Source organism: Anolis carolinensis, chromosome 3 (genome assembly GCF_035594765.1).
Source record: "Anolis carolinensis isolate JA03-04 chromosome 3, rAnoCar3.1.pri, whole genome shotgun sequence".
Lineage (NCBI taxonomy): Eukaryota > Metazoa > Chordata > Lepidosauria > Squamata > Dactyloidae > Anolis > Anolis carolinensis.
Window position 1 is genome coordinate 187,310,142 of NC_085843.1, and position 140,646 is coordinate 187,450,787.

A 140,646-nucleotide genomic window follows, 5' to 3' on the forward strand; every position below is an offset into this window, starting at 1 on the left:
TTGTTGGTATGTCCCTGGGTTATACATGTCGGTTTCTTATTGATTGTATCATAAAAACACAGCAACAGTTGACTAGACGACAAAAATGTTTAATGAAGTTTGTGACACACAAACAAAAAATTTGCCATGTAATCAACTTTCCCCATGTTTTATGATAAAAGCAATCAAGAACAGACATGTATAACCCAGGAACAGCACCCCGTAGTTGCCAGGGACAAGTACACAGCCAAACTTGTCTGCACAGATGGCCACACAGCCTCTATAATCCAGGAATAGAACTTATACAATGATTTATATATTCACATCTTATGTTTTTAAAAAACTGCCAAAATTTCTGGTGGACATCCCAAGGTGGCCATCTTGGAGGTTGCAAAATCCTAGGACAAAGCAGCAAGTGTGGATGACCAAGGCAGATATCCCAGGACCAACAGATCTGTATGTGGACCTCTTCTCAGGTCCTGTTTTTGTGTGTGTTTGTTTGTTTGTTTTTGTTTGTTTGTTTTTTTTGTCTCTGACTAAAACCCACAATTTGGTGCTGTCTGAAAGCACCCTGAGACCCTGTGGGTCTGCAAGTGTTATTGCTGGTTTAAAATAAATCTCTGCACCTTGTCTCTTCTTATCAGCAACAACCCCATATTATTTTCCTAGCCTTCGTTAGTATAAATATGTAGTGTCAAATCCCTTCAAGTTTCTCCCATCCAAGCAAATTGACTATGGAAAGGACGAATCTTCAGTAAACTTCAAGAAAGATTGGAACCTGCTTATTACTTTTCACAATGATGGGTCCAAATGTCAACTGCAAAAATTTATGAATTAGATGAATGTTATTAAAATTAGAAGTGTGGTAGAACTATCTAAAATAGTGATCCCCAATCTTTGATCTGTGGACCACCAGCGGTTGCCAAGAACTAAAATATGGTCCACAGCCTCACTGTTACTACACTGTTGCAACAAGAGTGACTGGTCTTGCCAAATTCTCTTATAGTGCCACTAGCTGTGCCCGGCCACGCGTTGCTGTGGCATTGTCTGGTGGTGTTGGTGAAATTGTTGAGGTAGTGGTGGTATTGAATGTCTGTTGTATGGTTGTCTTTATGTTTAGTATGCACACTGAAGTGGATTATATGGCAGTGTGGACTCAAGATAATCCAGTTCAAAGCAGATAATATAAGATTCTAAATGGGTTATATAGCTGTATGGAAGGGCCTTGAGTCTACACTGCCATATAATCCAGTTAAAATCTGATAATCTGTGGAAGAGGCCTAAGTGAGGCCTAACTGTGCCTGTCCCCTGGGCTGAGTAGGTTGCTAGGAGACCAAGTGGGCGGAGCTTAGCCTTCAAACTGGCAGCAATTGGATAAAAACTATTATTCCTCTCCCTGTAATTAGGACTTTATTTTTCTTTTCTTTTTGTTGTATCAGCCTAGAGGCGTGAATGATGGGTTGTGTTGTCAAATTTCGAGGTTGGGGGGCCTGTAGTTTTGTTGTTTTGTCCCCTGCCCTGATGCCATCACTCTTTTATATATCTAGATGGGAATGGGGATGTCAGGAGGGGAGGGGCTGACTACCCACAAAAGGCATGACAACAAGCCTCCTGACTGCTGCTTCTCCTCCTCCCCCTGAGTGCCTGGAAGTGGTGGCGCCTTGGTGTCTTCGTTTTTATGCCTGTTCCTGGGGTTATTTGGGGTGTTGATTCAGAAAATTGCATTGGATAGACCACATCAGCTCTGGATTATTAAATATGGTTTTCTGTGAGCAAGCAGATGATGACTACTGGATGTTCTATATCAGAAACTAGAGCTGATGTGGTCTATCCAATGCAATTTTCTGAATCAGCACTCCAAATAACCAAACCGAATCTAAAGTTGACCAAAAACTGATTCAGAACCCTTTTGGTACTAATGTTGGAGAGTGGTCCCTAGTCAAAGTGGTCCCTGGTCAAAAAAAGGTTGGGAACCACTGATCTAAAGAGAGTAGAATAATAAAGGGTAAAAATCAACAAACAATGCATGTGAGGTTGGTAGAGTAATTTCTGCAGTTATTCATATGTAGTATGTATGTATGTAAGTTAATGCAGGCATGCCTTAAGTTGGTATGTTTGCTTGATTTAGGTTTGTAGTATGCTGTAGTGGCTAGTGAGACATCTGCTTAGTTTTAGCAATGTATATTTTAAAAATGCTTTTTTAAATATTATTTTATTATTTCTGTGAAAAAAGCAAGTTTCTTCTATTTGAATGTTTTCTCTGTTTCAATCTGTGTCAGCAATGCACTGTCCCTTTTTTCTTCACAATTATGGTTGGAATAGCTTTTATTAGTTTCATCTTCTTGCCTTCAATCTCCATTCCAGACTTATAGTGTTGCGAAATTTAGTCTTGAGTTTGTTTTCAGACAAAATGATCATCAGCATCATATGGAATCTTGAATTAATTATGTAAATTCTGCCACTCTTCCTTTCAAAATATTCTTCTTCTCTCCCCAGGAAGTTTCCTAATCCTGCTGAGATCACTTCTCATATATTGTCACTGATTCTGACATGAACACTGTTCTCTCTATTGCTTCCTGGATTGCTTAGAGAGGGCCCTTCTACACTGACATATAATCGAGAATATCAAGGCAAATAATCCACATTATCTGCTTTGAACTGGATTATCTGAGTCTACACAGTCATATAATCCAGTTCAAAGCAGATAATCTGGATTTTATAGAGCTGTGTAGAAGGGGCCTGAGTCAAGGTTTTGTTCATATTCCTTATCCTTTTCAAATCAAATATCCAAAAAGAGAATCACATCAGATCAAAAAGATAAAACAATCAATAAGTCAAAAGGCCAAATGGGCAAAAGAGGCAAAGAAGCACAAGTCAATGAAAGAATAAAAAAGAAAACCCAAAAAGTAATCTTAAATCCATTACCCCGGTCAACCATTAGATGTCATACTTCATTCATTATACTTTAAACTGCTATGCATGCAGTCAGCTCATTCCAGTCCCAACTGCCCAGATAAGCAGAACACAATATTATTTTCTCTTTTCTTTACTCTTTAAATTAAGAAGCTTTGTTTCTTTGAAAAAATGATCATTAAAATGCCCGTTTTTTTAAAAAAAAATGCATTTGATCCCTCCTCCTTCCATTTTAATTCTAAAAATTATTAACCCTTTGAGCACAGCCCGATATGCATACACTTTCTCACACTCTCTAGAACCTAGAAGACGCATTGTCTTTAGCCTTGGAAGGTTTTTAATATTTTGTAAGTATCTTCAGAGTTTCTAATTGGAAAGTTGTTTCCACAGACATATATTTCTCTCCAAAACATGGAGGCAAAGTGGTGGTGAAACGAGATGGTGATCAAAGTCATTTCTGAATACAGGTGTTACTGCTGCATCTTCTAATGAAGGGACCATAAGCCAGAAAATAGTAAAACTTTTGCCTATGTAGCTTTGCCTCTGCATATGCCCCTCCCTTCCTGTGAGCTGGTGCCATTCTCTAGAGAGTTCTAAAGAGAGAACAAAGCTCAGAGTAAACAAGTTAGGTCAATTGTATCACTTATGCCAGGGGTCCTCAAACATTTTAAGCCGAGGGCCGGTCCACAATCCATCAGACTGTTCAGGGGCCGGATTATCATTTGAAAAAAAAAATCTCAGTTACCCTTGTTATCTTATATGTGTTTTATTGTATCGAGAAATGAGAATTTTTGTTGTTATAAGAAATGTATGGAGTTACTCAGAAACCTCTCAATAAAAATTAATTATAAAAAAAGAAAAAAAATACAAACAAATTCTGATGCACACTGCACATGTCTTATTTGTAGTGCAAAAACAACCACAACAACAAGAACAATGAAAGAACAATACAATATTTAAAAATAAAAATAATTTTAACCAACATACATTTATCAGGACTTCAATGGGAAGTGTGCTTCTGCTTCTGGCCAATGGGATAGTCAAGTTAATTAGGATTGTTGTTGTTGTTGTTGTTGTTGTTGTTGTTGTTGTGTGCCTTCAAGTCATTTCAGACTTTGGGCGAGCCTAAGTCTAAAATGTATGTATTTATTATTTATTTATTTACTGCATTTATTTACTACATTTGTATCACACCCTTCTCACCCCAAAGGGGACTCAGAGTGGCTTACAAATTATATGTACATACAATATATAATATTATTAGCATAGCACAATATTAGCTATATATTACTTTATTGAACTATACCACTATACTGTAATATTATTAGTAATATTATATGTAATATAGAATATATAATTAATATTATTATATGGTATCATTATTAGTGTTATATTGTACAACATTATAATATTATTATCAATATTATATGTATATACAATATATTTTATTATAAAACTGGGGGCGGGGGCCAGGTAAATGACCTCAGAGGGCCGCATCCGGCCCCCTGGCCTTAGTTTGGGGACCCCTGACTTATGCCAAGTAGGTGTGGAAGGTGATGAAGACCCTCAGCCATTGGTCAATTTTAGATAAGCCAAAGGTATATATTCTTTGTTTGCTACGCACATGTTGCGGCAGCCATTTGCAAGCACAAACCTTTTGGGGTGTACGGCTGTTCTGCCTTCTCACAGCTGTGGTGAAAATAAACTTTGCTTTTTGCATCTCTCACAAGACTGAGTTTTTTGCCTGATTTCCCTTCTGAGCCAGGATCCTTTGAAGGTAATTGTCTTACACTAAAACAGCGGGTTTAGTCTAGTGGGCACAAGTAAATGATCTTCAGTCCTTCCTTACTGGGAGAGGACTTTCCACCACTTTTAAAGCACTTTTAGCAACAATTAACATATTGTGCATCCTCTTTGTGGCAGAGAACATATGAAAAAGGACATTCTGTTGACATGTCTACTGCTATTCCAACGCAAAGAGAATGGCTGGTAAAGTTGTGTGAACTAGTTGAAACTGTTACCAGGTGAGAGTATAGCGGAACCAGCAACGTCCAGTTAATACCATGTGCAAAAGACTCAGACCAGGCAGAGGAATTGAAAGAACAAAAGGAAACTTTACTTGTTGAGTTGAAGTCAAATAAACAGTTCAGCAATCGTACAATGTCCTTGTAGTTGCATAGGATCAATAACTAATCAATCAGCATTCAATATATATCCAGCATAGCATATTTAAACTGCTACTTGACCGTAGCTAGAGAGCCTGTCTGTTTCTGTGCTCTCCCTACAAGCTCAAATTCCAACTGACAAAAACAGCCATCTGCCGTCAAACTGATACATTGTTTGAGGCGTGGCTTGCCTCTGCAAAGCTGAGCTCTTTTGCAGAGATCTCCTGCAAACAACCTTGCAAGGATTTCTTTACACACACACACATAGCAATTTGGCGCAATAGAAACCCCTTCTACACTGCCTTATATCCCATAATCCAATCCCAGATTATCTGCTTTGAACTGGATTATAACAGTCTACATTGCTAGATAATCTGGGATAAACAGATAATCTGGGATCAGATCCTGGGATAAAGGGCAATGTAAAAGGGGCCTGAGATGGACAAATGGTTAGCACTGATTAAGGATAAATCTTTGACCAATTTAAGAAAGATTGGGACTTGTTTATGACCTTTTCACAACAATGGTAGGAACATTTGTCCACTGTATGGATGTTATTAGATGAGTCTCCTATAGTCGGTTCTGCCATTGTAAATCCAACCTGCTTGAGATGGTAGCATGCCTGCCAAGTCCCTCTTCTTATTTTTTAATACTTTCCTGATGTATTTGTTCTGCAAGTGGGAGTTGAAGTCCAAAACACCTGGAGGGCTGAAGTTTGCCCATGCCCAGTTTAGCATGATGTTGTGCAATTATCAGGTGTTTTAAATTCATGTCTAGAGATTTTCCAATGTGGCTTATAGCCTTGTATGATAATCTCCAAAATTCATTAATTAGTAGAGTGCTATCAAAAGAGACCCTGATGGTGCAGCAGGTTAAACTGCTGAGCTGCTGAACTTGCTGTCTGAAAGGTTGGCAGTTCAAATCCCGGGAGCGGAGTGAGCTCCCGCTGTTAGCTTCAGCTTCTGCCAACCTAGCAGTTCAAAAACATGCGAATGTAAGTAGATCAATAGGTACCACTCTAGCGGGAAGATAACGGCACTCTATGCAGTTATTCTGGCCACATGACCCTGGAGGCATCTACGGACAACACCGGCTCTTCAACTAAGGAATGGAGATGAGCACCATGCCCCAGAGTGGGACAATGGGAGAAACTTTACTAAAAGTAGAATTGAGATTATATCATTTCGTTGAAAGGGAAAACTAATAAGAGATTTTAAAAAAAACACCAGCTAGTGAGTAATTGTTTGTTTTTGTGTGTAAGTATATGTAATTGTTTTAATTTTAATTTTTTTAGTTTTAATAGTAGCAATAATGTTCTATATGCTGAAATCCCTCTTTATAGCCATATATTGTGCCTAGAGGGAAACATTTCTGCTCATGACCTTGCAAATCCTTCCTCATACATTTTTATATAGGAAATGAAACATTTGGGAAGCTTGGCCATGCAAGCAAATGAAATCCATGCATAAAGCTGAGACTATAGAAATAGCAAGTAATAGCAGTGTCTATAGAAAAATATATTTACCATAGCAATTGTATAGATATGTAGGGGAAATCTGAATGCTATGCATACTTGAATTTACCGTGTTTCCCCGAAAATAAGACAGTGTCTTATATTATTTTTTGCTCCCAAAGATGTGCTAGGTCTTATTTTTAGGGGATGTCTTATTTTTTCCATGAAGAAGAATTCACATTTATTGTTGAAGAAAAAAATGAAAATTTATTCTATACTGTACAGTAGTTGTCATAACAAACCAATATAACCAAACCAGACAAACTATGACTCCTGTCAAGAATTTCTTGTTACTACTGTATAAATACAGTAGAGTCTCACTTATCCAACACTCGCTTATCCAACGTTCTGGATTATCCAACGCATTTTTGTAGTCAATGTTTTCAATATATCGTGATATTTTGGTGCTAAATTCATAAATACAGTAATTACTACATAGCATTACTGCATATTGAACTACTTTTTCTGCCAAATTTGTTGTCTAACATGTTTTGGTGCTTCATTTGTAAAATCATAACTTAATTTGATATTTAATAGGCTTTTCCTTAATGCCTCCTTATTATCCAACATATTCGCTTATCCAACATTCTGCCGGCCCATTTTTGTTGGATAAGCGAGACTCTACTGTATAAATAATATAACATTTTAATATATTATTACCATTATTTCCATGTACAACTGGTATGTACATTTACCGATCCTGCAAGTTCTGGTGTTTTGTTTGGCGGGTGCCGGGCATGCTTCCAAACAAAAACTTTGCTAGGTCTTATTTTCGGGGGAGGCCTTATATTTAGCAATTCAGCAAAACCTCTGCTAGGTCTTATTTTTTGGGGATGTCTTATTTTCGGGGAAACAGGGTATATACTAGTAGAATGGTTACTTAGATATTGCAAAAATGAGAAATACATCTCCCCAAATAAAAGTCTATTTATTTACATAGTTTATTTTTAACCCACTTTCCAATCTAGTCAATATGACACAGAGCAAATGTTTAAAAATATTAATATAAAAATTAAAAACCATTAATTTTTTGCATCATGGAACATAAAATATTAAAATACATTTAAAGCTGCTCTTAAAAACATGTGATTTTGCATGATATGGCATATGCAAACATATGTATAGATACAAACAGTGTGTTTTAAAAAAAACTCACCAGAAATTCCAGATCAAGCCATATAATCTGTTGAAGCTGATACTGTACGGTCACAGCAGAGAAGGAAGCAGAGAGCACAATGCAGAGCTCTTGCAAGGACAGGGCTACTATTGAAGCATTGGAAGAAAGAAACTCGATGCTCAGCTTAACAGGAAGGTAAAAAATCACATCTCACCTTCACCTCCCCCAGAGAGGAAACCACCATATTCCCATGAAAACATTTGCTTTCCCTTTCTTGCTTTGCCTGAATTATTCTTGTGCTGATTCTCATCAGATAAGCTACTGCTTTTTAGCGCATCTTGCCAAGGGAGGTGTTATATCCCAGCCACCTTTGGGTTCTGAACCTGGTTCAGAAATGAACTTTGACCAGGATGAAGCTTATTCTGACTTTTCACCCAGTTCTCCTCCGAGTTCCTTCCAATTACAGACCCCAGCTGTGGATAGCTCTGAGGCTTTCTTAATTGGGAGAGATACTGATAACATTACTCCCGTGGTAGAACCAGATGTCCCGAGCTCCCCAGGGAATGTATCCTTTAACAGAAGGGAGTTTTTGCAGCAACAGAGATCTCAGACACAGCAGTTTCGAAGGAGTCAACGATTGGCATCTAGAGGGGATACTGGATAGCAGAATGCTTTGGGAACCTTTGGGGAGTTGGTTTCCCTTCGCTGTTATTAGATCTAACTTGTATAAAAGTGTCTTGCACTATGAACAATGTGTGGTGTCAACGTAGCGACTTCACCGTTTCCAGTTCCCTGATTTCACCAAGCCGAGTCTCCTTTTCCTGGCGGCCAAGCCGAGCCGCGACTCCCAATTTAATCCGGAGTAAATTCACGTCCTTGCCTTGTTCCTGAATCCAGTTTGCTTTTAGCTTCGTCTTTTGCCTGCCTTGAAATCCAAGACTTTCTACTGACTTTGGACTTTACTCCTGCTTTCTTGTTGTTTCCCCGCTCAAGAACTTTTCATCAGTTTTGAGCGTGTTTCGGTTTCTGGACTTTGGACAATAATATTGGACATATCTCTTCAACGCTTTGGACTAATTCATACCATTCCTTAAAGGACCATTGCTCACTCATCCTTTCCACTTATTCTTTCCTGAATTTATTATTGTTTTAATAAAGATATTATATGATTATTAGTCTCTGTGTGGTTTCCAGTGCTCAAGCTGCCTTAGGGTGCAACAGGAGGGGAGGGGAGGGAAAAAAAACTTTGGATTGGGTGGATCCTCACTCAGCAGATCTTAGTAGCCATCATACCAGCTTGGAACTGGTTCATGGGATGCCTGTGTAGGAACTCCACAGCAAACCAATTCTCTGCAATCCATGTGCTGACTCATTTTAAATGGCTGTATAAAAGCAGCCATGGTCAGTGCAGAACCATATAATACAACTTGAACTGACCATATAATGCAGTTCAAACTGCATTATTTGGCTGTGTAGAATGAGCCATAGATATATTAAGGGAGGAGGAAAGATCTTTCAGAGATTCCTCCCTAACAGAAGGCATCAAAAATTTTCATAAAGGATGAGCATGGATATATTAGTTTTATACTCTTGGAAGATAGGTTACCTGCTGAACCTGCAATTACATGGATCCATATGGGTATAAAGGCAAAGCTAGTCTCTTCCTGGTCTTCTAATGTGATTAAATGCCACCACATCTGTTTTTGTTGTTTAAGCCTCCACTTTGATGATGTCTCTTCCCATCTAAAGAAAATATAATTTCTGAGGCACAACAATGGCAGCCATGCCAGACACCCACAACCTGCTCTTTAAATGCAGTCGTTTAGTGCCCAAGACACAAAATCAATATCCCAGCAATGTGGAACAAAGTGAGGGTGGCCTCAGTGTCAGGCACGTTCCTCACTACCACCACTGCAGTCAATAGCCGGGTATTAGCAGCTTGGGTGGTGGGCTGGGACTGAGAGATAACAAGCAAGAGCCCAAATTCAACCTGTAAGCACGAGAATCTCCTGCAAAGAGAAGTATCCTCTGCATTTGCTAGAAGCACACTTTTAGAGAAGCAGGAAAATAAACATTTTGGTCGCACTGAAACTGTTTTGAATTTGAAAATAAGTTACAGCCATTGCATTCAGTTATATGTTTTTGGCCAGCTCTGGGAATATCATATTTTGAATAGTGTCCCCTATTCTGATCTTTGGCTGACCTTGCCTAATAAAAATACTCAGAATTATGTCTTATTTTGTGAAAAGGACTCTCCTATTGAAACCTGGATGCTTGTTTTATGTAAACATACTTCTGAAAATAAACCATGATTTATTATTGGGTCACAAATCACAATTGAATCGCTGTTTTATTGTTGACCTACAAACTCTTGGTTTTTCCAAATTTGTCTAAAGAATTATGATCTGATGTAGTTCTTGAGGTTTGACCCAGTTTGTCTGACTCTGGGAGTTGGTGCTCATCTCCATTTCTAAGCCGAAGAGCCGGTGTTGTCCGTAGACACCTCCAAGGTCATGTGGCTGGCATGACTGTATGGAGCGCCGCTACCTTCCCGCCGGAGCAGTACCTATTGATCTACTCACATTGGCATGTTTTTGAACTGTTAGGTTGGCAGGAGCTGGAGCTAACAGCGGCCGCTCACACCGCTCCCGGGGTTTGAACCTGGGACCTTTCGGTCTGCAGCTCAGTGCTTTAACGCACTTCGCCACCGGGGCTCCTTTTAATAATAATAATTATTATTATTATTATTATTATTATTATTATTATTATTATACCCCGCCCCATCTCCCCAAAGGGACTTGGGGCGGCTTACATGGGACCAAGCCCAGGCTAAACAGGCAATGTAAAAATACAACAATAAAACAAATCAAGCAACAATAAAAACAGATCATAAAACTAATAAGGTCATATAAAATAGACATACTCTGATAAAATCCTGGGTTGGCTCCTAAAAGAAAATGGTCCAAAGAAAGTGTCAGTAGTGTCAGATGCAATTGGGGGGGGGGGGGGGGACAATACCAGAACTATTGTCCCATTTAAAGTGCTGGGGAAAGCGTAAACAAAGGAAACTATGGCTGGCTAAAGGAATAAAGTGCAATAAAGATAAAATAGGCAACAGTCCTTTACTATGGAAGTCAGACACCAAAGGCTTGTTGGAAGAGCTAAGTTTTCAGGCTCTTAAATGGTCACTGTCCACTTTGTCCACTAGGATAGTATCGGTGATATTATTCATTGTCTTCTCCATAAGCCAACGAACAGAAATAGACTGAGAGCTGTTCTAATTTCCTTAGGATGAGAGTTCCAGAGGGAAGGAGCAACCATGGAGAAGGCCCACTAACTCATTCCCACCAGACGCGCTTGAGACGGGTGGGACCGAGAGGAGGGCTCCGTTTGATGATCGCAGATTCCGAGTGGGTTTACAGCCAGGGATGCGGGATCTCAAATAGCCTGGGCCCAAACTGTTTAGGGCTTTATAAGTAATAACCAGCACTTTGTATTTAGCCCAGAAGCAGACCAGCAGCCAGTGGAGCTGCCGTAACATACAAGTTGTCCGGTCCCTGTATGGCACTCCAGGTAATAATCTGGGTGCCAGTCTCTGAACCAGTTGAAGCTTCTGAACTATCTTCAAAGGCAGCCCCACATAGATTGCTTGCAGTAATTAAAATGGGATGTGACTAAAGCGTGGACTACTATGACCAGATCTGGCGTTTCAAGCTATGGGTGCAGCTGGCGAAGAAGTTTAATGTCCAGACAAGGCCGACTAAAATGATCAAGGGTCTGGAGAACAAACCCTACAAGGAGCGGCTGAATGAGCTGGGTATGTTTAGCCTGCAGAAGAGAAGACTGAGAGGAGACATGATTGTCATGTATAAACATGTGAGGGGAAGTCATAGGGAGGAAGGAGCAAGCTTGTTTTCTGCTGCCCTTGAGACAAGGATGCAGAACAATGACTTTAAACTACAGGAGATTCCACCTGAACATTAGGAAGAACTTCCTCACTGTGAGAGCTGTTCGGCAGTGGAACACTCTGCTCCGGAGTGTGATGGAGGCTCCTTCTTTGGAGGCTTTTAAGCAGAAGCTGGATAGCCATCTGTCGAGGGTGCTTTGAATGCAATTTCTTGTTTCTCGGCAGGGGGTTGGACTGGATGGCCTATGAGGTCTCTTCCAACTCTATGATTCGATGATTGTCAAAGTGGCATGGTGTGCCTGGTGATAGATCCACACCACTCCTTAAGCAGTCAGCTGATTTCGGCATCACTCTCAGAGAATGCAAATGCAAATTAACTTGTTTGAGCTAGGTACTACAGCATACTAGAAATACAGTCTATGTCATTTGTAGTTCCGGCTGTCTCTATAAATTATGGCTATGTACCTAAAAGAAGGCCAGGCCAAGATCTGACAATAAACCAGTCAATACTTGCTTTCAGTCTTATAGTATTTGTGAACACTGCCCAACATGAAAACACTTCCTTTATATGGAGAGGGTATACTAAATGTCCTTTGTGATGTTCTTATTTTCCAAATGTAGGCAGAATACAAACATTGTGCTCATCCATTTATAATTTGACTAGTACTGTTCAAAATTCTCCTATTTTATTCTCCCGTTTCACTTGGTGTGATATACAGGATTGTCATGAGGAAGCTGCCGTTAACGTTTAGGCTGTCAGAGCCATTCTAGCACATGTTTCCTCTTGAACCTCTCCAGCAAAGCAGAAGAGTTTAGCCGGATGAAAACAATCTACTACGGATGAAAACGATCTACTAGCACATGTTTCCTCCTGAACCTCTCCAGCAAAGAAGAAGAGCTTAGCTGGATGAAAACAATCTACTACGGATGAAAACGATCTACTACGTTGCAACTCCTCCCCGTGCCACTGAGGCTCAGGAGGAGAAGCATTGGAAACAATGTCAATAACCTAACAATCACACTAGAAGCACAACTAGAAAATTATTTAGTAGTTTAGGGTAAAATCAAGGATGTGCAGTAGTTGGACCACTTCTGTAAACAACTGCACTAACATAAAGGATATAAATTATTAGAATGCTCAAGGATTTACCACAATTATTTATTTTCCACAACAAATCAGCTCTCACAATGACTCGTACATGAAATACTTGTTCCCTTTGAAATTAACCAAAGACAATCTTTTGTGCCCTCCTCCCATTCATTTACTGCTACATCCTGATGGGATAGCTCTGGACTCTGAGATGTCTTGCAGAAACTCTCATCTCACCACAACAAATATTGAAATGTAAGCTCTAATTACTGCTTCACAAAGTCAAATATTTGTTGCAAGTAGAGGATTAATTGACAAGGGAGGAAGAAACAGTGGAGGCACTCACAACATAACAGGAACAGATGCCTGTATGCCTTGGGGAAACAGCTTTCCTCTACAAATCGGAGCTTTAAATTACAAGACTTTTACTGATGCCAACCGTCGTGGGAAGTCATCTGCTCTCATTTGTGTAATGGCTTCTGCCACTGCTGATTAGATTGAGGATGAAAGAAAAGAAATTTGACAATTAGGGATGATCATTAATCAGAAACTTGGTTAGAAGAGAGGAAATTTTTCCCACTGACAATGAATGCCAAACCAGACTGGTACCCAGTAATGCACCATAGGCGCTGCCTGAGCCTTTCTGTGCTGAAGTCACCTTCTGGCTTCCAATGGGTTAAATCAGTGTTTCCCAAAGTGGGCGCTGCTGCCCCCTAGTGGGTGCTGCAGCAATCCAGGGGGGCAGTGATGGCCACAGGTGCATTTGGGGGCGATGAAAGCATAAAAGAAAGAAGATTTAGAAAAAATGATTTATGTATTCCACTTCCAAGAGCGTGAGACAGGGTTGAACCTCTACCTCTCTCCTGAGGCACCTATTAGGACACGGGGGCCAGGCCAGGGGAGGGGCAGGACCAGGGGAGGGGCGGGGCCTCTTCCCAAGTGCCGGAGACAGGGCTGAGCCCCTGAAGCGCCTGTTAGGACAGAGGGGGCGGAGCTAGAGGAGGGGGCGTGGCTTCTTCCCAAGAGCACGTGACAGAGCTGAGCCTCTGTATACCTCCCCTGAGGCCTGTGATGTCTCAGGCACCTTTGGCCCCTGACCCTGTGGTCATTGCTGACCAGAACAAAGAAGACTTGGGTTTTTTCCCAAGTCAGCAAGATTCAGCTCCTTTCCAGATGCCTCCTGTTGACATTTCTGAGCCAGCGCCAATTAAGGATGCCCTTGAGACAGTGCCGGCTCTCCCAGATTCTCCAGACGGGTTAGTGTTTGATTGGAGGGCCTTCTTGAAAACAGACAGATCACAGAGACAAAGTTTAAGGAGAAGCGCCAGATTAGCGGAACGTGGGGACTATGGCTAAGTCCCGTTCTCTTGGGAAGAATTTGGGAGTCAGACACCTGGCGTGGTGACTATGACAAGCTCAGTTCTCTTGGGAAGTTTTAGGGAGTCAGGCACCTGGTTTGGGGGAGCTTATGAACTGCAATAAAAGTATTACGCTGGGAACTGTCCTTCGCGGTGTCAACTTTACTTCTTACTGGGAAGCATCATCGTCTCTAGCTCTTGAAATCCAGGTGGCCTGAAGGTGCGCTTACTCTCGAGTAGACTGGGTACCGGTCTACCTCCTTGCCCAAGTTTGGACTGCATTTCAGCTCCTGCTCATCTAGTTCATGCCATGCTTTGAAATCCTGCTTTTGGACATTTACTCCAGAGAACTCTTCTTGCCTCTTTGATCCTTTTCCCCACTCAATACTCGAGCCGAGTTTGAGTGTGTTTCGGTTTTTGGACTTTGGACTTCAATATTGGACATAAGACTTTCACTTATTGGACTAATTTTGATCTTTCTTGAAAGGTCAATTGCTTGCTCAACTTTTCTGCTTATTTCTGTTGGGAACTTTATTTGCTTTAATAAAGATATTATATTGTTATTGGCCTCTGTGTTGGTTTTCAGTGCTCTCGTTGCCTAGGGGTGTAACAAGGCCCTAGTTAGAACACAGGAGCGGGGTATAGAGGTTCAACCCTGCCAGGCACTTGGAAAAGGCCCCGCCCACTCCTCTAGCCCCGCCCCCTGTGTCCTGGCAGGTGCCGCAGGAGAGGGATAGAAGCTCAGCCCTGCCTCAGAGCTCATAACTCCGCCTATCCCAGTCCTTGTCGCCCATGTGTGGCCCCGCCCACCTCCCCCTCCCAGCCCTGTATCTTGGACTAGGAGAGAGGCTCAGCCCCGCCCTCTTGAGCAGGAGCCACGCCCACCCCTCTAAGCCACGCCCCCTTTTCAGGGGGCGTTGAGTAATATTTTTTCTGGAAAGGGGGCGGTAGGCCAAATAAGTTTGGGAACCACTGGGTTAAATGATCCAAAATAATCATTCACCTACATTGGTTTGGGGGGAGGGGAGTTGGGGAGGTACACTTAGGCTGTAATCTAACATGCCTTCAGAGAATCAGCAGAAGGCTTCTTGGTCATCTAACCAACAAGCAAAAATCCCCATAATTAGAGCATTCCCAAAGATGACTGTCCCACTACCAAGTATCATTGAATCATCTCTTCCTTTAGTGAAGTTTCTTGTTAAGGTACAACTAGAGGAGATTCCTCCACGTGAATAGAACAAGTCATTGGAGGCATCTGCTTTGTCCCCATCACTATCTTTACCCTTATTCACTTGCTTCATTGATGTGTTACAGAGCGCATAAAAAGCTCACCAGTGTAGTAGTAGGCTTCTGAACAATCAGCCTTTTCCATCACCTAAGAACAGTAAAATTATAGAAAAATAATTTTCTATGGCTCAAAGCTAAGAACGCCTACAGGAGATGGTGATAGTATACTTGTTATAGGTTTGTCAAAAATGTTGGAGTAATTCAGAAGGATTCAGAAGAATCACCCACAATTTAGCCTCACTTTATCCTCACAAGCCTGCATAGTAGGCCAACCTAAGGAAGTGACTGGCCTAAGGCCAAGCCAGTGGGTTTCAAGGTTCTGCATAAATTTGAAACTTGAATCAGTAATCACACCATCTAGATGCAAGATGAAAAGTGATGTATGTGGATGGCTACAAGGCTTCAGTTGCAACTGAACAAGCAGAGTGCAGACACTGTGAATTAAAACTATTGAGGTTGTGTTCTGCATTCTGAATAAGAGAGTTTTTCCACATCTTTGGCCCTTGGTAAAAACTCATTACTCTAAATAAAATTATACATTCAGTCGATATGAGGTTTAGGAGGGAGACCTTATTTTTGCCAGGTAGAACAAAGATCCAAATATGGCCAAGGGAAAGAAATGTCTGTGAATGGATCTATCACAAGGGTGACGGCCACCAGATCTGATGTTTCGAGTGAAAATAGTCATTCCACTCAAAATAACTTTCAATTTAATTACATGCCAATGCAGTATAATTGTTTATTGCTTCTGATATTTTTGAGTTTGAGAAAATTGTGCATAGTACTGTGAACTTTTACAAGGACTGCACCACATTGATATGTTTGGCAGTTTAACTATCCCTGTTTAAGAGCAGTCAAAAGGAAGATATAAACAGCATTTTGGGAGAAAGCTGGCAAAAGGAATCAACTTACACTTCTTATGTCTTCTGAACAATATTTCTTTTTGTCTTACCAACTGGTCTGTTATTGCTGAATGCCAGGTCAATCCAAAACAACTGTTCGCCCAAATACAAATGTCCTAGTTTGTGTCAAAACCTGAGGGTGGGAAATAGAATGAAGTAATCTATGAAGCTCTCAAGTATTCATTGATCCCAGCTGTCAGTGTAATATCAAGACAGGCCCAGACAGTGATGAAATGTTGCCGCAGTTCCCAGTCCTCCGTCTCCAGGTCTTCTAACTATGCCGGCGCTCATCTGGAACACATGGGCTTCCAGATGAAGCCCATGTGTTCATCAATTGGAACAAATTGAGGTTGCTGTCCAGAAGGCCATTTGCATGAATTAACCAACATTGTCCTAGATGTAGGTTAGGAATATTAGGAGTCTTTGTTCAAGGGAAATGTAATATTCTTAACTTGGTCACTTTATTTGGAGTGGCTAAACACTGATACCAAATAAACATGGGGTGTCCCAACATATATATCGCCCATTGTGCCTGTTTTAAAGCTTCAGTTGTTCAAGTTTTTGTACAATTTGTAAGGATTTACATCTCCCCAGCTATCATGGCTTGATCATAGGACGAGCCTCCGGTGGCCTAGGGGATAAAAGCCTTGTGACTTGAAGGTTGGGTTGCTGACCTGAAGGCTGCCAGGTTCAAATCCCACCTGGGGAGAGCGCAGATGAGCTCCCTCTATCAGCTCCAGCTCCATGCAGGGACATGAAAGAAGCCTCCCACAAGGATGGTAAAAACATCCAACGTCCTTGCAGACGGCCAGAAGCAACTCAGGTTGCTCTTGACACAAAAAAAGGCTTGATCATATCCAATGGCTGTATCACTCTGCAAGCTTTTTAGTATTAAAATATTCTACAGAAAATATTGCAAAAAAGGGCCCCTGGTGGTGGCGCAGTGTGTTAAAGTGCTGAGCTGCTGAACTTGCAGACCATAAAAGGTCCCAGATTCAAATCCCGGGAGCGGAATGAGCGCCCCGTTAGCTCCAGCTCCTGCCAACCTAGCAGTTCGAAAACATGCCAATGTGAGTAGATCAATAGGTACCACTCCAGCGAGAAGGTAACAGCGCTCCATGCAGTCATGCCAGCCACATGACCTTGGAGGTGTCTATGGACAACGCCGGCTCTTCGGCTTAGAAATGGAGATGAGCACCAACCCTCAGAGTCGGTCACAACTGGACTTAACGTCAAGGGAAAACCTTACCTAGGCCCAAAAAGGTGCGTGTCCCAACTGACCACTCCTGAAAAAGACAGTCTGCATCCAGCTGCATTTGTCTGTTACAGACATACCTAATAGTCTTTACCCAGACAATCTCTGCTGGGGAAAATTTGATTTTCTTGAGCCAATGTACATGGGTTAGATTGAAAGTATTCAGAACCTTTGGTTAGCCCAAAATAGGGTCCCAAGACTACTGTTGGAGTTAGGCATTTCAATCATATTATGCCACCGTCTGGTCAGCTGAACTAGCTCCAAGTCTGTTTCTCAACATATTTCAAAGACTTAATGCAGAGGTCCCCAAACTAAGGCCCATGGACTGGATGTGGCCCTCCAAGGTCATTTACCTGGCCCCCGTCCTGTTTTAGACTTAGGCTTGCCCAGTCTGAAATGACTTGAAGGCACACAACAATCCTAATTAACTTGACTATCTCATTGGCCAGAAGCAGGCTCACACTTCCCATTGAAATCCTGATAAGTTTATGTTGGTTAAAATTGTTTTTATTATTAAATAATGTATTGTTCTTTCATTTTTTTTCTTGGACTACAAATAAGACATGTACAGTGTCCATAGGAATTTGTTCATTTTTTTTTCAAATGATAATTGGGCCCTCTGAACCTTTCCTTTGCTTAAAACGTTTGAGGAACCCTGACTTAATATTTAAAGCCTTGGCTTAAAAGTATTTGGTACCCATTCCCCTGTAAGATTACATTATTTCAAACACATGTTGTTGTGTGCCTTCAAGATGTTTCCAATTTATGGTGCCCCTAAGGGCAAAACGATAACGGGTTTCCTCAGGAAAATTTGTTCAAAGGTTTGCCTTTGCTCTCCTCTGAGACTACAGAAGGTCACTCATTGAGTTTCTATGAATGAGTGGGAAACCAAATGCTATCCTCCAGATCATAGTCCCAACACTCAAACCATTACACCATACTGGCCCCCATTCTATCAGCAGACATTCTGCAAAAGTTCTGCTCTGAATGAAATCACTAACTGAACTGAGGTATTCTGACAAAGGAAGATCAGGTCAGGTAGATGAAGACCTTATTATGGATACAGCCTTTTAAAAACAATGTTATATTTTACCAGTATTGTTTGCATATAATAAATCATCAACAGTACTATTTGCCTTGTCCCTGGTGATGCAGCAGGTTAAACTGCTGAGCTGAACTTGCCAACCAAAAGGTCAGTGATTCAAGTCCGGGTAGAGGGTAAGCTCCCAGTGTTAGCCCCAGCTTCTGCCAATCTAGCAGTTTGAAAACATGTAAATGTGAGTAGATCAATAGATACTGTTTCAGCAGGAAGGTAATGGTGCTCCATGCAGTCATGCTGGCCACATGACTTTCGGCCACATGACCTTGGAGGTGTCAATAATGTTGGCTCTTTGGCTTAGAAATGGAGATGAGCACCAACCCCCAGACTCAGACACAACTAGACCTTTACCTTTACCTTCAGATATTTTATTCTTTTCCCCCCTGCAAGCTATTCAGTTTTTCACTGAACCAGTCTTCCCACCCACCACTGAAAGTATCAATTTAGCCTATATTTCTTCAGAGTATTTTGCCAATAGGCATCTAAGCATAACCAGGATACTTTATCATGAAAGAATGAACACAGTTTCATGTGGCAAAGGAGATCATTCTTGTATTTCAGGAGACCACATGCTGTGATTCTCCTATGAAATAAAACTGTGTAAGCGAAAACTGTTATCCAAATATATACACACACATGAGATTCTGATAATACTACAGATCTGAACAACACAGCAGACTTTTTTAAAAGGTTTCATAAGGATTTTCTTTTCTGCAGCATTGATGAAAATTTCTCCTTAACGGGAGAAATATATGCTATAGAGAACAAATGAAAGCCCACACATCCAATAGTTGTATCTTTAAGAACTGCACATGAGAAGCTATTGTGCCTTCCCCGCATATTCTCACACATCACAGAACATACACACACACACACACACGATTCCCCAATACCATAACTGGGTATCAAAAGCACAACAGGATTAAAAAGAAAAGACAGTAACTAAATCAGTCCATCAGTGCATTGTAAACTGAGCCCCTATACCGGTCAAGTGCAACAATTGTTTTTTTAAAAAATCAACTGTTAAGAAGCTTTCAAAAGTTACACCTTTGGCAAAAACAACAACAAAAGAGATCCGAAGTTTGCATTTAAGTCCCGTCCTCTTCTTTCCAGTGAAGTACCTGCCTCTTTCTGTGTAGGCACTATGCAACAGCAGAATTACCGCTCCGGTCTTTGATGGTATTCTGGCCAAAACTGCTGCACTTCTAAGACACATTCCACTAAGAATGGGAATTTCTTCGGCCTTCAGTCAAAAGCAGAATGTGTTCATTCATTATATTATTCATCAAATCCATTCTTCAAAAGTCAAACCATTCTTGATTTATATCATTGTCAAGAACACCGGTCTTCCACTGCTTCCCTATGGCTTGTAGAACTATATCAGGCAGTAGGCGTGGCCAGTAATAATGCTGCGTAGCTCTTCAGATCCCCTTTAAAGACACCTTCTTGACCCAACAGAATCTAGGACTAACTTCCTTTCCACCTCTCCTGCCCTCCACTACTGCATTCAGAACTCAGAGTAAACTCACGAGTAGTAGTCTGTCCCAGTAAGAGTACATACATGCTTAGTATTGTCTCAAAAAGCTAGCTGCAACCTCTCTTTTGCTGAGACAAGCAGAGCTTCTTCAGTGACGACTCTTCAGAACTCTTAATTTCACAGGAAAGTGCCTGCATGGCTTAGGGGCAAGCAACAGAAGTTATGAAGTAACTTAGGCATCATACTGAAATACTACCCGTGACACTCATCTTTCTCTCCAGTCAGGGAAAAAATAACAGCATAAAATGAAGACCGAAGGTTTTGAGCATCTACAGAAAACCTACTCCAAAGAATATTACTGCATCTATGCTGTGCTCTCTTCTCTACCCATTCATCACTGAAATGAAGGCAGATGACACAATGAATTAACATTTCTAGATAGGGGCTGAAAGGGAACCGCAATACATCCTAATTTTTTTGATAAAGGGCAGTCACTATGACTTGTCCTGAGAGTAGAAAAGAAGACCTAGGAACCCCGCTTGGTCTTACAGAACAGAGAGGTCAGCCCTCTCCTGTCTGACGCAGAATTTTATGTTAGTTTAACACAGTAAAGCTGAAGACTTGTTTCCATCACTGTCTGCTCTTCATCCTCTTTTAACTACAAATGTGCTTCAAATTAAGAAATTGTGCCATCTGTCAGAAAGGCTGTCTTTAACAAAATATAGACTAGAGAGATGAGATAACTTGGAAGTGGATGTTTTCTAAAGCTGAGGTACAAAGGGAAGATAAAATGTATTTTTATAGCTACTTCTCTCTCACACAGGCAACTATACAGATGCCATTCATTATATATATTTCTACTACCTAAACAAAACGCAACCAGAGTATTATATGGCCTAATGCTCCCTCTCGCTCTGACAGACTCTTGATTTCAGACCTGGATTTAAATCTATCCCTTCATACAACATCAGATACCCAATTAAGAGGATGTGCCTAAGAGATGGTGATATCAGCTTGAACTGTTTTCCTTCTTATATATATTTTGTCATATCTTAAATATCAGTCAGGTACCATGTATCAAGCTCTGCAACCTGGCAATCAGGGAACTCAAGAGTTCTTGCTGGTGGGTTTTTGTTAGGTAAGCATGCATTCCAAATGATTCAGAGAAGTTGAAAGAGGGATGAATGGGAGATTTTATAGTGCCAGTCGTTCTCTGTAGGTGCAGAGTGGAGAAGAACTGGGCCAGGAGCCCTTCAGTCTTTAAGTGCTGTGTGCAAAACTAACACTCAATATCTTCCATATGAAGAAGCAGCTCCAACATCCATCACTGCAGTGGCCAAGGATTAGTCATACCGCCCCTTAATCATCATATTCAACAAAGGACCCACCTGTGTAGAACAAAGAAAAGAAAAGCAATATACCAACTGGCATCTACAGAAATGCTAACTTGTCCAATGATTTCATGGCTTTGAACTTTACGTTTCAGAAGTGTAAGTCCCAACATAAAGATTTCTGGTTAACTGGAAAGCAATTTTGTCCCCAGCCTATTCATTTTTAAGGCAGGAAAACAGATCTGTGATTCAAGCTACAAAATGATTTCCAAGTCTAGCCCACTCTTCACTGTTCAAACAGGAGCCTTCAATGTCACTACCAGTTTTTCCTGGTGCATAATATCAGTGCTGCAATTTAGCAACAACATCTGTTAAGACACCGAAGACATTCTAAACATGGATGCCTGCATTCTATGCAACACTTCTGGGCCTGGCACCTCGACATACCAGGTTTACCACTCTACTTTTATGTTCTAAAGAGAAATCAAACTATAGATAAAAAAATATTGAGCCAAGATATAAACCAGGACACATCTTGTTTGCTTAAAGCAGTAGAGATGTATCAGATTCTTATCATTCTTAGTTAAAAGGGGCATTATGAACTTTGTGGCTAATTTGCAGCCTACTTTCACCAAACCACAGGGTCAAGTCTCTCAGATTCAATAACAGACTACAAAGAACCTATAAAATCAGGTCCCCTGGGCTGTGGCCCTCTCATGATTCCACCTAAACATTAAGGCAAGAAGATCTGCAGTGCAATTATAAATTGTTTTTTGGGGGTCTTTTTGCTGTACCTCTTGAGGGTTTCCAAGGGCCTCACCCAGCATTTTCTCTATGTTCCTCATTATAGCCACCTTCTGATGAGCCTTAAGGGGATATTCGATCCTTTTGGGGGTTGGGGCACCCTGAGGGTAAAAACACACAAATACACACTTAAATTCCTCTAAAATGCATGGACAGATTCTCAAACAGGCATTCTGAAATTAACCCACCCTCCCAAAAAAACCTTAAGAAAATAAGACTCCTAGAAAATGCCAGATATCATCTGACAACACAGTCTCATGCTTTTAGTTAAAACACAGCATTAACATAGGAAAACCAGGGCTGCACAATTTTCCTATGATTTCGTTTGTTTGAAAGATTGATATACATAAAAATATGAGGCCAATAAAAGTTTAGGGCAGGGGAGGAAAATGGCATTCCATTGTCAAGCATGACAGAGCTTTGCTTAGGCAGCTGGGACAACGAATGTTCCAAGAAACATTTTTCTTCTTTCTTTTTTTTCTAAAAAGAGCACCATAACCTTCAAACTACAAGCTCTTCTATAACAGATAATTAAATGCATCACATGGTTACATAACCATGATCTATGGTTATGCAAAATCTTTAAGAAGCTGACTTAGGAATCCACATCAGATTTGGCAGAGATGATGTAGATTTGAAGCCATTTTAAACTATTCTTAAAGATGAATACTTGATGGACATTTTACAATGCAGTACAATCAATGCTAACTGCATCTCTCTACAGACATGGCCGATGACTGGCTTGAAAACAGTACAAGCAAAAGGATCTAGAAGTCTTAGTAGACCACAAGCTGGGCATGAATCAGTGGTGTGATGCGGAAGATAAAAAACCCAATGTTCTAGCCTGCAACAATAGAAGTATTGTGTCTAGATCAAGGGAAGTCACAGTCCCACTCAATTCGGCTTTGGTCAGATTTTATCTGGAATGTTGGGCCCAGGTCTGGCCACAATTCAAGGAGGATAGTGGTAAGTTGGAAGGTGTCCAGAGAAGGGTGACCAAAATGATCAAAGTTTTGGAAGCAAAGCCCTATGAGGGGTGGCTTAAAGAGCTGAGTATGTTTACCTTGGAGAAAAGAAGACTCAGAAGTGAAATAAGCATGTTTAAATAATAGGAATGATGTTACTTTGAGGAAGGGCCAAGCTTGTTTTCTGCTGATCTGGAGACTAGGACTCAGAGCAATGAATTCAAATTGCAAAAAAAAAAAAAAGATTTCACCTAAACACGAGGAAGAAGTTCCTGCAGTAAGAGTTGTTTAGCAGTGGAATATGCTGTCTCGGAGTGTGGTAAAATCTCCACCTCTTGAGGTTATTATAAATAGTTTGAATGGCCATCTATTGAGAGTGATTTGATTGTGCTGTCCTACATGACAGGGGGTAGACTGAATAGCCCTGTGTTCTCTTCCAACTCTATGATTCTATAAGAGTATTTGTGGTATCTGCTATTAATTTCAATTCAGTATGTGCATAAAAGTTTTCTTTCCTGATAGCACTGTAAGTTAAACAATTACTCACCTTGTACCAAAAATTCACAGTTATGGTAGTTCCCCCATTCAGCAAAGACTCAATATGATGCCACCTAAATGGAGTTAGAGAAAGGACAGTGTCAATACACAGTATTTATCTGAGAACTCAGACAATATTAAATTGGGGTAACCAATATCAATGGCACCAAGGAATAGGTTTTTGCCCTTACAGCCCTCTTTAAATAGTTCTAACTCCCTCCTCTGGGGGTGGTGGGGATTTCAAAATAGCCAGTAGTTCAACTCTGTTTTTGAAAAAATTATATTCTTTACCATTAAATGGAGAAATGGTGCTGCTTTGTAAAGGGAATGTCCAAGAGAAATCCTTAGGAGAGTCACAGCATTTTTGCCAAAAAGGGCTATGTGGAAAGGGAGATGTGTCCCAAAATATACCTTGCGAGGCAAATGCAGGCCTAAGTCCACTCTTGTACACCTAGACTCATAAAATTTCCATGTGAAACAAATATACTATGAATATCTGTGGTTTTGGCAGTCAGTTTAAGTTATCCAGTTGATCATACTCCAAGAATAAATACATCTATCTGCATGCATTCTTTGAGAAAATGTAAAAAAAGACCTTAATATCCTTCCTCCTAAATAGTAGCTTGAGGTCTGCTCAATTATGCTCTAACTGAAATTATTATAATGAACTAGAAGCTCTAATCCTCCCTGTTCTGTGCATTGTTTTAATGTCTACCAGATTCCTTCTCAGCCCATTTTCCATTCCAAATTCAATGTAAACTGATATAGAATAAGAAGAGGTGGTCACAGCACTATGATATCAGAACATCACATGAAATCACTCTCGGCTAAGAATTTCTAAGATAAAACCATTGAGGTAATACTCTTGCTAGCAAGGTAAAATTACATGGGAGGGGGTAGACTAGCCTTTGCCCCTCACTGTTTTTCATTGATGCTTTCAGATCAATGCTATCAGGATAGCCCAATAGTATATCCTCCTTCAACAACTTTAGAATAATATTATACAGGTGCATCAGAGGTCATGAATTCAACAATGGTTCAGAAAGTCTCTCTATTAAAATTTGTAGTAAAATTCCACAGTAACTGAATATCCATTCAAAGCCCACAACACAGAAAAATGTGATATTTGTATTCTGACTTCCATGGCTACCAACAAATGTAAGGGACATTTTCATTTTGGTATCTTCTAGAAAAAGATCACCTTGTATTTGCAAAACATGTATCCACTGTATCTTGTATGAATTAAGGCATTTTCACATAAATTAATTTAGGCAAATGTGCATCCCAAAGCTGCAAGCCCAGCTTTGGGATTTCAGTAACCACTAGTTCTTTCTACAACACCCCATTCACCATCTATGTTCATTACCAGTACATAGGGATATAAAGGACATCTCCTGGGCCAACCACAGTCTCATATCCAACTACATTCTGGAAATTTGGAAACCTCTCGTAGTCAGGGTTGTCAAAGTCAACCTAGGAACAGGAGACAAAACATATTGCATAGAGACTCCCTATAGCATACTCTTTTCCATCCTTAGAAGAAATAGAACATTTACAGGTAAGGGCTCTAATAGATAAGGTTAAAATTGTTTGAATACTAAACAAAAGTGGAATGGGGATCAAATTTTAACAGGTAACAAATAAGCAACTTTATGACAATGAAGTCAGCAAAGCAGTCTTCCTATCTCCACTTTTATTAAATCCCTGAGCTGCCATCCAACGGAGCTTTTCTGAACAATTAAAAGGTTGTCAAAACCAAGACAAGCTAAGAGATGTGGCAGAACCTTGGAGAATTGTTTTGACAAGTTTGCAGGCACTTTGAGGATAAAATTATTGATACAGTAGAGTCTCATCCAAGCCTCGCTTATCCAAATTTCTGGATTATCCAAGCCATTTTTGTAGTCAAGGTTTTCAATATATCATGATATTTTGGTTCTAAATTAGTAAATACAGTAATTACAACATAGCATTATTGCGTATTGAACTGCTTTTTCTGTCAAATTTGTTGTAAAACATGATGTTTTAGTGCTTAATTTGTAAAATCATAACCTAATTTGATGTTTAATAGGCTTTTCCTTAATTATCCAAGATATTCGCTTATCCAAGCTTCTGCTGGCCCATTTAGCTTAGATAAGTGAGACTCTACTGTATTTCAGTTGTGATTTTGTAATGGTTTTTAGTACTATTGTCATGTCAATTTCAGTTGAGATGTTCTAATAAAGTTTAGTATTATTGTCATGTCACTAATATCATCTTTGGAAACAAAGTCTAGTAAGTTCCACATTAAAAAACAACTCTTTCAGTCCAGCTGCAAATCTGGGGTAAGCACAGAAACAGCCTTGTTCACACTAATGGATAACCACAACTGGGATGCATGGCCCTGAAAAATCTTCTGCCAGCATTAATACATAAACAATGCTACTCCTTGAATAGCTGTGTGGGTTGGGGATAGGAGGCAGGGCAATATAGTAGTTCCGCTCTTGAAGATTTCTGACTGGCCTCATAGAAAAAGAGGTGCTGAATCCACCAAGGGTCTATCTTATACTTTTGAGCTGCAAGGGAAACCCATAACTCAGGGGCTGAATTTGAAATACTAGACCTTGTCATGTGGCCTATGCAACTCAACTGAGAATCAGATTTGGTTCACCATTGTTTTTCCCAAACAAAGCTAGTCTCAAATGACAAATGGCTATCTAGGTAGATATGGAATTATGTGCAATGACTACTGGAATTGCCCGGATTATGATAGCAGATAGTGTGGTTTTAATAGTGAATGTAATGTTTTTAAATGTTTTAATGTGTTTTAAATTCAATTTTAAAATGTTTATTTTAATTGTACTTTGTTTTAAGGCACTGAATAGTTGTCTGTGTGTAAGGCTGCCTTGAGTCCCCTTCGGGGTTGAAAAAGGCAGGGTATAAATATAATAAAGAAATAATAGATAATGAAATTTCTTGATCTGAAAGCAGATCAGCCTCTCTCTGCAAAAAGAGTGGACAAAGCAGACACTGATTAATCTAACATCAGATTCTCTTTGAATACTGTTTATTTGAAGTGCCCCCTTCTGCCTTCTATTTTTAATTTGGGGAGCCTATAACCTTGACATCCCAGCCAAGAGCTACTGTGAGCCTCAACTTCAAAGGGATTCCTTCCCCTATGTACACGAAGCCTCTTAAGTGAATTAAATAAACAAATACAATTGAACATAAAATTCCAGAACCTGGAAACAACCAGCAAAAAACCCTTTCTCACATTAAGGTTCATCTATAGTACTGTAGAATTGAGACCACTTTTATTGTCATAAAGGAATCCACTTTTACTGCCATAGTTCAATGCTAAGGAATCCTGGAAACTTCAGTTTGGTGAGGCACCAGCACTCTTTGGCAGGGAAAATGAAAGACCTGTAATACTATAATTCTCATTACCCCATAGCTTTGAACTATGGCTGGTGGTGTCAAACTGCATTAATTTTACAGGGCACATACACACTCAGTACAGATATCTCAGATTTTAACCGGACCTAGAAAAGGACCTGCCTTGAAGACATCAAAACTGGAAAAGGTTCATATTGCAGAAATATAGCCCACCATGCAGCTGGAACCATACTATACAATTTCACTGAAGCACTTAGGCCCTTTCTACACTGCCATATAATCCAGATGATCAAACCAAATAATCCACATTATCTGCTTTGAACTGGATTATTTGAGTCAACACTGCCATATAATTCATTTCAAAGTACATATTCTAAATTTTATATAGCAGTGTAGAAGGGACATTAGACTGCCAGAACAATCTGGGGATATTGGGAAGGAGTCTGTTATTCAGTTCTGAACTCCTTTTGCTTGTTCCCCTTCCCTGTACAGCCCAACCAAAAATTGTCCATTCATTTTCTATTTGATCAGTACAAAGATTTTATCCTCCACACCCCAATGTAATGGAAGGCATTTGGCACAAATGTCACCTTACCTGACTCTGTCGGTCACATGGATGATGCACAGGGTAGGGATACAGGCACTCAAACTGGTCAGGGGAGAACAGGATACACCGCTTGTATCCCTTAATCTGAGCAAAGAAATTCTGCTGTTCATCATAATGAGCTGGAGTCACATTTCCTACACAAAGAAAGGTTCAGTCAGTCAGCATAAAACAAACATCCTTGCCCTATCAACTGACTTTGTCCATAACAAGGGCATGGTCTTATTACAAAATAGAAGTGGGATGAGAATCCTAAATTAATTCAGAAAACATAACAGAATTCTCAGCATGTTATCATAGCTGCTATTTTTCCACAGTTTAAGAAACGGTGCTCTAGACCATAAGTAGGAAAATAGTGACATACAACCAGTTCCTAGTTCTCCCTTCTAGACCCCCATGAGCCTGAAAAAAGCCTCCAACTAGAGACTTAATTGTAATGAAATTAAGGAAGGGTAATACAAAAATCACAGGTGCAGACGGAACAGTTTTGATAACTGCCACAGATTAACTAGCACTTTTCTCCAGCCCATCAGTTGCACACATTTCATGGAAAGCCACCAGCAAGGCCATGCAACCTTTGGGGTGAAAATACTCAACATTACTCTAAAAACTGCAATCTTTACTGGTTTCAATAGCTAAAGACTCTGACCCCTATTTATTTATTTTGTGTCAAAAGCATTGGATAAATAAAACTGGTAAAATAGAGGGAGTACAAGCGGCAAAATAATTTTAGACCAAAAATGGGCAACAGCGACCGTATTGTCTGTAGCTTTGACCCTTATGAAAACGATGGAAAACATATGGACCTCCAGATATTCTTGAATGCCAATTCCTAGCATTCCTTATCCTTAACTATTCTGGACAGGGCTGCTGGGAATTGTAGTTCAATAACATCTGAAGGGCTAAACAATTCTTATCTTTGTCCTAAAGGCTAGTAGGAAGGGTTTTTTTTCTTGAAAAAGCAAAACACAATACCTTAACTGCCCTTGACTTCATCTTCATTTCTCAAATTGATATTGGATATTTATGCTCAAAATATTCAAGATACTAAAAAGGTATCCAAATGAAACACAATGAAATTGTCAAAACCACAAATAGAATATAAATGTGTTACCTTCCATGCCAATCAATAACAAGTTGGATGTCAGCTGACCCCAGCCTCGTTTTGCCTGCTGCCTATTAATCCAATTCCAATTAAAGCCTAGGAAGTCCACCACAATTTTCCTCCCAACGGTATCATTTAGAGTCTGTTGCAGATACAATCTGTGTCCCAGAAAACAAGGAAAGAGAAATGTTAGTGCTGTGTGTTGAAATGAAGCGCTCATTCATTTGATTCCCCCTTCAAATTCTTTATCAGGGACAAATGCATATTCAAGGTGGATTCAATTTATAATAGCAAAGTATTTCAAGGAAACAGCTTCACCTTAAAGACAAAGGGGCAACACTTTCTTGATCACTTTGCTAGCCTTTCAGCAAAAGCTAAACAACTTGCTATCAGCCCAGTATAAAAAGCCTTCAATATATTCAGCAAGTAACCTAGCCCTTATCTAATTGTATGCATTTCATTTTGCTGTTCTTATATTTTAGTTTTATTTGTAAATCCCTCAAGATTTTTGGCTAAACAACTGGGTCAATAGTAATTACACAAATAAGCAAGTCACACCCACACCAGCATAATCATCCACTGGTGCCCAAAGACATCCTTAAAGACTATCATTCCATGTTTAATTTCAACTGCAGCCTAAATTTTGTGAGACAGTCATTCGTCAGTAATAATAATTGAAGTAGGAGCATCTATGAGGGGAAGCAGGGATTTACCACAATTGCTTAAATGCTATAGGATGGTCACTGATGGATGTTGACACAATACTGATTTCACAGTTGTTCAGACATTATGAAAAACCTACTGTTTCCAAAGGTTTTATGGCTTCAGCTATGTCAAAGATGGGAATGCTACTGGGATACAACTCTTGTCAGATATGGCCAGCATAATAAATGATGAGGAACAATAGGAACTGCAGTTCAACAACACTGAGGACCACATGTTCCTCAACACAACCAATACTACAGCAAATTATTCTGGTTTCAGTTGCTAATGATTCCTTTACTTTAATTATACTGTCTGTTTTGAAGAGAAGCTGAAAGCCATTTAAGTTTTAATCAGAATATTAAAATTGATTCCAGGTAGATTAGTCGTACTTTGCAACACTAAAATCACTAGGATAAGTTAGCTGTAACCAAATGATAGCCCAGTAATTTCAACAAGTGGAACTAATTGGTCTGTCTTGAATCCACCTTTTAAATTACTTGTCCTCACCTGTATCAGCATGCAACACTGCCAACAATCTAACAATGGCTTTCCTCATAATCAGAAAAACCAGAAAACAAACATTCCACTCCACTTACTCTAACCAACTCTTCTTTGAAGCCAACTTCTCAGTTTTCATACTTCCCCATTAAATTAGTAAAGAAATTTGGCAGCACCAAAAAATAATTCAGCATAGAAAAGCATCATTATTATTACTACTACCACTACTACTATTTATATTCCACTTTCTCTCTTAAAACAGCAGCTAACAGTTCAAGCAATACAATATATAGTTTAAGACCTAGAAAACATACAAATTTAGAGTAAAATTAAATATTGAAACTATTAAAATAATCAGTTAAAACCATTAAAATCAATTAAGAACCGATTCACATAGCAAAAACACTGCACCTCTGGCTCGATCTAAAAATATTTCTTCATTTTAAAAACTTTGTCCTAAGTGCTCTCCAAAGTAGCAAATCTAGTAAGGATGTCTGACCAAGCTAGTTGCAATGGCTAGATAAAACTGAACTCTGATTCTTCCCATTCTTTTTATTTATTACTGCTCCTGATTATTGCTGGTTTGATGTTTGTTTTGTTTTTGTTTTCTATCTTGAAAAAATACACTTTGAAAGGTCATTGAGAAACAAAACAAAAAAACCATTGATACATTAAGCCCTATTTTTTCCCATCTGATGTTAGCAGAAGTTAACCTCTTTCATCAGAAAAAAGCTTGTGCTGGATTTTAAAAAAAGGAAAGACCCTCCAAATTAGGAAGCATAGAACCTAACCATGAACAGATATATGTCAAGATTCACTTTGGATAAATATACAAATAAAAGAATGACAGATTATGAAGGCTACTTCACTCTTCTTTCTGAATTCAGTAATTCTAGAAACATTTGTCCAGGATGAATACTCCATGCAAACCCCAATCCTTAAGAAATGTTTTAGAAGGTCCTGTGATTAGACCAGCTGCAGCAGGAAAGATAAATTCAAGAAGGATAGCATACTCTAGGTATAGTAAATCACTAGGAATGAAACACGTGATTTGATTAGCTTTTTGTTAGTCTCCTGGTGGCGCAGTAAGTTAAACTGCTAAGCTGATCAAAAGATCTGTTGTTCAAATCCAGGGAGCGGGGTGAGCTCTTGCTGTTGGCTCCAGCTTTTGCCAACCTAGCAGTTCGAAAACATGCAAAATGTGAGTAGATAAATAGGTATCACTCCAGTAGGAAAATAACAGCACTCCACGCAGTCATGCCGGGCCCATGACCTTGGAGGTGTCTACGGACAATGCTGGCTCTTCGGCTTAGAAATTGAGATAAGTACCATCTAGACTTAATGTCAGCGGAAAACCTTTACTTTTACCTAGCTTTGTAAGAATATCTGCATTATAACCTACAACCAAAACAAAAATGTCAAGATGCACTATAAACAAACTTTTTTTTTCAAAACAGTAAAATCAACAATGGCACTGAACCCAAGAAGAACAAAACTGAAATAACAGCCCCAAGAAATAACTCCAGCACCCACTCAAGGAAATATCCCATCCTCAGACATTACCTTTCTCCACTACCCTGCTGCTGGATTTCTTGTAGCTGCTCAACAAAATTACTAAATTTCATCTCTTCCCTGCTTGACTTTGGCTTGAAATTCTTAACATTTGCCATTTTCTTTTCATCATAATACAAAAACTTGTGAGTGCTTGCTCTGTAAACCGAGAAGTCCCCACTCCCAATGTTCTCTTGAAGATAGTCCAGGTCCCATTTCAGGGCAGGATATACCAAATTTGTATCAGTCAAAACAACTGGCTCCTGTAAAGACAATACAAAGTAGATTAATGCAAAATTCTGGGGAAAAGGTAAAAGATGTATAAGTCTCAATAACATGTATTTTGAATGATTTTAGAAAGAGGAATACGCAATGGGAAAAAATTAGCAGCTGATCAGGGAAAGAGGCTTCAAAAAAGTATCCGCAAAGAAAATAGCCACCAATTCCATTATGCTTTTATCCCAGCAGGTGATGATAGGATTCTTATGCTGTGGCCTCTGAGGAAGAGAAGAGCAACCAGCATCTGCTGTATTTATTCCCCACCCAAAGGATCATCCACTTTACCTCGTATGTTGTGTCTTAAGAGACTGTAAGCCTTAGGGCAATGAACGGTCAAATTAACAATTTATAACTTGCTCAGGGAGTCTGTTGGTCTGAGGCGTGGGGTACCAATGCTCTAAATAAATATTATGTGCTTATAGATTACTTCTGTAAGCACAACCTGACAAACGGAAAGGTGAAACTTCAGAAAGCAAAGATGGCATGGACTTACTACTTAATGCTATGTTCAGGGTGACACAAAATCTCCCATTTTCGTTATTGATCATTAATTTATACTCCATGCTTCACGTCAGCTTGCAAAAATTAAAATAGAAACAAACAAAAGCTCACATCCATAAAGAGAAAAAAGTTAATATGTAACAAAGATCAACATAACTAAACACAATGTTAAAACATATCATTAAAATAACTTGTTGTTGTTGCTATTGTGTGTGCCTTCAAGTCATTTCTGATCTGTGATGCCCTTGAGATGAACCCTACAGAGTTTTCCTGGGCAAGATCTGTTCACAAAAGAGGTTGGCCCTTTCCTTTCTTTGAGGCTGAGAATGCATGACTGACTCAAGGTGACCCAGTCGGATTCCTGGTCAAGCAGGGATTCGACCCCGTTTCCAAAACTGTAGTCCAATACTTAAACACCACGCAACCCCTAAATAGCACACTATTAGCAATATCACTCTGATATTAGAGTCAAAACAGACTTGCCTCTAAATCAGGCATGGGAAAACTTTGGCCCTCCAGGTGTTTTGGACTTCAACATTCAGAATTCCTGCCTGTTAGGAATTGTGGGAGTTGAAGTCCAGAACACCCGGAGGGCTGAAGTTTGCCCTTACCTGCTCTATATTCTCTTTGCACAAGGACACTACAAAACACTCAGAATGGCTCGAAAAGAAACCAGTCAATGGAAGCAAGAAATGCACAAAGATTCAAAATCCAGAAAACATATAAACTATTATTGGAGAAAGGCAAATACCACCTGCAGTCAGATCTTCCTGCTTATTCCTACAGCAGCCGCAGTTGAACTTTCTTGAGCAATTCTATGTTGTGCCATCATTTTTAACCTTGTGAGCTCCAAAACCCTACCTTACCCCAACTGTGCAACTCTCAGATATGTTCGACTAGGGTTCAAATGTGCAGATGGCAGCCTGGGGGCCATAAAACCATGCTAGGTAGCACCACTCAACATTTTGAACTCCAGCCCTGCAACAGATGTGTTGCAAATAATCCAGTGGCATAACAATGACATCATCAGCTTGTAAATATAAACACGTAGTCACAGTGAATAAAAATAGACCTAGGGTTCATCTACAGGTCTTCTTGCTTCTTAAGCTGTGAGTCCCAACCCAAATGGAGTATCCCTGGTTCAATGTTAGGATCCCAAGACATTTCTGAATGTCAACTAGTGTTTCTTTTAGACATTTACACAAATCTGTTGTGCAGTGTTTACAGTGGGCTCTGAAGAAGATGCTTACGATGTATCTAATAAAAAGGAAAACCAGTCCACTTTACAAGCCTTGGAAATGACAATTTGTTGTCAGTAAATGCTTGATTTTTATAGCTATTTTGTATACCTGGGATCACGTAAACATTTCTATCATGGTTTGCAAAGGCACTGTCCTGTGTGTGTTAACTGGAAAATGAAGTGCATGAAGCCGATTGGCTGAGCCTGCAAAGACCTGGGTATCAATTTGATACTGTTTCTGTTCTGCTGCTGCAGAACCAGTTTGGACAAGTTTTCTGTGCTGATTGAGTACTGCTGGTGAAGAGAGCAGTGTACTCAAAGAGGCCTTGCTATTTTTGAGGCCTGTTTACTGCTGAGAAAAGACGGAGAAGAACCAGGACTGTATTCTTCTCTGAAGCAGATTTGTGGACCAAGAAAGGACTATTTATGACTGTGGACAGAGGGACCATTATAAATACTACTTTTTTATCTCTTGGAATGTGGAGCCCCCAATGGCGTAGTGGACTAATGCCTCATGAGTTGAAGGTTGGGTTGCTGACCTGAAGGCTGCCAGGTTCGAATCCCACCTGGGGAGTGCACGGATGAGCTCCCTCTATCAGCTCCAGCTCCATGAGGGGACATGAGAGAAGCCTCCCACAAGGATGGTAAAAACATCAAAACATCCGGGTGTCCCCTGGGCAACGTCCTTGCAGACGGCCAATTCTCTCACTCCAGAAGCAACTCAAGTTGCTCCTGACACACAAAAAAAATCTCTTGGAGTCAGTAAAGTTCCTGTAATTTTTTTCTGCAAACCTGAGTGACATGTTATTGTTCTGCGGGTGACTCTGTTAAGAGCTTCCATTTATCATCATCAATCCGGTACAATTTCTTGGGCAGAAAGGGATCCCAAACGGGAAAGTTGAAGGAACCCTAACCTGTTTTGAAACTGAAGAAGTGGAGTGATATGCATGACACAACTCAGATTTTTGCCTGCCTGCCTCCCTCCCGCCCGCCCCGCTTTCTACTACAAGTCCCAGAATTCTGCGGGAGGAGGCAGCCACAGGATTTCAGGTGGGATGCAGGCTGCCTTGCCTTTTACAGCCCCCTCCCCAGCAAGTGCACGATGCAGTCTTGAAGACAGGGGGAAGGAGGGGGTGCTGTTCTTCTTTCCAGCTCTGTGTCCCAGCTGAGCCCCTTCTGCCTCCAGGGCCGAGGCTTCCTCAAGGCCCGGGAGAAAGCCAGGCCCTGTGGCGGGGGCTAGGGCCCCCTCCCTCGCTCTGGCTCTCCCTTCACCTCATTCTCGATGAGCTCCTCGGCGCGCGGGTCTCCGTGGCGGAGCCTGGCGATGGGCCGCGTTTGGAAACTGTAGCGCCGGAACTGCTCTTCGCTCCAGCCGCGCTCTCCGCCCTCGGAGGCCCGCGGAGACGGGGGGCAGTCGCCCGCCGTGGCCTCCTCCTCTTCTTTCTCCGCCACCGCCGAACAGGAGCCCGACATGGCCCCCGGACCTGCCGCGGAGGGAGGCCCGCACGACGCTCGCCTCGCTCTCCCGCGCCCGGGAACGGCGGCCCCACGCACCAGGAAGTGGTCCGACCGCGGTCGGCGCTCTCCCGGAAGCCGGCGCCTTAGTCCGGCCGAGGAAGCAGCGCCCTTAGCGGCAGGCCGCGCCATGGCTCCTTCCTCGTTCCTGTTCCCTTTTGCTCTCCAACTAGTTGGGCCTCCAACTCCCAGGAGCCCCAGCCAGCCTGTGTAATGGCCAGGAATTCTGGGAGTTGGAGGCCCATATGCTGGAGGGCCGCAGTTGGAGGAGGCTAGTAAGTTCTTAGGAATTTTCATGCCACATGGAACTGGCAAGGTAATGCATGCCATAGGCCAGCAAATATGGAAAAATGGCCATCAGATTGGAAAAAAATCAATTTATATCCTCATACCCAAAAAGAATGCTCAAACTTCCGTACAGTGGCACTTGTTTCCCATGCCAGCAAGGTAATGCTCAAGATCCTGCAAGGAAGACTCCAGCAATACATGGAGCGAGAGTTGCCAGATGTCCAAGCTGGGTTCAGAAAAGGCAGAGGAACGAGAGACAAAATTGCCAATATCCGCTGGATAATGGAGGAAGCCAGGGAGTTTCAGAAAAACATCTACTTCTGCTTTATTGACTATTCCAAAGCCTTTGACTGTGTGGATCATAATAAACTGTGGCATGTTCTTGGTGGTATGGGGATACCAAGTCACCTTGTCTGTCTCCTGAGAAATCTGTATAAAGACCAAGCAGCCACAGTAAGAACAGACCACGGAAAACAGACTGGCTCAAGATTGGGAAAGGAGTTTGGCAGGGCTGCATACTTTCACCCTACCTATTCAACTTGTATGCAGAAAACATAATGCGACGCGTGGGGCTTGACAATTCCAAGGCCAGAGTTAAAATTGCTGGAAGAAACATTAACAACCTTAGGTATGCAGATGATACCACTCTGATGGCTGAAAGTCAGGAGAAACTGAGGAGCCTTATCAAGGTGAAAGAAGAAAGTGCAAAAGCAGGGCTGCAGTTAAATATCAAGAAAACCAAGATTATGTCAGCCACAACTATTGACAACTATTGTCCCCCATGCTTTTTAATATCTACATGAAACCGCTGGGTGAGGTCATCCGGAGTTTTGGAGTGCAGTGCCATCTCTACGCGGATGACACCCAACTCTACTACTCTTTTCCACCCAATTCCAAGGAAGCCCCTCGGATACTGGACCATTGTCTGGCCGCTGTATTGGCCTGGATGAGGGTGAACAAGCTGAGACTTAATCCTGACAAGACAGAGGTCCTCCAGGTCAGTCGTACGTATGATCGGGGTATTGGGTGGCAACCTGTGCTTGACGGGCTCGCACTCCCCCTGAAGGCGCAGGTCCGCAGCTTGGGGGTCCTCCTGGACTCAGCGCTGACACTTGAGGCCCAGGTCTCGGCCGTGGCTGGGAGGGCCTTTGCAAAACTAAAACTTGTGTGCCAGCTGCGACCATACCTCGAGAAGTCTGATCTGACCATGGTGGTCCATGCCTTAGTTACCTCTAGACTGGACTACTGCAATGCGCTCTACGTGGGGCTGCCTTTGAAGACGGCTCGGAAACTACAATTAGTACAACGTTCGGCAGCCAGGTTTCTAACTGGGGCAGATTACAGGGCGCGTTCAACGCCTCTGTTTAAAGAGCTCCACTGGCTGCCATTTACTTTCCGAGCCCAATTCAAGGTGCAGGTCATTACCTACAAAGCCCTAAACGGTTTGGGACCCACCTACCTTCGAGACCGCATTTCCCCCTACGAACCCGCACGACCTCTTCGCTCGTCGGGGGAGGCCCTCCTCTCGCTTCCACCACCTTCGCAGTCGCGGTTGGTGGGGACGAGGGAGAGGGCCTTCTCCGTCGTGGCCCCCCAGCTGTGGAACTCGCTCCCCAGGGAGATTAGGCAGGCCCCCACCCTACTTTCTTTCAGGAAGAGCCTGAAAACTTGGCTCTTCTAGAAGGCCTTTGTTGACTGATCCCCGTGGGATCGTGTTTTTTACCTGCTAAGCAGTAGACCCTCTGGATTGTTTTTAGGATTCACTCAGCACTTTAAGTATCACACCTGCTGTGTAATTATCCCTCTCTGATAATTTGACATTGTTTTGCACCTTGGCCTGGATCTTTTGAGCCAAATCGTGATTTTAATATTATTTTGTATATTGATTTTCTATGACTGTTTTTAATCATGTTGTAGTTTGATTGTTTGGTGATCTGTTTAGTGTTTTTATTTGACTTGTGTTGTCGTATCCGGGCATGGCCCCATGTAAGCCGCCCCGAGTCCCTTCGGGGAGATGGGGCGGGATATAAGAATAAAATTATTAAAAATTATTATAGCAAATAGAAGGAGAAAGCGTGGAGGCAGTGACAGACTTTATATTTCTAGGCGCAAAGATCACTGCAGATGCAGACTGCAGCCAGGAAACGTTTACTTCTTGGGAGGAGAGCAATGGCCAACCTTGACAAAATAGTGAAAAGGAACACTGGGATGTGCTCACTGTGACCTGCAATGTCCTAGGAGAGAGACTTGGTAGCTCCTCAGCACTGGGAACTATAGCCTGTTTGTGGAGGCCGGAGGCTGTCTGTGTGAATGGACACCTGTGCCACATACACACATATAGATTTTCACTTTTATTATGTGTATAGAGAAGAGATAGAGAATAAAGATAGAGATTTATTATTATTATCGTGTTTCTTTATATCCTATTTCTCTCCATACGGAGACTCAAAGCGGCTCACAACTAAAAGGATTGCAATACTACTTCAAATATACAAATATACTACTATTTATTATATTATTATTATACTAGTTTGGGTACACGGCATTGCCTGGGTTGTTTTTTAATTGTACAAAATGCATAAGGTTGTGGATTAACTACAACTTGCATCATGCCAGGTTAATCCCGAGAAACTCCATCAGTACTTAAAGTTTGTTATGTTGGGCAAATTTGCTCTAGATGTATCATTGGTGGGGTTCAGTGTGCTCTTTGGCTGCAGGGTAAACTACAACTCCCACTATGGTGAGTCAGTCCACTCAAACCCCTCCAGTATGTTGAGTTAGTCATGGGGGTTCTGTGTGCCAAGTTTGGTCCAGGTTCATCACAAGTTTGGTCACAGTTTCTCTGGTTGTGAGTGAACTACAATTCCCAGAAAGGAAGGTCAGTTCTCCCCAAGCCCCCTCCAGTAATCAAATTTAGGCATATCAGATTTGTGTGCCAATTTTGGTCCAGATCCATCAGTGTTTGTGTTCACAGTGCTCTCTGGGTGTAGGTGAACTACAACTCCCCCAAATCAAAGTGAATTTTCCCCAAAGACCTCCAGTATTTTTTGCTGGTCATAGTGCCTCTGTGTGCCAAGTTTGGTCCAATTCCATCTTTGGTGAAGTTCAGAATGCTCATGGATTGCAGGTGAACTATAAATGCCAGTACCTACAACTCCAAAATTTCCAGGCCAATTCCCCCCAAAACCCACCAGTATTCAAATTTGGGCACATCAGGTATGCAATACATGCCAAGTTTGGTCGAGATCCATCATTGTTTAGGTTCAAGGTGTACTCTGGATGTAGGTGAGCTGGATTGAATTAATTCCTTGGTGGCTTCTGCTTCAACTGGTGAGACATCTTTGATTGGGAACTTTGGGTTTTAGCTTTAAACCTTGCCAGGTACGTACTCAATTTCCATGTGCTCTATGTAGGGGAAGCATGCTGGGCCCATAACCCTTTGTTGGGGAATCTGAGCTGTTACGCTCAAAAATAACCCTCAGTTGAGGTGATTCCACCATAAATACAGCAGAGTACTAAAAGTAAACTACCTAAGATGCAGAAACTTATGTGTCAAAACCCCTTATGGGAAGCATGCATAGGAATGTGTGTGGGGTGAGGCAGGAATCCCTCTAATCCTATTTCTAGTCTAGCTACTCATTGAGGTCTGGAGACTTACGCAGTCCAGGGATGAAACCCAACATCACCTTCCAGATCTCACTATCCATAAACTTCCCTAAATTGCTTGATAACGTGGCAACCTAGATAGTACCAGTTGGCCGTCCTATAGCCACAGTTGCCTGGACCTAGAGCTTCCAGGGAGCACAGTCAAAAGTCCTAGGTGGTGAATTCTGAGTGGAACACCTTGGGTCATGGGTAATGAAAATTCCTAGATGGTGCTGAACATTACAGTTCTTCTGGAAAGGCAAAGTTCATTCTTGTGGGCTTGATAACAGAATTGGAATTACCCTGTTTCCTCTAAAATAAGACATCCCCAAAAAATAAGACCTAGTAGGTTTTGATGAAATGCTAAATATAAGGCCTCCCCTGAAAGTAAGACCTAGCAAAGTTTTGTTTGGAAGCATGCCCGGCGCCCACCAAACAAAACACCATAGCATGCAGGATTGGTAAATGTACATACCAGTTGTATATGGAAATAATGGTAGTAACAAGAAATTCTTGACAGAAGTCACAGTTTGTCTGGTTTGGTTATGTTGGTTTGTGATGACTACTGTACAGTACAGAATAAATGTTCATTGTTTTGTTCAACTGTGACTTCTTCATGGAAAAATAAGACATCCCCTGAAAATAAGACCTAGCGCATCTTTGGGAGTAAAAAATAATATAAGACAGTCTTATTTTCGGGGAAACACGGTATTGTAGCATTTTCCCAAGTTTCTGGGATTCACTTACCCTCCAAAATTGAACGTATCTTGTAAAACCCCACATAATTCTTCCTCAATACCACAAATCCATCTGAATGTGATAATTTGGGGACAAGCCAAAAAAGGGATTCAGGTGGCAAAGGTGCCTGATTCCATTAATCAAAGCTTAAAACAGTCTGCTATAGAGCAACGAGTGAATAAATAACCACGAGGGGGAGCTAATATTTGTGGAATGATGTATTGTGTAAGGAGACTGGCTATATTCACAATATTCCTATGTGATTTCTGATGGTAACTCAGTCAAAATAGGTGATAGGGTGGATTTGGCATACCTCATTCCTGACAAACGCATGCTGAATCCCACAATCAATGCATTACTGTGCAAATGCTCATATTCTGGCAGCTTAATAATGTGCTTTAGAATTTTGTTCAATAGATGTTAGTTTGTAGTTGCCTTGAATTTCCTTTTTTAAAGTGATTTTTATTGTGTTATAGATAATATATACAGTGAAAGCAAGGAAAACATTGGTGAAAGTTTGGAGAAATTAAGGTATAAGATGAAAACGAGGAGTTTGAATAAGTAAAAGAAGAGAAAGAAAAAAAGAAAAAGAAAAAAGTGACTTCCCATTGTCTTCTGGGGGTCTACCGTTCGTCATATTTTCTTTGTCTTTTATCTTTTCCGGTCTTGCCGTCTTGATGTCATGAAAGTTTTTCATATGTTGGATATGTCTATTATTAATGTATATCCTTCTTTTCGAATCAAGTCTTTAAAACCTGACCAGTCTGTTTTTTCCTTTTTATTATTTAATTTTTGTGTTAGGTTGTGCATTTGAATTATATCAAAAAACTTTTAATATCTAGTCTTCTATAGTGGGATTTTTTTTGTTTGTTTCCAGACTCTTGCCAGAACGAGTCTCGCTGCAGTCCCTATTAGGAAAAGTATTTTATCTTGATTTTTACTCAGCTTTGTGTTAGATATTCCCAGAAGGTATATTTCAGGCAGCAAATAGAGGTTTTTCCCTATTATTTTTGTGTCGCTTTATGTATACTGTTCCAATATTCTTTAATTCTTTTGCATTTCCACCATCGACGGATAATGGACTTAATGGAGGGGGGAATCTTTACCTAATATAATGGGGTTTTGTTGGGGTAAGGCTCTCCAGCAGGTTCTATATTAAAATAAACACACTAAGTTTTCTGCTGTTTTAATGCTACGCTGTTTTCAGAGGCAGGAATAGGGTCTGGGGGTGTTTGATATGTTTATTAGACCATAATCTTTCTCTGACCAATCTCTAATGCCACATGTATTTTGGTATTGTTATTTAAAGTTATTATTACAATGAAAACAAGTTGATTGTCTTGGATGGTCTGAGGTGTGTGGTTGGCTGTTATATACCCAACTATTCTATGTAATCTTGCTAGTGTGCTTATAACTAATGTTGATATTACAGCAAATGGTTATGATGATTAATAATAGGTAGAGAAGCTGAGTTTATAACAGAGATCGTCACAGAGATATTTCCCATTATGCCTAATGTGAATAACAGGCCAAAAAAATGAGAACCACTATTTCTGTGTTTAGATGATAAATAAAATGCAGAATTCATTAATGTTAATATTGATTTTATCTAAGAAATCTATCAACTGTGCTAAGAAAAAGAAATAAATATGAAAATAAGCCTATTGCTTTAGCTGTTTATATTTCCCTAGCCTCTACCAAGACAGGATAATTAGATTTGGATATTAACTTTAATAATATTGATACCATTCCAAAAAAAAGCCATTTGCATAATGAGGTGAGATGCAAAATGGATCTTATTTGGAATTGATCCTTCTGTCCAATAAAATGCTACCCTGTAAATTCTCATTAATGCTGCTAGAATATGCCACTTGGAGTGAAAGATAACATCAATGGCTCTTTTCAGGATTTTAAGTCAATATTATTATAACACTAGCTGATTAAATCAAATTTATTTTAGCAAAAGGTGGATGGGGCTGCTGCCATGACAATAGGAGTGGAGGGAGAGGCAGAGAGAGATAACTCAAACCAGCATTTGTTCCTGGCCACAAAAATAGCAAATATACAATATGTTTTATTTAAAACTGGGTTTTGTGTTATCATATTATTATATACAGTTCTGGTAGAATCAACCCCAAAATAACTTAAATTGCATCCAACCATTATAAACCCTGAATTTTCTATGATATTATTTTATAACACCAACACTGTTGGCTGAATAATAAAAATTTGGCCTGAAGTAGCCACTTGCTTCTGAGCATAAATTGGCAAACATAATTTCACAATCTGACTTACATACATGTTTAGAACTATTTTTTCTGTTTTCACAGTCATATTCCATTTTCCCAGCTGCTGAAAGTGGTTTAAAAAATTAGAGGAAACTGTGATAGGGCAAACTGGGAGGACAAACTGGGAGAAACTACCATTCATGTCCCTGATCAGGAGTATTAATTTAAGCAAAAGGCTACTCATGCATTATCATGAGTTTATACTCAAAGGACTGAAAATGGGTGCCCAAACAATGTAATATGAAACTTGGCATGAACCTACTGAGGACCCAGCTTCATTTTTGGAGCGTACTTTGGGATTTTAATAATAATAATAATAATATAAAATCCAGATTATCTGCTTTGAACTGGGTTATATGGCAGCATAGACTCATGTGGATTGTCTGGATTAGATGATAGTGTAGAAGGGAGCTCAGAACTGGAGAAGAGAGAAAGAGAAGGGAAGGGAAAGGGCAAAAGAAGGGAATGAAGAAGGAAGGGAAGAATGGAAGAAAGAAAAAGTGGAGAGAGGAAGGAAGAGAAAGGAAAGGAGAAAGATATGAAGGGAGGAAAGAAAGAAAAAGAAGGGACGAAAGCAGTAGTTTCCCCCAACACCCTGGCAACGCTAGCAGTGAATAAAATGATAGCAAAAAATAAGATAAAAATGTGTTGTCGAAGGCTTTCATGGTTGGAATCACTGGGTTGCTGTGGGTTTTCTGGGCTGTATGGCCATGTTCCAGAAGCATTCTCTCCTGATGTTTCGCCCACATCTATGGCAGGCATCCTCAGAAGTTGTGAGGTTGTTGGAAACTAGGCGAGAGGGGCTTATATATCTGTGGAAAGTCCAGAGTTGAAGAGAGAACTCTTGTCTGTTTGAGGCAAGTGTGAATGTTGCAATTGGCCAGCTTGATTAGCATGGCTGCTTCTTATTATTTATTACAATATTTAGATCCTGCCCTTCTCACCCAACAGGGGACTCAGGGCGGCTTACAATAAAACACCTGCCTGGGGATTCTTGCCTGGGGGAATCCTTTGTTGACCCGGATTGTTTCTTGTCTGGAATCCCCCTGTTTTCAGAGGGTTGTTCTTTATTTACTGTCCTGATTTTAGAGGGTTTTTTTTAAATACTAGTAGCCAGATTTTCATTGTTTCCTCCTTTCTGTTGAAGTTGTCCACATGCTTGTGGATTTAAATGGCTTCTCTGTGTAGTCTGACATGGTGGTTGTTAGAGTGGTCGAGCATTTCTGTGTTCTCAAATACAGTAGAGTCTCAATTATCCAAGCTAAATGGGCCGGCAAAACCTTGGATAAGCGAATATCTTGGATAATAAGGAGGGATTAAGGAAAAGCCTATTAAACATCAAATTAGGTTATGATTTTACAAATTAAGCACCAAAACATCATGTTATACAACAAACTTGACAGAAAAAGTAGTTCAATACGCAGGAATGTTATGTTGTAATTACTGTATTTACGAATTTAGCACCAAAATATCACGATATATTGAAAACATTGACTACAAAAATGGCTTGGATAATCCAGAGGCTTGGATAAGCGAAGCTTGGATAAGTGAGACTCTACTGTAATATGCTGTGTCCAGGTTGGTCCATCAAGTGATTTGCTGTGGCTGACTTCTCTGGTTGCGTTATCCTGCACTGCCTTTCATGTTCCTTTGTTTGTGTTTGGGCAATGCTGTGTTTGGTGGTCCCTATGTAGACTTGTCCACAGCTGCATGGTATACAGTAGACTCCTGCAGAGGTGAGAGGATACCTCTTGTCTTTTGCTGAACATAGCATTTGTTGGATTTTCTTAGTGAGTCTGATAGTTTGTAGGTTGTGTTTCTTCATCAGCTTCCCTATGCAGTCAGTGGTTCCCTTGATGCATGCTAAGAACACGTTTCCTCTGGATGGATCTTTATGTCTTTCGGGCTGTGTGGCCATGTTCCAGAAGTATTATCTCCTGTAGTTTCGCCCACATCTATGGCAGGCATCCTCAGAGGTTGTGAGGCATGGATAAACTAGGCAAGGAAGGTAAAAATATATATCTGTGGAGAGTCCACGGTGTGACAAGGGTCCTTTGTCAGTTGGAAGCCAGCGTTTGTTTCTTCTAGCCAATGTCCTTGATGTACCTGGGCCCTCTTGAGTGAATGCTGGCACTGCGACCCCAGTTTTGTCTCATTCCTCCCCTGATGGAACATCTGCTCCTTTAAAACTTTGGTTTAGTCTGTTTTAATGAATTTATATGTTTTAATTGTTTTATAATTTGATATGTTATATTTATTATTTGTTGTATAATGCGGCATTGAATTTTGCCATAATCTGTAAGACGCTCTGAGTCCCCTTCGGGGTTGAGAAGAGCGGGGTATAAATATAGTAAAATAAATAAATAAATACATTCCAGGCAGGAAACAATCAGGGCCAGCTAACACCTCCTAACAAAGGATTCCCCCAGGGAGAAAGCTTTTTTTTTCGTGTCAGGAGCAACCAGAGTTGCTTCTGGAGTGAGAGAATTGACCGTCTGCAAGGACGTTGCCCAGGGGACGCCCGGATGTTTTGATGTTTTACCATCCTTGTGGGAGGCTTCTCTCATGTCCCCGCATGGAGCTGGAGCTGATAGAGGGAGCTCATCCGCGCAATCCCTGGGTGGGATTCGAACCTGGTAGCCTTCAGGTCAGCAACCCAACCTTCAAGTCACAAGGCTTTTATCCCCTAGGCCAGGGGTCCCCAAACTAAGGCCTGGGGGCCGGATGTGGCCCTCCAAGGTCATTTATCTGGCCCCCGCCCTCATTTATAATATAATATTTTTATATCCGTTTTAATAATATAATATATTGTATATACATATGATGTTGATAATAATATCATTTTATACAATATAATACTAATAATAATACCATATAATATTCGTTATGTGTTATATATTACATATAATATTACAGTATAGTGATATAGTTCAACATAGTAATATGTAATGCTAATATTGTGCTATGCTAATAATATAATATACTGTATGTACATACAGCTACTCTGAGTTCCCTTCGGGGTGATTAGGGTGGGATTTAAATGTAGTAAATAAATGTAGTAAATGAATAAATAAATAATTTTGGACTTAAGCTCGCCCAAAGTCTGAAATGACTTGAAGACACACAACAACAACAATCCTAATTAACCTGACTATCTCATTGGCCAGAAGCAGGCCCACACTTCCTATTGAAATCCTGATAGGTTTATGTTGGTTAAAATTATTTTCATTTTTAAATATTGTATTGTTCTTTCATTGTTATTGTTGTTGTTTTGCACTGCAAATAAGATATGTGCAGTGTGCATAGGAATTTGTTCGGGTTTTTTTTCCCAAATGATAATTCAGCCCCTCAACAGTCTGAAGGATTTAAAAGTTTGAGGACCCCTGCCCTAGGCCATCGGAGGCTCCTAGGGAGAAGGCTCCCAGACCTTGAAGCTGCAAAGCTATTCAGTGCTAATCAAGGTGGCCAATTGCCACATTCACACTTGCCTCAAACAGACACGAGTTCTTTCTCCCACCCTGGACAATATTCCACAGATATATAAACCCCACTTGCCTAGTTTCCAACAGACCTCACAACCTGTGAGGATGTCTGCCATAGATGTGGGCGAAACGTCAGGAGAGAATGGTTTTGGAACACGGCTATACAGCTCGGAAAAATCAAAGCAACCTAGTGATTCCGGCCATGCAAGCCTTCGACAACACATTAAGATAAAAGTGATGTGATGAAAATATCACTGGGGATTCATGTATACAGCAAAGTATCTATTTTGTCCTTTTATTTCTACCGTACTGCGAAGGGGCGAGTAGATCCTTCCAGTTCTACGTCTAGCTAGTCCTGTCAGCATCATTGGACATCGGTGTTTTCTGAAAGAACCTCTCCTTCCGTCTGCGCCTGTGTCGCGCGCAGGCTCCTCCCCCTCCTCCACTTCCGGCCGAGGAGCGGTGCTGTTGGCGGAAGTAGGCGCCATGGCGCTGGCGGCGTTTCGTGGGGCGCTGCGGCCTTCGGCTCTGCCGCGAAGCAGCTGGAGATGGAAGGCGGCGGCCCCGCTCGGCGCTCGTGCCGGTCCGTGAGTAGTGGCAGCCGGCGCGTGCGGGTCTGTCCTCTCGGGGCCGCTCTCAAGCGAAGTCACCTTGGCAGCACTGAAGGACACTACTTAGGAATAACATTGAGCTGCCCTGAAGTTTCCCAGCCCCGCCCTTCTGGGCCTTTTCCTCCACCAGAATTGTAAGATTAGAGCAGGAGAGTGATGGGGACGAAGCATGGAAAGGGGGGGGGGCATCCTCGCAGTCTTATAATGCAATAATATATGGCAGCGTGGAGTGATATAGGCCAGTTCAGTGTAGCGAAACTGCATTACAGGCAGCCTGAGTTACAAACATCCGACTTACAAACGACTCATGGTTAAGAATGGGGGTGAGACATCAGGAAGTGTGGGAATTTCAGTCCTGGAAGATTTATCAGGGGGAAAAGGGGTATTCACTGAACAGACTAGAATAGCTTTATTTGTCATTTTGTGCTATTTCACAATGAAATTATAGTAGGGTCTCACTTATCCAACATTCTGGATTATCCAATGCATTTTTGTAGTCAATGATTTCAAAACATTGTGATATTTTGGTGCTAAAGTCGTAAATACTGTACAGTAATTACTACATAGCATTACTGCTTATTGAACTACATTTTCTGTCAAATGTGTTGTATAACTTGATGTTTTGGTGCTTAATTTGTAAAATCATAACCTAATTTGATGTTTAATAGGCTTTTACTTAATCCCTCCTTATTTTCCAACATATTCGCTTATCCAACGTTCTACTGGCCCGTTTTATGTTGGATAAGTGAGACTATATTGTACATGCCTTCTCCTGCACGGATCACAAAACAACACATCCATTCCTATACTCCAACCACCACCACACAGCCCACACACACCACACCATACACAGGCAGAGGTAAAGGTCTTTTTCATCTCCGGCTTCTAAAGCCAATGCTCATAGAATCATAGAATAATAGAGTTGGAAGAGACCTCATGGACCATCCAGTTGACCCCCTGCCAAGAAGCAGGAAATCACATTCAAAGCACCCCCGACAGATCGCCATCCAGCCATCTTATCCCTCAAATCCTTGCTCTTAGAGAGGTCTCCATTTGCACGGAAGGGCTTGACCTCACTTGGATCACATCCCTGATCCTAGAGAGATCAAGTCCTTGTTCCGGCAAGGGTCAAGTCCTTGCTTCTAGAGGACATAACTCCTTGCAAGAGAAATCAAGCCTCTTTCCCTAAGGGGGTCAAGGCCCAGGCCAAGAGGTCAAACCCTTTATCTTGGAGAGGTCAAGCCCCTGCTCCAGGAAAGGCCAGGTCTGTGTTCCTTGGTGACATCCCATTCCAAGTCATCTTTTCTAGAGAGGTCCACCCTTGTTCCTTGGGAGGTCATGACTTCATCCGTGATCTTATTCACATGATACCATTACATAACTCTGATCCACATCCCAACTGCAGTGGCTCGCTCACATTGACTGTATGGCTTTATATCAATTTCCAGCCATGTTCCATTTCTCCATGCCTATGAGCCTATTTTCCATAGATATCTCCAATCTGTTGCCGGCATGTTTTGCATATCTTCATGGGGCGCCCATTTACCTTCCCGCCGAGGCGGTACATATTGACTAACTCACATTGCATGCTTTCGAACTGCTAAGTTGGCAGAAGTTAGGGCTGACAGCCAGGAGCTCACCCCAACTCACGGCTTTGAACTGCCAACCCTCCAGTCAACAAATTTCCTACAGCTAGCAATTTAAACCGCTGTGCTACAGTGGCACAGATAATCCTTTATCACCAATCCTTGTTTCCACAACAAGCCACATTTTTCAAAATCCAACCATCACAGGGAGGTGGAATCTTCTGAACAGTAGCATACCTCACAACCTCTGAGGATGCCTGCCATAGATGTGGGCGAAACGTCAGGAGAGAATACTTCTAGAACATGGCCAGACAGCCTGGAAAACATACAACAACCCAGTAGCATAGACAGCAAAACAAACACCACAGGGATGTTAGCCCTCCCTGTGATATCCAAATGCTATCTGTGTGTGTGGCTGGAGTTGCATTTAAAATGTATCTGTTCAGATTTACATACAATTCAACTTAAGAACAAACTTACAGTACCTATCTTGTTTGTAACTTAGGAACTGCATGTAATGCAGTTTAATTTGCATTGAACTGGACTGTATGACAGCACTGACAGTACGGTTCAGTGTAATGAAACTGCATTATACGGCAGTGTAGATGATGCTTGAGATGGCTATAAAAATAGGGCGATTTAACCTCAGTCTTGCAAGAGAGATTGATATGCCTCCAGATTTGTGCTGTCTGTGAGGATTTCTGATTGAAATGATTTGAATGGAGGGTGGAGCTGTGCTGCAGCCTTCCCTGCCGTTCTTCTAGATCAGAGGTGTCAAGCTCATTTTCACCAAGGGACACATCAGCCTAATAGTTACTTTCATGGTTGAATCTATGCATGGAGAATCCATGCATAGCTATATTTTCTTACATAGGTTTTTACCCAGTTCAGGCCTCCAGATGTTATTGAATGACAACTCCCATCTCTCTTGATTATCCACCATGCAGATTGGGGATAATTGGAATTGCAACCTCACAGCACTGAAGGCTCTGGATTTGGGGAAAGGTTAAAGGGACATTTTGAAGCCAGGTGTCATCTCCACAAGCCTTGTCTCTAAACTCAAAATGCATGGCATCCATACTGACCAGGAGGACATGACAGCTCATAGAAGGCATTTCCCCCTCATTTGAGTAAAACAAGGATAAATATGACTTCCTTATAATAAAACAAAATTTAAAAAGTTAAAAGTGAGACAATAACAATCTAAATAATCCATGTGTATATTGTATATACTTGCTGTATAACTTTAGTTACCACCAAGGTCATTGATGAAAAGCTAGGTACAGCTAGCAAAATGTGAAATGGTGCTAAATGACAGTAAAAGAAAAAATGCCTCAGATGACAACCTTGTTTTAAGTGTGATAACAAGTTTGTCTCTATGTTTAGTGCACTGTTGAACTATTATTTCTGAAGTGGTGAGCTCAAAAGTTGCAATACAATATGACTTCTGTCTTCCTGAACATACTGTGGAAGCCAGGAACCATGGATAATAGTACAGTAGAGTCTCACTTATCCAACATTCTGGATTATCCAACACAGTCTGCCTTTTAGTATTCAGTGTTTTGTAGTCAATCTTTTCAATACATTGTGATGTTTTGGTGCTAAATTCATAAATACAGTAATTACTACATAACATTGCTGTGTATTGAACTGCTTTTTCTGTCAAATTTATTGTAAAACATGATGTTTTGGTGCTTAATTTGTAAAATCATAATGTAATTTGATGTTTAATAGGCTTTCCTTAATCCCTCCTTATTATCCAACATATTCACTTATCCAACATTCTGCCGGCCTGTTTATGTTGGATAAGTGAGAATCTACGGTATATCCTATTGCTATGAATAATTTATGCTAAATATTTCCATAGGTGCACCCTGGAGAACCTAGAAAATTCCTAGAGGTACTGGTCTCACAGATACTGTACAAAAATATGTCCATCCCTGTCCCACCCATCCCTGTATTGTTCCCTCAGTCAGTAATCTTTATAATAAAACCATGTCTCTTCTGTATTCTCCTTGTACTTGACAGGGGGCCTTCTCCATGGTGGCTTGAGAGCTTAGGCTGCACTGTTGTCCTTCCCAAGACCTCTTTTTTTGAACTGTCTTGCATATCATCTGGCCATTGTGAAAGGATCTTTTCACCAATTTAGGCCTAGTCTTAGGAGAAAATGAGGGATGCTTTGAATGCAATTTTCCTGCTTCTTGATGGGAGGTTGGACTGGATTGCCCATGAGGTCTCTTCCAACTCTATGATTCTATGATTCTATGAAATAACATAAATAAATAAATGTTGTTTCTATCTGCAGCTTCAGACTTGTCCAAAGACATGCTTCCTGGGCCTTATCCCAAGACTCCAGAGGAAAGGGCAGCTGCTGCACGAAAATACAACATGAGGGTGGAAGACTATGAGCCATATCCAGATGAGGGCTTTGGGTGAGTTCTATTTTTGTTTCTGAGAAACGGGAAAACGGTGTGAACCAGATGGGCTTTTGAATGTTACTTACCCCTCAAGGCATAGTTTTAGAAACAAGAATGCTTATTGTATAAACTCATGCATGAGTTGACCTAATGTACATAAGTCGAGGAAAGGTTCTGAGGCCATAATTATGGATTTTGCTATGCCCCATGGATAAGTCAAGGATAAAACATTGGAGCATGTAACAAACAAATATTTTTTTCTCTCCTTTTAAGAATACATAGTAAATAAAATCCTGGGCGGAATCTTTTGTCTAAGGATTTTAATATAGTAGTGCAGAATGAATTTAAATGTGAAATTAAAATAACATTATTGTTTAAAATGTTTCCCTTCCAACACTACTTTAATAGAATGAGATTTTTCTAACTCATATTAACAATGAACTCTTTAATGATTTCCATTAATTTCTCCTTTTTCAGATCAGGTCAAGGGCCCAGGATCTCACAGTAAAGGCAGCCTTAACCAGATTTAGCTCTTAACCAGATGTTGCTTAGTAATTATTCTAATATACTTTAAATCACATTTATTAAAATTGACACTATCTGATGAATCCATGTTTCTGCTACTAGTAGTTTTATTAGAAACAAAGGCAAGAATGAGGTACAGCATTGCATAAGAACTGCTATGTGGCATGTAGAAAGAAACATAAGATCTCTGTGTTATGGTTAGGATGCCTTTTACCCAGTGAATTTGAAATAGGCAACTGTAAATTGGCTTTGCTTTCACCAAGCAGTATAATGTGATTTGAACAGGAATAGTAAAGTGTATTCTGACTTGTAGAACTTGCAGACTTCAGAGGGGGGGGGATGGAAACAAGTAAACTATCTGTGCTAAGAAGTGAATCATTGTTTCCATTCTGTAAATGAAATATTATACCAGATCCTTGAGACTATAAATTATTCCAGTTGGGTATTCTCCGGTATTTACTTCATCTTGCTCTTGTACAAAAGTTTCATGGTGAACTTCTTATATTTCCCATAGTTATGGTGATTATCCGAAACTTCCTGACCGATCCCAGCAAGAGAGAGATCCATGGTATGAGTGGGATCATTCTGACCTGAGGCGTAACCATGGAGAGACAGTAAGGATGTTGGATTTTGCTCTGGGTTTCAGCTATTTCAGTTTGGAGTCCTGTTGCACATGCTACAAAAATGATAACATGTGGCTAACCTAGTGTCACGGTGTGTTTGAATCGGTTTGGATTATGGTGTTTTGCCGAATTACAGAATTGATGGTACAAAACTCAAATCATTCTGTAGACCCAGCAACCATACTTCATGCTTTGTTCCTCAGTATATTTGTCACACTCCACTGACATTCAAAACATCACGTCCATTTGGCAACTGTTGAATTGTTGGTATTCCAAATAGCTGCTATCCTTCCAAGTGCCTGGTTTTCAGATTACTGTTTTTGTGTGCACTATCATGTGCTTCAAGACAACACTGGCTTATGGCATGTCTCTTAAAGGGTTTTCTTGCAAAATTTATTTAGCTGATGTTTACTGCTGCCTTCCTCTAAGGCAGTGGTTCTCAACCAGTGAGTCCCCAGGTGTTTTGGCCTACAACTCCTAGAAATCCCAGCCAGTTTACCAGCTATTAGGATTTTGAGAGTTGAAGGCCAAAACATCTGGGGACCCACAGGTTGAGAAACACTGTTCTAAGGTCAAGAGAGTGTTACATAGCCAAGGTCATATGGGTTTCTGTGACTCAGTAAAGATTTGAACTGTGGTCCCTTGCAATCATGCGCTATACTGGCATAAAATTAAAATCCATAACAGCATGTATTTTTAATGATAGCACTAATATTTATGATGTTTTACACAATAACACAAAGAATTACATAAATATAATCTGGACAGAAATAGCATTACTTGTCCTAAGTCCTTTTTTTAGTAAAAAAAAAAAAATTTAAATTTAGTAAATCACTCAAAATAACATATGCTTGCTAATCCTTACTCACATTAAATAAACTTGAAAATAATTTCAGAACAAACTTCATTAAGCTTCAAAACAAAGGGTTTTTTTCATTTTTACCTGTTACAACATGTGTTTTATTGGTAATAGAACTTCGGTCAACGTATGCAGAAACAGAATTATATTATCATTAGTTCTGATACCTAATGCATCCATCTGAAACATTGAAATATGCTTCCAATTGAGTATAATAGGGACTGTGGGAGACATTTAGCTTGGCCCCACTGAAACTATACCTTTCAAATGCAAATCAGGAAAAAATTATGTGAACAAATGCATTGTAAGATTGGAACTAATATTCATGGATATGTGTATTGTACTCATTTGGCACACAACATGGAATTCAGTAGTTTGGGATCTGTGGCTCCTTTAATGAAAGGAAACAAACTTCTTTCTATTCCTATGGCTGAAGGAACAATCATGGACATATATTTTCGTAATATGTATTTTCTAGGCCATGTAGGAGGATGCTAAAGAAATGTTGTCTCTAGGTAATTGCTAGGTCCTCTTCTGCTGGAAGTTATTCATTTCAATTAGGTTTGCTATTTATGTGTGGTTGCACATTTCCACAGTAAATCAGGAACGTGTCCTCCATGGATGTGGGGGTTGTGCTGTATTTGAAGTCTATACATAGACATTTTAGCCAAACAAATCTCACTTTGCCTGGTATATAATAATAATAATAATCATCATCATCATCTTTATTTATATTCTGCCACCATTTCCCCGAAGGGACTCGGGCAGCTTACAAATCTTATTAATTGGGGGTCTGTAGTACAACTAAAGATTCCATCTTTTCATTGCTCACTGTGTATGTAACATTTGCAGGTATGTGATTATTTTTTCTGTTAATGTATATCAAGCCTATCTTCATTGTTTTAATTGGCTTTTTTGTTGTTGATAATTACCACTTAGTATGTAGTATTAGTTGCTAGATGTATACTTTCCAGTATTCTCTCATATTTATGACCTCAAGAGAAGTCGCAACTATGATCAGTGTGTAACAGTATCTCTCCCTGTGTTCTTTCAATCAGATGCACTGGGATTTTGATATGTTTCTTCGGACACGGGTTGACACATCTCCCACACCAATATCCTGGCGTACAATGCGTATTTCCCTCTTTAGTTTTATTGGCTTCATGCTTGTCATGTTTGTCCTGGGCGAAATGTATCCCTCCTACCGTCCTGTGGTGAGTTCTGAGTTGGCATTTGTTCAGGGATTTCTATTGCTGTCTTTCTAGTCTCAAGCATTTGTGTAATTCTGGAAATCAAAATATTATATTTATCCTATCCTAAATTCAACTTTGAGGTCTTAATGCAGTGGTTTTCAGGTTCAGGAATCACAAATTGCTGTTGGTGGACTGGAATTTTCTCTTTCTGCTCCATCCCAATAAACAATCCTGATATAACTTAAGAAACAACTTAAAACAACTAGCTTGGCTGCCATGGGATCACGGGCAGGCAAGATGAGGTTAAAGTCTTTTTCTTCCCCCAAAAAAACATATGGAGTGGTCACTGTATTGGCCATTCAGCAAAATACAAAGCTGGTTTATTTTTCTTTCCTCAGTTATTCTAATAAATATTGCTGTCCCTGTTCTTCTAATAACAGCATGAGGATAGCAACCTGAAGACTGAGCAGCTGGGAAAATGTGTAAGGTTGCCCAACTGTATTCGTTAAAAATGGGACACTCACTTCCCCCCATCTAGTCTTAAAACAAGCAATAATCTTCTGTATGTACAAAAAAAACCCCACGAATAATGAGCCTGGCCTATACAAATGGCACTCTGGGACACATTCAGTTTTTAAATGGGGCTGTATTGGGGAAGGGACTTGTTTGGATTTTCATTCTGTTTGGACTTTCATTCTGAGATGAGTTACGTTATTAGTTCATTTTTGTTGTTTCATGTCTCCTTTTCTCTGTAGGGACCAAAGCAATATCCCTATAACGACCTCTATCTGGAACGAGGTGGAGATCCCAAACAACCTCCACCAGAAGTGAAGCACTATGAGATTTGAGAACAGGAACTGCGCCACCTTTCATCTATATTTTCAGAACCTACTACTTGGCATAACTGTTGTTGTTTTGAATGTCCCAATGATGGGAGTAGTAACATCTGTGGGAGGTGATTTTCACATTTCTGGTATCCTTAAGCAGTGTGGAAATAATTGTCCCTCTTCACAGTCTTCAAAAGGAAGCTCTTTACAAACAGCTTGGGACTAAATCCATTTGCTTGTCCCAACTGGAGTAGATTTGCTGAATCAACTTCTAACTGGTAAGTCAGCATTTGTGTGAAGCACATTGATTCTTTGGGTTTGTGCTAGCTGGGACAAGCAATTGGATTTAGATCCTTATTTCCTGCAAAACTCCCAGCTCATGAAATCAGTACATGGAGTGTGGTACATATTAGGTGCTTCTAATGTACAAAAAGGGCAAATAAACAGAAAATTTCTTATGAACAAGTAATGTTGGTTCTTGCTAACTGCTGAATTATATGTGAAGAAGGACAACAGGTTTAGTCGTGACATATCCCTGGAGTACTTTCTTTTACCATTTATTTTATTGATAGAAGGAAAAAAACATATTAAAACTAAAAAAAGTGAACAAACATCATAGTTGCACATTTACTAAAACAAGATTAATGAATAAAGACTAGTTTACAGACCTCTCACTCTCTGTCTGCTGGTTTTCTAATACTAACTAGTCCACTCCCTGTAAGAAATATTATATAGTCACATTTGTATGTTTAATAACCTCCTATAAACTCATAAATACTATAAGTAATAACCCCCATGTAAAATAATTGTTGGAACATATTCTATAACCCCCAAATATCTGTTAAACAAATATTCCTTCTTTATCAGCCTAGTCAATTTGTCCATCTCAGTTCACGAGTCTTTATTAGCTGTTACCAAATACTTGTCTCCAGTCTTAAAGGTGGATCTGTATCAGGAAACAGTCCATCCAGAAGGTCCTCTTCTCTTTCACTTCCCCTTTGATATATATTGATGTTTTCACAAGCAGTCTCCCTCAAAAGCCTAGTCACAAATTTACCAACTTACAATGTTAGCTATAGCTTTTCTATACAATTTTTTCTGTCTGATTTCAAGTCAGACCTGTTGATAAATCTTATCAATCTCTTTACTGAAGCCTTTACTTGAAGCCTTCAAAAGGCTTTTCCCCAATCTTGCTGCCTGCTTCTGAATTCCTATCTCACCAAGTTCTGGTTTGCCTGATTTGCCTCCTCAGTCTACTTTGCCAAGGAGATATGTTTTCTTTGTTTTCTGCGATTAATTCTTCTATCATCAGTCTCAATTCACCCAAAATTTGGGTTAATCCAATTGAATCCAATTCCAGCCTGTCCATAATTGTTAGGTTTTAAGATTGTCCTTATTTTGAATTATACTATGCAGCATGATTTTTGTTCCTGGGGTATAAATGTCATTTCCTAATTAATAATAATAATAAAAAAACTTTATTTATACCCCGCCACCATCTCCCCAATGGGGACTCGGGGCGGCTTACATGGGGCCACGCCCAAAACAATACAATGTAAACAGCATATAAAAGAACAGCACAACACAATACAATAAACAATACAGTAAATAATATCCATTACAAAATAAAACAAGGAGACAATAAAAACAAGGGCAGACCACATGAACATTAAGTTAAAACTCGGGGTGAGAAAGACATAAAAATAAAAACCACAGCGAACAGGGTCATAAGGGAGTGGGGTATTCTGGAGGATAGCTATTAGGGGGAGCAACGGAAAAGAAATATAAAATGGTTACTCTCCAAAAGCGCAGCGAAAGAGCCATGTTTTCAAGTCTTTCTTGAAGGCTGCTAGTGTGGGGGCTTACCTAATCTCTGCGGGCAGAGAATTCCACAATCGGGGGGCCACAGCAGAAAAGGCCCTCTCCCTTGTTCCCACAAGGCGGGTCTGGGATATCGGGAGTGGGGACAGGAAAGCTTCCCCTGATGAGCGAAGGGATCGTGTAGGCTTGTGGTAGGAGATATGGTCACGAAGGTAGGTGGGTCCCAAACCGTTTAGGGCTTTATATGTGATGGTATACACCTTGAATTGGGACCGGAAAATAAAAGGCAGCCAGTGGAGCTCCTTGAACAGGGGAGTAGATCTCTCCCTGTAACTCGCCCCCATAATTAACCTGGCAGCCGAGCGCTGGACCAATTGTAATTTCTGGGCCGTCTTCAAGGGAAGCCCCACGTAGAGCGCATTACAGTAGTCCAGTCTAGAGGTAACTAAGGCATGCACCACCGTGGTCAAGTCAGACTTCACGAGGTATGGTCACAGTTGGCGCACAAGTTTGAGTTGTGCGAAGGCCCTCCCGGCCACCGCCGACACCTGCGCCTCAAGCGTCAGCGCTGAGTCCAGGAGGACCCCCAAACTGCGGACCTGTGATTTCAGGGGGAGTGCGACCCCGTCCAGCACAGGTTGCCACCCAATACCCCGATCCGACGCGCGACTGACCAGGAGGGCCTCTGTCTTGTCAGGATTGATCCTCAGCTTGTTCCTCCTCATCCAGTCCGCCACAGCGGCCAGGCACTGGTTCAGCATCCAAGGGGCTTCCTTGGAGTCAGATGGGAACGAGTAGTGGATTTGCGTGTCATCTGCGTAGAGATGGCAACACCCTCCAAAACTCGGGATGACCTCTCCCAGCGGTTTCATGTAGATGTTAAATAGCATGGGGGATAGAATAGACCCTTGCGGGACCCCACAGGTCAATGGCCAGGGGTCCGAGCAGGTGTCCCCCAGCTTCACCATCTGGGAACGACCCTCCAGGAAGGACTGGAGCCACAGCAGAACCGTGCCACCGAGCCCCATCCCAGAGAGCCTCCCCAGAAGGATACCATGGTCGATGATATCGAAAGCCGCTGAGATGTCCAAGAGAACCAGCAGGGTCACACTCCAGTTCCCTGCGGAGGTCACCCACCAAGGCGACCAAAGCCGTCTCGGTGCTGTGTCCAGGCCTGAAGCCAGACTGCGAGCGGTCCAGAAAATCAGTGTCATCGAGGAACTCCTGGAGCTGCGTGGCAACCACCCACTCCAGAACCTTGCCCAAAAATGGGAGGTTGGAAATTGGTCTGTAGTTGTTACATACAGATGGGTCTAAAGAGGTCTTTTTTAGTAATGGTTTTACTACTGCCTGCTTAAAGCAGGATGGAACTGACCCCTGACCCAAGGAGGCATTTATAATAGCCACAAACCAATCCAACAACCCATCTTTGGCCAGCTTAACCAGCCAAGAAGGACAAGGATCCAGAGCGCAAGTGTTCGCCCTCACAGACCCAAGAATCCCCTCCACGTCATCAGGAAGAACAAGCCGGAAAGAATCCCACAAGATCGGACAGACAGGTACCTCGGTTACCTCAGCTGGAACTACAGTTAAGCTGGAGTCCAACTCACGGCGTATCTGAGCAACTTTGCCTGCAAAATGGTGCGCAAAATCGCTGCACCGAGTTGCCAAGTCATCAGGAAGCCCCTGGGTTTCGGGAGGCCGCAGGAGCTCCCCAACAACTCGGAACAACTCCGATGGCCTGTTGACTGCAGACGCTATGCGGGCAGTCGTGAAAGCTTTCCTGGCTGCTCGCAGAACCACGGAGTAAGCCTTAATAGCGGCTTTAGCCCGTGCTTGGTCAGACACATCCTGAGATTTCCTCCAGATGCACTCTAGTCCCCTCCTCGCACGCTTCATCACAGCCAGCTCCTCAGTGAACCAAGGAGTCGACGTGACTCTACGCAGCGAGAGGGGACGTTTGGGAGCGATCGTGTCAAGTGCCCTTGTCAGCTCACTATTATAGCGATCAGCCAGGACATCGACAGGATCGCCAGTCTCCAGAACAGGAAGATCCCCAAGAGACCTCAGAAGTCCATCCAGATCCATCAGCCTCCTGGGGCGGACCATCTTAGTGGGTCCACCACCCCTGCGGAGGTTAGAAGACACGGCGAAACTTAAACAGATCAGATGATGGTCAGACCATGACAATGGAAGGATGTTTTGCTCTTCCACTCTGACTGTCCCACCGTCCACAATAAAGACAAGGTCCAGCGTGTGTCCTGCCTGATGTGTGGGCCCAGATATAACTTGAGTCAGCCCCATGGTCGTCATGGCAACCATGAAATCCTGAGCTACACCTGTCAATGTGGTCTCGGCATGGATGTTAAAGTCTCCCAAAACTATGAGTTGTTGGGAGACCAGGGCCGAATTGGAGACCACTTCTGCTAGCTCAGACAGAGAAACTGCTGGGTCGCGGGGTGGACGGTACACCAGCAGAATCCCCAAGCTGTCTCGGGCTCCCACCTTCAAGAAGACACACTCGAACCTCGAAGATTGCGGAACGGTGCATCTGATCAGGGCGATGGACTGCCGAAAGATCACCGAGACTCCTCCTCCCCGCCCCCCAGCCCTGGCCTGCTGATGCACGCCGAAACCCGGTGGACACAGCTGGGTGAGATTCACGCCACTCAGCTCGTCCAACCACGTCTCGGTGATGCATGCCAGATCCGCCCCCTCATCCAGGATCAAATCCTGAATGACAGCTGTCTTACCGTTGACGGATCTGGCATTCAAAAGCAGAACCTTAAGACCGGGGGGTCTGTCCTGGAGACTACCACACCTATTCCTCTCCAGGGTCGCAAGAACTCTGTTGCGCTTCTCCCTGGGCAGCAAGTGACCGATCTTCCTCCTCCCCCACACCACCTCGATGGTGCCCCACCCGTGTGACCCCTCTTTCCCCTGGTGGATTGGCTGATTGAGGTTGCCTTCTGAAGGGATTAGTCAGCTGTCCAAAGATGGAGAGCCTCCAAATGTATTTGTTTGTCTAGGGAAAGAGCCCATCTCCACTGGTAGGAGAGAGAAAGATTAATTTAATCATAAAAGCATAGAAAAAGTTTGTTAAACTGCAAAAGTTTTATTTTTGTGGGACATCCTACAGCACATTTTACTATAGCTTTTCAGTTTATTTCGTGCCAAAAGCATTGCATAATAAATAAGTTTAAAACTGATAAAATAAATGGATCACAAGCAGCTAAATAGTTTTAGACCAAAAACAGGTAACAGCAACGGCATTGTCTGTAGTTTTAAACAGTTCTTCCTCTGTGCATTACGCAAGGCATTGTGGGCAAGCATACAGATGCTGTGTTGTTTGTTCTGCTCCACAGTCGCACAAGGTGGACTATTCTTCTAGGTAGTGCCATTTTGCCAGGTTGTCCTTTGATCTCCCAACACCACTTCTGAGTCTGTTTAGGGACTTCCAAGTTGCCCATTCTTGGTTTGCCCCTGGAGGAAGACCCTGGGGGGGGGGGGGCATCCAGTTGGACTTGCCTGATTTTGCTGCCCACAGGGATATTCTTCCTGTTGTTGGAGGAAATATTAAAAGGGGTGGTAGTTCTCATGAAACATTTCCTTGATTTAAGTCTACTGAGAGGAAACTGATAGCTATACAGTAGGTGGCTTTCACAGTATTCAACCTTATTTCTCTCGCAGTTGGCAGCAACTTCCTGTCGCACATCAAGCGGGGCAATGCCAGCTAGCTTATAGAGTCTATCAACAGGTATGGGTTTAGTACATCCATGAATATCACATCGAGTCTCAACCAATTCAACATAGTTTGTGGCAGCCACAAAAACTTAAGTTTCTGGAGTATAACTACTTTCAAAGTAAGTACAGTAGAGTCTCAGTTATCCAAGACTTGCTTATCCAAGATTCTGATTATCCAAGGCATTTTTGTAGTCAGTGTTTTCAATATATCATGATATTTTGGTGCTAAATTCGTAAATACAGTAATTGCAACATAACGTTACTGCGTATTGAACTTTTTCTGTCAAATTTCTTGTATAACATGTTTTAGTTCTTAATTTGTAAAATCATAACCTAATTTGATGTTTAATAGGCTTTTCCTTAATCCCTCCTTATTATCCAAGATATTTGCTTATCCAAGATTCTGCCGGCCCGTTTAGCTTGGATAAGTGAGACTCTACTGTACTGCATAGTTAAACAGGAAATAACACTTTCAGACCAGGAATAGAAAGCTTTTTCTAATTATGTTACAATGCTATTACAGCTAAGCACAAGATGGCAGTAGAGTACTCTATCTCTCTCCCTATCCATCTTCAGTTGTTTTTGTTGTTGCTCAGCTACTAATTTTCCCTGAGAATGAGTGGCATTCTCCAAGTTGAAATATTCACTTCCGTTATCTTTGTCCTGGGAACTTTCTTTTGTTTTGGCTTCCAAGATAGACAATACTTTAGCCCTTTGATGAGTTTGTTTACTATTAGCTATTACAATCAGTTTACCCCACAAAATATATTAGACTTGGCATTTCTTTAAAAGTTTTTATTTAAAGTCAGCATTGTTTGATTTTTGGCTCTGTCTGTATCTAGTTGCATTCCATCTCCAGATAATAAATTTAGGTTACTCACATCCGACATAGAAGTTACTGCCAGTTGCAGTAATTTCATTGGAGTACTTCTGAGCGTTTTTGCCTTGGATAGATCAGTTAAGTGAGTGGGGTGTTTTTGCGTCAACTTTAGCACTTAGACTAGATCCACTTGAAAATGTCCCAGCTGCCGCTATGTGATGAATTTAGACTCGTAGTTTTCTAACATTTGAGTGTGAGAACTAACTGATACAGAGTTACCACTCTTGTCTTCCCCCAGAAATCCCATCTCGTTTATTTAACTGAGTGAATCCAAGTTCTAATAGGTGATAAGTCAAGATTAACCAGAATTACTGCAGGGCAGAAAACACCTATGTATTTCTATCAATTTAATAACACAATATAGATTTGTGATCCAAATAATAAACAAAAGCACTGATTTGTATTCCTAATAAGTTCATTCTTATAGGTCTGTAACTTACATAGAGCCCACAGTGGTGTAATGGGTTAAATCCTTGTGCCAGCAGGACTGCTGAACAAAAGGTCAGCAGTTCCAATCTGGGGAGTGGAGTGCGCTCCTGTCTGTCAACTCCAGCTTCCCATGCGGGGACATGAGAGAAGCCGCCCATAGGATGGTAAAACATCCGGGCATCCCTTGAAGATGGCCAATTCTCTCACACCAGAAGCAACTTGCAGTTTCTCAAGTTGCTCCTGACATTAAAAAAAAACTTACATGACACCAGAAGATTCAATATCAGGTGGCAATAGGTTTTTATAAGAAAGCATACATCTTTTTTGCCGTGTTTCCATAAGTGTGGCGTGGTATTCTGAGAACATAACTACTTTAACTGAAGACATGAAGCTTTGTCATATATTTATAGGCATGTATCTATGTAGGTGGAATACTGCTGACCTGCTCTAGGATAGATGGGAATCAAGTGGTCCTCCAGATGTTGGACTCTAGTTCACAACAGTCCTAACTAATGTTGGAGCATGTTTGGCATTTCAGTCCAACCACATTGTATATTTTGAATTTTATGCTAATGCTTTTATGTTAAGCTGCTTTGAGTCTCTTGCAGGAGAAATAAAGCGGGGTATAAATAATAATAATAATAATAATAATAATAATAATAATAATAATAATAATAATAATACTTCTAATGTGAAATAAAGGACACTCCATGGTTGTATCACACATTTTTGCCCCTAAGGAAGGGCGATTGAATATTTCAGTAAATAAACACCAGACATCAACATGTACCTGCAGTCCTCAAATATCTTAAAAAACGGGCCAGAACAATTTTAGTCAACATCAACTTGCCAGTATTTTAACAGGGAAGCATGGACCAGCTTTTGGCTGATGAGATATGCTGTGAGATTGAAGAATCAAGCACTGCATTCAGTCACCATCACAGCATTTTTCTAGGATGAAAAGAGCTTGTTGATTTCAGGGATTTCATTTGCTTCCCTTTCATGAACCCTAATGTTCTAAATCTAATGATAACACTGGTTATCTGCATTTATGGCACTGGATTTAGCTCCATGCCACAAAATAATTACAATCAGCAACAAAAAAGATATTGTGACGGTGGAGAAGGAAAATCAAAATAATCAGAGTGATTACCTTCAGAGAGAAAATCAGATTGATCATTTTAGAGGAAAGGCAGGTGAAGTGAGATATGACAGTGATATAAAATTATGCATGATATGAAGAAAATAGTTTTCTCTTAATACTAGAACTCTGGGTAGTCCACTGACGCTATATCATTGAGATTTAGACTAGATTTGTGTAGTGTAATTCACTATCACAAGAAGTAGTTTCCACTACCCAAAACAATACTAATGTGGTTGATATCATTAAGTACCACTTTGTCTTGGAACCCAATACTAAGGAGGAGCCTTTAACGGCCTTAAACTATAAACCCCAGAATTCTGCAAGAGGCAAAAACAGATTTTAAGTGGATTTTTTCTCTAGTGTGATGAAGTGGGTATGCATCAACAATTTCAGAAACTCTTTGGGGACTACCAGCAGCCCTGTTCATTTTCCTCATATTTTAGAAAAACAGATTTGCTGATTCAGTAAAACTCTTATATTATTCATGATACTTCTTTATCTAATGAATTAACCTAATGGCTAAAAAGGTGTAAAACAGTCTCCCAGACCCTCCTTTGATAATATTTTGTCAAGAAAGACCAGAACTACTGCAGTTTGGTGTCCCCAGGTTTATTATCAGCCAAACAACCTCGATAGATTTCCTGGTTGATGGTATCAAATGCGCCTAAAAATCCAAGCAAACCAATAGGGACTCACATTGTCCAACTCCCATTATAGGTCATGCATCAAGACTATTTTGGCCAAACTGCATACAGTAAGCATTGTCCTGCCCTGGTTTGAGCCTGCCAATATCACACCTGTTTCGATCCAAAATGAACTGATTCTCAAAGGAGCTCAGTTTATAAATCTTGTGACCTAAACTGAATGAGGAGGCTTTAATTCTCCCTATACACATGCAGGACAGACAAGGTAGCAGGAAAAGGCTTCACTGGCTGTTTCGTTATCCCTCTCCCCTCATCTGGCTCCCTTAGGTTTAAGTAAAGGTAAAGGTTTTCCCCTGACATTACGTCCAGTCGTGACCGACTCTGGGGGTTGGTGTTCATCTCCATTTCTAAGCCGAAGAGCCGGCGTTGTCGGTAGACACCTCCAAGGTCATGTGGCCGGCATGACTGCATGGAGCGCCGTTAGGTTTAGCGATCCATATATTATCGGGCTTTTGTTCCCCCCTTTTTGCCTGCCCTAGTGTGTTAGTGAGAGAGCGAGTGCGATCCCTCATCCAATCTCTTCCTCCACCACCTGCCTATCCAAATGAACCAGCGAATTAGTAATGGACTAATGGGAGTGCAGTCTCCCATCGAATTCCTCCCCACCGCCTGCACCAATAAGTCAGTGAGTGAGCAAAGAAGTGATTGACTGTTAGGAGGAGCACAGTTCCACTGTCTGATCCTCTTCTCTCACACCTGCCTGCCCACCCCTGTAGCAAGTGAGTGACTGATTGATTGGGTAAATGAAGTCTCTTGTTCAATCCCCTTTCCTCCTATCTTGCCACTCAGTGACTGACTGATTCACTGACTGGGGAGTGTGATCCCCATCTAATCCCTTTCTACCTGCCCACCCCAGTGAATGGGTAAGAACTGTTGAAATATAGCCCTCTTTCAACGAGGCACTTACAACCTTCGTCACCAAATTGGCCAGACATTCTTTGGCAGCTTTGTTTAGCCAACATAGACATGAATCCAACATACAAGTGCCTGGTCTCCCCTCTTCAAGCAACTAGTCCATATAATCTTGAATAACATGAAATGGGACATGTACTAGTACTCGACAGACTAGTACATGTCCCATTTACTTTCCCAAATTCTACTTTGAATGTGAGGTTTAAGTTGGAATTAATCGGAGCAATTTTCTCTGCAAAATGTTTAGCAAATTCATCAGCATTTTTCTAAGGGTCCTCTTCAGAAGTCTGAAATAAGATGTAGAACTGTTCAAGCTGTGCTGGATGAGATCGAGTTGATGTAATAGGTATCAAAGAAGAAGCAAAAGCAGCAAATGACTGCTGAAAGTAGGTTTAATAATGGGCCTTAATCCATGGTCAGTTGGGTTTGTCCTGAGTCTTTCTCCACTTCATTGCCTCGAGCTCATCAGAAAACCATGGAATTCATGCTCTGCGTCCAAGTAAAGGATGCTTGGGAGAAGAATTTACCCGGATCATCTCTCTCCTCCATGGATCAATCATGACATTAACAGAATTGCAAATGCTAATGGCTAAAAAATCCCCCTGAGTATTCAAGAATCCTTTTTGGGGACAGATTTACTGTAGGAGTCCCAGCAAATGTAAACTCTATCAGATAGTGATCTGCCTCATTTCAAACCCTCTACTGCTCATCATCATTATCCTGACCAGCAAAAATGAGATCAGCAGTGTGGCTTGCTACATGTAGGGCCAGATATTCATTGAGATAGGCCATAGTTTCCATAGAAACCATAAACTTCTAAGTTAATACCAATGAATACCTTGGAATAGATGTTAAAATCCTCCAAAACAATAAATTTGGCATATAGTAACACCACTTGCAATATCACCTCCATCAGATCTGGCATGGAGACAGCTTTGGACAATGCACTAACAGAAATTTAATTCTGTCTTGTTGCCAGATTGATAGGTCTTGAAGATTGTCAGACAGTGTATCTTAATAAGTAATAGACTCATAATAAATCACTGATGCCTCCTCTCCATTCACACAGTACTCCATGTGAGGTCTTACTAAACAATGATAGTGTGGTACTATTAATTCCCTTGATCTAAAAACTACTCCTATTGGTGCAGCCTAGACTCACATTGGGGGTTTTTTTTCTTAACTGGTGTATCACACTGTCACCTATAGTAGTCTAGAAGAGTGGAAAGGGATATGTTTTACTTAGTACAGAGTGATTGCCCAACTTCAATTCTAAAGTTGTCTGAGGTATCTGGTTATATAAACAAATGAAATACTTGGACTTTTAGTTTCATGTTCATTGCCTAGGTATGGTACTGTACATTTTCTCCCTGTTGGAATTAATTTTGTTAGTTTTGTCCCAGCTTTCTAAACAGTTAACATTCATTTTGGAATCTGATCCTTTCTTGCGGGATATTAGCTATCCTTCTCAATTTGGTGTTTTCTGTAAATTTGATAAGCATGCCCCCTGTTCCATCATCCAAATTGTTGATAAAGATATTGACTAGCACTGGGCCCACAACAGACGCTGTGGTACCCTACTGTTCACTTTTCTCCAGGATGAGGAGGAACTTTGAGTTTGGCCAGTCAACTAATTCCCAATCCGCCTAACATTGTTTAACTCACACTTTGTTAACTTCTTTGTGAGAATGTCCTGGAGAATCTTCTCAAAGGCATTTATTTATTTATTTATTTATTATTTACAGTATTTATATTCCGCCCTTCTCACCCCGAAGGGGACTCAGGCATGAGAAGATTCTTATGAGTTTCATGAACAACTCTCTCATACTAGCAACAATAGCCTTTAGGAGCCTTTAGGAGATAAGATCAAATAAGGTGGTAGAAGCAGACTCCAGCTTAAGGGCATGGTTAATGGGAGGTATGGGAGCTTCCTTCACAGCCTGAATGCTTTAACACAGAAAACATGAATGGTATCAACTAGTACAGAGGTTTTGATGACAAAGTGTACCAACATTGTAAACTTTTATTACGGTCAATGATCAGCTCAATACCAACATTACAGAGTTACAGAAGTGTGATGCCAATTTAAATGTTATGGTTTCACCCTTTTTTCGGTCTGTCTGATTTATACCCTGCCTTTCTCATAGAAGGAATCCCAAAGCTATGAGATCCTGGGAATTGTGAGCACAGGATCCTGAAACTGTAGTGCCACTCTGCTGAACTGGAACATTCGAGAAATCTCGCAGAAAATTACCTCAGATCTCAGAATGCATCAGGATAGGAACTATGACAGTTAAAGTAGGACTGAACTGCTATAATGATATAGTATAGAGTCTCTACTTCTTGGGAAGAGAGTAATGGCCAACCTCGATAAAATACTGAAAAGCAGAGACATCACACTGGCAATGAAGGTCCGCATAGTCAAAGCAATGGTATTCCCCATAGTAACATATGGGTGCGAGAGCTGGACCATAAGGAAGGCTGAGCAAAGGAAGATAGACGCTTTTGAACTTTGGTGCTGGAGGAAAATCCTGAGAGTGCCTTGGACCACAAGAAGATCCAACCAGTCCATCCTCCAGGAAATAATGCCCGACTGCTCTCTGGAGGGAAGGATATTAGAGGCAAAGTTGAAGTATTTTGGCCACATCATGAGAAGACAGGAAAGTTTGGAAAAGATCATGATGCTGGGGAAAATGGAAGGAAAAAGGAAGAGAGGCCGACCAAGGGCGAGATGGATGAACGGTATCCTTGAAGTGACTGGCTCGACCTTGAAGGAACTGGGGGCGGCAATGGCCGACAGGGAGCTCTGGCGTGGAGTCGAAAACAACTGAACGAGTGAGACAACAACAACAACGAGAGTCTCTCTGTGTGACTGGCACTGTTTCACTCATCATTTTGCACCAGCTTGCTTAGTCCCAGCATGCCTTGCTTGCAGGGCCTTCTACCAAGAAGGACTCTTAGCTCTCCTCTGAAATCAAGTGGGATTAATTCAAGTGGGGTTGCTTAGCTAGCTGGATAAAAGTGTATTTGAGCATACACCTCTTGTTTTCAGTGTTGTGTGTCTGTCTCTTTCCATCTCCCTCTGTCTCTCTCTCTTTCTTTCCTTCCTCAGAGCCAATTGTGTCTATGAGCATGTCACTTTCCCTCTAAAGGGCAACATGTCTGAAAGATAACATGGTGTTTTCGGAGTGGATTGGTGTGTGTATTTTTGATGAACGCAGAGGGGGCTGGATTGTTCAGCAGCGTGAGTTTGTAAAGGCACTTGCTCTGAGCATAATACTTGCACTAACTTCTATTGAAGGAACAGTGTGAGTCCCTGAGAAGTCCTTTCCCAAAGTGTCTTTGAAGCCAAGAACCCATTGAAAGGAAGAAAGCCATGAAGAGGGGATTAGTTTGTTCAGCAGCTGTGAATTTCAGTGGGAGGTTGATGAACTCCAAAGTCTTTGTTTAATTCCTTCCCACTTGTAAATGGCCCTGCTGGAGGGAGAGACCCACAGAACTAAACAAGGAGGAATCCAAGCAGCAGGGCGCTGTGTACCCGCCACAAGGACTTTTCCCAAACACTTTTGGAAAAGGTGTTGTGAAGAGAGCCATGGGGATTAGCATGTGAAATTGACTTTCCATTGATTCCATCGAGGGGAGGGGAAAGGGAGTTGGTTGTCTCCTTTATTAGACTTTTGTTCCCTCATTTCGCCCTCTCTTCTCAGTGCCTATTAAAGAGGCTTTGATTGGGAGGCAGCTGGTTTTGTGTTATCTTGTATGAGACTGACCACCTGTGAAGCCAAATGTAAATATTTCTCCTTGCAGGAATGCACCTTCATTAAGAAGAAATGAATATGTGGAAGCAACCAATATAGGAGCACAATGACCCCACTGCCTTTGCCACTGAGAAGCCTGGTGCTCCGGCTGACCTGAGCCTGTCCCTGGCCTACTGTCAGGGCCAGTGTGTTTTGCAGCTGTGCTGCCGCCATTTGTGGCACAGAATGGAGGGGAGGGGAAGGGAGGGGAAGGAAGGCCTGGGCTCACTCTCAGCAGAGCTCCAGCCATGTCTTCTGTCACCAGCATCAAGTGAGACCAGGACTGCCCCTTGCCATAGAGCAGCTGGAACCCGCAGGTAGTTGTGTGAGGATGGCAAGGAGAGAAGAGATGCAAACTTTTTGGTTGGGCTGATCTCAAACATCCCATATTTGTCCCTCTTTGCCCCGGTTGCGAAGTGTGTTAAAGCACTGAGCTGCTGAACTTGCAGACTGAAAGGTCCCAGGTTCAAATTCCGGGAGCAGAGTGAGCGCCCCCTGTTAGCTCCAGCTTCTGCCAACCTAGCAGTTCGAAAACATGCCAATGTGAGTAGATCAATAGGTGCCGCTCCAGTGGGAAGGTAACAGCGCTCCATGCAGTCATGCTGGCCACATGACCTTGGAGGTGTCTACGGACAACGCCGGCTCTTTGGCTTAGAAATGGAGATGAGCACCAACCTCCAGAGTCAGACCTGACTGGACTTAGCGTTAGGGGAAACCTTTACCTTTACCTATCAGGTTATTTGCCGCAAGGCAAAGGAAAAGAGAGAGATCTTAAATAAGTGTGTAAAAAACTGATCATGGTTTTACTGTTCTTATATTAACACACAAACCAATATTTATCTTCTGTCACCAGCACAGATGTATCAAAAACAAGTCATGTCAGAGTAATCTGATCTCTTTTTTGGATAGAGTTACAAGCTAAGTTGATGCAGGGAACGCCGTGGATGTAGCCTATCTGGATTTCAGTAAGGCCTTTGACAGGTCCCCCATGACCTACTGGCAAACAAACTTGTCAAATGTGGGCTAGGCAAAACTACAGTTGGATATGTAATTGGTAAAGTGAACAAACCCAAAGGGTGATTCTCTCCAATGCTTTCTCTTCATCCTGGAAAGAAGTGACAAGTGGAGTGCCATAAGCAGGGTCCCATCCTGGGCCCGGTTCTGTTCAACATCTTTATTAATGACTTAGATCAGTGGTTCCCAAACTTATTTGGCCTACTGCCCCATTTCCAAAAAAAAATATTACTCAGTACCCTGGAATTTTTTAAAAATTTTTAATAGCAATTAAACAGAAAGATATATATACCTGTGGCCATCACCGCTCCCCTGGATTGCTGCAGTGCCCACCAGGGGGCAGTAGCGCCCACTTTGGGAATCACTGACTTAGATGAAGAGCTAGAAGGCAAGTTTGAAGACGACACCAAATTGGGAGGGATAGCTAATACTCCAGAAGACAGGAGCAGAATTCAAACCGATCTTAACTGATTAGAGAGATGGGCCAAAACTAACAAAATGAAGTTCAACAGAGACAAATGCAAGATACTCCACTTAGGTAGAAAAAATGAAATGCAAAGATACAGAATGGGGGACGCCTGGCTTGACAGCAGTATGTGTGAAAAAGATCTTGGGAGTCCTCATGGACAAGAAGTTAAACATGAGCCAACAATGTGATGTTGCGACTAAAAAAGGCAATGAGATTGCCCTGCATAAATAGGAGTATAGTGTCTAGATCCAGGGAAGTCATGCTCCCCCTCTATTCTGCCTTGGTCAGGCCACACCTGGAATCACACTGTGTCCAATTCTGGGCACCGCAGTTGAAGGGAGATGTTGACAAGCTAGAAGGTGTCCAGAGGAGGGCGACTAAAATGATCAAGGGTCTGGAGAACAAGCCCTATGAGGAGCGGCTTAAAGAGCTGGGCATGTTTAGCCTGCAGAGGAGAAGGCTGAGAGGAGACATAATGAGGGCCATGTATCAAGATGTGAGGGGAAGTCATAGGGAGGAGGGAGCAAGCTTGTTTTCTGCCACCCTGGAGACAAGGACACGGAACAATAGCCTCAAACTACAGGAAAGGAGATTCCATCTGAACATTAGGAAGAACTTCCTAACTGTGAGAGCTGTTCAGCAGTGGAACTCTCTGCCCCGGAGTGTGGTTGGAGGTTCCTTCTTTGGAGGCTTTTAAACAGAGGCTGGATGGCCATCAGTCGGGGGTGCTTTGGATGAAATTTTCTTGCTTCTAGGCAGGGGGTTGGACTGGACAGCCCATGAGGTCTCTTCCAACTCTATGATTCTATGAAATTGATTTTCTAAGTCCAGAAAAACTAACATAGGAAAGCATTGATGTTCGTAGTGTAAGCACATGGCAGAAAGACAGAAAAGTAAGTAAGTAAAAGTAAAACTTTATTTATATACCGCTCTATCTCCCCAAAGGGACTCAGGGCGATTTCCAACCATAAATACAAACAACATACATTACATAACAACACACTAAACACATTATTAAGAACAAAATAAAACTATACAGCTAAAATAAACAATAAATAACATTTGCAGCAACCTTCAATCGAGGGGACGGGGATCATTAACCAAGTAGGTTAACATGAGAAATATATTGCAAGAAACACAATATTTCTTTCTAAACCTCTCCCAAAACACAAATGTGTATTGCCATTGGCTCTGTCGTCCCATTGGGATTACTGCTCCAGCTCTCAGGATTTCATTCACAATTACAGGAACAAAAGGAAACTCTTAAATTTGTTTTCTTTCTTTAGTGGAACTATCTACTGCAATGCATTTCAAAATGAGCTCACCAACTATAAAAGACTGCTGCCATCTTTTCCTGCTCACTTGTAGTTCTCAAATTGGTATCTCTGTAGCAAATTATAACTTACCCCATAAGGAAAGAAAGATACTTTATCCTAGATCTTATCCTATTGACAAGCCGGACCTGAAATTACCAACGCACTATTGTAATTCAGCATATCCCATATATTTTTTAGTTTACTGTCAGCTCAGAACAGCAGCTGGGACAACAGTCTCTTGTGGCAATAGCTGACTCCTATTTCTGCCAACTCAAACAAGGGTTAAGCCATTCAATAGTGGTCAAAGGCAATTGGTTTAGCAGTTGATGGAGCTGTTCCTGCCCGAGCCCTCCACCGACAACCCACTAGTCTGATTAGGAAAACAGATAGTGAGTGACACCAAGAACGTAAGATGTAGAAAGTGCTCAGACAAGATATTCCTTTAATTATTTCCTGAGGGCTTTTATTATTCCAAGGGAGAGGCTTAGTGCCCAAGTCATTCTCTGCCTCGAGGAAAGTAAAATGGGATGGAGCGGGGCTTTCGGAGGGCTTGAGGGCAGAGTCTATCAGGTCATATCATTCAGCCTTTAGCATTGATCTCATGGGCAATTCACCCCACATGACCCGCCCCTACCTTGTACAGTAATATTGGATTGTGACCCAAGGAAATAGTGTAAGGAAGTCCTTTGTTCCTTCCTCCTTTATACAGTCAAAAGATTGTGCTTCTTGCAATATATTTCTCATTTTGTAACACCTGCTCATTACTATATCAACAGCGATCACACTCTCGTATCTATATATATAAAAGAGTGATGGCATCAGGGCAGCGGACAAAACAACAAAACTACAGGCCCCCCAACCTCGAAATTTGACAACACAACTCATCATTCACGGCTCTAGGTTGATACAACAAAAAGAAAAGAAAAATAAAGTCCTAATTACAGGGAGAGGAATAATAGTTTTTATCCAATTTCTGCCAGTTTGAAGGCAAAGCTCTGCCCACTTGGTCTCCTAGCAACCCACTCAGCCCAGGGGACAGGCACAGTTAGGCCTCACTTAGGCCTCTTCCACAGATTATCAGATTTTAACTGTATTATATGGCAGTGTAGACTCAAGGCCCTTCCACATCTATATAACCCATTTAGAATCTTATATTATCTGCTTTGAATTGGATTATCTTGACTCCACACTGCCATATAATCCACTTCAGTGTGCATACTAAAAATAAAGACAGCCATACAACAGACATTCAATACCACCACTACCTCAACAATTTCTCACCAACACCACCTGACAACGCCACAGCAACACGTGGCCGGGCACAGCTAGTATATATATATATATATATATATATATATATATATATATATATACACACACACACACACACACATGTATTGTGCATTTTTCCCATGGAGTAAACAACAAAACCACTGAACCAAATCACACCAAATCTGGCCACAAAAAACAAAGTCATCCAATCTATGTATTTCAATAAAAAAACAACTAGAAAAATAAAGTCCAAGTTATAGAGGACAAGGAAGAGCCGTTCTCCCCTTGGCTGCCAGTCAGAAGGGTAGGCCCCGCCCCCTTTAGGCCTCACTCATTTTGTGTCCTAGCAACCCCGAGTTGTGTTCCTCAATACATTATTTCCCATACCACCACACTTTGCCACAGCAACGCGTGGCTGGCCACAGCTAGTGTTATATAAGAGGCCATAGGAAGTTTATTAATTTTTACCTTATTGACTGAAGAAAATAAGGGTTTGTATTATAAAAACTTGTTGGCAATCCTTGTTGGAACTACAAGAGGTTGAGATGGTGAGAACTTAGGGTTGGAGCCCAAGGACTGATTTCACAGCTATTGTATTAGAACATGGTCAGCTCTTCTAGTAGAAAAAAAAAATCCAACCTTTTTTCCTATGACTAGAAGAGAAACTGAGAACCACTTTGATGCAACCTGGTTACCATTTTTAATGTACAGCGTGTTTCAAAACAATGAACCCAATTTCAAAGCAGTATATATGCACAATGGCAACATGTTACAATTACACAAAAAGTTACAAACAGTTTAATTAGTTATCAAGTAATCAAGTTGATTACCTGTGGCACAGGCTGGTTAGCAGCCAGCTGCAATAAATCACTCTGACCAAGAATTCATGAGTTCGAGGCCAGCCCTTGTCGGGGTGAGCACCCAACAATTAAAAATAAAATATAGCCCCTGCTCGTTGTTGACCTAAGCAACCCGAAAGACAATTGCATCTATCAAGTAGGAAATTTAGGTACCACTTATATGTGGGGAGGCTAATTTATGACACCATAAAAATCATCCAGCCGCCATTGGAATGAGGAAGTTGCCGTCGCGGTGGATGATGAAGCAGCTGCTCCCCCTGTGGCCGGAATCAAGCATACCCTCAGGAAGCTGGAAGCTGGAAAAGGTTTAAATTGCCTCTGCGTCTGTCTCTGTCTCTGTTCTATGTTATATGGCATTGAATGTTTGTCTTATATGTGTAAAATGTGATCCACCATGAGTCCCCTTCGGGGTGAGAAGGGCGGAATATAAATACAGTAAATAAATAAATAACCATTTTGAGCCAGAAACAAATATAAAAAAATAACCCCACATATGACTTTCTGTCGCAAGGTCCCCATCTTGCAAAGGACAGAGGCTAGGAGTTATTTGTGTACATGGAGAAGCATCTAGCAGTAATCATTTGAAACTGTTCTACCCTTTGTAAGAGTGTAGTTCATGGACTATTCATAGTTGCAAATTTATAGTGATTTCGTATCAGTTCTATTTTTGAAACATCTTGTTTTTTCATAAACTAGTTATCCGTTTTCCTCTAATCAGTTAGTTTATGGATCTAGCAGACATTATTATATTATAGAATATATTATGGATCTAGCAGACATTATTATATTATAGAAACTGAATATTTAATAATAGGCATAACAGATAAATTAGATATAAAAGTCAAAGTATGTATGTGTGGGTGTCTCACATGGCTTGATGGATCTGGAACAAACTCGGCAAACATACTCTTAATTATCCAACTTAAAATGCTTCTGGGGCTTCAACAAAAAAAAAACCTACCAAATGTGTATAATTAAAGTGCAAGAGAAAGTGAAACAGGCAGTTTTGTCCGTCCCTACTTTGGACAGTTTGAAATGTACTTTTATATCGTTATTAAACACAAGCTGACATACAACCATTAAACAGTTTTTCACAAGATACAACAGTATAGCATTGGTTCAGTCTCAGATCACAAATTCCCTTAATCTATATTACATTAAAGTAACACATTGATAACAAAAAATGAAACAAAAACGGGGAAACAGGTTGAAATTCTAATCATCCTCATCCAACAGTTTACAACATCTTGTATTTACAAGCTGCGATCGCCAGAGGGCCTGTCCTCTAGCTCATAAAATGACATTTTACCACCCACTTGTAAAACTACAGAGTCCTGAATCCTGGACCAAATATATTTTCCCATAATTTATTTACAGTAAACAAGTATTCAGCTCTTAGGAGGTCTGCTAGACTGATGACAATAAGAAAATAAAATGGAACTTTTTTCTTCTCTTGCAATTGTAGATATCCTAAAAGGCATAAAGGGACATGAGCCACCCAAGCTATATTTTTCCTTTGAATAAATTGTGTTGTTTTGAATTAAGCAAATAATTATGCATCCAGCCAATAAGATAACTGAGATGGTTTCTACCTTAAGAACATTAAAATGGGCCACGTGAAATTGAGATTAGGCTCTATTACCTTGAGGTGTGATTTTATTAATTTATTTGGTTAAGCCATATGTCATCTTAATCTTAGTGATAATAAGTAACAATAGGGATCTTCTTCGCCATCATTCGTTTTACCATGGGAGGAATGTTCCAAAGTTAACCTCCAATCACTGAATAGATAAAACAGCAGAATTCCCCATTCTTCATTCTCTCATTCTTCCTGCTGAGAAGGCCAACAGAGTATCTGAAGGTGATGCTTTGGTATGATTTTCCCCAGAAACTCTATGCATGAGAGTGTCTCCTGCCTCAATGCTGATTTTAATTAACACTACAACCTTTTGGAACCGCTTCTCCGTGGACCTGAATTTCTGTAAAATAGCACCTCTAAGTCCCATCCCAGATAGAATGCTCAGAAGAATACAAGTGTTGCAGGTCACTTAACGCAACTAAAACTGGATTTCAGCACAGGGCTTGGAAAATTGCATTTTATAGCAAAATAATATATGCCCTTGGCATGTTTTATTTAATTCCTGCAAAATTAGTTCAGATGGATTTGGTAACTTTTAGAAACAAGCACCATAACTGTTCAAGACACAGTATGCAAGAGGTCACATTGACACTCTGACTTTGGAGACTCAGACAAAGATGATGTTAGATCTTTAATCACACTTTGTCACACCCAAAGGCTGGTGAAACAGGCCAGCTCCCTTCAAGAGATTAATGTTTCTGATACTATAAAGGTGGGGCCAAACCAAGGAGGCCAATCTCCTATTCAAGGCTCAGTCTGGATCTGGTCTTTGTTGGAGCAATATGTAGGGACTCCTGTCTGCTTTATGTCATGTTGGCACTATTTTGAGCTATCCATAGTGCTGACTTTTTAATTTGGTTTCTATGTGCCTTGATTTAAAGGCACCTCCCCCCTCCCAACATTTATTTGACAGGTTAATAAACAGAAGTCACAAAAGAGGAGCCTTCACAAGCACAAATAGAGCAATTATTTCTGATTATTTAATGTAGCCTAAATCTGCAACCCTGTGTATGTACTCCTCATAAGGGATCCATGCTGGATCTATTACAGAGTTCCAAAAAAGTTGTTAGTTTTTCATTATATTAGTCACTCATTTATGCCAAGGGGGACACTAATAGGGCTCCTTCCTCCCTCAGTTTTTGGGCTATTGGGATGAAGCTTGCTACAATTGTAGCTCACATTTACCACTCTAAGTCCCTGAAGTTTCAGAATGTTTCGCACATCCACTGGGAGGGAATGATTCAACATGATGTTAATTATAGTTCTTCTTGCATCCAGAGAACCTTGTGACCCCCACCGATGATGGATCCGAACCAAACTGGGCACACAGACCTAACAAGGCCAACTGTGAATACTGGTGGGATTTGGGGAAGTTTACCCACATCTTTATGCATTTTCTAATAGGAGCATTCCTAAAAAACAAAAGGAAAGACTGACTTTTTCTAATAAATAGCGATACAAATTCCTTAAACTGCTTCTGCTGCTGCTGCTGCTCCTCCTGATGCTGCTGGGCCATTCTCAGTCTCATGTCGTGTGGGCACTTTTCCCCATGCCTTGAAGGGACTCGCTGGTCTGGTGTCAGGCCCGGTTCTTCATGGACGCCGCTGAAGCCCCCGCTTCAGGTGCAGTGCCTTCCTGGGCGCACTCGAGGTGGCGGTGGCGGGCGGCGGCAACGACGACCACTGGGTCGCTCGCCGCAGAACCAGGAAGTATTTTGTATTCTCGCAATATTTTTGAAAACAGGCGGTGAATCATGAAATATCGTAAGATTTCTGCGAGATCTCACAGAAATATCACAAGATCTCGTGAGAATACAAGCTACTTCCTGGTTCTGCAGCAAGCGACCCAATGGTTGCTGCCATCGCCACCCACGGCCGCCCGCCGTGGCCGCCGGTAAGTTTGGGATGGGAGGGCGCAATTTCGGGCGGCGGGCACACGGCCCTAGGTTGGCTTACACCTGGAAAAACCTAGGGCTGCTCCTGCCTGGCGTGAGCCTCCCTCCAACCTCGCACAGTCTCTCATCCATGCATGCGCAGCACACTGCCATGCGCCAAGCTTGCCTGCCCTCCCCTCTCCACGTGGAATCTTGGAAACAGCCTTCCCCTTGGCTGAGAAGCCAGTTGAGAGGCCAGCCAATCACAGCAGAAGGACTTTTGGTGGGAGGATTCACCGTCTGTTTCCAAAAAAGGAAGAGAAGGACAGGTGGAGCGATCTACAGCTTTCTCTGTCAAAGGGGTTCCTAAGACCATCCGAAATATGTGTTTTCTGATGGTCTTTGGTGACCCCTCTGACACCCCCTTCACGATCCCCCTCCAGGATCTGCCATAAATGATAAACTATCCATGAAAGTGAGGGTGTGCAGGGGGAAATTGAAACATCAGAATTAGATTCATACTGGTCGGATTTCATCAAATATATTTTAGAGATTGATAAAGGAAAACAATGCAACCTTGTCGGTCAGGAATTTTGGATATGACATTTGTTTACTGTTTGATTCATAAATTTATAGCAAAGGAAATGATACTTGCTCAGGCCTTGGTGGTGGGCTTATGTGTTTTTAAAATGTTCCTTGTTTTGTGTTCTGTTTACACTGTAATATGTTAATGTATGTAAATTTTATATATATAGGTAAAGGTAAAGGTTTCCCTGACATTAAGTCCAATCGTGTCCAACTCTGGGGGTTGGTGCTCATCTCAATTTCTAAGCCGAAGAGCCGGCATTGTCCATAGACACCTCCAAGGTCATGTGGCTGGCATGACTACATGGAGCGCCATTACCTTCCCGCCGAAGTAGTACCTATTGATCTACTCACATTTTGCATGTTTTCAAACTGCTAGGTTGACAGGAGCTGGGGCTAACAGCGGGTGCTCATTCCGCTCCCGGGATTTAAACCTGGGACCTTTTGGTCCACAAGTTCAGCAGCTCAGCGCTTTAACACACTGTGCCACCAGGGGCCCCATAATATGTTAGTGTATGTAAATTATATATATATATATGTATATGTATATGTGTATATATATATATATATATATATATATATATATATATATAATAAAAGTGAACTCTCCCTGAAATGTGAGAAGCCCATGTAATATCTCTATCATGACTTACTTTTTGAATATGCTTTTATTTTGAAGAATAGTGTTTTGTTTTCCTAAAATGTTAGCATGGCATTATTCAGGATACTTGGGTGTTTTCCTATGAACAAATCACCTTCTGTAACTTCCCAAACATTCTACTCCAGCTTTAAAGCTGAGCTCTTGGCGTATGGCAGACTGGAAATTAAAATGAATAAAACAAATTGCTCAAACTTCTTAATATTTAACCAACACTTAGCTTTCACTTTTTTATTGATGCACACGCTAGTCTATTGGCCCATAATAAATAGGGCAATTTTCATGTTGGGAAATTAACAGCAAAAGGTGAAGCAAGTGACAGAGAGAAAAGAATGACCTGGGGACCACCTAGCTTAGGATGTCATGGAAAATCCTGTATGCAATTGCAAAAGTTACGTTTATGTAGAGCAAAAAACAAAAAAGCTCTCCTAGCCCCCATTATGAAGTGTTTACTAAGCCTAATGAAGATATAGTCTGAACAATTATGTATATGATAGTTAACTACGAAATAAATAAAACATCAAAGTGCTTTACTCTCCTATTTACAACATTATTAAATACCTTGGTGATGTTATCCATCTCCTTTACAGGGAACCAGAAGGAAGCTACAGTAGTGGGAATTTAATTCCACATTGGAATAACTCAATAGGACAAGGAGGAGCAATATTTGTGCCCACCCTGCTATCCGATAGTACCTACTGTAAGTTTGAGGGCTCACCCAAATGGGCCATGCTGGTTTCAACAAAGCTGGTTGAATTAGGCCAGTGGTTCTCAACCTGTGGGTCCCAGGTGTTTTGGCCTACAACTCCCAGACATCCCAGCCAGTTTACCAGCTGTTAGGATTTCTGGGAGTTGAAGGCCAAAACATCTGGGGACCCTCAGGTTGAGAACCACTGAATTAGGCTTTCTCTCTATGTAGATTCAAAATGTGCTCATATTGAAATGCACAGATACAAGATGGGTGATGCCTGGCTCGACAAGAGTCATGTGAAAAAGATCTTGGGATCTTAGTAGATAGCAAGTTTAACATGAGCCAACAATGTGATGCAGCAGCTAAAAAGGTCAATTTTTGGGGTGCATCAAAAAAAAGTTTAGTGTCTAGATCAGTGGTTCCAAATCTTTCGGCCTCCGGGTGTTTTGGACTTCAACTCTCAGAAATCCCACCCAGCTTATCAGCTGTTAGGAAATGTGGGAGCTGATGTCCAAAACACCTGGAGGCCCAAAGATTGGGAGCCACTGGTTTAGATCCAAGGAAGTCGTGATGCCTCTCTATTCTGCTTTGGTCAAACCTCAACTATAATGTTGTGTCCAATTCTCGGCACCACAATTCAAGAGAGATATTAACTCTAAGCTGGAGGGTGACTAAAACGATCAAAAGTCTGGAGACCATGCACTTTGAGGAGTGGCATAAAGAGCTGGGTATGTTTAGCCTACAGAAGAGAAGATTGAGAGGAGACATGATCACCATGTTTCAATATTTGAAAGGATGTCGTAAGGAAGAGGGAGCAGGCTTGTTTTCTGCTGCCCTGGAGATTAGGACATGGGGAAATGTGTCCAAATTACTGGAAGAAAGAATTCACTTGAACATTAGTAATATCTTTCTGCCTGTATTTACTGTACAAGAATAGAACTCTCTGCCTCGGAATGTGGTGGAAGCTCCTTCTCTTGAGGCTTTTAAGCAAAGGCTGGATGGCCATCTGGCAGGGATGATTTGATTGTGCTTTTCCTGCATGGCAAAGGGTTGAACTTGATAGCCCACGTGGTCTCTTCCAACTCAATTCATGCTATTTAGTTGCTTCTATATGCAGACCAAAAGGTCCCAGGTTCAAATCCCAGGAGCGGCGTGAGCGGCCGCTGTTAGCTCCAGCTTCTGCCAACCTAGCAGTAAGAAAATATGCCAATGTGAGTAGATCAATAGGTACTGCTCCGGCGGGAAGGTAGCGGCGTTCCATGCAGTCATGCTGGCCACATGACCTTGGAGGTGTCTATGGACAACGCTGGCTCTTCGGCTTAGAAATGGAGATGAGCACCAACCCCCAGTCAGACATGACTGGACTTAATGTCAGGGGAAACCTTTACCTTTACCTTACCACTTAGACTAGATCCGCTTGAAAATGTCCCAGCTGCCGCTATGTGATGGATTTATATGAATTTGTTTCATTTTATGATTGACAAACAGAATTTGCAATGCTGGAGATAAAATGTCTGGGGCCACTCTTGAACAGACACTAAGAATGTACACTACCAAGAATGACAATGGGTGTTCTAGAGATATGCAATAGCATGGGAGCAAGAGTGGGAGAGTCATGGGATCTCTAAATCAGCATGTGTGAGACAACAGCCAATTAAAGAGGTCAAATGGCACCCTGACGTTTTCCAGCCAAAGTCTCTAAAACCTTTATTCACACTGCACTGCACTGCGCCGCATAGTTGAGGGATACAGAGATGATCAAAGAGTCAGGGGATTCCCCTACAGACTAGCATAGAGTCCAGTCAGGAAGAGATGAATGGCTGAAAGGAAAAGTCCCTGGACCTCTTACTGTGCATAATATATTCCAAATATTAGTTAAGCACTGATAGTAGCGTTATGTTTTGCGATTTCATTACAACTTTTGGATCACATCTTTCTGCTCACAGGGTGAATCTTTCATAAATACAGGAAATCTTCCACACAGCCAATTCTTCTCATCTGAGAAATGCTTGGTCTTCATCTAGTCTCCATCTTCCACAGTCTGCCAGTGGCAGGCATTTCGTTTTATAAAAAGATGATTCACTTAAACAAATTTGCTAGATTCTATGCAACACCAGCTGGGAAATACTTATTCGGCTACTGCGACTCTTATGAGATGTAGAGTTGAAGTACGCATCTAGGAAACGTTCAGGTGACAGAGTCGCCTTTTTGCTTTTCCAGTAAATATGGCAAAAATGCCTCATCATTTTTTCTATTCCTGTTGAAATTCCTCCAATGGGAAAAATAAACTAGCAAGGAAGGAGAAAATACATGCCACAGTTTAATAAGCCATCATGTGTTTTGAGTATTTGATATGATTTCAAAATATTCATTCTGGGCATGACAGTGCAACTGGTTAGAAGTTGGTTTATTAGGGCAAGCAAAGTATTGGTGCAAATAGGTTTCGGGTTTACTTCTAGCAAGCTTGGCCTTTCTTTCCTTTTTATTTACAAACAAGTCATGGGGTGGCATTAGCTGCTAGCTTCTTCCTCAGTAAATCCTTAAGCCTGCCTTTGTGAAACTCAGCAGACAAGTCCTCATTCACAACTATTCACACTTTGGCCTGTATCTTGATATCAATTAGATTTACCTGCATGTTGATTCACCAATGATTTTGGAATTACCCAGCAGGATGTAGGCTTATATTTGCCACCTAAAAATGACAGAATGGTCTTCATGAGTGAAAGTCACAAAGAAGCAACAGAGCACGAAGAGCATTAGCACTTGGGAAGACTGATAAGTCCAGTCAGTAGTTTCTTATAGAATCAATTTATCCAATTGATGGGACTCAAAAGTGTAGCTCAGATGACTTTAGACAGGCATTGCTGTATGTTTATTTGCATGGGAACATGTAGCTGTGAAGTCCAAGCATGTTTCCCTGGCCATGCCTAAAATACAGATATTTCACTTTATTTTTTCCTGCTCATGGAGTACTGCAGATATTTTCTTTCTTCCTTTTAGGCCAATAGGGTTTCCTATCTTGAATCATATGCTTAGGTCTGCTATCTGCTTTCACGACAAAAAAGTAATTTGGTTATGAAATCGAAGACAGACAGGAAGGGGGAAAAACAATTAAAGTGTGCAAATATGGAGGCTCTTGTCAGTGTTAGTTCTCTTTAAAAAAGCATGATCCTGATCTCAGACATGTAACCGCACAAAGACTTCATGTCTAATGGCAGCCCCACATGGAAAAAGCTGTCATTGAGAGAGAGCAAGAAGGGTTGCACATGTCTAAAACATAACAAGATACCCTGCCTTTGTAGGAAATCCCATGCCTGGGATTCCATGCTGTAATAGAGAACTTCTCCATCTGAATCTCAGGCCCTGCCGGCTGAGTAAACAAACCCAAAGGCTGCAAAGAAAATGGATAGCGTGTGACATACTTTGTAGTGAGTACAGGCCATCTGAAAAGCAAGTGTGCTTTCTTTCTTGGGAAAGAAACATCTTGGGATTAAAATGAAGCCTAGGGGCTTAGGGGTAGCATCACCTTAGCTGGAATTTCTCTACGTTTCTGCCATGCAGGAAACCCAAAGTGGATCTGGCAGTGGAAAGTAAAGTGAAAGTGAAGAACTATATGAGAGCAAGAACGTTGTTAGTTGACACAATTGTTTCAAGGCTGCTTCCTCTTGGATTTGCGTGCAGTTGGACTGCCCCCACTGTGCTCCCGCTTCTCTTTGTGGACACAGTAATATTTAGTGACCCGCTTGCGACATTGTTCACAACGAACCGCACAACACCAATGAAATTTGCAGTTGCAGCTGGACACCATTTCAGCTCGCTGTTCCTCCACAGCAAGGCCACAGTCCCCACATAAGCGCTGGCAGCTGCGTTTCTCCCACTTGCTGAGGGCTTTGCCTCTCTTCAGGCACTCCCTGCCCTCAGTCCCCAGTAGGCCCAAAGTCTTATTCTCCAAGCAGTAGTCAGGTGAGTCTTCCAGGTGGACTAATTCTTTCTTGGAGATGGAGCTAAAGGTTTCAGCAATTGCCCCGCGACTGGCGGCACTGTTGCCTGCCCCTTGGAGCAGGTCAACTTTCAGTCCTTTGTGGTACTTCTCTTTCAGATATGTCCCCACTTCTCGAAACTCCGGCAATTGCAGCCAGCAGGTCTGGGTGGTGCAGCTTCCAGATACTCCATGACACTTACAGGTTCTCTTCATGGTCCCTTTCACTGCCTACATAGATGACAGGGAAAGTCAGCATGAATTTTTTGCAACACAACCAAGTGGGTGCTATTTTTCCTTCTAGAGTTTAATATCTCTGTAGAAATTGCCCATAGGACTATTTAGATTTGTACTACATTATAAAGAAGGGTATTATAATAATAGCTAAAGGTTTTACCCTGACGCTAAGTCCAGTCGTGACCGACTCTGGGGGTTGGTGCTCATCTCCATTTCTAAGCTGAAGAGCCGGCGTTGTCTGTAGACACCTCCAAGGTCATGTGGCCAGCATGACTGCATGGAGCGCCGTTACCTTCCCGCCAGAGCGGTACCTATTGATCTACTCACATTGGCATGTTTTCGAACTGCTAGGTTGGCAGGAGCTGGGGCTAACAGCAGGCACTCATTCTGCTCCCGGGATTTGAACCTGGGACCTTTTGGCCGGGCTGTGGCGCAGGCTGGTGAGCAGCTGCTGCAATAAATCACTCTGACCATGAGGTCATGAGTTCGAGGCCAGCCCATGGCGGGGTGAGCACCCGTCAATTTATATATATATATATATATATATATATATATATATATATATATATATATAGCGCCCCTGCTCGTTGCTGACCTAGCAACCCGAAAAATAGTTGCATCTATCAAGTAGGAAATAAGGTACCACTTATAAAAGTGGGGAGGCAAGTTTAACTAATTTACGATGTTGGAATGAGGAAGTGAGGAAGTGCCATCAGAGTGGATGATGAAGCAGCTGCTCCCCCCTGTGGCCAGAATCGAACATCCCCTCAGGAGAAGGTTAAATTGCCTCTGCGTCTGTCTGTCTGTCTGTCTGTCTGTCTGTCTGTCTCTGTCTCAGTTCAATGTGTTTATGGCCATTGAATGTTTGCCCTATATGTATATAATGTGATCTGCCCTGAGGCCCCTTCGGGGTGAGAAGGGCGGAATATAAATACTGCAAATAAATAAATAAATAAATAAATAAATTCAGCAGCTCAGCGCTTTAACACACTGAATCACCACCAGGGGCGCAGTGTGTTATAATAATTATAATAATAGGCCAACAATATTATTTTCATTTTAGAAATCTGATAGTTTCATAATATCGCACCCAACATTATAATTCAGTACAGTTAATGTTACTTAAAAGACATTGTTTCCAATATTACGTTTTCCCAAGTGGGAGAAGGTACTTAGGAAGGAACTTGGTTATTTCTGTACCCCACAAGAAGAACTATTCCGCAAAGATCACATTTATAGGCATCTTCACAATATACAGTGTTCCCTCACTACTTCACAGTTCACTTTTCGCAGATTCGCTGTTTCAAGGTTTTTCAATAAACTCTGGAAAAATATTATAAATCATAAAAATTTACAATTTACAGCCTAAGGAAGGAAGGAAGGAGAAGCCGAAGGGAGAGAAAAGGAGCCCAAGCGGCAACGGGAGGAGAAGGAGGCGATTTATCAACACACAATTGGTTGATAAAGACTTAAAATTGTGTATAACTAATAAAACAATGTATAAATATTAAAATTAATATAGTGTCCCTACTTCGCGGATTTTCACTTATTGCGGGTGGTCCTAAAACGTAACCCCAGCAATAAGTGAGGGAACACTGTACCTCTCTATTCAGCCAGCCTTCACAATTGAAAACTCCTGCCACGTTAGAAAAAACCCACAAAATATGCATCTCCTCTGGCTTTGACATTTGTTGTCAATGGAGAAGGTGTTACCTTTCTGCCAGCTTCATTGTTATGCAGGTTCATTGCTGCTCTCGCATCCTGTCCTGTCTCAAGTGCATCCACAAATTGCTTGGAAATGGCTTCCCCAAATCCTACATTGTCACTGCAGCCTCCCCACAGCCATCCTTGTCCTCCTACAGAGAGAAACATGCCAGAAAGCAGTTATATGGAGTTGACAGCTCAAACCAGTCCCATTATCCTGTTATTGTAAAGATCAGAAAAAAGTTGGATTCTCTAGAGATTGAGCATCCTTTATCCTGAATTCTGAAATCTAAAATACTCCAAAATCCAAAATTGTCGATGAATGGCTGATAGTGATCATTTACTATGTGATGTATGCACACTTCATTTTGTATAAAAGATTTAAAAAACTAAATGTACCTTTAGACTATGTATAAGATATATATGAAATTTATTTTTTTAGATTTCTGTACCATTTTCAGAATATCTCACAATAAAAGTATATGTGAATACAGATATTCTAAAATTTTAAAAATCCGTATTCCAAAGCACTTCTGGCCCCAAGCATTTCAGATAAAGGGCTCTAGGTCAAGAACAACTTGTAATATGGTACATTTTCAGAATTCAACATATAGCTTCAAGAAGGAGAAGGAGACATATTATATCTTATCCCATCCAGTTTAAAAATTTATCCAGATATTCAAACCTAGGTCTGTCATTCAAGCAACAAGTGCTTAACCTTGAATATTTCATGGATGAAAGCCAGAATATCTGTAGTCAAACAACCTCAAGAGTGTGGCCAAGATGGCAATATCTATTATTGCAGAACACACAAGTGGCAATTTGCTTTTGCCTGAACCTGCTGGGAAGGACAAGATTCCAGCACCCTCATTATTCCTCCTATTGCTATTGTACTCAATTAACTCAATTGGGCTGAGTTTACTGGGCTGTGTACTTTGAACTCAATTTGCAATAATGTTAATGACCTGAAGGCAGGGCCCACATTTATGCTGCCAATGCCATATAATCCAGTTTATGTATGCAAATTATCTGTTTTGAACTGGATGATGTGGCAGTGTAGGCTCATATAATCCAGTTCAAAACAAATAATCTGCAATCAGAAACTGAATTATATGGAAGTGTTGATCCAACCAGAAAAGGAAGTGGGAGGAAAGAGGAAATGGGCCATTTTAAAAGCAACTGGGTTAGTGAGATGATAATGGATTAATCAGGATTATCTCTGCCAAAGAAGAACAGTTGGAGAATATGCACATGTGAGCATATAAAGTGAGAGGGGTTACAAGACTATGCAGGCCTTCCAGCTTCACTCCAAAAGCTCAGCTTTCCTGTGTTTGAGGAGAACTCCGACAGGTCAAATTCATCCAGAACTCTCCCCAGACTGGAAACCCCAGGATTCTCAAGAGTTTTCAGGGCATGGTATCTGGAAAGCTATGTTGTTGAGTACATATACTTGTGGTGGATCAATGACAGAGACCAACGGGGAAATAAACATGTCGTGGATCAGGTAAATGCAGGATTCGGGGCTTTCCCTGTGGATTTTTAAAATCTGTGGTACAGTTGCATTAACTGATTTACTCCAGGTTAAGTTTCAACAAACTGCAGGCGGATGCAAGAAGTGCCCTAAGAGTGACTGCATCTATCTGCCCTGTGTATTGATGAAAATGCTCAACTTCCTACAGGGGATTTGGCTGTCATTACATATCGTAAAGTCTGGTGGTAATCTAGATGTTTCTTTAATTGTAATGAACCACATTTGGAATGTTGTTTCTTTGATGTGAGGCCCTTTGGGGAACTATGGTACTTGATGTGAGAAATGCCATTCTGCCTATTCACCCAGCATATTCCACTGCAGAACAGCCCTTAAATATTTGAAAGGATGTCACACTGGGAAGGGGGCGAGTTTGTTTTCATCTAGAGATTAGAACACAGAGCAATGGATTCAATTTTCAGGAGAAAAGATTACACCTAAACATTAAGAAGAACCTCTGATGATAAGAGCAGTTTGGCTGTGGAATATGCTGCCTGGAAGCATAGTGGAGGCTCCTCTGGAAGTTTTAAGCAAAGGCTGATGACTATCTGTTTGGAGTCTTTAATTGTGTTTTCCTACATGGCAGGGGATTGGACTGGATGACCCTGGTGATCTATGATTCTATACTCAATTAAAATAATCTGTAATGAAGTTTGCCAAGGCCCCTCTAAGATTAGGATGCAAAGCTGGGACAGAAAATACAGGTTGACTATTCAGCTACCCTTGCCAAAATGCTAAAAATCTCCTCCCTCCATTATTGATTTTTGGGTGTTGTGGTGGGGGACTTGGCAGAACACATGTCAAGAAGAAGTGTGTGGCTAAAATTGCTCCTTACCGAGCTGTCCATTACGGGAATCATCACAGCCACAGTTGTCAAAGTCTCCAAGGCTGCAATTGCGTGTTAATGTGTACATGACTCCAGCAGAGCTGATAGCATGGACAAAGGCTGTTTCTCGGTTTGCTGTAAAGGAAAGATTAAAAAAAATGCTGAAAGAACTGCACAAAAGGGATGCAACAGGAGTTTTGTTAAAGCAAAAAAGGTGCTGACCAGCAGGATTCTATAATAATAATAATAATAATAATTATTATTATTATTATTATTATTATTTTAATAATTTTAATAATTTTATTTTTATACCCCGCCCCATCTCCCCAAGGGGACTCAGGGCGGCTCACATGGGGCCAAGCCCAGGCAACAAACAATATAAAACTCAGCAATAAAAAACAAATCATAAACAAATAAAATCACATATACCATAAACAATAAGCACACTTAGTAAACATGTGTGGTTGTTTTACCCACAAAATAAAGTTTTACAATCAGTCAGATCTGCAAACCTGGAAGAAAGGAAAGTTAGAAGAATAAAATGAAATTACACCATTCCTTCCTTGGTATTTTCTGGGAACAGCATGTTAACAGATTTCTGAAATAATTAAAAACAGGTCAGATACTGCCTGCAGAAGGCAGCCATGGCAAGAGCTAGCCTCCCAGTGCTTCCCACTCCATCTGGTCTGGTGTGGGTGGTTCGGTTTTGCTCTAGGAGATGAAAGATCAACTTGCTATTTATAAATTATTCAGAGGGCCAACTTCCTGTCTAATACTCATTCTTCTGATCAGCCTGAAACTGAATTAAAATAAGAGTGATTCACTGGGGAAAATAATCCATTAGAATAATCTAATTATAGAATTGGAAGAGACCACTAGAACAATCCAGTCCAACCCCCTGCCATGCAGAAACATGCAATAATTTTTTCCCAAGAGATGGCCATCCAGCCTCCATTTAAAAATCTTCAGAGAAGGGGAAGCCACCATGCTCCAAAGCAGCATAAACTACTTCTGAACAGCTCTTACCATAAGGAATTTTTTCCCAAATATTTTGGTGGAATCTCTTTTCCTGCCATTTGAATCCATATCTATGTTTCTAGAGGAGCAGAAATCAAGCTTTCCCCCTCCTCGCTGTGACATCCTTTCAAATATTTAAACATAGCTATCATGTTCCTTCTTGGCTTTCTTGTCTCCAAGCTAAACACACGCAGATCCTCACAAGGCTTGGCTTCCAAACCATTGATCATTTGGGTCACCTTTCTTGAGACATGCTCTAGTTTGTCAATGTCCTTCTTCAATTGTGGCACTGTGAACTAGAAACAGTATTCCAGATGGGGTCTGACCAAAGCAGAATAGAGTGGGACTGTTACTTCCTTCCATCCAGACCAGGTATGGGCAAACTCAGGCCTGGGAGCTGTATGCAGCTCCTTGGGCTCTTTTCTCAGGCCTTCCTCTCCTTCACCATCCTATCCTATCCTATCCTATCCTTTCCTTTTTCCTTTCTTTTCCTTTCCCTTCCTTCCTTCCTTCTCTCTTTCCTTCCTCTTTCCTTCCTTCCCTTCTTTCCCTCCCTTCCACCCTTTCGTCCTTCCTTCCTTCCTTCCTTCCTTCCTTCCTTCCTCCCTCCCTCCCCCCATTTCCTTTCACCCATCCTTCTCTTCCATCCTTTCATCTCTTTTTCCTTTCTCCTTTCTTCCTGGGTGATGTTTATCTGGGATAATGTAGAGGCATTTATAAGGGTATCCCATTGAGGAGGAGAGAGAGGGAAAATTGACTTTCTGCTGCCCCAGAGACCAGGGCACAAGGGAGCAATGGTTTCAAAGGGCAGGGACAGAGATTCAACTGAAAAAATTAGGAAGACCTTCCAGAGTAAGTGCTGTTGGGAAATGGCATAGGCTGCCTGGGAGTGGTGGAATCTCCTTCTCTGGAGGCATTTACGCAGAGGCTGTCCATCAGGAGTGCTTTGATTGTGCCTTCTTGCATGGCAGGAGGTTGGACTGGATGGCCCTTGGAGGCCTCTTCCAGCTCTAGGATTCTATATCAGAAATAGGCAATATGGGGTCTAATGCACTGAATCTCAACCTGTGGGTCCCCAGGTGTTTTGGCCTACAACTTCCAGAAATCCCGGCCAGTTTACCAGCTGTTAGGATTTCTGGGAGTTGAAGTCCAAAACATCTGGAGACCCACAGCTTGAGAACCACTAATGGATAAACTTTTTCTCTCCCGTCCACCATCTCATCCTGACCAAGGTCAACCCTTTTGGGATCCAAATATTTTCTATCCTTCCTTCACTTTCTGCATCCAAAAAAAGAAGAGGAAGAGGAGAAAAGGGCAGGGAGGGGACTTGGGGAGAACCCCCTCCCTCGCAACCTGCCATGTGGCCCCCACGTTAGAAAGTTTGCCCATGTCTGATCTTATTGGAGTATAGCGTGCAGACACATGTTTTAGTCCTTCAACTTTGATGGTTTCTTGGAAGAGGCTTAACATTGGCCAGAGGTTTGCTGACTAACTATGTTCAATAGCTGTACGTCAGCAGAAGTTAAATAGCTGTAAGCAATGCATATGCATCTGTATGCATATGTATCTGTTTCTGTGTATTTATCTTTCTAGATAATTTGTCACAGAACTTGTTTATGTTTGTAATAGTTTTAGAGCTACAGAAACACAGGACAGGTCTGTACTGGTCAGTAAATTCCAGGCCATTTGCACCCTGCCAAGCCCACTGCAGTGCTGCATTTGCATCCACATTGTCCACCTGGGCCAAGACTACACAGGTTCTGCATGAACCATCATCTCACCTTCCGTGTTGCCATTGCCACTCTCAACCAATCATTTAGCTCTATGTAAGTACCTGGCGGAATGAGTGCCCGCTGTTAGCCCCAGCTCCTGCCAACCTAGCAGTTCGAAAACATGCCAATGTGAGTAGATCAATAGGTACCGCTCCGGCGGGAAGGCAACGGTGCTCCATGCAGTCATGCCGGCCACATGACCTTGGAGATGTCTATGGACAACGCCGGCTCTTCGGCTTAGAAATGGAGATGAGCACCAACCCCCAGAGTCGGTCACGACTGGACTTAACATCAGGGGAAACTTTTACCTTACTTTACTTAAGTTCCTGGCTGTCATAGGCATCCTGCTCTGACATCAGCAGATGCACTAGCAGAACCAGGAAGAAGGAAGGAATGATCTCCCCATCACCTCTGTTGATGTCAGGATGGGGCCTTCACGATGGCCAGGAGTCACATGGAGTCCCGTACTAGACATGGCATCAAGACAGACATGATCCAGCGCTTTTCCCTATACCAATGATAGTGCAGGGGAAAGCGGTGATTGGTGTCACATGTGAACAATGTACTGGTCCAAATCAGACCTGATCTCATTGCTCACATTGCCCCAAAGCCACAGGATACACTGGAGTTTCAAGCACACTGCAAAATACCCCCCAGCTTTGCCTAAATCGGGGCAAATTCAATCAAACCAGGATAACCTGTGATGCTCATTAGAAATACAGGAATGTTGTGAGGCCAACCAGGAATCAATTCAGGGTGAGTTGGGTTTTCAGGCTCATGTAGGCTTATTCTTATTCTCAGGAGATGAGTGCTGTCTTTGAAAAGGGATGTTAACTCCAAATACAGTAAAGAATTGGCAGGTAAAAAATCCTAATGAAGAATGAGCCCTTTTCTTACCACTGCGCAGACCTCCATGGCTAGACAATTGCAAAGCTCTCTCTGGGCAGTTCCAGCGATCCCAAGCGAACTGGAACTTGCATTCCTCAATTCCACTCTGTGCACCAGCTGCAACACTGCTGGAATAGATAAGATATGCCTGCAAAAGGAAAGCAGTAAAATCAAAGGAAGAACTTCTGAGAAAATACAGAAAGTGCAGAAGCTGACAGGCTTTGCCTTTGTTTGTTAATTGCCTGCCTACTTGTAAATGTAAAGGAAACGGCTGCATTGGCTTAGAACATGGACAGGAGCCCAAAATATATAAGATAGCAAATGGAGACTCACTCCTGGCAGGGCTGTAGCCAGAAAAGAATTTCGGGAGGGGTTTTGAAAATTTCGGGAGGGGTTTTGAAAATTTCGGGGGGGGGGGGGGGGTTGAACCCCTAGCACATACCCCTCCCCGCTACAAACCTGTCAATATCTGCTTGAGATAGTGCCTGGAGGGACTCTTAATGTTTTGCATCTCATAGACTTAGCATGGGGATTTGGTTAACCAGTTAAAATTCATGAGTAAACGAGATTTTTTTTATAACTTGAAAAATTTCAGGGGGGGGGGTTGAACCCCTAACCCCCCCCCCCCCCCCACTTGCTACAGTATATTCTCCTTGGAGTCACGTCTTAAGCGGCTCTTTTTTCTAAGGCCAGGTTTTGTCTCCAGAAACTAGGAGGATCGTGAGTGGGTCAGGTTGGAGTTTGTCTGACAAAAGAATTAAGAGTTGTGCTAGGTAAAGGTAAAGGTTTCCCCTGACGTTAAGTCCAGTCATGTCTGACTCTGGGGGTTGGTGCTCATCTCCATTTCTAAGCCGAAGAGCCGGCATTGTCCATAGATACCTCCAAGGTCATGTGGCCGGCATGACTTCATGGAGCGCCGTTATCTTCCCTCCGGAGTGGTACCTATTGATCTACTCACATTGGCATGTTTTCGAACTGCTAGGTTGGCAGAAGCTGGAGCTAACAGCGGGCGCTCACTCCGCTCCCGGGATTTGAACCTGCGACCTTTCGGTCTGCAAGTTGAGCAGCTCAATGCTTTAACACACTTTGCCACCGGGGCTACAGGTGATCTAATAAAACATTTCCCCATATCATTAAAAGGACTTGCTTCCCACCTACTCTTCAAGTGTATAGACTGCCCCCAAAACAGAGCATTGTTTCATCAGAGCGCTGCAGCACCTCACAGGCCATCATTTACCGCAATGCCCACAGGCCAAGCAACAGAGCAAGAAAATATAAGCAAACAATCCAAAGCATTTTGAACCAGAATGTTGCTGTTATCTCCTTAATGATCCTGCAAATACTTTCTCTTAATTGTACTAGAATTATAAATATAAACTTTTTGTTGTTTGTTTCCTGTGTCTCCTGAAAACTGGGAAACCCAATCAGGAAATGTGAATTTTGTGCCAATTTTGCCTGGCATTCTCAATTTAAATGTTTCTGGGTGGTATATTTCCTGTATTTTGGCATGATTTTGTGTATGAGAAATGTGTTTTTATACAAATCAATGTGTTTTTATTCAAAAATAGTTTCTGAAAGTAGCGTTCTTTTGCACAAAACATATCATTTTCCATCTAAACAAGCAAACAAAGCCCATGCAGAATAATTTTCTGAATATCAGGCAAAAATGAATCAGGGAGAAAACCATGGGAATTATTTATTTTTGCATGTAAGGCTGAAATAGATTTCTATCCCAAAATGAATCATAAGAACAAGGTTGAATCCTGCAATCCCAATATAATAACTAGGGGAGCTAGGTCTGTCCGAATTCGACCTCTGGATTGAATCCTCCTTTGCCTTTGGGTACTGTATGCATAGAAAATGCAGCCAGTCAGGAGCTTATGCTTCTCACAACCCCAAAGCCATTCCGCTTGCATTTGTGTAGTTCATTAACCTCACACTTGGATCATGTTTTATCCCAGCCTTTGAATCCACTTCTCACCTTCCTGTCATAAAGAATTTTGTCAAATAGATTTTTGGGTTGTTGTATGTCTTTCGGGCTGTGTGACCATGTTCCAGAAGTATTCTCTCCTGACGTCTCGCCCACATCTATGGCAGGCATCCTCAGAGGTTGTGAGAAAAATAGATTTTTCTCTAGAGTTTTAAATCGTCCAGCCATCCCTGTTGATGTCTCTCTCCAGCTTCCCCTTATCCTCTTCCCCTTGGTTTTAGTTAATATATTAATTCCAAAATAATATCTTTTTTAATTAGATTATGTTTGTGGAAGAATATCTATGAAGGACTGCTGTGAGTTTTCCGGGCTGTATGGCCATGCTCCAGAAGCATATTCTCCTGACCTTTTGCCCACATCTATGGCAGACATCCTCAGAGGACGAAACGTCAGGAGAGAATGCTTCTGGAACATGGCCATACAGCCCATTAAAGCCTTTGACAACACAATATCTATAAAGGTCTGCGATCAATATAGGAATATTCAAAGCCAAATAGATATTGCATCCCTAGGGACAATAAGAGCTTCATTCAACTCAAGATGATCAATTTCATGGGTACACACAAAACTTCCCTATTATTCTGAGTGGAAATCACGAACAGCCCTTCTTTTCAGCTACGAGACAACAGTTTACTGTAATCTCCGATGAGGGATGAGGAAATTTGCTAAAGGCTACACTTACTTGTTGAAATGCAAAAACATCATATCTGTACCAAACTCTGGGGGCATATTTAAGGCTCGTTCCCTCTTCTTTCTCCTTTTCCTGCTATTACAGCAGGATAGCAGATTGGCACAAGCAGAAACAAAAATAAATTGTACCTAGTTGTACATTTTTCGCTCTCGCCATTTTTAATTTTGCATGTCATCTAGTCAATAATTTCCCAAGGACTTTGCAACAGCAGCATCTAAGCCACTGGTTAAATATCCCCAGCAAAGCCTATAAACTGCCATGGCAATCTATTTCACTGCTAAACACCTCTCGCCATCAAAAAGGCTTTTCCTTATATTTAGTTACAATTTGCTTATTGGCGATACTGACCTCCTATTATTAATCCTGCTAACTGAAACAACAGAAATCATTCCTAGTGCATCATTTGTTTAAATAACTGGAGGCAGCTGTCTCTTTTTCATCTTCTCTTCTTTGTAACACAGAAAGGAACCTTAGCCAATGCCATGCTAGCCAGTGGTTCTTGGAGATGAAGTTCAAAAAAGTATATTTTCCAAGCTGGGCTCTTCTCCAAAGTAAATATACCTGGCTTAATCAAGCTGCTGTGGTGTATTACCCTGTTTCTCTGAAAATAAGACATCCCCAAAAAATAAGACCTAGTAGAAGTTTTGCTGAATTGCTAAATATAATATCTCCCAAAAGTAAGACCTAGCAATGTTTTTGTTTGGAAGCATGCCTGGCGCCTGCCAAACAAAACACCATAGCATGCAGGATTGGTAAATGTACATAATAATAATAATAATAATAATAATTATTATTATTATTATTATTATTATTATTATTATTATTATTATTATTTTATTTTTATACCCCACCTCCATCTCCCCAGAGGGACTCGGGGCGGCTTACATACCAGTTGTATATGGAAATAATGGTAGTAACAAGAAATTCTTGACAGGAATCACAGTTTGTCTGGTTTAGTTATGTTGGTTTGTGATGACAACTACTGTACAGTATAGAATTTTTTTTTGTTCAACAATGAATATGAATTCTTCTTCATGGAAAAATAAGACATCCCCTGAAAGAAAGACCTAGCGCATCTTTGGGAGTAAAAGATAATATAAGACACTGTCTTATTTTCGGGGAAACATGGTAATGAACCTGGATCTGGAAGAGAGTAACTTGCCTTCTGATCCCTTCTCAGCCTGATGCTCACTTGATGGCCATCTCCAAGTGTGTTTGTACACAACATAACTACCTTCAACTATTGTTCGTTCTCATGGAATTCCTGGAATATGTAGTTTGGTGAGCAACTTAACATCCTTTTCCAAAGAACTCTGGTACACTCCTTGGACTTCTGTACTAGTATCTCACCAAACTGCAAATTCCGTATCTCACCAAATTGCAAATTCCAGCATGAAGGCAGGGCAGATAAGGTGGAATCAAATTGCTACAACTATGCAATGAAAATACACTCCCAGTGATATTGTCAGGATAAAATGGGGAAATACATGCCTATACTTTGCTACTGTTTGTTCTTTTGCTTTTGCACTTTGGGTTTAGTTTGTAAGAATGCAGGAAGCTCCTGTATGACCCATAGCAAATCTGAGAGACTGGAAATAAACCACATCCAAGGAATCAGGGCTTATTGGAATTAGAATCACAGATCAAAGAGACTGCACTTACCTTGGGACCAGTCATCAGGAAATTATTCACTGACCTGGAAAGGAGAAAAGGGTTCATCATCTTCAATGGGGAGAAGCCGAGGAAATGCCTGGAATTCCTGTGTTTCACCCGCTCCAGTCTACCCACCACCACCAGTTTTGCCCAGTGGCCTCCAATTGCACCTGCCAGTTGTTGCCCACTAGTTACAGCTGAGGATGTATGGACTAAACTCTTCCTTCCCTGTCTCGTGATCTTATCTAATATTCTTGTATATTGTAAAATGTACGTTTGATTTTTTAAAAAATGTAAAGTCAGGTTAGATTTTCAAAGAAATCCAATGGGGGGCATTCCCTACATTTCTCTACATTTCAGGGAACTAAAATGTTCTAGGTCAGATTTATAGAGTTAAGATATGAAATTGTGGTAGACTTTTTCCAATAGATGTTGTTCTGAAGTTTGTTCAGTTCTGGGTTTTATAAAATCAGTAACTAAGTTATGTCTATGAACTTTTGCAAGGCGGAGGAATTTTGTGAACATTTTGAAATATATGTATAGAACTTCAGATAGTGTTGAAACTCAGCCTGTCACCCCTTGCCTATATAGGTAAAGGTTTCCCCTGATGTTAAGTCCAGTCATATCTGACTCTGGGGGTTAGTGCTCATCTCAATTTCTAAACCGAAGAGCCAGCATTGTCCGTAGACACCTCCAAGGTCATGTGGCAAGCATGACTGCATGGAGCGCTGTTACCTTCCCGCCGGAGCAGTACCTATTGATCTACTCACATTGGCATGTTTTCGAACTGCTAGGTTGGCAGAAGCTGGAGCAACAGCGGGCGCTCACTCTGCTCCTGGGATTTGAACCTGGGACCTTTTTTTGGTCTGCAAGTTCAGCAGCTCAGTGCTTTAACGCACTTCGCCACCGGGCCTATATAGCCGATGGTATATAATGGGAGCTACAGCAACGTTTGGAGGGTCACACAATTCTCTTCCCATTCAGCGAAAATAATGAATCTGGGTCTAATAGTGTCTCACAGAGAACCAATCCTCAAATTTTGAGTGTACTCAATGAGTACCACTACGTAGCCTTCCCTTTTGTATAAAGTAGCATTTGTAAACTGAATAAAAGACACCTATGCAATAAGGGCACTTTAAAGGGGGCAATACTAGAGAGGGCACACTACAGTGTGATCAGCAGTGTTTTTCAAGTTTGCAATAGAATTTAATATGGCATTAAATCTAGTGTGCACCCTAATTTTCACAATATAATTTGGCCATATAATTATAATTTGGAAATATAATATGTGAATGAACATATACTAAGCCACCTCTTCCGCAGGAGTAGCAGACTCTCAGCCTCAGGTTAAATGGACAAACATTCTGAGCTTATTTTGGTGGTAAAGAGGATCTACATATATACACAATAGTTCTGATAGTTATCTGGCTTGGGAAATGACTGGAGGGATCCTGTCCATGGTCCCCTTTTCCAAGGGATTATGTAAACTGGGTCACGGAAAGGTGGCTGCCTTCAAGTTTCATTTTGATAGATATATTAGAAACAGTTTATACATACTGTATACTGCATATGACTTTATCGCACCAGCTATGGTCATCGTAAACAGGTTATTTAAGGAAACAAACATACATTTACTGGAACCATTTTTTTCACACATTGGTAGAATTGGACAATACTGGCACCTTGTAGATGTTAATTTCCATAATCGGTTTTCGTACAGCCTCATTCCCTACCCATGTTTCTCCTACTGTGTATTTTCCTCCTATAATTTCCTACTTACCACAACTGCACAGTTATGCTGTAATTACACTTTAATGATCTTGTGTGATTTTTTTTTTTTGTGTCAGGAACAACCGGAGTTGCTTCTGGAGTGAGAGAATTGGCCGTCTGCAAGGATGTTGCCCAGGGGACGCCCAGATGTTTTGATATTTTACCATCCTTGTGGGAGGCTTCTCTCATGTCCCCGCATGGAGCTGGAGCTGATAGAGGGAGCTCATCTGCGCTCTCCCCAGGTGGGATTCGAACCTGGCAGCTTTCAGGTCAGCAACCCAACCTTCAAGTCACAAGGCTTTTATCCCCTAGGCCACCGGAGGCTCCACCTTGTGTGATAAAGTCCATACATATAATTTATGCTTATGTTTTGTATTAAGAGGTCAAAGCCAAAAAAGTAAAAGATTTGTTATGAATTTTTAGAAACCCCATTGAATACATAAACCCCCAAATGGATAAACAGTTCATTAGACATAATAAAAAATTCCTTACTTCTCCCCTTGAAATGGGATTACGAAAACTGTTTTAAACTAAAGTCTAAAGTCGAACTCAGTCGACAGACCCAGTTTTTTTTTTAACTGAACACGTCTACCTATATTTTATAATGCGTTTTATCTTATAATGTGTAATCTAATCTCACATATCTACACTGTACATTTTATAATGTGTTTTTATCAGTTATAATTTTTTAATTGATTTGTATTGTACTGTATAATTTTTTATATATGCGTTTTATTGTAAGCCGCCCTGAGTCCCCTGTTGGGTGAGAAGGGTGGGATATAAATATTGTAATAAATAAATAAATAAATGCACACATTAAAAGAAAGGAAAAACCTAAAGAATGATATTACTGTTGTGTGCTTTAAAGTTGTTTCTGACTTACGGTACCCCAAAGCGGACCTATCATGGGGGTTTTCTGGCAAGATTTGTTCTGCTCTGAGGCTGAAAGTGTGTGATTTGTTCAGTCTCAAGTGGGTTCCCATGGTCTCCAGAGACATAGTCCAATGTTCAAATCACCACACTTATGTTTCAATAAGAATTCATTAGTGGTCCTTGTACAATCGGATAGGAGTGCAAGAAAACTCTGTCCTTATTCAGTGTAGAATATTATCTGCAACAAAACGTATTTAAGGATGAAGCGGACATTCTTGATTATTACATACTGGAGCTTTTCACAGTTCTACTTAACCTGATGAAGCAGCTATTAATGAGTACAGATTGGAGATGAGTGTCTCAGCTCAGGTTCATTAATCAAGTTCAATTTGTGTGATTCAAAATGGGTGGCCAGATAATGTTAATCTTAAGTATGTGATTATGGGCACTTCCAGACAGGCCCTTTATCCCAGGATCCGATCCCAGGTTTTCTCTTTATCCCAGATTATCTGGCAGTGCGGACTCATATAATCTAGTTTAAAGCAGAAAACCTGGGATCAGATCCTGGGATATAGGGCTTGTCTGGAAGGGCCCTTTGTGGCAATTCATAGTGTGGTGGCAAATCTATATACCACTACTTGTATATTTGTTTTAAAACTAAAACACAGCAGAAGTGAAAAGTGTAAACAGGAGAAAGAACTACAGTAGAGTCTCACTTATCCAACATAAACAGGCCAGCAGAAAGTTGGATAAGGGAATATGTTGGATAATAAGGAGGGATTAAGGAAAAGTCTATTACACATCAAATTAGGTTATGGTTTTACAAATTAAGCACCAAAACATCATGTGATACAACAAATTTGACAGAAAAAGTAGTTGAATACGTAGTAATGCTATGTAGTAATTACTGTATTTACGAATTTAGCACCAAAATATCAAAATACAAAATAATGTATTGAAAACATTGACTACAAAAATGTGTTGGATAATCCAGAACATTGGATAAGTGAGACTCTACTGTATCAGGAAAATCCAAAGAGAATTTGCCTAATCTGAACCATTTTTTCATGCAACCCAACCTCTCAGCCTTCTTTATTTATCATGGTCACTCTCATAATTTATATGATCCCACTTTATCTTGATAAACAGAGAAAAGAGCAAGCCCTTTGCACAAGCACACACTCTTTTGCTCCTTTCATAAACAAATCAGGAACTTTTTAACAGATGTCTGTTTTGTCCAGTTTTGAAACAAAGTGTTTGAAACAAAGATACAATAGAATCTCACTTATCCAACATTCGCTTAGCCAACATTCTGGATTATCCAACGCATTTTTGTAGTCAATGTTTGAAACAAAGATACAATAGAGTCTCACTTATCCAACATTCACTTAGCCAACATTCTGGATTATCCAACGCATTTTTGTAGTCAATGTTTGAAACAAAGATACAATAGAGTCTCACTTATCCAACATTCGCTTAGCCAACATTCTGGATTATCCAACGCATTTTTGTAGTCAATGTTTTCAATACATCGTGATATTTTGGTGCTAAATTCGTAAATACAGTAATTACTACATAGTAATTACTATATTTACGAATTTAGCACCAAAATATCACGTATTGAACTACTTTTTCTGTCAAATTTGTTATATGACATGATGTTTTGGTGATTAATTTGTAAAATCATAACCTAATTTGATGTTTGTGTTGTCGAAGGCTTTCATGGCCGGGATCACAGGGTTGTTGTATGTCTTTCGGGCTGTGTGGCCATGTTCCAGAAGCATTCTCTCCTGACGTTTCGCCCACATCTATGGCAGGCATCCTCAGAGGTTGTGAGGTACCTCACAACCTCTGAGGATGCCTGCCATAGATGTGGGCGAAACGTCAGGAGAGAATGCTTCTGGAACATGGCCACACAGCCCGAAAGACATACAACAACCCTAATTTGATGTTTAATAGGCTTTTCCTTAATCCCTCCTTATTATCCAACATATTCACTTATCCAACATTCTACCGGCCCGTTTATGTTGGATAAGTGAGACTCTACTGTATTGAAGAAACATTGAACCATAATTTAATATCCTTTTTATTACTGAAACTAATAGGCATAGATTCCCAGTCAGCATGAAATAGCAAACCATGTCTGATTGTTTGTCAATGTAAGTCTTATCCATATCTTGTATTACTAAAGGCCCTTCCATACAGCCCTATATCCCAGAATATCAAGGCAGGAAATCCCATATTATTTGAATGTGGACTCAGATAACCCAGTTCAAAGCAAGATATTGTGGGATTTTCTGCCTTGATATTCTGGGATATAGGGCTGTGTGAAAGAGCCCTATGAGATAGGATGGTTCAAATATGTCTCAGACCATTTCAGTCATGTCCACTTTTCTATACGAGTTGAATTCTTGCTTAGAAATGAGAATGATAATACTTTTTATTGAAATGCCTGCATGCCCATTTTGTGAAAGATCTTTGAAGCAAAATTATTTCATAGACAAAAAGAAAACAGAAATTTGCACATTCAAGTGTAACAGAGGTAAATGCACCACATCAATTACTGCTGCAAATCAGCATATCTTTCTGGAAAAATTCCCTAAAGATTTACCTTCTTTTGAAATAAGTTTGTTTGAATTTCTTTCAGTTTCATACTTTGCAACTGAAGAGACAGTCCAACCTCCCGCCATGTATGAACATACAATCAGAACACTCCCAACAGATGGTCATCCCGACTCTACTTAAAAACTTCCAGAGAAGGAGACTCGCACACACTCCGAGGCAGTAGATTCCACTGTTGAACAGCTCTTACCATCAATAAATTATTTCTAACATTTAGGGTATGTTTTTCCATACCCTAACTCTGGGGGTTGGTGCTCATCTCCATTTCTAAGCCAAAGAGCTGGCATTGTCCATAGACACCTCCATGGTCATGTGGCCGGCATGACTGCATGGAGTGCCATTACCTTCCCACCAGAGCGGTACCTATTGATCTACTCACATTTGCATGTTTTTAACTGCTAAGTTGGCAGAAGCTGGGGCTAACACCGGGCGCTCACCCCACTTCCTGGATTTGAATTGCCAACCTTTTGGTCAGCAAGTTCAGCAGCTTAGCAGTTTAATCCGCTGCGCCACCGAGGGCTCCTTCTAACATTTAAATAGAATCTATATTTATCTGTGATTCAAACTGGATCGTTTATTTATTTATTTCATGTACTATATTTATACCCCGCCCTTCTCACCCCCAAAGGGGGACCCAAGGCGGCTTACAGACTATGGCAATAATTCAATGCCAGATTCAGGCAATAATATCAGTAAAACGGAATATAGTAGAGTCTCAATTATCCAAGCCTCGCTTATCCAAGTTTCTGGATTATCCAAGTCAATGTTTTCAATATATCGTGATATTTTGGTGCTAAAATCGTAAATACAGTAATTACAACATAACATTACTGTGTATTGAACTACTTTTTCTGTCAATTTTGTTGTATAACATGATGTTTTGGTGCTTAATTTGTAAAATCATAACCTAATTTGATGTTTAATAGGCTTTTACTTAATCTCTCCTTATTTTCCAAGATATTCGCTTATCCAAGCTTCTGCTGGCCCGTTTAGCTTGGATAAGTGAGACTCTACTGTATTATAAAACTATAAAAACATATACTTATCAATTAAAATAGTCTCTCAAACGATTAAAACATACTATACATATCAGATAGTATGCCCATGTCTGATATTGTGCCCCTAAAACTAACCTTTGTCACTTTTTGAAAGAATGAGTGACCATTTAACATTCTTTGGATACATATATGAACATGAGTGAACAGACCACCCACACAATCTTGTTATTTGCTTACAATATCATGAAAGATAGGACTCCAGCTGTGCAGGTGTAGCTTGTTCTCATAGCAGCAAAACACCATAATGGGAATTATAACTCCTGGAGTTATAGAAAAATAATATACTGCAACATTACACCAATTTCCATTATCACCTAGTGTCAAATCCTGCTGTAGAATATATTGATTTCAACCTCTCCAGATACTCCCGTGGAAGCTTTATTCTTTCACAGTTTACCTAGAATCTGAACATTTTTCCTTGATTAATCTTGTAATCATTTTAATATTAAACCGCAGATATAATTTGCTTATTGATTAGATTACTTTATAGTCCTTCATTCACTGAAGACACACTGAGTTTGAGGCCATAGATTATTCACAGATGCATAGAGCTGCTGTTGATAAAAGAAAACCTTCAGGATGAGCTAAGCTTTTGGATATTTTTTATTTCTGCCTCCCATCTTCTGCCAGTAATGTAAACCAAATATAACCAAAGAGGAAATCAATAGCAATAGCTAAGGACTGTTCTAAAAACATTCCTTCCCTGTCAAAGCAAGACTGGAATTTTCAAAAGGAATATAAACATAAATGGGAGGGGTTGTAGTGGCCTTTTAAGACTAAGCAGTTTATCCTTTAATGTTTTTTTTAACAGATTACTCTTTTATAATGATCTATCTTAGAGTGATAATTAAGAACAACAGAGTTGATGCCAAGTCTACATAACTCTTTCTGAACTAGTTGGCCATTTTACATTTGCCACGAATAAGTGGAATCTCAGCTGTCTGAAGCAAATGCGGCATGCAGTGAGTGCCGCTTTGTCCATAATTTCAAGATGTTAGAAAAGTCTGGATTGCGGAAAGCTTGTAAGCACAGAATCTATCAAGCAGTGATCCTTCCCAGACAACTTAGTTAAGTTAGACAAGATGGGAGTGTGGCAAATAAGATTAAATGATGGAATTGATAAACTGAATATAACCTGAAGAGTTATGCCAAATTTACAGAAAGGACATCGAACTAATAAAAGATAAAACATTACCTAAAAGGGCTTTGCTTTGTTGACATCCTTTCCAGAAAATCAAAAACAAAATGAAATAGAAAAAAATATTTCTAAATTATACATCAAGTATCTATTTCTTTCTGGATAACATAGCAGAAAACCTTAGCCCTTCTTAATATTATCAGGCTATACATCTAAGTTAGAGGAAACACTTCAGGAAAACCAATTGCATTTACTGCTAACATATGATAAGGTTTTATTGACAGCCATAGAAAACGAATGGAAAGATATTCACAACTCAGAATTTTGATTGAAAGATGCAAACAATTCTCAGAAATGCTTCTTTTAGAGCTTTTCTTTTTATTCCCTTTTCTGCTCCAATTCTACAGAAATGCTAAGCTTAACAGCTCTGATTTTAACAGATTCACAGGAAATCGATTCTAACAAAGCTATTATTTATAGCAATTTCAGAGGTTGGAACTGAATGGCTTTTTTTTGCTTGTATGCATATGATCAAGCAAGAGAGAGTCAAGGTGAATTTGCCTAGGTTAAGAATTTGCAAGTGGAAGAACTCCCAACTCTACAATTATCTGACTCATCCCTCAAAATTGGAAGTGATGTCCCAGAACTGTTACAAATAACTTTGCTGGGCTTCCTGCAAAATTATACAAACTGTTGTTTGGACGTTTGAACAAATGCCTATTGGGATCAGCCCTTAAGTAAGCACAGATTTCTGTAAAATGACAAATATTGAATAATTCAAGAGAAAAAGGAAAGGTAATGACAACTGCTGATACCAAGGAATGAACATCTCGGTGCCGTTTTATCCTACCTGCCTGCCTATAACGCAAAGCAAGGAACTCTGAATACTCACCAAGGATGGCTGAAGTGGAAGAAGGACACAAGAAGCAAGGTTCCTGGATAAGAGCCCATTTGAAACATTACCCCCCTCAAGAAAACGAAAGGAAGAAAAGAAAATCAAAGAACAAAAAACAAAAGAAATAATATTAGAATGGTAATTTGCGGGGGAGGGTAAAAACAAACGAGAAGAAGGCTAAAATGAGGCTCTATCCTCTGTTCCTAAAGTGTGTAGAGAAGTTGAAAGACTCCGAATCCAAACTTAGCTGGAGAACAATCAGTCCTGAAGTGCAAGGAAAGGGGATTGGTGAAATGGAGCCACTGAAATTTGTAAGAAGAGATTATCTTCTTAATTAAAGATTTTCCTCCCTCCAAGTCCTCCAGCCAATCAGGATTCAAGTGCCAGAGAGAAAATGAACTGATCAAAAGAACACCCCAGGTCCCTCTAAGACAAATGCACCAAGGAAAGGAATGGGGTGGGGGAAGAGATAAAAGAGGAAAAAAGACAGAGCAAATCCCTCCAATAGTCACTGGATGCAATCTCCACCATTTTGCATCATCCCCAAAGGCAACTAGAACAGATCTATGGCAAGTACTTTATCTTTTGCCTTGGAGGCTTCCAGTGCAACTAGTATTTCCATTAATTATTTTGTGTGGATAGAAGAAGTAACGTATTTGCTCTTAGAAACTGAGGTTCAAGGTGTTTGGGAATGGGGTTATTGAAAACGACAGAAAAGCTATAGATATTTGCAACTCATCCTTCAGAGGTCTGGAGACTCAAGGAGTCAATATCAAATAGCTATGACATTCCCATAGCTATTTCACTCACTTTTTTGAGGATATCATGACAGCAGGGATGCTATCAAGAGGTTCAACTAACTCAAATTGTTCTCCTGGATATCTCAGCAGCATTCGATACCATCGATCATGGTATCCTTTGGGGTTGGCTCTCCGGAATGGGTCTTGGGGACACTGCTCCTTCCTGAGGGATCATACGCAGATGGTGATGCTGGAGGACACCTGCTCGGATCCCTGGCCATTGACCTGTGGGGTCCCTCAAGGTTCTCTTATTTCCCGCATACTTTTTAACATCTACATGAAACTGCTGGACGAGGTCATCTGGAGTTTTGGAGTTGGGTGCCATCTCTACACAGATGGCACACAACTCTACTACTCTTTTCCTCATCATTCCAAGGAAGCTCCCCAGATCCTGGATCAGTGTCTGGCAGCTGTGATGGATTGGATGAGGACAAACAAATTGAGGCTTAATCCAGACAAGACAGAGATCCTCCTGGTCAGTTGTGAAGCCGATTGGGGTATAGGGTGGCAACCTGTGTTCAACGGGGTTACACCCCCCCCCCCCATAGACTTCTTCTTTTTCTTTACTCGTTCAGTTGTTTTCGACTCTTCGTGACCTCATGGACCAGTCCATGCCAGAGCTCCCTGTCAACCATCACCGCCCCCAGTTCCTTCAAGGTCAAGCCAGTCACTTCAAGAATACCGTCCATCCATTTTGTCCTTGGTCAGCCTCTCTTCCTTTTTCCTTCCATTATCCCCAGCATCATGATCTTCTCCAAGCTTTCCTGTCTTCTCATGATGTGGCCAAAATACTTCATCTTTGCCTCTAATATCCTTCCCTCCAGTGAGCAGCCGGGCATTATTTCCTGGAGGATGGACTGGTTGGATCTTCTTGCGGTCCAAAGCACTCTCAGGATTTTCCTCCAGCACTAGAGTTCAAAAGCATCTATCTTCCTTTGCTCAGCCTTCCTCATGGTCCAGCTCTCGCAGCCATAGGTTACTATGGGGAATACCATTGCTTTAACTATGCGGACCTTCGTTGACACTGTGATGTCTCTGCTTTTCACTATTTTATTGAGGTTGGCCATTGCTCTTCTCCCAAGAAGTAGACGTCTTCTGATTTCCTGGCTGCAGTCTGCATCTGCAGTGATCTTCGCACCTAGAAATATAAAGTTTGTCACTGCCTCCACGTTTTCTCCCTCTATTTGTCAGTTATCAATCGGTCTGGTTGCCATAATCTTGGTTTTCTTGATATTTAACTGCAGCCCGGCTTTTTTGCTTTCTTCTTTCACCTTGGTGATAGGCTCCTCAGCTCTTCCTCACTTTCAGCCATCAGAGTGGTATCATCTGCATACCTAAGGTTGTTAATGTTTCTTCCAGCAATTTAAACTCCAGCCTTAGATTCGTCAAACTCCGCACATTGCATGATGTGTTCTGCGTACAAGTTGAATAGGTAGGGTGAAAGTATGCAGCACTGCAATACTCCTTTCCCAATCTTGAACCAATCTGTTGTTCCATGGTCTGTACTTACTGTGGCTACTTGGTCTTTGTACAGATTTCTCAGGAGACAGACAAGGTGACTTGGTATCCCCATACCATCAAGAACATGCCACAGTTTATTATGATCCACACAGTCGAAGACTTTAGAATAGTCAATAAAGCAGAAATAGATGTTTTTCTGAAACTCCCTGGCTTCCTCCATTATCCATTATCCCCCTAAAGACACATGTCCGCAATCTAGGAGTTCTCCTGGATTCATTGCTAACACTTGAAGCTCAGTTAAAATTGGTGCGCCAGTTGCAACCATGCCTCAAAAAGCCTGAGTTGGCCAAAGTGGTCCACACCTTAGTTACATCCAGAATGGACTTCTGCAATGCAGAGTCTTTGAAGACGGTTCTGAAACTGCAGTTAGTGCAAAGGTCAGCGGCCAGATTACTAACTGGGACTAGCTATAAGGAGCATACTATGCCCCTATTAAAAGAGCTCTGAATTTCCATACCCAATTCAAAGGTCAGGTTATTACCTATAAAGCCCTATACGCATCATGTCCAACCTATCTTTGAGACCACATCTCCTTTTATGAACTGGCACGGACTTTGAGGTATGCCAGGGAGGCCCTCCTCTCAAGCCCACCACCGTCCCAAGTATGGCCAGTGGGGATGAGAGAGAGGACCTTCTCAGGGTGGTGCTCCAGCTCTGGTATGCCCTCCCTAGAGAGATTAGGTTAATCCCCACCCTCCAAGCTTTTCAGTCTAATCTAAAAACATGACTTTTTATATAGGCCTTTGACGTTGAGTAGATTTTAATGGTTAGACATGATGACTTAGTGATTGCTTTACTCCGGCACTTGGATTGCTAATTTAAGACTGCCGGTTTTAGCCACAGGCACCACCGCATTTTACAAATTTTAAAAAATGTATTACGTGTCATTTTATGCATGTTTGCTGTTGTAAATTTATGTTGTTATGGTCTACCCTCCCCAAAATCCCAATCTCACTGTCAACATAGTCTACTTCCCATTAGTCCATAAATGCCCACTAGCAGAGGAATGTTTCCACCTGACAAAGAAAGACAAACAGGGACTCTCTAGGAAGGGAATTCCAGAGTTCGGGTGCAGCCATCAAAAATGCAAGAAGAAAACTGACTTCTCTCTCTCTTTAAAAAAAAAAAAAAGCACTTGAGGACAGCATTCTTTTCATCTAGACATTATTTGAAAGACTTTATGGGAAAACATACAAACCTGCCGGTGTTTTGAGCAATTCCAAGGAGGCCCTTCTCTCTGTCCCATTATTCTCGCTACCTCGGGTGGGAATATGGGAAAGGGCTTTTCCGTGGCTGCTCCCAAACTCTGTAATCCGCTTCCTCAAGAGATTAGGTTGGGACCCTCCTTGCTGTCTTCTCAAGCGACTAAAGATTTTTCGGTTTCCACAAAACCTGGAAGATTGGTTGCATCATTCAGCACATAATTCTGTTTGTGGTTTTTCTTTCTTTAAAAATATTTTTATTAAAAGAAACAATATCTACAAACAAACATAAAAAACAAGAATACAAACCATACAACAAAATACAAAAACAAAAAAGAGTACATATCTCTTTCCCTAATATAAAAACTATATACAAATCTAAAATGCCTTTAGATTTCTGCCTAATAGTTTTATTCCCTCAATTTTCCATGCCCATTAAATAACACCATATAATAAAACTCTCTAGTTCAAAAAACAAATAGTGAATGTTTGACCCCCCCTCTTTACTAAAGGAACATAATGAACATATTCCTAGTTTGTGGTTTTCCCTTTAATTGCTTATGTTTTTAATAGCTTTTCATTTTTGATAGTTTAATCATGTATTTGTCTTTTGTATATTGTGAATGCCTATCTATATATGTTTCAACTGTTGTAAGCCACCTCGAGTCCTAAATTGGGGGGGGGGGGATGAAATAATAATGACGACAACAACAACAACCATCATAATATCTCATACTATTGACATCCAAGTGTACATCTAGACCAGGGGTTCTCAACCTGTGGGTCCCCAGGTGTTTTGGCCTACAACTCCCAGAAATCCCAGCCAGTTTACCAGCTGTTAGGATTTCTGGGAGTTGATCTGGGGACCCACAGGTTGAGAACCACTAATGGATAAACCTTTTCTCTCCCGTCCACCATCTCAAATTTACTGGCAATATCAATTCCAACAGCATAGCGTATTTAGATGTAAAGGTCATTAAGGATAACAATAAACTGATAGTCAACAATTACCGAAAACCCTCTGACAGGAATGCATTTTTACATTATAGTAGTTACCATAGTTTACCTCTAAAAAGCAACTTACCATATGCACAGATGTTAAGAATCAAGCGTAACTATACCCTGCCACAAGACTTTGAATATAATTTGGAAACATTGAAAAATCAATTTAGAAATAAATCCAACCTGGTGGGTAATTTCGCTTGTCACCATTGTTCTATATGCCCACAATTCATACAGGCAAAGTTTTTTAAGGATCACCATATTAAATTTCAGTATAAAATAAACCACTTCACTATTTGCTCCACTGAGGGGGTAATTTATGCCATCACATGCCCCTGCTCCCTAATGTATATAGGCCAAACGAGCAGGGAAGTCAAAGTCCGTATTATAGAACACAAAAGTAAGATCAGGAAACATTCTACTGATTCGATTTTTTATAAACATTTTGAAGATCTAAAACACAATCCTGAATCACTTAGGATCCAGGTTCTAGAAGTTGTCACACCCTCCAAAGGCATAGATTTCCAGACGAAGCTCTTTTTGGATTTTCACACTCCAAACGGAACATCCGAAGGGGTTGAACAATACCAATTCTTATGATGGTTTCTTGTAAAGATTGATAGTCTTCCTTTAAATGTGACTCTGGAGTAACAGCAATTACATTACTTTACAACCACCTGGCCATTGTGCTTGCCATTTAAGAGTGAAATTAGTTACTCAGCTTTATACTTGCATTGGAATCAAACTGTTTGCAGAGTATGCGTGTTTAAAACTTAGATCTTTCTGTGAGTATGACTTTTACATTATCTTTGTTGTGTATCGTGTATGTCTCGTGTAACTATATGTATTGTAAATAACTGGTAGCCACTATATATGTTCCCTATAGGATCCACATTTAAAAAACTAAAAAAAAACAACAACTGCAAAAAGGACTACAATCCACCTGATGAAGACTCTTTTGAGTTGTGGTTTTGCAGTCTACTATCCATAATAAACAAGAACAATCATCATATATCAGAAGAGGACTCAATTTGTGTATGTGGAACAATCAAAGAACTAAAGAACATTTATTGTTTATGAGAAGAGGAGTAAATTCATCCTTCAGGAGAAAAATATTGTTTCTACTGTGAATGTAACAGTCCTTTGTTTGATTGTTTAACAACGCCTTTTGTATCTGCTTTCATATTGATGTATTGAACTAAATCTAGGTTTAATGATTTCTGTATTACTGTAATAGTGGATACTTGTCTTTGTATAATCAACTATGCCCACAAGCGGTGCAGTTGATTACATAATCCCAAAATTGCTGGATAATATAGAGATTTAGGAAAGCTCTGTAATATCCCGCGATTTCAGGTAATGCAGGCAAAGATTGCAATAGATCCGCATCCCAGCGGTTCAGCTCTGTGCATTGTATAACAACCTGATCCAATGCCCCTGTGCCTTAAACTGCAAATCAATATGCACCATAAGGACTTCATCAGATTACGCTGGGAAGTGTTCAGAAGAAGAGAGTTTAGTCTAACTCCATTTCATAATAAAATGGTGTTTTCCCCTACCTTTTAATCACACTGTTTAGTGCACTCAGTTGTCTTGCATATTTTTCAATAAAGAGGTTTCCACACTGAGACATCTGGCCCCACCCACCGCCCCTCTCGGTGCTTTTTGGTACTTCAACTCTCACAATTCGCAAAAGCAGAGAGGGAGAGACAGAAAAGGGGTGGGTGGTTGGGAGGGAAACCCATTTGGAACGGCAACAGCACTGGCCCTCCCAACACAGGACACCGACAAATCATGGAAGGAAGAAATAAAGGTACCCTAAAAGACTATTTTATTTTTTTGCAAAGCAGAAGCGTTATGAGGTAGCTTACAACCAACCTTCCTGCTTCGGGAGCAAAAGGAAATTGCCCAAAAAAATTATTTTGATTCCTCCCCCAATTTCTCCCACAGATTGGACAACCCTAATCTGAGAGCAACAAGTGCTATTTTATTAGAAATTTAGCAAAATATCAGGAGTTTTTGAGAAAAATCCGTATCCTCACCTCTTCCTGATAAGTTGGAAAAAATGCTGCTCTCAACATTTAAAAGACTCAAAAACTGCACTATAATCAAAATGAATTTGGTGAATCCAGTGGGAATACCAGATTTTAAGTGTAGAACTCAGTGGAATTTAAGTTATGTAATTAAGTGGTAAGAATCCTATGTGTTCTTGTCCATTCTATCTATGTTTTTGCAGCCCTGCGTTCTGTATAAATTTATATGCCACATATTCTAAATGTGTTAAGTATATATCATACGGAAGTGAAGAACTGTGCAAGGAGAGCTTTTAGGTTGTGAGTGCTGATCCCATACCTCCCATGTAAACCTCTCAGCAATATCACAACAGACATGGTAAAGACTTAGGTTATTTATTTATTTTTCAAATTTCAGCACAAATGAGGGGGAAAACCCAACTTGCCCACAAGCCTTCTGCATGTACATGTATTTAGTAGTTGCATGGGCCGGGCTGTGGCGCAGGCTGTTGAGCAACCAGCTGCAGCCAGCTGCAATGAATCACTCTGACCAGGAGGTCATGAGTTCGAGGCCAGCTCGGAGCCCCGTGTTTGTCTTGTCTTTGTTCTATGTCAAGGCATTGAATGTTTGCCTTATATGTGTAATGTGATCCGCCCTGAGTCCCCTTCGGGATGAGAAGGGCAGAATATAAATACTGTAAATAAATAAATATGTATTTAAAATACACTATATACATGCAAAAGTTTAAAAACAATTTTAGTTTAATAAATGCTTACACTTATTACATTTGTACATTTTAATAACATTTTAATTAAAAATATACTAAAACAATATGCAGAACACATAGAGGGAAAGATAAAAATAGATTAAAATGCCACATCAAATAAAGGATGAAAAGGGCGTGCACACACTGCAATTTTATAAAACTTAATCACTCCAACTTTAATATTATTCTGTGGTGGCAAAAGCAGCAAAGAGACCTTTATCATCATTGCATTCACTCATTTTAGTTCAATTGGGCTTTTTAGGGAGGTGGAGCACTTCCTCTAGTATAGGCCATTGTTTACAAGAGATTGAACCTACCAAGGCCCACTGGGATCAATTTGCTGATATTTTGCAGATGAATCCATGTTCGTGCTGATAGAAATGGAATGGTTTTTAAGGAGTCAGAAATGGGCAATACCAGATTGCCACCTGTTCTTGTTTATCATTAAGAGCCTTCAAGTGAACTTCAATTTATGGAGACCCTATCATAGTTTTTTTCTTTTGTAAGATTTATTCACAGAAAGTTTGCCCTTACTTTCATCTCAAGTTAAGAGGATGTGACTTAAAGTGGGTTTTGACGACAACATCTCAACAACACAATGACATGAATGAACTTCTGAAACACCATTAGGTCTCTTGATTCTTGGGACATTCTGATTTCTGAATGAATCTGGATATTTGGAGCTTGGAAGTAGTTCATGCCCTTCCTGGGCCTTGAAGGGTTCTTTTATCACTTGATCTCAATACTAGCAAAGTTTCTAGAATAGATCATTAAACAGACAAACTAAGTACTCAGAAAGAAATGCCATGCACACAAAAAGTCAATACAAGTTTCTCAAAAACAAATCATGTCAAACCTCTTTTTGTTGTTATTGATAGTTACATGTTTGGTAGATGAAGGGAGTGCTGTGGATGTAGCGTATCTTGATTTCAGTAAGGCCTTCAACAAGATCCCCATGACATTCTCCCAAAGAAGCTAGTAAAATATGGAGCAGATAACACTACTGTTAGGTGGATTGGGAATTGGTTAACTAGCCAAACTCAAAGGATGTTCACCAATGGCTCCTCTTATTGCCAAATATAAGACATTCCCCGAAAGTAAGACCTAAGAGGGTTGCCGCCGAGGAAGGCACGTGCAGCCTCCTCACTCGCCCCACATGCGCCTTTCCCTCCTCTTTACCCCTAGACATGAGAGCAAAAAGAAAGACCTATTCCGCAGAGTACAAGAAAGGAATCATGGAAGACTCTTGGGGAAATAATCTTACTGCTTTCTGAAAAAATAAGACATCCCCTGAAAATAAGACCTAGCACATCTCTGGGAGCAAAAATTAATATAAGGCACTGTCTTATTTTCTGGGAAACAGGGTAGACTCAGGCAGATAATTCACAGTATCTGCTTTGAACTAGGTTCTCTGAGTCCATACTGCTATATAATCCTGTTCAATGTTGATTTTATATAGCTGTATAGAAGGGGCCTCAAAGAATCGTAGAACTGGAAAAGACAACAGGAGCCACTCAGTCCAACCTCCTGTTCATCAAGTGATTTGATCGGGACATGTTGCCATGAATTTATCAAAGACATATAAGATTATAGTCATGGGAAGATGAAACAGAAAGAAACAAAGCTGTGCCGATCTGCCACCACACTGGCAACTGGGAAGGAAAGGAGAAAATGGGACAGAGCAAAATGGTAACAAAAGTAGTATGGAGAGAATGGAGCCTGTCTTGGGAAGCACTGCTGAGTGTAGTAACATCTTTACAAAGTAGTCTCTTGTTGAAATGATAACAAGTTTCTGACTACCTCTAATTTTAGCAGGAATTAAAGCGATTCAGTGCCTTTAAGTTCTTTTACAAGCCAGCCTTTTTTAATATATATTTTTAGTATACCACAAACATAAATAGTGAAATATCAAATTCTTCTGGTCGGGGGCATACAGGAGAAATTGCTTGGGAGTGCCCTCTAGTGGCCCACACTTTGATAACAACAACCAAGTAAATGGGTGTTAAAATGCAGTGCAAAACCAATTGTAACTGATCCGTTTATGATCCAGGAGTATTAATCAAAGCCTCATCTTGATCCAGGATCTTTAGCACAAGTGTTAGCCTTGATACGTGATACATTCAAAACCAATTAAACTAAGTCACATTTCCTATTTTATAAAACACATTGGGATACAACAGAAAACAGAAAAAGCAAAAATATTTCCAAAAAACCCATTAGCCTGGACAAAAATAGTTCTTAGCATGACAATACCAGCTAGAGATGCATCTTTAATAAATTACAGTATTTTATATCTCGGGAAATATAATTTGATTGTTAATCTTTGCAATGCAAGTTGAGTGAATATGCTTTATCCAAAATCCTTGAGACCTGAAGTATTTTGAATTTCAGACGTGTTCAATACTTGTTATTTCACACATGTAAATAGAATATTTTGGAGATGGGACTCAAGTCTAAACACAAAATTATGTCGTAAAACTTATATACACAACTTGAAAGTAATTTTATGCACAATGTTTTTAATCATTTTCTGTATGAAACAAAGTTGGTGTACACCAAACTATCAGAAAGCAAATGTGTTATTATCACAGCTAGCTAGGTGGACAGTTTTAGATTTGGGATTATTTCAAATTTCAGATTCCTGGATAAGGGATACTCCGCCTGTAGAAAGTGTTAGGACACACATCTTCACTTTAAACAAGTAAAAAATTAAGATTTGAGCATGTGGGAAGAAGTAAAGGCAAAGAAGCAAGACCAAAAGCAAGAATGAGGAGGGAGGATAGAAAGAAAAGAGATGGAGAGATGGAAAGATGGAATCAAGGCCACATTTACATGGGAAGGATCAGCAGTGCCTCCAAGGTGTCCAGGATATAACCATGAATTTGCTCAGGACTATCTTCAAGCACCTTTCTCCTCATCTCACAGCAATGACTGAGGAGAAAAGGGGGAAAGAAAAAATGACAATTTCAGCACACTTCCTTTATATCTATAAAAATTGTGAAAATGACAATTAATGCAATAATTGCATTAATTGCTGAGAACAACCCGTTAAGAAATGTGGACTGGAATGACAATTATTAGGATACCAGTAATACTGATAAAAAAAACCTTATGAAAATTATGCTCATATAATACACACCTCCTGGGCATTTGCTTGGGAAATGGTGCAAGGCAAAACTAATTCCACTGCCAGCATCACTTCGGCAAAGATGTCTGCAACAATAGATCAACTCTGAGCTGATGGGCAGGCAAGCAACAAGAACATCAATGTGTTGTCGAAGGCTTTTGTGGCCGGAATCACTGGGTTGGTGTGCATTTTCCGGGCTGTATGGCCATGTTCCAGAAGCATTCTCTTCTGACGTTTCACCCACATCTATGGCAGGATTCCAGCCCGGAAAATACATAACAACACAAGAACATCAGTTTGTAATGTAATAGTGAAATAGTGACCCTTTCCTACACAGGAAGTGGCCTTCCTCATGATAATGTCTTTCTTATGAATTTGTGGATGAAGGACACTCACTAGCTTGAAAAATGTGGAGAAGGGCACTAGCAAATTGTGCAATATCAACATGCAAACCAATTACAGTAGAGTCTCACTTATCCAACACTCACGTATCCAACATTCTGGATTATCCAACGCATTTTTGTAGTCAATGTTTTCAATATATCGTGATTTTTTGGTGCTAAATTCGTAAATACAGTAATTACTACATAGCATTACTGTGCATTGAACTACTTTTTCTGTCAAATTTGTTGTACAGTAGAGTCTCACTTATCCAACATAAATGGGCCAGCAGAACGTTGGATAAGCGGATATGTTGGATAATAAGGAGGGATTAAGGAAAAGCCTATTAAACATCAAATTGGGTTATGATTTTACAAATTAAGCACCAAAACATCATGTTATACAACAAATTTGACAGAAAAAGTAGTTCAATACGAAAGAATGCTATGTAGTAATTACTGTATTTACGAATTTAGCACCAAAATATCACGATGTATTAAAAACATTGACTACAAAAATGGGTTGGATAATCCAGAACGTTAGATAAGCGAGTGTTGGATAAGTGAGATTCTACTGTATAACATGATGTTTTGGTGCTTAATTTGTAAAATCATAACCTAATTTGATGTTTAATAGGCTTTTCCTTAATCTCTCTTTATTATCCAACATATTCACTTATCCAACGTTCTGCCAGCCCATTTACGTTGGATAAGCGAGACTCTACTGTACTTCCATTCTTGCTGTTTGGGTACATCCACCAGCAAGAAGCCTGCCTGGGAATTTACTTGGCTGCGGATAGCGTGCTTCAAACCAGCGCCAGGGTCCCTTGCAAACCACAGCAAAGGATTCCTGGCAAAGCCCAGCATTGCAAGAACCCATCTCTTCTGCTGTTGGCAGGATTTGATAGCCTGACCTTTTCAATAAAAGTTCACTTAGCCTTGCTAAAGTACTTAATGGTTAACAGACATTCAGAAATCTACCAATGCATAACATTACTATTGTCAGAACTGCAAAGCCCTTCTAGAATTACCCCTATAAAGGTTTCTGAGCCAGTTGTGCCTAGGATGATAAATCACGACTCCCATTCAATGTACACTTTGAACCTCTATGGCGAAAGGATTCTACCTCCCCCAGAGTAATAAACCTTTTCTTTATCTTAACTCACCAAAACAGCCTTGTATATATCCATTTCTCCATTTGACACTGCTACAAAAGAGGTTGTGACAGCTGATGCTCTTGTCATTGCACTTTGCACCTATCCTCAATGAGCTCAATAATAGTCTGTTACAGCAACAATAACAAAATGCTGTGGGATGCCTTAAAGATTAAATAATTTCATTTTTCATAAACTTTTTGAAGAGCAGCTCCAATTCAAGTCAAGTCAACTTTATTTATACCCCATTTCATCTCCCCATGGGGACTCGGAGCAGCTTACAACATAAATGGCATCCATTCGATGCCATACAACATACAGTGAAAATACTAATGCATAATAAATTAAATACAAATTTAATCCACTTCAACAGATTCATGAAATGTAGTCTCAATTTATGCACATACCAAGACTTGTCAAGGTGGGGAAGTGTGGAGCAGAGGCATGAAAATGCAAGAGATCAAAGACATTCAACTTTATTTTTAACCTGTCTGATTACATATACAGTAGAGTCTCACTTATCCAAGCCTCGCTTATCCAAGCCTCTGGATAATCAAAGCCATTTTTGTAGTCAATGTTTTCAATATATCATGATATTTTGGTGCTAAATTCATTTTGGTGCTTAATTTGTAAAATCATAACCTAATTTGATGTTTAATAGGCTTTTCCTTAATCCCTCCTAATTATCCAAGATATTCGCTTATCCAAGCTTCTGCTGGCCCGTTTAGCTTGGATAGGTGGGACTCTACTGTATGTTTGTTTTTCGTAACCACCTTTTGGCTTGCCAAATACTGGAAGGGTGTATTTCCCAGAGGAGGGAGGGAGTGCACAGATCCCTGGGACAGCGATTGGAGTCATACAGGGCAGGGAGACAGCACACTTCTCAAGTCATCCTGACAGTCATATCTTTCGTTCTCCTTCCAGTCTAAAAGGGGCTATGAAGAACCAACACTACAAAGAAGAGCTGGGACAAAATGTTCAGACCATAAACCCAGGGATGGGGGAAGAGGCTTTAGTTTGGGACTTTGTTTGCACTGTGAATGTGAAAGGCATCTGGCAGCTCCCTCCCCCAGGAACAAGAAACTGGCTAAAGCACCAAAAGTAAAAAAAAGAAACATTGGCAAAACCCTGAAGAAAGACAAAGGTTACAGCTCTGGTGGTGGAACCAGCAGCAAAGATCTTTTTGTTTTGGGGAGTCTGGGCACTCATTAGAAATCCATTCAGTTTGCCCATGTTCCCACTTACATCTACCTACTAGTGTTTGGATTTGTTTGGCTAAAATTCCACAATCTATATGTAAAGTGGAAGGTAGGAATAGTTAACTTTTGGGAGACCAGAATGCAAAGACCATGTTCAAGAAAAGTGCAAGCTTCCTAAAAATGCAATTTTAGGGAAGATAATCTGACAAGTGGGTGAAACTTAAAATTGTGGAGAATGTGGAAGAAATTAGTGCTCTAGACCAGGGGTCCCCAAACTAAGGCCCGGGGGCCGGATGCAGCCCTCCAAGGTCATTTACCTGGCCCCCACCCTCAGTTTTATAATATATTTTTATATCATTTTAAATAATATAATATATTATATATACATATAATATTGATAAAATATTATAATGTTATACAATATAATATTAATAATACCATATAATAATATTAATTATATGATATATATTACATATAATATTACAGTATAGTGGTATAGTTCAATATAGTAATATATAATGCTAATATTGTGCTATGCTACTAATATAATATATTGTATGTACATACAGCTGCTCTGAGTCCCCTTTGGGGTGAGAAGGGCGGGATATAAATGTAATAAATAAATGTAGTAAATGAATAAATAAATAATTTTAGACTTAGGCTCGCCCAAAGTCTGAAATGACTTGAAGGCACACAACAACAACAACAACAACAGTCCTAATTAACTTGACTATCTCATTGGCCAGAAGCAGGCCCACACTTCCAATTGAAATCCTGATAGGTTTATGTTGGTTACAATTGTTTTCATTTTTTAATATTGTATTGTTCTTTCGTTGTTGTTGTTGTTGTTTTGCACTACAAATAAGACATGTGCAGTGTGCATAGGAATTTGTTCGGGTTTTTTTCCCAAATGATAATTTGGCCCCTCCACAGTTTGAAGGATTGTGGACCGGCCTTCTGCTTTAAAAGTTTGAGGACCCCTGCTCTAGACATTCTCCTAGAAGAGTGGTTCCCAACCTGTGGACCATGGCACACTGGTGGGCCATGAGACCTAAAATAAGGTCCGTGAGAATGTGGGGAAAATCAGCTCTAGTTTATTGAATATCATTATCTGTGGGCAAGCAGTTGGTGACTACTGAATGGCATATATTCTGTATCAGAAACTAGAGCTGATGTGGTCTATCCAATTCAATTATCTGAATCAGCACTACAAATAACTAATCAAAATTGACCAAAGTTGATTCGTAACCTTTTTGGCACTAATGTTGCAGAGTGGTCCCTGGTCAAAGTGGTCCCTGATCAAATGGTCCCTGGTCAAAAAAAGGTTGGGAACCACTGCCATAGAATATACAGATAGGAGAGAGGGTTTTGAGAAGAAAGAATATGGTAAATTACCTCCTTATTAGACCCTGGGGCACAATACCAAAACCTAAGATGTACCCAATGACTCCTTATGAAATATCAGTTTTAATTGACAAACACTTGACCAGAGATTTTATTTGTCCCAAAATTTCTCCATGATGGTGACCACTTTTTTTGAAAGAGAAAGAGAGAAATGGGACACTGAGGCTCATGACAAACTAAAGAGAACTAAATGCGATCTCAGTGCTACAAAGAAAATCCTATCCAACTTATTAAAGACTTGCTGGCACAGTTATGCACAGGAATGATTTTTATCCATTTGGACTTATGAGAAGCCTGTTTCCAGATGAGAATACATGAGGAAGACCAATATAAAATTTCATTTAATTTCCCTTTGGGGTGATTGGAGCATGCAGCAATGCTTTTTGAACTAAATGGAGCTTCTAGAATATTGAAATGGATCAGGATAAAGTACAGACTGTGATGGAATGGGATTCCGCACAAACCAGCAGACAACTACAGAATTTCCCAAGGTTTGTGCATTTTTATACAATTAATCCCCACTTTTCTTCAAATAGCGCTGCCACTAATTGATTTGTTAAAGACCACCCCCCATAGAATGGGGGAGCAACAAAATAAAGCCAAGTCCAGTGCTAACTTAAAGTGGACATCTAAGTGCAAAAAAACTTTTGAGGCCTTAAAATATTTATTTGGTTCAAAACCCATTTTGAAACATGCAGACCCTCATCAACCATGTATGGGTCACCAGTGATGTGGCAACCGAGGGTGTGTTGTTACAAAAAGATAAAAAGAGAGAATTACAACTGTGCACCTACTTGTCAAGAAAATTGACAGCTACAGAGAATAATTGGCCTATCTACAAGAAAAAGGCTTGGGGACATGGAAACATTTTCTTGAGGAAGCTTCTTCCACACTTGAAATCTACAGTGATCATTGCAACATAGGGCCCTTCCGCACAGCCATATAATCCAAAATATCAAGGCAGAAAACTCCACAATATTTGCTTTGAACTGGGTTATCCAAGTCCACACTCCCATATATTCCAGAAAATGTGGAATTTTATTCAGCTGTGTGGAAGGAGACTTAGGATCCTCCCACACAGCCCTATATCTCAGAATATCAAGGCAGAAAATCCCACATTATCTGAGTGTGGACTCAGATAACCCAGTCCAAAGCAGATATTGTGGGATTTTCTGCCTTGATATTCTGGGATATACGGCTTGTGGAAGGGCCCTAATTGGCATCAAAATTCCCTAGAAAACTCAGATCAAAACAGCTTCACTGGGCTATTTTTAAAATATAAATTTAACTTTAAACTAAAATATTTTCATGTAAAGAAAATTTGTATAGCAAATTGTTTGACGAGGCAACCTCAATATGAATGCCAAAGAGAGGAAATCATGGATCTTCTTTCACTGTTTGGTGCCGTAACTAAAAGGTAAAGGTAAAGGTAAAGGTTTCCCCTGACCTTAAGTCCAGTCATGTCTAACTCTGGGGGTTGGTGCTCATCTCTATTTCTAAGCTGAAGAGCCGGCGTTGTCCGTAGGCAGCTCCAAAGTCATGTGGCCGGCATGACTGCATGGAGTGACGTTACCTTCCTGCCGGAGTGGTACCTATTGATCTACTCACATTTGCATGTTTTCGAACTGCTAGGTTGGCAGGAGCTGGGGCTAACAGCGGGCACTCATTCTGCTCCCCAAACGGGATTTGAATCTGGGACCTTTAGGTCTGCACGTTCAGCAGCTCAGTGCTTTAACACACTTCGCCACCGGGGCTCCTGCCATAACTAAGGGCCAAGCAAAACAAGGGGCCAGTTAGCAAAAGTGTCTGAATCCATTCATCGAAAAGTGCAAGCTATCAAACAACAGGAATGGTGAAAGAACCACAAGGGGGAGCTCACATTGCAGAAATGATATCTGGTTAAAAGGAGACCAGCTTACCTTATATTCCGCAAAACCTTCATGGGAAATATATTGCACCAATACCTCCCAGTTTTGGAGGGCACTCTTAAAACTGCTGGAAATAGAACAAGCAATACAACATGGGCAAATAGATAAGCATTGCTTATCACCTTCAAATTAATGGCTAAACTGAAAGAATTAACCAGGTGCTTGAGCAATACTTGCACTGCTACATTAACTTTCAACAAGATTATTGATTGGGATGACTACCTTTTATGGAGATGGCCTATAATAACTCTGTACATTCCAGCACTGGATATTCACCTTTTGAAATTACATAAGCCCAAACCCTTGAGATGTCCCAGTTTGACCATGTAGTATTGTCAGACTGAGCACTGAAAATAAGAGCTGGTAGTTTAGTCATTGGAACATGCCAAAGAAACTTTAAAATACATGCAGAAAAAAACAGGGAACAAACTGGGATTTCAAGCCTAAACAATCTATGTCTCTACAACATATTTTTAAAAATCTATAGCCATCCCAAAAACTGAAACATGTACTGAAACTTCATGATCAATAACTTAATCAATTCTGTAACAACTGCATTAAGCCTCTTCAAACCCTATTTACATCCTGTTTTTCATTTTAGCTTGTTGAAACTTGCATCAGATACAAGCTTGTAGCATCTGAATAAAACCTCCACCCCAACATTGATTCTTGCTGATCAACACTTTGAAGTGGCTGAAATATTAGATTGCTGTATGCATTTAAAAAAAAAACCTTCAGTACTTGGTTGAATTGGAACATTTTCCCAGAATCTCTCCATGATGGTGACTATGGATTTTTGTTTTTTGTTTTTCAGAGAGAGAGAGAGAGAGAGAGAGAGAGAGAGAGAGAGAGAGAGAGAGAGAGAGAGAGAGAGAGAGAGAGAGAATGGGACATTGAGACTGTGATTGTAACTGTGAGTGTGAGTGGGTTATATCCTAAAATGTTCAGGCCCCAGCTCTAATGAAAGAAATTCACACAAAATATCTATACAAACCTAAGCCACCCTTACCAATGAAGTGGGGTGTGTTTGGGTGGAGGATGTCAGGATCAGAGGCGGTCCAACCATAAGGCAAACTAGGCACTTGCCTGTGGCGCCATCGTCCCGGGGGCGCCATCATCCTGGGAGGAGGGCACCACTCTCCGCCTCCTTCTCTTTCGAGCCTTCCAGCGGCCACGCTGGGCCTCCCGGTGCCCGCGGTGGGCCTTCCGGCCGGCGTGGACCCACCTTCGCACCACGCGAGCCCACCTTTGGGGCCTTCAGAGATTGTGAGGTCTGTGGGAACTTGGAAGCTAGGTATGCGGGGTTTATATATGTGTAGAAGGTCCAGGGTGGGAGAAAGAACTTTTCTTTGAAGCAGGTGTTAATGTTGTAATTAATCACCTTGATTAGCATTTAATGGCCCTGTGGCTTCAAGGCCTTGCTTCTTCTTGCCTGGGAGAATCTTTTTTTGGGAGGAGTTAGCTGTCCCTGATTGTTTACTGTCTGGGTTTCTTCTGTTTTCAGAGTGTTGTTCTTTATTTATTGTCCTGATTTTAGAGTTTTTTTTAATACTGAGGGCTATCTGGGTTATCTAAGTCCACACTGCCCTATATCCCTATTCAATGTTTAGTGCTAAATTCGCAAATATAGTAATTCCTACATAACATTATCATGTATTGAACTGCTTTTTCTGTTGATTTGTTGTAAAATATGATGTTTTGGTGCTTAATTTGTAAAATCATAATGTAATTTGATGTTTAATAGGCTTTTCCTTTATCCTCCCTTATTATCCAACATTTTTGCTTATCCAAAACTTTTATTTTTCAGTGATTGGTTTGGGGGGGGGACGCCAAATTTCTGTTCGCCTACACTTGAAAAATACCTAGGGCCGGCTCTGGTCAGGATCCTATGCTTGGACTCTGCAATATTCTCTAAGGCAGTGGTTCCCAACCTGTGGGTCCCCAGGTGTTTTGACCTACAACTCCCAGGAATCCCAGCCAGTTTACCAGCTGTTAGGATTTCTAGGAGTTGAAGGCCAAAACATGTGGGGACCCATAGATTGAGAACAACTGCTCTAAGGTTTCTGTCCTGTTGTTGAGGGTAACTAGGGGCCCATCCAGACAGGCCCAAAACAAGAGTTCTGTCTTAGTTTTACCGGAAGTGTCCAAATGATGTTTCCAGTAAAAGCAAATTAATGTGGAATAAACCAACATTTCCTTTTGGGGAGGGTTACAGTGGCTCGATAACACTGTACTTCTGCTATGCATATTCGCTAATGTGGAAATGTTGCTCACACTTGGTACAGCAGAGAACGGTACAGCATAACCTTGTTAGCTTGGAATTCAGGCATATCTTGCTTGGCCTGATTGAAGGCTTTTGTTTTGAGAAGTAGAAACTACCTAAGGTAGTTCTGAAAGTTGAAAGACTGGGAACTGGACAATGTTTTGATTGCTTGGCTAATCAAAAAGCCTGTAAAAGTGTAATGTATATGATATTTCAAGAAATGAAAAATCAGAGCTTGAAGTATTTGAATTGTGAAACCTAGAAATATTGTAATGCTTCTGATGCCTGCTAGTTCTGACAATAAGCAGAATATAGTAGCTTGTTATGTTTTTCTTAAATAAAAAATTACTGCCTCACAGTGAAACAGTGAGGACCTATATCCAACACTACATACTATATCCTGGTTATTGTCAAAAATGGCAAGCATAACAAGCTTCATACATGTATAAGTAATAAAATTGAAATATTTTGTGCGCTATTGCTCCATCAGTCAAAACTCAGTATATGTTACAGTTTTGTGGTCTTTTCCCTCATGGACAATTAATCAAAATATCATCTCATTCCAATTCTCTTTGGCTTTCACATGAGAAGAACCTTGAGTTACTTTGCTCTCATAAAAATATCCATAATTCAGGCTAAATAAGATAGGCCTGAGTTCCTGGACTCCTTCTTCGGAGGCTTTTAAGCAGAGGCTGGATGGCCATCTGTCGGGGGTGCTTTGAATGCAATTTCCTGCTTCTTGGCAGGGGGCTCTGGTGGCACAGTGTGTTAAAGCTCTGAGCTGCTGGACGTGCAGACCAAAAGGTCCCAGGTTCAAATCCCGGGAGCTGAATGAGCGCCCACTGTTAGCCCCAGCTCCTGCCAACTTAGTAGTTCGAAAACATGCAAATGTGAGTATCAATAGGTACCACTCCGGCGGGAAGGTAATGGTGCTCCATGCAGTCATGCCAGCCACATGACCTTGGAGGTGTCTATGGACAACGCCAGCTCTTCGGCCCAGAAATGGAGATGAGCACCAACCCCTAGAGTCGGTCACGACTGGACTTAATGTCAGGGGAAACCCTAACCCTGGACTGGATGGCCCATGAGGTCTCTTCCAACTCTATGATTCTATGATTCTATGAACTAATGTGGTTTTGGAGTATCAGCTTGCTACCAAGCAATAATTTTCCATCAAGCAGTTTCAAACATCATGCATCATCTCTTTATGAGTATTAAAACATGTACTATCTAAAATGCAATTACAATATAGAGTGGTACTGCCCAAAGTGAGTGATGTTGAAATAGAGCCATTTAAAACAACCACAGATAGTAAGGTCTGGGCCACGGGATAACAAAACCTGAAGCGCGGATACCGAGTTCCAATAAGCGGATACTGGTATCGGCAGCAGGCCACCTGTGGATCCATGCGCCTGGTGAGATGAAGAACTAACCCAATGTTCCCAAATCAAGAACTCTCACCAAATTGAAGAAAAATGTAAGTCGCCCTGAGTCCCCTCGGGTGAGAAGGGCGGGGTAGAAATGATAGAAATAAATAAATAAACCCGTCCTAGCTGGAGCTGACTTTGCCATGATTGAGGGACGCCTGTTGACGTCATGATCAACTGGGTGGGATTCCCTTGCAAGGCAGGACTGCAGTGCCCGCCAGCCAATCAGACAGCATTCCCCACTCTCAATGCAGATTTCTGTTCTCCAATGGCTGACAGGGAGCAGGCTGGTCCAGAAGACAAAGGATTGCAAAACAGTCTGAATGAATCACCTTTGTCCCAACGAGCGACAAAACAAAGAGAGGCTATCAAGTCCTATGCATTTTATGGAATGTCTTTGTGTTCATGAGTGACCCATCTTGATGGATCCGACAACTGTGGTGCCCAGGTCCATTGTGTTTCCTGAGGAGTATTGTCCAAAGTGATGGGATTAGCAATCCAGTCCTGTGAAAAGGGGGAATGTCATTAATGGAAAACAGGACATGACCTCAGTGTTGGGATAGTCATGTCAGGTGATTAATGTCTTTGTAATGTCCAAGTAGATGCACAAAGGACAGGCGGCCCGAACCTCGGATTCCTGTTGTCCTCTGCACAGCTGGGTTTATGTGGCCAGTAGAGATGGACTGGCCCTGGAGATGATGAGTGACTGAATCCTTTATGACTGAGATGATGTGCAGGAAAATGGCTGGAGGGAGTTTCCTGGGTCATGAGATGCTGATGAAAAGTCACCAAGGTTGTGATCGGTGGCACACTTCTTCAAAGTTTAATATAAAGCATAAAACGTTAAAACACACACAAAAGGGGGCCCATGGATACTGGGGAACCCCAATGAGGGAACCGGGGGAATGTGAAGTGGCAGGGGTTGGCGAAAGGACTCAGGGAAGTGGACAGGTGGTTAGTGTAGGGGAGAGGGAGAAAATGAGCCCTGTTCCGAGGGCCGTGGGGGTTCCCGCTACCTGAGGAACTCTCCGCTGCAGTGCTGAGTTCATACGTTTAATATTTTGACCAGGGGGAGGGAGGAGGGTCAGGGCTCAGGGGGGTGCTGGAATGATCCAAGGGGCAGTAGTGGCCCAGTGTGCAGTTGCAGGGTATTAAATTAAAATAAAGGGTCTGTGGAAACATAAAGACAGAAGAAAAGAAAATTTGAAATTCTATTCATCTGTGTTTCATCAGTTGTATAACATAGAGTTAAAGTTGTAGTTATTAATTTATTTTCCAATGAACACACAAAATACAAGTTATAACTGATCAGTGGTAAAGTCCGCCAACAGGCCTTAACAAGAAAATATTGGCAGGTGAGCGTGACACACATTGTCGGGAAGTCCAGCATGCATTGGCAGGAATGTGTGTGAGTAGTGACTTGTTTCCAGTATGATACTATAAATAGGTGACATGCATGAAATCTAATTTAGATTGTTTCTGAATTGTGTAACAAGCAGTTAATAATAAGGCAAGTACAATAAAAAAATAAATTAATTCATGTTGCTGTCAAAATAGGCTGGACATTAATACTGATAGCAGTGCACCAGGTTCATTTTTCTTATTTAGGATTATTTTTAATGTTATTTGTAATTGTTATTTTTCAATTATCCATCCTTATCTAGATGTTCTATGTATACTGTGGATGTTGTAGGATATTGTTAGAAATATACATACATAAAAGAATGCTCTTTGTCTTTCTGTTTGTTCACATAAAGAAGGTAGATTTCCAGGAAGGCACTAAGGATTTTTTTCCTTCAGAGAGGGCATTATGCAAAATAAATTTGGGAACCTCTGATATAGAGTCTTATAAGATAGCTGATTATTTTTGTAGTACAGTATAATGAAGAAGGCATGGTGGATTTATACAGTGTCTACATGTGGTCATGGCAAAGGTTCACAGCAGGAAAGAGAGAGCAAGAATGATATCTTTAACTGACTCTGAATAACCTAGTATTGCACAGAATTCAATAGTAAACTAGTCCTGAAGCCTTGAAAACCTATGATGAGACAAAACCTAAAATAAAACAAGAATTAGTGCCAGAGGATTAGAATTCCATATTGAAAGACATTCCACTAACTATTGAGGAAGAACAGAAAACAAATATGAGCAGTGTTGTTGCAATTGGACTCAAGGCAAAAGGATGTTCATCTGCTGATGCGCTAAGAGGATAAAAGTCTGCACAAAATAGTAGTAGAAACAATGAAAATGAAAAAGACTGTACATATGAAATTCACCAGATTTTTTTTTTTTCGTGTCAGGAGCAACTTGAGTCGCTTCTGGAGTGAGAGAATTGGCCAACTGCAAGGACGTTGCCCAGGGGACACCCGGATGTTTTGATGTTTTTACCATCCTTGTGGGAGGCTTCTCTCATGTCCCCGCATGGAGCTGGAGCTGAAAGAGGGAGCTCATCCGCACTCTCCCCGGGTGGGATTCGAACCTGGCAATTTCAGGTCAGCAACCCAACCTTCAAGTCACTCAATCCACTACGCCATCTGGGGGCTCCATATTCACCAGATGACTAATACAGAAATCAAATAGATTAGGAAACATTTTGTTGAGTTATATCTGACACTTGTTTCTGACTAACTTTTGACATCTGAATCCAAAAATGACCTCAGGTTTTTTTTTCTATTATGTCAACTGCTCTGAGTCCTCTTGGGGAGGGAGGGTGGTCTATAAATAAAGTACAGTAGAGTCTCACTTATCCAACATAAACAGGCCGGCAGAATGTTGGATAAGCGAATATGTTGGATAATAAGGAGAGATTAAGCCTATTAAACATCAAATTAGGTTATTTTACAAATTAAGCACCAAAACATCATGTTTAACAACAAATTTGACAGAAAAAGTAGTTCAATATGAAGTAATGCTACATAGTAATTACTGTATTTACGAATTTAGCACCAAAATATCACGATATATTGAAAACATTGACTACAAAAATGTGTTGGATAATCCAGAACGTTGGATAAATGAATGTTGGATAAGTGAGACTCTACTGTACTTATTACTTTTAAGGTAAAGGATGGCCTCCCTTTTTCCCAAAATCATACAAAATGTACATACAAAGGAAAATAAAGGAGAAATTAAAATTACAGTAGAGTCTCACTTATCCAACATTCGCTTATCCAACGTTCTGGATTATCCAACGCATTTTTGTAGTCAATGTTTTCAATACATTGTGATATTTTGGTGCTAAATTCGTAAATACAGTAATTACAACATAGCTTTACACCATATTGAACTACTTTTTCTGTCAAATTTGTTGTATACCATGATGTTTTGGTGCTTAATTTGTAAAATCAGAACCTAATTTGATGTTTAATAGGCTTAATCTCCTTAATCTCTCCTTATTATCCAACATATTCACTTATCCTACGTTCTGCCGGCCCGTTTATGTTGGATAAGTGAGACTCTACTGTACCTGAATATACTGTTTATTTGGAGTTATTTTATTCATTCAAAGGCTATAAATTGCTACTGAAAGTCAAAGTGTGTATAAGTAGTAAAGTTCAACTACCAAACCTACATATTAAGGTAAAGATTTAGACTTATAGATTTTCCTAGTATGTTCTAGCTGATAGTAGACTAGGATCCTCTATTTTACATGTATTTTTCTGGTTATATTCTGATGTTTTAACTTTAACTTTATTTATATTCCGCTCTATCTCCCCAAGGATTACAGAACTGATTACAGGTACATTTATGGCAAACATTCAGTGTCGTTAAACAATTAACAAAGAGAGACAGTACATAAACAGAGGCAAGGCTTCCATCTTTTCATCTCCAGCATCCGGCTGTACTTGACTCAGCCATGGGTAGGTGCTGTTGTTTCATTTTCCTCGTCGAGGAGCCTGCCGTCCATGGACACCTTTTCTTGTCAGATTTTGCCAGCATGTTTTTCAGAGTGCTTTTTACCTCACTGCCAAAGCGGTTCCTGTTTATCTACTTACATTGTTGTTTTCGAACGCACCCCTTCCGTGGGCGTCTGGTAAGCAAACTGAGGAGCCTCTGAAATAATGGTGGCGTGGCTTTTTCCCTTCTGGTTCTTTCGCCCTCTTTCCCTCCATCCGCCATTGTTCGCACTATGTCCTTTTCGCAAAGTCCCTGACTGAATTCAAAGAAAATAAGTTTTTTAAAGCTGGAAAAGGGGAAAGCAACGCTGGCAAGAGGAGGGACAGAGGGCAAAAGAACCAGGAGGAAAAAAGCTACGCCGCCATTACTTCAGAAATGCCTCATTTTGCTTACCAGACACCCTCCAAAGGGCTGCGATGCTGTTTCTTTAAGCACAATCAAACACTTCTCAGACAAAATGGGCCCCTAATACTTTCTTTCAAATAATGGGCCTGGGCTGTGGCGCAGGCGGGAGAGCAAGCCAGCTGCAATTAACTGCAATGAATCACTCTGACCATGAGGTCATGAGTTCGAGGCCCGCTCGGAGCCTATGTTTGTTTGTCTTTGTTCTATGTTAAAAAGCATTGAATGTTTGCCTATATGTGTAATGTGATCCGCCCTGAGTCCCCTTCAGGGTGAGAAAGGCGGAATATAAATGCTGTAAATAAATAAATAAATAAATAAATAATAACACCAGACTATCCTACTGGAGGAAAAAGAGATGACTCACTCACCAAAGTGGGAGATCAAGTTTACCCAGAAACCAAAGACAACACTGAACCCAGCAATGTTCTATTGAGACCAAACTTGCGGAAGATAACTAATAATAATACAAATAATACAATATAATAATATTAATTATATATTATATATTAAATATAATATTACTAATAATATTACCATATAGTGATATAGTACAATATAGTAATTTAATGCTTATATTGTGCTATGCTAATAATATATTGTATGTTCATTTGATTTGTAATCTGCTCTGAGTCCCCTTCGGGGTGAGAAGAGCAGGATATAAATGTAGTAAATAAATAAATAACAGACTTTTAAGTACTACTGCAGGCATGATGTCGCAGTACACACACAACCTTATGCATACTGAACATAAATACATACTAGCTGTGCCCGGCCACGCGTTGCTGTGGCGAAGTTTGGTGGTATGGGAAATAAAGTATTGAGGAATTGGTAGTAGTTAAGGTAAAGGGTAAAGGTTTTCCCCTGACATTAAGTCCATTATAAATGGGTTACATAGCTGTGTGGAAAGGCCTTGAGTCTACACTGCCATATAATCCAGTTCAAATCAGAAATCTGTATTTTATAGGCAGTGTGGAAGAGGCCTAAGTGAGGCCTAACTCTGCCTGTCCCCTGGGCTGAGTGGGTTGCTAGGAGACCAAGTGGGTGGAATTTAGCCTTCTAACTGGCAGCAATTGGATAAAAACAATTATTCCTCTCCCTCTAATTAGGACTTTATTTTTCTTTTCTTTTTCTTTTTGTTGTATGAAGATAGAGGCATGGATGAGGGGTTGTGCTGCCAAGTTTAGTGTTTCTGGGATGTGTAGTTTTGTTGTTTTGTCCTAGGCTGAAATTTCATTACCCTTTTATATATATAGATATTAAATACCACCACTTCCTCAACATTTTTTTAACAACACCACCATACTACACCACAGCAACGCGTGGCCGGGCACAGCTAGTAGATATATAAAACCCACTTGCCTGGTTTCCAACATACCTTATTACCTCTGAGGATGCCTGCCATAGATACAGGCAAAACGTCAGGAAAGAATGCTTCTAGAACATGGTCATACAGGGGCCGGGCTGTGGTGCAGGCTGTTGAGCAGCCTGCTGCAATAAATCACTCTGACCATGAGGTCTTGAGTTCGAGGCCAGCCCATGGCAGGGTGAGCACCCGTCAATTAAAAATAAAAAATAGCCCCTGCTCATTGCTGACCTAGCAACCCTAGCAACCCGAAAGATAGTTGCATCTATCAAGTAGGAAATAAGGTACCACTTATAAAAGTGGGGAGGCAAGTTTAACTAATTTACAACGTTGGAATGAGGAAGTGCCATCAGAGTGGATGATAAAGCAGATGCTCCCCCCTGTGGCCAGAATCGAACATCCCTTAGGAGAAGGTTAAATTGCCTCTGCGCCTGTCTGTCTCTGTTTGATGTGTTTATGGGCATTGAATGTTTGCCCTATGTGTGTATAATGTGATCCGCCCTGAGTCCCCTTCGGGGTGAGAAGGGTGGAATATAAATCCTGTAAATAAATAAATAAACAAACAAATAAATAAATACAGCTCAATATACATTCCAGTCCCCAAGAGAGAACACCAGGATTGGAGTAATCACAGGATTGTTGCATTAATTTCCCATGTAGGGATGATATTGACTAAAAGTGACCAGGAAACAGAATGTGTTGTGAGAGTGAAGCTATATTTTACATGGATTACGTAACAATTCAAACATACTGGGACCAAGCTATGCAAACCCCTGGAGCCTAGTTCTGTGTTGGCCTGTTCCAGAATAGGTTGGGGCTGTATCTACACTTCCCTGTATCCCAGGATCTGATCCCAAATTATCTGCTTTGAACTGGATTATATGAGTACATTGCCAGATAATCTGGGATCAGATTCTGGGATGTAGGGCAGTGCAGACCCAGCCTGAGAAGATGCGCATACAGCACATTTTTCTCTCTTCTCTGAATAACTACAAGGTAGCCTTCCATGACTGTGATCAGGAAAAATTAAAAGTTGGTAAAGTCAAAGCATTTGACAACGGGAAGCCCAGCACCTTTCATTTTTCCTTATGCATCCCTTTTCTGGGAAGCAACACTACAAAAGCATGCATCTCTTTCTATTGCAACAGCAGCCGTCTGTGTGGCAAAAGGAGAGCAAGCACATGAACAAAGTGGGCTGGGCTGACCTGGTGTTGAGCTTTGGTGAGGTTACTATCAGTCACAGGTTGCAGTTTGTATGCATAACAGGCTACAGCTCCTGACTGCACGATGGCCAATCAGCAGCTGGCTTCCTTGTGTGACTCTGTCTCAACCAATGGGCATCAAAGCCTCCGTTTCACTGAATTACTCACAGCTGTCTATTCTCAACTATGGGTTCGTCTTTCCCTAGTTTTAAAGAGAATACATTAAACAGTGAGGTAGCAGTAACGGGAAAATGTGCATCCCAACTAGTATTATAAATCTTGTGTTTTTCCACTTCCTGGTAACACACAGAGGAAGTGCACACATGTTGTCATGGGCTGCAGTACATGAAGAGAGATATAGGCCTTTAAATAACCTGGACCCAAGCCATACAAGGGCTTTACAGATCAAAACCAGCACCTTGAAATAATCTTGTAGCCAATGGAGCTATTGTAACAACGAGGTTTCTATGCTCCTTGTAGCCAGCCTAACAACCTGGCTGAATGTGTTTGGCTCAACTGAAATTTCTCAACACTTTTCAAAGGCAACTCTACATAAGAACATATATGGAGCCCACGGTGGAACAATGAGTTAATCCTTGTGCCAGCAGGACTGCTGACTTGAAGATTGAGTTGCTGACCTGAAGGCTGCTGGTTCAAATCCGGGGAGAGTGGAGATGAACTCCCTTTGTCAGATCCAGCTTCCATGTGGGGTGTTAGGGATTTCTCTTCTTCAGAAGAGGAAGGGGAGCAGGAAAGTGTTCATGAATCTGAGGGTGAGTTGGAATCTGAGGAGGAGACTTTGCAAGTACCCTCATTTCAGGAGAGGTGAAAGGAAACCGAGCAGAGACATCGTTCAGCTAAAATAGCTGCCAGAAATGCAGCTGAGTAATTAGGAACTGCCCTAGCAGCTGTGAGAGGACTCAGGGCTATAAAGCAGAAGCAGGTGCAGCCAGCTCTTGTTGATAACAAACTGACTCTAATGCCTTCGCTCCCCTGGTGCCTTCTTCGAGTCTGCATCTGGATTTATTGCTGTTTCTTTGTCTGAAGTAAGACTGCTATATGATTTGGGAGTTTTTCAGAGACTAAGAACTGTGTTTGCCCCATGACTTTCTTGCTTTCTTTTGCATTATTCCACTGAGTGTCCTGTGCTTTATGTTTTGCTGAAGTAAGGCAGTTTTCATTTACTTACCACAGTGTTTTAAGGCTGTTCTTGAAAGACGAAACAGGACACGGGGACATGAGAGAAGCCTCCCACAAGGATTGTAAATCATCAATCATCCCGGCATCCCCTGGGCAACGTCCTTGCAGACAGCCAATTCTCTCACACCAGAAGCATCTTACAGTTTCTCAAGTCACTCCTGACATAAAAAAGAACATATTACAGTAATCCAAATGGGAGTGGCTCTTCATGGACACTTAATCCTGGGGAAAATCTGGAATGTCAGACTGAGGATCAGTCACAGGATGGTTTTGATCACCAGCCTGCAGACTACTGTGTAGGAGGGAAAGAGTCCTGACAGTTTACCTCCCATTCTCATGGTAGCAGCATCCAGGGGGCATGAGATGGCAAGTGTCCATTGCTCGTCACCTGGAGTAATGTTGGCTGGGACCAGGGGCGGTTCAACCGTTAGGCAAGCTAGGTGGTTGCAGAAGGTGCCATCCTGTAGGGGGCACCGTTGAGGCAATGCTGCCCAGGTGTGGCCTTTGTGCCTCCACGGCTGTGGCCTGACCTTCCTCTGAGATCTGTTGGAAGCTAGGTAAGTGGGGTTTATATATCTTTGGAAAGTCCAGGGTGGGAGAAAGAACTCTTGTCTGTCTGAGGCAAGTGTGAATGTTGCAATTGGCCAACTTGATTAACATTTAATGGCCTTGCAGATTCAAAGGCTGACTGCTTCCTCCCTGGGGGCATCCTTGGTTGGGAGGTGTTAGCTGGCCCTGATTGTTTCCTGTCTGTATTTTCCCTGTTTTCAGAGTGTTGTTTTTAATTTAGGCTTTTCCTTAATCCCTCCTTATTATCCAACATTTTTGCTTATCCAATGCTTTTATTTTTCAGTGATTGGTTTGGGGGGGGGGGGGGGACGCCAAAACTCTGTTCGCCTACACTTGAAAATTATCTTGGGCCGGCCCTGGCTGGGGCGCCAGAGCAATGTGAGAAAGGGGACAGGGAGAGGAGGCATGGAGAAATGTGGCCAGATCTGAATTCTCAAAGAACAGCACATTAGCCTCAACTGTGTGAACTTTCCCCTGGTCACTGCAGAAATGAAGGTTTTGAAGCTTAGAGCTGAATCCAGGAGTCCTCTCAAACCGCAAACTTACATTTTCAGAGAGGAGTGCAAACTAGGACCACTTCACACAGGCTAAAAATTAGCAGCAGCAATGGGTTTTTTGCAGTTTTGCCATAGAGCCCACTGGCTCCCATCACACACCGGAAAAGTACTTCCACGGCAGCTCCATGGTGAACAATAGCCGGCGGTGCACAATGAGAGGCTCCCAGTCTTTCCATAGGGAAAGATGGGTTGAGCCAGCTTACTGAGGCTTCCCCTCATGTGATGAAGTAGAGGGGGTGCCAGGATGATGTGGGGCATGGGGTAACAGGACCCCATGCCCCCTGGGTGGGTGCCACCAGGATCACCACAATAGGCCAGGATACTCAGCAATTTCAGTGGCGCATATGAAGAGGTCCATCACAAACTGAATCTCTATTCCTAAACTTGGCTTTATTATTTATTTGTTTGTTTGTTTATTTATTTATTGCATTTATATACCGCTTTTCTCATCCCTGGAGGGGACTCAAAGCGGTTCACAACATAATCAATGGCAAAATTCAATGCCACACATATATAAACAACAAATATCAAATCAACAACATATGACAATAGAATAAAACCATTAAAACTGGTTTGTGACAGAAATCACAGACACAACATAAAACATTTAGGCCTTCTAACAATCCGGGGTGTCTTTCCATACAGTATTTCTGTCATTTGCCGAATGCCTGCATGAATAATCAGGTCTTGAGTTGTTTCTTAAACGGGCCGATCTGATCTCACTAGGGAAGGAGTTCCACAGACGAGGGGCCACCACCAAGAAGGCCCTGTCTCTCATCCCCACCAATCGCACCTGTGATGGCAGCGGGACCGAGAGCAGGACATCCCCAGCTGATCTTAATACTCTAACCTCTAACTGACTCATAAAGGGAGATGCGTTCGGATAAGTAAGCTGGACCAGAACTGTTTAAGGATTTATAGGCCAAAGCCAGCACTTTGAATTGTGCTCGATAGCAGACTGGCAGCCAATGGAGCTGACACAACAGGGACGGTTATGTGCTCCCTGTACACTGCTCCAGTGAAAAGCCTCGCTGCCTCCCATTGAACTACCTGAAACTTCCAAACAGTCTTCAAAGGCAACACCATATAGAGTGCGTTGCAGTAGTCTATTCGAAGTGTAACAAGAGTGTGGACTATTGTACCCAAGTCTGACTTCCCAAGGTATGGTGCAACTGGCGCACAAGTGGCATACTTTCACTTGACTGTGAACACATCTTGTTCGTATTAAGTTACAATTTGTTCACCTTCATTCAGTTCAATATAGCTGTCAGAACAGGTTTAGCACAGCAACAGCTTCCTTGGAATTAGGTGGAAGAGCTGAGTATCATCAGCATACACTTCCCCTGTCCCAAAGCTTTATCAGACTGGCTCTACACTGTTGTATAATCCAATTTCAGAATGTAGATAATTTGAGTCTACACTACATATAATCCACTATATATAATCCAATTTAATGCTGTTAATTTGCATTCAGAAACTGGAATATATGGCAGAGTAGAATATATGGCCTTAGTCACATAGCCAAAACTGAAACTAGACTGAAATGGTTCTATATAATCCTCTTAATTCCCTGGAGTTGCGAAGCCATCACATGATTGATCATCTTGGCTCAAAATGGAAGGTTGGAGCCTGAATGTATTCAGTATAGGAGGATCTTCAGAAGGCTTCTTCAAAAGAGGTCTTACCACTGCCCTTTCAGACCCTGCCTTGCAAATTAAATCCCTTATTCATTCAGCCAGTTCATTTCCGACTAGTTTAATTAGCCAGGAAGGGCAAGGGTCTTGTACAGATCGCAACCTCTCCAAGAATCACATCCTCAAGCTGCACAAATTGAAAATTATCCATCAACACTGGACAAGCAGGGGACAAGGTTACATCCACTGGAACTGTATTCTGGCATCTAAGTCCGAGTGAATCTGAGCAATTTTATCTGTAAAATGATTGAGATAGGTTCCCAAATCACCTTGCATAAAGAAAAGCAAACATATTTCATCTTTGCGAGGCCACTTAAAAGCTTAAATATATTTGTCAAGAAGAGCTTCTTTGTCAGAGGCTTCATTAACTGAGGTTAATGAAGTATAGCCCCGATGGCAAAGTGTGTTAAAGCGCTGAGCTGCTGAACTTGCAGACCGAATGGTGCCAGGTTCAAATCCCGGGAGCAGAGTGAGTGCCCCCGTTAGCCCCAGCTCCTGCCAACCTAGCAGTTCGAAAACATGCCAATGTGAGTAAATCAATAGGTACCGCTCCAGCGGGAAGGTAACAGTGCTCCATGTAGTCATGCTGGCCACATGACCTTGGAGGTGTCTACGGACAACGCCGGTTCTTCGGCTTAGAAATGGAGATGAGCACCAACCCCTAGAGTCAGACATGACTGGACTTAATGTCAGGGGAAACCTTTACCTTTTATACCTGTATCATAAATACCAAAGTCAGTATTGTCCATTTCTATGTATGGCTATGAAAGCAGAACAGCAAAAACATCTGACAGAAGATACTGTATACATAAATTCAGCACGAAATAGTGAAAGCATTTTAGATCTGAGATAAATGGCTGTTTTGTTTTTTGTTGAAATTTAAGTATGATCAACAGAAAAAAAACAGATTGCATAGTTATTCCAAATTAATACTGACAGTGACTACTATTACTTCGAGCAGCTTTCTATATATCTGACTTTTTTCCTCAAAACTGGGATTCAAGGACTTTGACAAAGTTATAAAAATGGAATCTACACCAGTGAAAAGTGGAGACCTGGTATGGCTGAACACCCTAGCATTTCACACTATTTCAGCATACTATCTTTGGTTGCTACTACCATGGGAGGGCACCCCTGACTAGTTTAGCTGTAGTTGATTATCCAATAATTCTTTTATTTTGAGATATTTTAATAACTGGAATGGCTGACTTTAAGAAAAACTGGATCTCTTTCATTTCTGCTGAAATTGATACAAGTCAGAGACCTTTTGCATTTCAACAACAGATTGCTTCCTAAAGATGCCACTCTAAACAGTGCTTCCCCAAACAGATCTAGTGGTTTCTTTGCACCACGTTTGTTACCTCCTGTCTCCGACACATCTTCTCTCCTTTCCAGTTGCCAAGATTGCGCAAAATTCCAATTTAACATTCTGTTTAATAATAATAATACATTTATTTATATTCCGCTCTATCTCCCGGTTCAAACCCCGGGAGCGGCGGGAGCGGCCGCTGTTAGCTCCAGCTCCTGCCAACCTAGCAGTTCGAAAACATGCCAATGTGAGTAGATCAATAGGTACCGCTCCGATGGAAAGGTAACGGTGCTCCATGCAGTCATGCCAGCCACATGACCTTGGAGGTGTCTACGGACAACGTCGGCTCTTCGTCTTAGAAATGGAGATGAGCACCAACCCCCAGAGTCGGTCACGACTAGACTTAACGTCAGGTGAAAACTTTACCTATCTCCCCGGAGGGACTCAGAGTAGATTACAGAAAACATATAAGGCAAACATTCAGTGCCTTTTACACAATGATATACAATGCACAGACAGAGGTAAAGATCTCTCCCCCCCCCCCCCCCCCGCTTTTCATTTCTGACGTCTGCAGGCAATGCTCAACTTCTAGCCATGGGGACGTGCTCTTGTCCCATTTTTCCATGCTTAGGAGCCTGCTATCCATAAATATCTCTGATACGTTGCCAGCATGTTTTGCATATCAGCACGGGGCAACCTTATACCTTCCTGTCGAGGTGGTACCTACTGATCTACTCATACTGCATGCTTTCGAACTGCTAGGTTGGCAGAAGCTAGGATTGACAGTCAGGAGCTCACCCTAACTCACGGCTTAGAACTGCCAAATCTCTGGTCGTCAGATTTCCAGCACTAGTGATTTAAACCACTGCTCTACTGCGGCTCCCGGTTTCTCTAATCCTCTCAAGCAATAAAGTAGCCTAATCTCATACTACATTTATTTCTTCCATTATGTCCCACTATCCCTTCAGGAAGCTTACAGCAGGACAGAGCTTGGAAATATTTCATCCTATAAAGATTATTGTTTGGCCCCATTTTGTTTTGTTTTATTTTTTAAGTTAAACTCATTAAGGTAAAGGTAAACGTTTTCCCTTGACATTAGGTCCAGTCATGTTTGACTCTGGGGGTTGGTGCTCATCTCCATTTCTAAGCCGAAGAGCCAGCGTTGTCGGTAGACATCTCCAAGGTCATGTGACCAGCATGACTGCATGGAGCGCTGTTACCTTCCCGCTAAAGCGGTACCTATTGATCTTCTCACATTTGCATTTTTTCGAACTGGTGGATTGGCAGAAGCTGGGGCTAACAGCAGGAGCTCACCTCACTCCCCGGATTCGAACCTCCGACCTTTCGGTCAGCGTGTTCAGCAGCTCAGCAGTTCAACCCACTGCGTCGCCAGGGGCTCCTGGTTGAGCAATAATCAACATCTCATATACTTTTGATTTGTTTGTTTTGTGGAGAGTAATTTGGGAGAAGCCATTTAAAATGATTTCAACTGGGTTTTTTTAAAAGGTTAAGTGTGTTGCTAATGTCCTATTAATCAAACACAAATTTATGCAATAGTCTTCCAATACTTAGTTGTTGCTGCTGCTACTATTGAGGGCCTTCCAGTAGTTTCCAACATAACAGCAAGCCTATCATGGGGTTCTCTTGACAATGTTTGTTCAGAATATTTGTTCAGAATTCCTCTGGCTTATGGCAATACTACACTTACAATTTTATTTCTTTTTAAAAAATGATGGTTGAGATTTGACATTTTTATTTATTATTTTGTGTTAAAGCATTGCATAATAAATAAATTTAAAAGTGATGAAATAAAGGAAATCACAAGCAGCTAAATCGTTTTAGACCAAAAGCGAGCAACAGCAACCACATTGTCCATAGCTTTAAACCAGGGGTCCTCAAAGTTTTAAAGCTGAGGGCCGGTCCACAATCCTTCCGACTGTGGAGGGGCCGAATTATCATTTGGAAAAAAAACCCGAACAAATTCTTATGCACACTGCACATGTCTTATTTGTAGTGCAAAACAACAACAACTATGAAAGAACAATACAATACAATATTTAAAAATAAAAACAATTGTAGCCCAACATAAACCTATCAGGATTTATATGGGAAGTGTGGGCCTGCTTCTGGCCAATGAGATAGTCAAGTTAATCAGGATTGTTGTTGTTGTTGTGTGCCTTCAAGTCATTTCAGACTTTGGGCGAGCCTAAGTCTAAAATTATTTATTTATTCATTTACTACATTTATTTATTACATTTATATCCTGCCCTTCTCTCCCCGAAGGGGACTCAGAGCAGCTGTATGTACATACAATATATTATATTATTAGAATAGCAAAATATTAGCATTATATATTACTATATTGAACTATACCACTATACTGGAATATTATATGTAATATATATCATATAATTAATATTATTATATGATATTACAGTAGAATCTCACTTATCCAACATAAACGGGCCGGCAGAACATTGGATAAGCGAATATGTTGGATAATAAGGAGGGATTAAGGAAAAGCCTATTAACCATCAAATTAGGTTATGATTTTACAAATTAAGCACCAAAACATCATGTTATACAACAAATTTGAGACAAAAAGTAGCCCAATACGCAGTAATGCTATGTAGTAATTACTGTATTTATGAATTTAGCACCAAAATATCACGATGTATTGAAAGCATTGACTACAAAAATGCGTTGGATAATCCAGAATGTTGGATAAGCGAGTGTTGGATAAGTGAGACTCTACTGTATTACTATTATATCGTATAACATTATAATATTATTATCAATATTATATGTATATACAATATATTATATTATTTAAAATGATATAAAATATTATATTATAAAACTGAAGGCAGGGGCCAGGTAAATGACCTTGGAGGGCCGCATCCGGCACCCGGGCCTTAGTTTGGGGACCCCTGCTTTAAACAATTCCTCCTCCATACATGAGGCAGGACATCGTGGGCAAGCATACATATGCGGAGTTGTTTGGTCTGCTCCACAGTCACACATGAGATTTGACATGAGAACCCACATTGTGAAGTTCTGATAGTCTCCCCTCTCCGCTGCTACAGGACCCCACTTTCTTTGGAAACTCCTACCCACAATCACAATGGCTTTTGATGACTCACACAGCCCAAATTCCAATCCTGCTCTAGATACATTTTCATATGTAGGAGACTGAAATTAAGAGTGCTGGATAGAATAGCTTTTTTTAAAGAAAGAAAAACTAGCTGTAAAACACAAAGGCCTAACTAACCTATGTAGTTACTGTTGGTCAAACAAGGTTCAGCTGCATCAGCTGTCAGGATGGATTAGTTCAGATCTGAAAGTTATTTATTGACAAGCTGCTTCCGGCACTTTAAAGATTCACATGTGGGGTGGTCAGCTGCAAATAGTGTGTCTATGCATGTGCAAGCGCACACACCCCTCAGTCAATTCCCTGAGCAGCAGGCGATGCATCGGATGTCATAGTTGTTATTAGGTCCTGATGGTACAATATAAACAGAATTATGTGGTGACATTAAGCAAAGGATCTCAATCATGTAGAGAAAAGCATGAGACAATTACACGGGGCTCCACATAGGCTACTCAGAATGGGAAAGAATTAAGTTAAACATCTAATAGAATGTATGGCTAGCATCCTTTTAGTGATATTAATTCGAATGTCTTTTTTTCTGGCCAATGAGAAGGTTGGCATCCACATCCACGCCCTGTAATATCCTCCCTCCCTGGCACAGTCTCACCATTCAGTGGCTGCAGTCGTTGAGTAGTAGGAGAAAATCAGAACAGCATCTACATCCCCATAATCAGATATAGGATCACTTCCTCATCAGCTGAGGGTTCAAAGGATACTGGCACACTTCGACAGGTTTTTTCGTACGGGGATATCACCAGATGTTTATGTGTATGTTTACTATGAAATGGGGACATTTAATCTCAGAACTTTGTCCAACAAAGTTGGCAAATTGCCATTGAAGTAGGGGTGTCACCTTTCGTAATGGTTCCTATTGCACAATGCTGTGCACATCCTGTTGCTGGTCTGCTACCTCACCACAATAAATCCATAAATCCATAGACAATTTATCTGGTGTGAAAATCCATAGAACATTTATCTGGTGTGATGAATCCCTTCCTGTTCTGTATTGGCATGCTAGCTCTGAGGTGATGCAAGTACATGGGATTCTCTCCCACTCCCCCATCTTCCCCTTGCTATGAATTGATTGATCTGAAGTTTTTAAAAAATATAATTTAAAAAATATTACAGAGCATTAGAGTTGTGGGAGGACAGAGTTATGAGGCTAAGCAGAAGTACAACTCGGTGAATTGGTGCAGTTGAACAATATAGAGAATGCAATAGGGAAGGTGATCAGCCTACTATGTTTACCCTATTCATGATCATGTACTGTCATGGGATAACAGCTTCATAAAGCAAAGTCCTCAGTTATAGAATCATAGAATCATAGAGTTGGAAGAGACCTCATGGGCCATCCAGTCCAACCCCCTGCAAGAAGCAGGAAAATCTCATTCAAAGCACCCCCGACAGATGGCCATCCAGCCTCTGGTTAAAAACCTCCAAAGAAGGAGCCTCCACCACAGTCCGGGGGAGACAGTTCCACTGCCGAACAGCTCTCACAGTGAGGAAGTTCTTCCTGATGTTCAGGTGGAATCTCCTTTCCTGTAGTTTGAAGCCATTGTTCCGCGTCCTAGTCTGCAGGGCAGCAGAAAACAAGCTTGCTCCCTCCTCCCTATGACTTCCCCTCACATATTTGTATATGGTTATCATGTCTCCTCTCAGCCTTCTCTTCTGCAGACTAAACATACCCAGCTCTTTAAGCCGCTCCTCATAGGGTTTGTTCTCCAGACCCTTGATCATTTTAGTTGCCCTCCTCTGGACACTTTCCAGCTTGTCAACATCTCCCTTCAACTGCGGTGCCCAGAATTGGACACAGTATTCCAGGTGTGGTCTGACCAAGGCAGAATAGAGGGGGAGCATGACTTCCCTGGATCTAGACGCTAGATCTAGAATCCCATTGGCTTTTTTCGCCGCCGCATCACATTGTAGGCTCATGTTTAACTTGTTGTCATGAGGACTCCAAGATCTTTTTCACACGTACTGCAGTCAAGCCAGGCATCGTCCCCCATTCTGTATCTTTGCATTTCATTTTTTCTGCCGAAGTGAAGTATCTTGCATTTGTCCCCGTTGAACTTCATTTTGTTAGTTTTGGCCCATCTCTCTAATCTGTTAAGATCGTTTTGGATTCTGCTCCTGTCTTCTGGAGTGTTAGCTATCCCTCCCAGTTTGGTGTCGTCTGCAAACTTGATGATCATGCCTTGATAATAAGGCCAGGAAAAGATAGAACTTTCTATGATCAAAAGTTCTGATGTATTAATGACATTGATCACAAAGAAAATTATATACATCTTTTAATCTGACAGGTTAATTAATCTGACAAATTGTTCATTAATTATAGTCATGGGTAATTGAGGTGCATTCCTAGAAACCAATGTATCAATCAGAAACAGATATACCAGGAAAGAAGAAGCACAAGAAAAGGCTAGTTAATGTGTTGTCGAAGGCTTTCATGGCCGGGATCACAGGGTTGTTGTATGTCTTTCGGGCTGTGTGGCCATGTTCCAGAAGTATTCT

The 140,646-nt window shown here is 41.0% G+C and overlaps 3 protein-coding genes across 5 annotated transcripts; 1 reads left to right on the top strand and 2 right to left on the bottom strand.

The window, feature by feature from the left end:
* Nucleotides 1–19,110: 19,110 nt before the first annotated feature.
* Nucleotides 19,111–35,220, bottom strand: hif1an (hypoxia inducible factor 1 subunit alpha inhibitor). The gene is made up of 8 exons (XM_008119397.2): nucleotides 34,827–35,220; nucleotides 31,547–31,797; nucleotides 28,790–28,938; nucleotides 27,667–27,812; nucleotides 25,066–25,172; nucleotides 23,710–23,773; nucleotides 22,188–22,298; nucleotides 19,111–21,450 (listed from the first exon to the last, which is right to left on the bottom strand). The coding sequence occupies exons 1-8, from the start codon at nucleotides 35,199–35,201 to the stop codon at nucleotides 21,406–21,408; spliced, it is 1,248 nt and encodes a 415-aa protein (XP_008117604.2). The 5' UTR covers nucleotides 35,202–35,220; the 3' UTR covers nucleotides 19,111–21,405.
* Nucleotides 35,221–45,936: 10,716 nt separating this feature from the next.
* Nucleotides 45,937–54,825, top strand: ndufb8 (NADH:ubiquinone oxidoreductase subunit B8). The gene is made up of 5 exons (XM_003226545.4): nucleotides 45,937–46,093; nucleotides 50,013–50,139; nucleotides 51,164–51,263; nucleotides 53,190–53,345; nucleotides 54,080–54,825. The coding sequence occupies exons 1-5, from the start codon at nucleotides 45,997–45,999 to the stop codon at nucleotides 54,170–54,172; spliced, it is 573 nt and encodes a 190-aa protein (XP_003226593.2). The 5' UTR covers nucleotides 45,937–45,996; the 3' UTR covers nucleotides 54,173–54,825.
* A 24,797-nt stretch (nucleotides 54,826–79,622) lies between these two features.
* Nucleotides 79,623–103,039, bottom strand: wnt8b (Wnt family member 8B). 3 transcript variants are annotated; one of them, XM_008119391.3, is made up of 6 exons: nucleotides 102,598–103,039; nucleotides 94,254–94,287; nucleotides 89,920–90,058; nucleotides 86,243–86,368; nucleotides 83,889–84,031; nucleotides 79,623–82,169 (listed from the first exon to the last, which is right to left on the bottom strand). In XM_008119391.3, the coding sequence occupies exons 1-6, from the start codon at nucleotides 102,663–102,665 to the stop codon at nucleotides 81,609–81,611; spliced, it is 1,071 nt and encodes a 356-aa protein (XP_008117598.1). In that variant the 5' UTR covers nucleotides 102,666–103,039; the 3' UTR covers nucleotides 79,623–81,608. The 3 variants fall into 3 exon arrangements, with proteins under 3 accessions (XP_008117598.1, XP_062831974.1, XP_062831975.1); XM_062975904.1 differs by lacking the exon at nucleotides 102,598–103,039 and adding an exon at nucleotides 96,025–96,232; XM_062975905.1 differs by lacking the exon at nucleotides 102,598–103,039 and adding an exon at nucleotides 95,874–95,892.
* Between the last annotated feature and the right edge of the window lie 37,607 nt (nucleotides 103,040–140,646).

Bases quoted from the DNA above. Each gene is read 5' to 3' on its own strand.
- hif1an (XM_008119397.2), bottom strand. From the start codon at position 35,201: ATGGCGCGGCCTGCCGCTAAGGGCGCTGCTTCCTCGGCCGGACTAAGG. The intron at 28,939-31,546 runs GTAATGTCTGAG...TCTGGGACACAG, and splicing joins CAGCAGGGTAGTGGAGAAAG to ATTGTATCTGCAACAGACTC. The intron at 22,299-23,709 runs GTGAGTAATTGT...TTTTACCCTCAG, and splicing joins CTGTGAATTTTTGGTACAAG to GGTGCCCCAACCCCCAAAAG.
- ndufb8 (XM_003226545.4), top strand. From the start codon at position 45,997: ATGGCGCTGGCGGCGTTTCGTGGGGCGCTGCGGCCTTCGGCTCTGCCG. The intron at 50,140-51,163 runs GTGAGTTCTATT...TATTTCCCATAG, and splicing joins TATCCAGATGAGGGCTTTGG to TTATGGTGATTATCCGAAAC. The intron at 53,346-54,079 runs GTGAGTTCTGAG...TTTTCTCTGTAG, and splicing joins ATCCCTCCTACCGTCCTGTG to GGACCAAAGCAATATCCCTA.
- wnt8b (XM_062975904.1), bottom strand. From the start codon at position 96,203: ATGAGAGAAGCCTCCCACAAGGATGGTAAAATATCAAAACATCTGGGC. The intron at 86,369-89,919 runs GTAAGAAAAGGG...TTTCCTTTACAG, and splicing joins CCATGGAGGTCTGCGCAGTG to CAAACCGAGAAACAGCCTTT. The intron at 82,170-83,888 runs GTAACACCTTCT...TCATCTATGTAG, and splicing joins ACAATGAAGCTGGCAGAAAG to GCAGTGAAAGGGACCATGAA.